This window comes from Eulemur rufifrons, chromosome 7 (genome assembly GCF_041146395.1).
Source record: "Eulemur rufifrons isolate Redbay chromosome 7, OSU_ERuf_1, whole genome shotgun sequence".
NCBI classification, from domain to species: Eukaryota; Metazoa; Chordata; class Mammalia; order Primates; family Lemuridae; genus Eulemur; species Eulemur rufifrons.
In genome coordinates, this window is record NC_090989.1 from 3,784,960 (window position 1) to 3,926,494 (window position 141,535).

Genomic DNA, 141,535 nt, shown 5'->3' on the forward strand with positions numbered 1-141,535 from the left:
GCTGCACCTAGAGGGTGGTCCGCAGCTATGGTGGCCACCCCAGGGGCCAAGGAGGTGATGCTGGTGTGAACTAAAATAAATCTTAACTCTCCCCCAGCCCACTGAAGGGACCCCTTCTTGGCCAAGGGGACCCCCACCTAAAGCTGAGCCCCTGGCCAAGAGAAGGGAGGTCAGACATGCCTTCTCATGCCCCCTCCCTTCTTGGAGATGTCCTTTGCAACTCATTAACAGACCTAAGGCCACATGAGACAAGCTTAGACCACACTTGCAGGTCATCAGTTTATTTAACAGATCACGAGTCTGGGTATACGTCCAGCATATGTCCAGTGGCTTGTCTCTGATACTTCCTTATCTTAACTTTAAACATTCCAAGCCTTTAGACAAAGCTTCATTTCTTTAACCAATTACAAATCAAAGAATCTTTAAACCCTCCTAGAACCTATAATACTCTGCTTCAAAAAGTCCTGCCTTTTGGGGCCAAACCAATGTACATTGTCCACGTGTTGATTTATGACTTTACGTGTAATCCTTGTCTCCCTGAAATGTATAAAATCAAACTGTGACCCAACCACGGTGAGACCACTTGCTCAAGGCTTCTTGGGCGTGGCTCTCCGGGCCATGGTCGTACATATTTGGCTCAGAATAAACCTCTTTAAATTACTTTACCGAGTTTGGGTCCTTTTCTATCGACACTGGCAAGGAAAGATGGGAAGAGCCGAGTCCCACACAAGGCAGCTTTTCGTAGGCAAAGGACGTTGGTCGGTATGGTCATTTCTGAAGGTGGAGACTTCAGAGCTCTGCGGTTTCCAAACTCCTCCTGGCATGGGCTGATGAGGGAGACACCAGCAGAGCTTCCTATCAGCACGGAAGATCCAGCTGGAGCAGGAGGTCAGGGTTCATTTCACGTGCCCAGTCCCATCAATCCGTAGGCTGTCGTTGCCCCGATTCCTGTGGCACCAAGTCCAGACTCCGCAGGATCTGACGCCCTGATTGATTAGTGATGTCTGCCATGGGGAGGGGCAGGGACAGTGTGCTGGGGGGTCACCAACCCCACTCTCATCTTCACTGGGAAAATTGGGACCTGCCATAGTTTTAGAATTCCCCGCAGAAAGATGTACTCTTAAATGCAAGCACTTGAGTCATTTTCAGAGGTCCACAACAGAAGCATTACTTGTCAAGGATTCTGCACTTGGGCACATAAATCTAAAAATGTTCTCTACCAAATGATGTCTATACAGTATCGGGGGAAAAATAGGTGGTCACATTCTGGGGAAAAGGTTTTGCTTTTCTGTGCATAAAATTAAGTGTACTCATAACTGAAATCACTACTTTTGGAAAGTTGTATGTTTCTTACTTAAGTATCCAGAAATACTTAGCTACCAGTACATTTGTAGCCACTGTGTGTTGCACTTGAATTGTTACTGTAATTCTATCTTACCATACTTTATGTCCCTTCAGAATTGTACAGTTCTTCATATTTTTTGGGAAGTTAAATAATATTTCATTGATTGATTTACAACATAATGTAAAAGATGTGTTATCTCTAAAATGCTATAGTTCTGTTAGTGTCATTTTAAAGTGTTTTTTAATCTATAACTGCCCCCTAAAACCATAGGTGTCACTGTGTCTGTGACCTTCTCCATACGTAGTTACTGAAGTGCAAACAGATGATGGGAGTTCTCACAGGGATCTTACCGGGAGTCCCGGGATAGTGAAGGTCCTTGGGTGATTTCAATATTCATGACACCCCATTGCAAGTGTTTGTTCAGCACTGAGCTGAGACAGGGGCCGTTGACCTGGAAGCACTCATGGGGACTGGGACCCGCTCTCCGGCAGAGCTGCAGTGCTGGGCCTGGGGCTCGGGTGGGAAGGGCTGGCTCCTGACCTGGAAACGTCAGCTTTCCAGTGAAATCCACCACAAATTTTTCATCCTTTTTAAATAAAAAATTATCTTTTTAGTAGCATAAGTGAGATCAACCCCCATGAAGCAGCCACATTTAGGACATCTTTTTGAATGAATGAATGATGGATGGATGAATGGATGGATGGATAGATAGATGAATGGTGGATGGGTGGATGGATAGATAGATGAATGGTGGATGGGTGGATGGATAGATAGATGAATCACAGATGGATGGATAGACAGATACATGAATGATGGATGGATGGATGGATGGATGATGGATGGATAGATAGATGATGGATGGATGATGGGTAGATGGATGACACATGGATTCTTAAACAAGTAAATGCCTAGCCCAGGGCCCTTCTTGCTGGGCTTTATCTGACCTCCTTTCTTGGCTCAGTTTTAGCCAGCAGCCAAAACTCTTCCTGGCTGCAGGTTTGCTCAGCACTTGAGAGGCATCTCCTTAAGGACTGGCTGCCTGGTTGTCGTGGCCTAGGCTATGTGTTTTGATCACAGAAAATACCCTGGTTTCTTTCTGGCCTTGTGTTGCTGACACTCCCTGCAACTCTTCTCTAACCACAGAGGAGTGAGCCCCTCGGCGAGGCCCCTGCACTCTCTAGGAGGCGGTGTCAGCCTGCGGGTGGCAGGTGGGGCAATCTACCCGCCTCAGGTGCTGCCCCGGCTGCATTTGGCCTCGTTGCTTCCTGGACGGGTGGCTGCCGAGAGAGAATTAAAGTTGGAGGGTGCTTGGCGGGGGGCAGGAGGGTGCCTCCTGGCCGTCACTGTCCTTATAGAGTTAAGTAAATTATCAGTATGGATTCTGACCAGACATTTAGACTGGCTTGTTTACACTTGCCGATCTGTTGTGTAAATTGGATTTCAATGTTTCACACTTTCTCCCCAGCAGATGTCTGCAAACTGCTTCCCTCATGAGGAAAACACGTGAACATAACTACCTTTTGCCAAGTGCCTCCCCCACGCTGGGCACTTTACCCCTCGGGACCACCTAGGGCTGTGGGCACCATTTAGGGGGACCGGCTGTCCCAGCTTTGCCAGGACTGGGGCAGGGGAGAGGAGCTCTTGGCATGTGGGACTTTCAGTGCTAAAACCGGGACACGTTGGTCACCCAGTCTCATCCCCACTTTACAGCCGAGGCAAATGAGGCACAGCGGGGTCGCAGGCTGCCCAGGGAGCACGGCAGTGGGGCGGCGAAGGCCTGACCCCGTCCACTCCGAGTCCGGGGCTGTGCTCCTGGCCTCTCTGCCTCGGGCTTCCTCCTGCACGTTCTCATGTACACAGACCGTCAGACACCTTTCGGAATGGTCCAGACGTGAGCATCCTGAGCCTAGAGTTAGTCCTGGAGATATACGGAGCAGACGTGAGCGGCACCGGGCACCCCTCCTACGGGGCACCCACACCCTGTGTCGCTGTCCCCAGCGACAAACACCTCCCGGCCTCCCTCTGGCTCTGACCCCCACCCTGCGCCTCCCCTCCGTGAAGATGACCCTCCCCTGCTCACGCCTGCAGCTCCCTCTGAACCGGGCCCTGCCCCACCCACGCCAGGGCAGATGCAGACCCTGCCCAGCCCACCTAACGACTTTAGGACCAAATTGCTTGGACTCTTTAAAAAAAAAAAAATTATACATGTACATTATAACCGAATAAAGATATAGGAAAAAATGCTTATAGCCTTTTTTACTCCCAACAAACATATCCGATACTAATGTTAAAAATTTAGTGTGTATCTGCTACGGACTGTTATGTCCCCCAAATCCATGTGTTGAAGCCATAGTCCCCAGTGTGCTGTACTTACAGCTGTGGCCTTGGGAGGAGATCAGGTCAGGAGGGCAGAGCCCCCGGTTGGGATCAGTGCCCTCACACCAAGGGGAAGAGACACGGGGGTCTGCTCTCCCTGCCCGCCGTGGGAGGATGGAGCCAGAAGTCGGCGTTGGCACACCAGGAGCGGGCCGGCACCGGAACCCGCCCACCCTGGCGCCCTGACCTCAGCCTTCCCAGCCTCCAGAACTGTGAGTAATAAAAGTCTGTGGCTCATGAACCACCCAGTCCACGGTACCTTGTCACAGCGCCCGAGCTGATGGAGGCAGAAAGCGGCACTGAGGCCGCTGCCACCGCAAATTCTTAAAAATATGGAATTGGCTTCGGAACTGTGATGAGCAGAGACCAGGAGTCTTGAGGTCCATGCTGGGAAAAGCTGGGATGGCCACGCCGGGACGGCTGAAGGCAGCCCTGGCCAGGGCTCGGACAGGGAAGAGGAGACCCGGAGAGGAAGCGCCCACGTCTTCAGAGAGCGCACGGGTGGCCGTGAGCAGACTGCTGGCGGGAACATGATGGTAAAGGCCATTTTGGTGAAGTCTAGGGGAATGAGAAACGTGTTACTGGACGGTGGGGAAAAGGTGGGTTTGTTACAAAGTAGCAAAACTTGGCCAAGTCGTGTTTGTGTTGTAGTTGTAGCTTTGTGGAAGGTGGCACTTGTCAGCCAGGAAGTTAGACGTCCAGCTGAGGAGATTTCTGAGCAAGTGGTGAAAGTGGTGAAGGGCAGCGGCTCCTCCCCAGGCTGGACAGGAAATGTGAGGAGGGTAACGAACTGAAAAAGCTATTGTTAAGCAAAAAGGCACCAGAGCTTAAAGATTTGGAAAATTCTCAGCCTATTCATGTGCAAAAAATGAGAAAGCCTGTTCGGAAAAGTCGGCTGTGTGGTGCAGGGAAGGGAGTAGACGTTCAGGAATTATCACATCCGCTCTAACATGTCAAAAAAGAAACTACATGGAAATTAGAAAACATGTTAATATTTTAGCCATATTAGAACTACCTTAAATCTTAGAGGATGTAGATAAAATGTTTCTTAAAGAGATATTTAAAACCCTAAAAACTTACATTAGAAAAGAGAAGAGGCTAAAAAAAAATAATGAATTAAGTTTCCAGTGTAAGGAGTTAGAAAAAGAACAAGCAAATAAGCACAAAGAAAACAGAAGGAAGAAAAAAACATTTTTTTTTTTTTTGAGACAGAGTGTTACTCTGTTGCCTGGGCTAGAGTGTGATGGCGTCAGCCTAGCTCACAGCAACCTCAAACTCCTGGGCTCAAGCGATCCTCCTGCCTCAGCCTCCCAAGTAGCTGGGACTACAGGGATGTGCCACTATGCCCGGCTAATTTTTCTATATATATTTTTAGCTGTCCATATAATTTCTTTCTATTTTTAGTAGAGACAGGGTCTCGCTCTTGCTCAGGCTGGTTTCAAACTCCTGAGCTCAAACGATCCTCCCGCCTCGGCCTCCCAGAGTGCTAGGATTACAGGCGTGAGCCACCTCGCCCGGCCATAGAAGGAAGAAAATATTAATAATAAACACAGAACAGACACGGATAGATTAGAAAGCAAACTACCCCAGACATCGTGTGGACAGCCCAGATCCACTCGGCTCCATCTCACTCGAGCTCAGCCAACAGTGGTGGGGTGGGGGTCCCTCCTTCCGGCTGACAGCCTCCCCCTCCTTCCTCGGACTGACAAGCCAGAGCGAATCCTGTGCCCTCCTCAACAGTCTCTTGGGATCGAGCACCAATTGCCCAGGACAGCGGCCAACATCTTAACATCCAAGACATAGAAAATGTTCGTTCCTTCACCTGCACATAGAACCACTTTACGTAACTGTAAATGTAGTTAAAATAAAAAGTTTCGCAAATTTTTAAATTGCCACAATCCAGAGAATTTCCTCTGACCTCAATGTAATTAAGTTAGAGATACCTAAGAAGTATGTTTAGACAACTAAAATGCTCCTCTAAACGACTCTTGGGGTAGGAAATGACACTAGAATGATGAGAGATGCCACCGCCACCCGCATGGATGGCAAGAACATGTCATTTTGTCACAGCTGAAAGCCATCCCTAGAAGCAATAGGAAAAAGAGATCAACAAAGTCCAACGTAGGTTCTCTGAAAAAGCTGATACAACAGACAGTCCTCTGGCGAGGAGGGGAGGAGGAGGGAGAGCGGGTGACAGGTCCAAGGGGAGAGAAGACAAATTATGACTCATAAGAATGAAAAGGGGATTTCAATGCAGTGAAAATTAAAGCACATCTAAGAGATACTGTGAATAACTTTGTCCAATGACTCTGAAAACCGCAGCAGAATGGGTCATCTTTGGAAAAGTAAAAATCACCAAAATTGAATCAAGAAGAAATCAAAAGCCTGAAAATAACCCATAACCGTTACATAAATTGAACTGGTGATCAAATTCCTCCCATCTCCCTAGAGATCCCCTCCCATCTCCCTAGAGATCCCAGACAGATTTTCAGATGAATTTTATCAGTTCTTTAAGAAATAGATAATCTTTAACATATATAAATTGTTTTAAAGAATAGCAACATTTTTAAGATGCTAGTGTAAGTTTAACTAGGGGAATATGTATGTGGAACTCAACCTAAAAGGTTTAATAACTAGCTTGACTATATAAAGAAATCTGACAAATCAATAATAGAAAGCAATCTGGTATTTTAAATGTGCAAAGTATACAAATAGCAAATTCACAGAAGAAACTCAAAACATCCAATAAACACCAGAAACGCTGTTTGAATTGGTCAGGAAACATACAGCTAGAACTTACATGATAGAGCATCTTGCACTCACACGCTCAGGCACTGCGAGCCCGTCAGTGATGAGTATGTCCACTCGGCAGAGAAACAGGACTTCTGGAACACTCCCAGTAGGGCAGTGGCGCAACCCCTTTGGAGGGCACGTTGGCAGCATTTGGTGAATTTGGAGATGCAAAGCCTCTGTGACCTGGAGGCAGGTGGTGGCAGTTCCAAGGTCATCCCTGGCAGTGCCCAGCTCCATCCAGGGCTCTGCTCTGACCACTGGGCAACGCTGCCTCCCAACTAAGAGGACTCGTCATGTGAGCTGATCGGTCCCTAATGGCACGTGGACACTGTAACAAGTCCAGATTTTTTTTCACTCTAATGATTTTCTCACAACTCAAAAACAAAAAGCAATTTCCAAAGTGTTTAATCCGAGTAGAAAATCTAACTGTCAAATGTGAGCTCTTTGAGTGTGTCAATATAAGAGATGTCAGAATTGCAAGCAGAGTAAAAAAGACAGTGGGTGTATTTTTAGCTTTAATGCTAACATGAAGTATTCAGTGCAATCATGTGAGAACGCTTCCAAAAACGTTTAACCACTTTAAAAACGGCCTGCTTTCTAAAAAGAAACCCAGAGTATTTTGCTGGAGAAAATCCATGTTTCTAAGAAGTCAAATTGGATTTTCCCATTATATAAAGACCTAATCACATAAGGGACTAGTTTTAGAATCGTTCCTCACCAATCCTTCCCGCAAGGGTCGGGATTTTCAGCGGAAAGGAGCACAGGACTTATCATGCCCAGCCTCTTTATTTCCCAGATGAAGGAAAGCACCTGGCATGTCTCCTGTTTCACTGTGGGTTCCTAGTTAGATTTTGATGCTAGAGTCTCCTTAGCCACCTTGAGATCTTTCTCAACTTTGGGGCAGCGTACCGTTGTCCCTGGGAGGGGACATTCCGGTAAGTCCAAGCTCCTCCAGGAGATGCACCAATACCTCGGTGTTGGGTTTGTATGTTTAGATCTTGAATCTTAAAGCACGCACCATTTTGAGGTTCTAGACAGTAACATGCAAGCAGCTCCACCGTCTCCCGATGGGACTGTGTGGCAGTGGGCAAACCCCCCAGGGCTCTGGGGGTGGAGGGGACGTAACAGCAGGCTGATATTGGGGGCACTATGAGCTTAGGACCTGTGAGGGTGATGTGCAGAGCTGGAAGTAAAAACAGAAGGAAAACACATTTGTAAATGTTGAAATAGATCTTGAGCACATTTAAAAGTGTTTTACTGAGTGCCTGCCATGAAGTAAGTCCCCACTCAAAGTAGGCGCTGTATGGAGTCCAAAGTGATGGAGAACTTGGTCCCCAGTCTCAAGTTTTACAGGCCAGTTAACAGAGCTAAATTCTGTGCACGCGTGCACACACAAACACACACACACACACAAACGTCTGCTTGTGCGTACAAAACATTACAAACATGTAAGCAGCATTTGATCAAGCGTCGATGTTTTGAACTTGCTGTGAGATGGAGCAGCAGGACGCCTTCTAGAAGGAAGAGGGAAGCGTGTCAGGTCTGTGTTGGAGTTAAATTCACAAGCATTACACACCCACCCCGTGCAGGGAAGAGCCACTGGGTGGTATGGCCAAATGACCGAGGACAGGGTCCCTGACCTTAGAGATCTAGAGCAGTTTGTCACTGCTGCATAAAGTCAACTTCAAAGCAATGGCTTGGGGTCATTCCTTATCAAAATCTCCAGATTATCACGTCCACATGGCAGCTGAGAGAAGGCAGGAGGGGCCCAGAAGTTGGGAATCTGTGGGGGGGACACTGGAGAGATCGGGTTTCCACAGCAAACAGATGGCTTGGCTGAACGTGTGCAAACAAGTGCCGGAGGGCTGTTGGGAAAACCGACAGACATTTTTAAGATCCATGCCAGGAAGAGCAGGAACATCCACGGAGTTTCCCCTGCAGGAGGCATTTCTGGCAGGTCGAAGGCTGGTCTGTTAAGGAATTCAAATAGCCAGGGACAGTAGGTAGAAAAGTGGAAACTGCCAAGACTTTCCAGTGTTAGAAGCTCACTACTTAGCGGCGTGGAGGGATGACTTTGCTAAATCTCTCAGAATTCTCAAAGTCAAGTTTGAAGTGTATTGCTAGAACAAATGGACTACATATGACGAAATGAATCCAGACTGGAAGTTAAATACGATTAAAGCACCAGCAACAGAGACAGCAGGCAACGAGGTTTTAAAATAAAACAAAATACATAGTGATATATTTATGCATTGAGACCCAGCTTGTTCCAGAAAGGACTGAGGTGGTATCACAGGTGCTATTCATGGGTCTGTCAACAAACACTAAGGTTATTTAAGACATGAAGCAAGGGTCAGAAAAACAGGATCTGGTGCGTTTTGTGTGTCCAGCACCATTTTCTGCCTTTCTGAAGTTTAACCAGCCCCTTTTCCTGGGAGGAATCCTGTCCACCTGGTCCAGGTGGGGCTCACTTCTTGCCAACCATGTGGTCTAGCCCTGACCAATCAGAATACCCCAACTGCTGGCCACAGTATTGGTTTAGGCTGCTCATGTGACTTGGAATGGGCCAATCAGAGTCCCTCCTGGGCATCAAGCACTGGAACCGGTGGGGAAAGCTCTCTCCCTCCATGAACCTGGTGAACCCAGCAGGGTGGGAGCCCAGGGCTGCCAGCCTCGTCTCCAGCCTGGTCTTGACGGGATCTTTGAGAGACAGGAGGACAGGACGCGTGCAGGGGGAGAAGACGAATGGCATCACAAGAGCCCTACCAGGGGCCGCCTGTGTGTGCCCTGGGCTTTGCACGTTGTGGGCCCAGGAACCCTCTCTGTTGCGTACGCTTGTTAGAGGAGGTTGCAGCTCAGAGTCCTGACTGATAGAGCCTTTTACTATGATGGGGTGTTAAATGGTGTCTTAAAGAAATTGCAGCTAATAATGCCCCAGAATAGAAATAGAAATAGCTGTTAATTCAGGCCACAGAGAAGAATGAGCTCCATAGCAGAGGCACAGAGAAAGCTTTGCATTTATACCTCATCTTTGCTTCCCCAACTCCCCTATGCACGCACCCTCACACACATACCACACACACACACCACACACGTTAGAGAGTGTTATGAGATGAAATCAATTTTCCCAGGTGCTAGGATATCATTAAATACTCCAGAGTAGTAATTTGCTAAATGGTACCTGATCATTTTGGAAGAGTTAATGGAACTTCTAAAACAGTGTCTGACTCACTTTCTTGGAGTAGCTTATAAACTGATTGAATCAGGCTGAATATTTCCAGAAAACTCTAAGCTCTAGGGGTGACAGACTTTTTAAATGCAAAGGAGATACGGACACTATCTTCTGTGGTAGAGTTGTTGGGGGTCTTAGATGGTGATCTGGAATGTTCTTCTGGAACAGATGTGCAGCTTCTCCTCCCTGATGAGCCATGTGGGGTGTTTCCTGAGGAAAAAGTCCCCCCCACGTTCCCCACAGAGGGTCTCCTAGAGTCACCACCATCCCCGTGCAACCTCTAAATTAGAGGTCCCCTCGCCTCTGCTTCCACACCGGGCAGCTTTGCACACTGGCCGCGGCCCACAAGGACCCAGAATGGGCTTTCTCATGGGATCCAGACCTTAGCCTGCAGGCTCAGAGAGGTTCTCAGATCCAAGGCCCCCCGGACGCCAGGAGTCCCAGCCACCCCTGCCACCCAGAAGGGCCGGTAGCACCCAGGCGCCCCTCTCCCTCTACCCACACCACTCACTGCCATGGTTCTGTGGAATCAAGACCCAGCGAGTCACAGAGCAATGACACTCTGAGAATTTGAGTGTGATGGAAACAACACTGGCCCAGGAGTCAGAAGACCCCCGTTTCGGGGCCAGATCTACATCAGGGGGGCCGTGGGGGCAAATCAACAAACGTCTCTGGTCCACAATTTCTGCATGTTTAAATGAAGGCCGGTGGTTTCCCACTGCCTAAGGCTCAGAAGGCCACTGGGCCGCGGTGAGAGGCAGAGCTGCAAGCCCCTCCCCCGCCCCAGGCTGCAAAAGAACGCTGGACACCGCGGTGCGCACCCTCCAGGGCCTCTCCAGCTCTGTGCCACCGCAGAAGGGAAACACCCACACAGGGCTACTCCATTCGTGCTCGGGAAAGACAAAAGGAAACCTCGAACAACTGGTGATCGCTTGGTGGGAACGGTCCCCCTTTCTTTGGGCATGTCACTCCACCAGGCTTCTACCATGGTAACGAGTGACGACACCCACCTCACCCCATCATAAGTGCTTAATCAATACGTGTTAAATAAATGAAATACAAAACAGGAAGATTATTGAACTTAATTTTAATTTTACATTTGCAAGACAATTCTTTAGCTCTTTAGACAATTTTCTGTGTGCCTTGAAGATCCCTCTTCCAAATAAGTTCTGTTCTGTGATAGAAGGTTAACACTAGCCGGAAAGGGGGGTCATATTATTTTTGGTTTTTTACTTATTTATGTTGAAACTTTTATTAAAGCACATTGTGAACATTTTTCCAATCATCCCAGCATCTCAAGGATTAGAAAATGAAAGAAAGGTCAGCAAAGCAGAATGAGAGCCATAATGCTGTAATTGTTCTGAATTCAAAATGCTGGAAGAGGAATATTTCCACATCCTCATCTTTAGAAGCACTGAGAACACTGTCGCACATTGTGAGCCAGCTTTAACTATCGGGTTGCCACACAACCAATTTAGAAAGCATTCAGTGTATAACTTTAAAGCTTTAGGCACGAAATTTCCACATCCCAAATAATTGATACCACCCACACTGTTGGGCATTCGATGCTGTAGGTCAGTTGCCGAGAATCTTTGCATTTCATGAAGCAGCTCGGCTGCCTCTGTTTCCCTGGTGAGTTTGGGAACAAGCATGGGGCTCTGGGCCACTTCCCAGGCCAGCCAGAACACAGACAGAATGACCCATTTCCCATTTCCAGACCTTACTTATAGGCACATTTGTTCACAACACAAGCACACCCAAGGTCTAGACACAGCGACGCACCAAATGGGGCCACGCCCAGCAGCTCCAGGAAGGCAGCCAAAGTCAGAGTTCACCCTGGTCGTGATTTGTCAGATCTCTTTAAAGCACACTCTGATAGCACATGGTTTCTCTCTCCTCTTGCCAAACCGTGAGTGGGAGGGTGAGAGTGAGAGGTGAGGACCGAGGGGAGAAGGTGTACATAAAAGTCAAGGGGTCGGGTGCTCATTTGCTTTGTCTGCTACAGCGTGTCCCAATCTGCATTTAGTATTTGTGTCCCATGGTCCATCATTCTTTCATTCCGTACGTCAGCCAGTTGGGCGGTCAGGAAGTTAGCGATGGCACAACATTTGCTGAACTCCTGGCTAGCGCCAAGCATTGTGCTAAGGTTGCGAAATGAATAGATATTGTTTCTGCCTCAAGGAACTTATTGTCTAACGCAAGAGAAAGACAAATAAATCACAACAACATAAAAAAATGCTGCCACCCAAGTACAAACAGTATACTCTGGGAGCAAGAGGAAGATGCAATGCATTTGCTATGCGGTTTGACATTTTATGTTAATAATGTTTGTATTTAAAAATTATTCTTCCATTAAATTGTGATTTTTAAGAGAACTATTTTTAAAAATGATGACCATGTATTGTGGGATTCCTAACATATGTAAAACTGAAATATATGAAAACAATAGTACAAAAGAAGGGGTGGAGAAAATGAAAGTACACAGTTACAGTTGTTAAGGTTCTTACACTACCTAGGTGAAGAGAGTCCTGTTGTTTGAAGGTGGAGTGTGAGGAGTTCAAAATGCCCTAGAGCATGATCATAAGAAACAATAGAGCAACCACTAAATAGCAAAACAAAGAAGTAAAACCAACAAGCCAATTGTGGAGCTAAAATGGAATACTAACGACTACTCAATTTAAATTTTATGTTATGTATATTTTACCATAATAAAAAAATACTCCATACTCAATTGCTCAAAATAAGGGCGGAAAAAAGGAAAAAGGAACAAATGATTGGACAAATGAAACAAAATTGCCAGATGGTAGATCTAAATCCAGCCATACCCCAAATTATCCCAAATATAAATGGGCTAAGCTCTCCAATTAGAAGGCAACTATTGTCAGACTGGACAAGAAAGCAAGACCCAAAGTTATGCTGCCTACGAGAAATCTACCTTAAATGCATATAATGACACAACTAGATGAAAGGTAAAAGAATCGGAAAAGAAATACCGTGCATATAGTAGGCATGAAATCAGCTGGAGTAGCTATATTAACATCAGGCAAAGTAGACTTCAGAACAAGGAATATTACCAGGGATGGAGAGGAACATTTCCGAATCATAAAGGAAGAAATTTATCATGAGGACATACAATCCTAAATGTGTATGTGCCTAATTATAGAGCTTCAAAATACGTAAAGGAAAAGCTGACAGATCTAAAAAGAGAAATAGACCAATTAACAATTAGAGATGACAATTGAAATGTTTCTTTCTCAGTAATGGATAGAACAAGTAGACAGAAAATTAGTAAGAATATATCCCTTACTCAGGAACAAAGTATCAACCATTATCAACCAACTTGCCTAATTTACATTATAGACACCCCACCCAACTACTGCCAAATGCACATTCTTTTCAAGTACACGTGGAACGTTCACCAAGATATCCTGGGCCAAAACACAAATCATAATCAGTGTAGTTTAAGTTATTTAATGTCTGTTCTTTGACCATAATACAATTAAACTAGATATCAATAGCAGAAAGATATATAAAAAATCTTCTAAATATTTAGAAATCAAATAACATACTTTGAAATAACCTATAGGGCAAAGAACAAATTACAAAAGACATTATAAAATATTTTGAACTGAATGAAAATGAAATCACAGCATACCAAAATTTATGGGATGCAGCTAAAGTCACTCTTAAAGGGAAATTTATGGCTATAAATGCTTATGTAAGAAAAGAATAAAGGCCTCAAATCAATGATCTAAGTTTTCAACTCAAAATACTGGAAAGAGAAAAGCAAATTAAACGCAAATTGAGAGGCAAGAAAGGGGCCAGACGTGGTGGTTTACATCTGTAATTCTAGCATTTTCAGAGGCAGAGGCGGGAAGATGGCTTGAGGTCAGGAGTTCAAGACCAACATGAGCAAGAGCAAGACCCTACCAAAAAAAAAAAAAAAAAAAACCAGAATAGAAAAATTAGCTGGGCATGGTGGCATATGCCTATAGTCCCAGCTGCTACTTGGGAGGCTGAGGCAGGAGGATCCCTTGAGCCCAGGAGTTGAAGATTACTGTGAGCTATGATGACACCACTGCACACTACCCCAGGGTGAGAGAGTGAGACTCTGTCTGAAAAAATAAAGAAAGAAAATAAGGAAGAAAATAATAAAAATAAAGATAGAAATCAATGAAAGACAGAAAAAGAATAGAAAAATCAATGAAAACAAAACCAAGTTCTTTGATGAGATCAATAATACAATTAATAAATCTCTAACCAGAAAAATCAGAAATTTTTAAGAGGAGAAAAGACATAAATCACTAATATCAAGAATTATATGAGGATGGTTTTATATTTGGATTTTCTGTTCTGCTCCACTGGTCTATGTCCCTGCACTTGTGCCAACACCAAGCGGTTTTAAGAACCACAGCCTTGTAGTATAGTTTGAAGTCTGGCAAATTAATACCTCCCATTTTATTTTTATTGCTTAAAATTGCTTTTGCTATACGGGGTCTTCTCTGATTCCATACAAAGTATATAATTATTTTTTCTATATCTGTGAAAAATGATGTTGGTAATTTAATAGGGATTGCATTGAATCTGTAGATCACTTTGGGTAGTATAGACATTTTAACAATGTTGATTCTTCCGATCCACGAGCATGGTATGGTTTTCCACCTATTTACATGCTCTGCAATTTCCTTCCTCAGTGTTTCATAGTTCTCCCTATAGAGGTCCTTTACCTCTTTAGTTAAATATATTCCTAGGTATTTTATTTTCTTTGTTGCTATTTTGAAGGGTACTGAGTCCTTAATTTGGTTCTCCGATTGACTGTTATTGGCATATATGAATCCAAATATAAAACCATCCTCATATAGCCATCTAATCTTTGACAAAGCAGACAAAAACATATTCTGGGGACAAGAATCCTTACTCAATAAATGGTGCTGGGAAAATTGGATAGCTACATGTAGAAGACTGAAACAGGACCCACAGCTTTCACCTCTCACAAAAATCAAATCACGGTGGATAACAGACTTAAACCTTAGGTGTGAAACGATTAGAATTCTAGAAGAAAATGTAGGAAAGACTCTTACAGACATTGGCCTAGGCAAAGAATTTATGAAGAAGCCCCCTAAGGCAATCACAGCAACAACAAAAATAAATGAATGGGACCTGATTAAATTAAAAAGCTTCTGCACAGCCAAAGAAACAGTCACGAGAATAAACAGACAACCTACAGAATGGGAAAAAATTTTCACATACCACACATCAGATAAAGGACTGATAACAAGAATCTATTTAGAACTCAGGAAAATCAGCAAGAAAAAATCAAACAACCCTATCAAAAAGTGGGCAAACAACATGAATAGAAATTTTTCAAAAGAAGATATAAGAATGGCTAACAAACATATGAAAAAATGCTCAACATCCCTAATCCTCAGGGAAATGCAAATCAAAACCACAATGAGATATCACTTAACTCCAGTGAGAATGGCCTTTATCAAAAAGTCCCAAAACAACAAATGTTGGCATGGATGCGGAGAGATAGGAACACTCATACACTGCTGGTGGGACTGCAAACTAGTGCAACCCCTGTGGAAAGCAATATGGAGCTACCTTAAACAGATTCAAGTAGACCTACCATTCGATCCAGCAATCCCATTATTGGGCATCTACCCAAAGGAACAAAAGTCATTCTGTGACAAAGACACCTGTACCCGAATGTTTATAGCAGCACAATTCACAATTGCAAAGATGTGGAAACAACCCAAATGCCCATCAATTCATGAATGGATTAGTAAATTGTGGTATATGTATACCATGGAGTATTACTCAGCTATAAGAAATAACGGTGATATGGCATCTCTTTGGTTCTCCTGGAGAGAGTTGGAACCCATTCTATTAAGTGAAGTATCCCAAGAATGGAAAAACAAGCACCACATGTACTCACCAACAAATTGGTTTCCCTGATCATCACCTAAATGCACATTTGGGAATGACACCAATTGGGTATCAGACTGAGGTAGGGGGTGGGGGGAAGGGGATAAGTGTATACCTACATGATGAGTGCAATGCGCACTGTCTGGGGACTGGACACGCCTGGAGCTCTGACTCTGGGGGATGGGCAGTACATGAGCAATATATATAACCAGAACTTTTGTACCCCCATAATAACCTGAAATAAAAAAAAAGAATTATAAAGAAGATGTCACTATAGATACTACAAACTTTAAAAGAATAATACAAGAATTATGAACTTTATGCCAATAAATTTGATAAGTTATTTGAAAAAAATTTCTTAAAAAACACAAATTACCATAGCTCACTCAAGAAAAAAAAAACTGAATATTCCTATATCTATTTTAAAAATTAAATTTGTGGTTAAAAACTTTCCTCAAAAAAACTCTAGTCCCAGATGGCTTCATTGGTGAATTCTACTAAACATTTTAGGAAGAAATAATAGCAATTCTGCAAACCTATTCCAAAAAATTCTAGCATTCTTTTTTTATAGAAATCGATAAGCTGATTCTAAAATTTAGTATGGAAATGCAAACGACCCAGAATAGCCAAAAAAATTTTTGAAAATGGAAAAAATGAGAGGACTTACACTACTTAACTTTAAGACTTATTATAAGGCTACATAAATCAAGACATTGTATTAAAGTATGGATGTAAATACAGATAAAAAGATTCGTGGAACAGAATGGAGAGTCCAGAAATATACCTTCACATATATGGTCAATTAAATTTTGACAAAGATGCCAAGAAAATTCAATGGGGAAGGGATAGTCTTTCCAACAAACGGTACTAGAATACAGGGGTTCCGTATGGGAAAAAGGAAATGAACATTAAATCTTAGCTCACATCATATTCATTGAGCTGTACTCTTACAATGGCTGTATTGTTGGCTATGTAATTACACCTCAATAAAGTTTAATTTTATTAAAGAGCTATTTATTTTTAACAAATTACACCAATTATCCACTGTGCTAAATTTTTAGTCTCATAGTATTCACTTGTGGGCAAACACACACATGTGGACACACAAACCTACACCTGGCAGAAATCCAGCTACTTCTTTACTTCACAAAGGAAGATACACGATGTCCAAAAAGCATGTGAAAGGGTCCCCAACAGAGAAGAACACAATGCCATCATTGCAAGAAACCAGCCACAGTCAGTCAACACGCAAATGATGATGTCCCAGTACGGCTTTACTCACGGACGTTGGCATTTGAATTTCCTGTGATTTTCACATGTCGCAAAATATTTTTCTTTTGATTGTTTTTCAACCATTTAAAAACATAAAAAGCATTCTTCGCTTGCAGACCACACAAAATCGGGCAGTAGGCGAGACACAGCCCACAGGCCATAGTTTGCTGACCCCTGACATGGGGCTTGGGTATGTGGGTGTTCATTGTACAATTCGTTCAACTTTTCCGGGTATTTAAAATGTTTTCATAGTAAAATATTGGGGAAAATACATCAAGAAATTAAAATACACCACAATAGCTATTCTCTTAAAAGTCTCGTATTAGCACCATGATCCTGTGTGTATCTCCTATCATTTTTACCCTGCACATGTTGAAACACTTATTTGGACCATGAACATTCATAGTGGGACGTATTTTTTGTGGATTACATTCTTTATTATTCTAAAGAATCCTTCTTGGTCTTGCTAGTGCTCTGCTATCCGAACTCAGCCTGCCTGGCGGGGACAGAGGAGGCCAGCCTTCTTCCTGCCTGGGGCTGCCCACACTTTCGCCCACCCTCGTATTGATATTCCTCAAACTGTCTCGGTCACAGAGACTTAGCAGTGTCTCCTGGACAGGCACAGGACTGAGGTTTTAGCCGTTCAGGTCGTCTGATTTACGTTAAATGGCCTGACCTGTGTTTGATCTTGGCTCTCGTGCTTGCGTACGCTATGCTTTCTCTTTTTATAATAAAAAGATAAACATCATTCTGAAGGCTCCTAGTAGTATGTTTGCTGGATAATTCCTCATTCAGCCCCATGTCCTCCATGTCTCAGAACCAAAACAGGCTTGGGGACACACCCTCTGCCTGTATGTGGATCTCATGTCCCCTGTTACGCACAAGAGCTCTCCCTTAGCGATGCGATCGTTCGTGGCCTTTTCTGAAACCTGCAGCCGCGGGACCCTTTCCCTTTCCTTCCTACAACCCGATCAGTGAGCTCTGCTTTGATGTCTCTCCCACCGCGCTCACGGCGGCGTGAGGTCGCAGGTGTAGCCTGATCTGAGTAGAGATAGAGTTTATATTTCTGTTCTTTTCCCTTTTGTTGCTTGTGGGTCTTTCGAGACAAGGCTGACTTTAAACCACTGTTTCTAAACCAGAGGTCTTGCAGAGCATGTTAAATCAGCTCTAATCATCATTTATACTTTTCCTGCATTTTTTTCCTACTTAAGAAGAAACACAGATGTTTTCCTCATTCAAAGACAGGCCAAAACCATTCTTTGATATTGCCGCTAGAGTTATTAAAACAAGATAGCCCATAGGTTAAACATGACAAGGTTGGTGATCCAACATTCTATAATGAACACAACATGAGTAAATGTAATTTCTCAGCACCAGTAAGTAAAATGGTCACCATAGTCTCCAGGTTAAGAGTTACATAAAATAAACCATCTTGGCTTAAGTAGCTTCTTGCAGGGAAATTTCCAGCTAATAAGTGAGTCAGTTTCATGATAGCAAGATGCAAACTTAAAGTTAAATGTACTTTCAAAACTAAAAGTAGATTTAACTCTAAGTAGATTCCCCAGGTTGCCAAAGTTCTTTGTTCTCTGCAACGATCTGCACGTGTTTTCAGCTCTCTGCTTATCTGGACGTCAGCTATGCCCACACCAGGAGCATTCCCAAAAGGGCTCGTCCGCCACCTGTGTACCTGACCTTCTCATCTGACTGCTGCTGCAACCTCTGGGCTCTGGTTCCAGCTACAATTTTACCCAACACTGACCAAGGTCTGGGGGTCAAACTGGTCTGTTTCCTTCCCCTTCCTCTGGTCACAGCTGCCTGACTTGGGAAGGCTGCCCTTGAACCCTGTGCCGGCCTAGGGGATGTCAGTCAAGGAGCTCTGCCCCCTGGCCAGGGGCAGGGCCTGGACACAGCCCGGCCAATGGGGCTCTCTGGCCTGGACCCCCCGCTCCCCACCAGGGTGAAGTCAGGATGGGGGTGCTGCTGTCAAACCAACTCCTCCAGGGGCAGCGACCTGCAGAGACCCACCCCCTGGATCCCTGGGGCCTCCTGGAACTGCCCTTTCCAGACTTGGATTTTCAGCCAAGGCCTGAGTTCCCTCATGTCCTGTCCCCTGTGTCACAGTCTGACCCGTATGCTGTTGCTTGAGACCAACGACCCCTGGCTGGCTCAGCGGCTCACTCACCTGCTTGCCCTTGAACGCAGAGGCCCGCACTGGGGGCTGGGTCAGGATTAAGGATTCTCCAGGTGCTCCGCAGGTTTTCCCATTAGGTCAAAGATGGCTTAGAAGTCAAGGACAGGCGGGTGGGAGGCTCGGCCGGGCGGGAGAAGGCTGGGAGGGCCCCAGTGCCAGCAACACGAAGCGCAAAGGACTGGCGCCCTGCAAGGTGCCCCCTCTGAAGAAATGGGCGGAGGAAATACAGGTCTCTGTGTCAGTTCTTATAGCTACGAGTGAATCTACAATTGTCTCGAAATAGAAGTTGTTCGGGGCAGAAGTCAAGGGGCTCCCAGTCCTTCACGGCACGCACCGCCGGGCCCCTCCCTGCACCGAGGACAGCCACCTGGCGCAGGTCTGTACTGGCTCCCACGCGCCTCCCATTGCCAGCCTGTTCCCTCCCTCAGCGCTGCCTCTCCCTCCGAGGTGGCAGTGCCCTCTGCTGACTGCGACCCCACTCCCCACGCAAATCCCCAGACCCGCACTCCTCATCCTGCCCGGCCTGCACACCACTCACCTGCTCACCTGCTAACGCAAACCTTCCAGGGGCCAGGAGCATTCTCAGGGTTCTCTCCTCTCGCTGCCCAGTTCCCTGACGGGCGATGGCTCTGAGCCTCACCCCCACCCACCCCTGCCCTGACAGCTCCAGCGCAGCCTGTGGCTGCCTGTCCTCCGCTCGCTGACAGCTGGCCGCCTTCCACCCAATTCGAATCCTGCAGCCACTGGAGAGCAGCGTGCTGGGGCTGGGCCAGCTGCTCCGGGCCTCACAAGGACAGGCCCGTCCCTCTTCACCTCTCCCCTGTCTGCCCTCAGGCCAGTGAGGTTTCCTGGAGAACATTCAGTGGCCAGAACTAACCAAATTCCCAGCTCTGAGAGTCATTTAACAGGCAGGGACAGGAGGCGCCCCCCACAGCCACCAGGGCTCCAGGGGAGAGAGCAGGGAGACAGAGGGTGTCACAGGAGCAGGGCAGGGGAGGAACTTGCAGGTGGCACCATTCAGATCATGGTGTGAAGTGTTTTGTGGTGGTCTCATGGCCTGGATCCAAGGGCTGTGCTGGCACTGACAGAGCCAGGTGTGCAGACTCAGTCTCCTATCTGTAAAATGGGCGTAGTCCTGAGCGTGCTCACACGGGCTGGTATGTAAGGAAAGGGCTGACCCAGAGCCTGGCTTTGGAAGTTGCCAGCCAGCGCTGCCATCATCACAATGACCTGACTTGGCACCTCTGGGACCCCGTCTGGTCTCTCATCCACCGCCCCCCCCCCCCATGGGGAGCTGCACCGACAGCACGGAGTGAGCGAGGCCTGCGCTGCCTCCTGCCGGCGCGGCAGAGCCCCGGCTGGGGTGGGAAAAGGCAGCCGCACCGGCTTCCATGCCCGGCCTGACTGCCCAGGTCCCCCAGGGGACTGTCTCCCAGTTAACTGCCTCACCTGTTTGTCCTCTGAGCACACCTGGCAGCAGGATCTCAGCTCCCAGGACCACCTTGGGGAGAACAGGGAGAGCGCCAATCTGCCCTCTCTAAACCTGGGCCCGGGTTCCCCGTGGATCTGCAGAAAGAAACTCCTTTGTTAGGGTGCCAGGCGACACAGGGGTGAGCCGGGTGTTCCGACGCCGCCCACCCACGCACCCAGGAGTCCTGTGTGCCAGGACTGCTCTCCTCAGAACCTCATGCCCTTCTCTTCCCTCCTCTGTTCCCTCGGTGTCCTGGGAGAGACCCGAAGGCTTTACCCAGGCAAGAACAATTTCAGCTCCTCACGTGAATGTTGATTAAGTGCCTACTATGTAGGGACTGAGCTAGATTCCGGGGCACGAAGGGAGAGATGTAGTCTTGCCAATGAGGCAGACACAGCCCAGCGGTAAAGACAGAGAAGTAAGGATGGTTCCCGTGGGGTGCGATGGGGAAATGCCCGGGGCCACGAGAACACAGGAGGTCACTGCCCCAACGCAGAGTCGAGGCCAGCCTCGTGGGGAAGACGGCTCCCGGGCCTGAGCAACAGGCAGGATCAGCCAGGCAACAGGTGGGGAGGATGGGATGGGCTCTTTCCCTGCCAGCTGTGCTCACAGGACAAACAGGTGAAGCAATTAATTGGGAGACAGCCCCCTGGGGGGACCCCGGGCACCCAGACCAGGTGTGAAAGCCTGTGCCGGCTGCCTTTTTCCACCTCAAAAGAGCGTAAGCAAGGATGATTCCGGAAAATGCAGTGTGTGCCTGTAAATGCTTAACAACAAGCTCTCTGTAAAAATGTGTGTAAACAAATGTACATCGGTGTACTCTAAATTTATTCTAAATTTCATTGATAAAAAGGAAGCATGCAATTTACGAATAATAATACAATTACAGTACTTTTTATTGTAAATTCCATATAGCTGATTGAGTCGCACAGCACGCTTTTGTTGATTTTTGCCAAGCTCTCGTATTTGTAGCCGACCTACAGTTGCAATTCAACCGTGATCTGACAACTTTCTGTACCATTCACAATGTAACGGTTACAAACACAGCACACTTTGGGGTTAATCCGCACTAACCTAGTCAAGCCCTGCTCTGCGGCGCGTGCCGACTGCCACGGTGTAGCTGATCCTGCGATGCCGATTCCAAGCCATCGAGGGGACGCAGTTGGACACAGAGCTGGGGAGAGATGCACGGTGGAAACTGTCTGGTGAGATTTCTGGGATGCGGATCTGACAGAGGTAAGTAACCGCGAGAGCACAGATCATAGTAAAGCAATTAGAAAATGATGAGCTTTGAGCATTTGTTACCTTGGCCTTAATATGTTTACTAAATGCACATTCCCATGGTTTTCAATAACAGCTGCTCTTACCAGGCACTGCGAGCTGACAGCAGCACACCCGGCTGCAGGGACCGGACCTGGGAAGCCGCCAGTCCAGGACAGGGCGAGAGCCGCGGAGAGCACAGACCTGAACGTTCCGCCCCCGGCGGGAACCCCTCCCACGTCCTAACCCTGCAGACCGCGCGTGTGTTATCCCACAGGGCAAAGCAAATAAGGCAGAAGGTGGAATAAAAATCGCTAATCCGCTGACCTTAAAATAGGAGATGATTCTAGATTCTCCTGGTGGGCCCACGGTAATCACCGGGACCCTTAAACGTGGAAGAGGAAGGCAGGAGAGAAGCTCAGACAGGAGATGGGAGAAGGACCCACCTGTCCCTGCTGCCCCTGGAGAGGGGCAGGGCCCGAGCCCAGGAGCGCGGCAGCTCCAGATCTTGCCCTGGGCCTGGGGGGACCAGCCCCACCAGCGCTGTTATCTTAGCCCAGGGAGACCTTTGTTGGACTTCAGTCTCCGGAAGTTGAGAGAATAAATTTGTGTTGCCTTAAACCACCACGTTTGTGGTCACTGGTGACAGCAGGAAACTAGGATGGGACCCTCTATATTTCCACGTCCTGTTCTGTCACCGCTGCGCCCCCAGGCTCTGTGGGGTGAGGGGGCACTGGCTGACCCTGACCCACAGTGACCTACCCCGGGGCCCTGGGCAGGCCTTAGCGTCACTAAAGGGGCATAATGACGGCAGTATTGGCCTCGTCAGATTGTGACGGTTACATAAGATTACGCACGAGCAGAGATCGGCACACGATGGGGGTCCTGTCACCGCCACGGAAGGGATGATGAGGCAGAGGTTGAGTCCTGAGTCTGTATTAAGCCAGCTTCTCTGGGAAGATGAGGTTCTCTTTTTCCAGAAACAGCAGTGCTGGAAACCGGCCTGCACCCTTGGGACAAGGACCACTGTGCATTGTTTCCCAGCAGATGCGGCTGCATAATCTGCTTAATCCCCCGGGCGCGTGGCCCAGGGCCAGCGAGGCTGAGGGTGCCTTTGTGTTTGCCTTTGTCCTTCAGTGATTTGGGAGAAAGCCATCTTCGGGCGCTATTCCCTTCAAATAGATCCACAGAGCAGCAAATGCCCGTTTTCTCGGCCACAGCTGGACCTTGGGTGTCAGGAGAGCCACATCTGGAGTTTCCAGTGGCTCCAGGAGAAGCCTCCAGGTGTCTGACCTGTGTTCTCACCTGGGGAGGGTGAGGGAGGCCGGGAAGGTAGAGCTGCTGTCAGGGCCGGAGGCAGCGTTGGGGACATGGACGAGCAGATCTCATCTTAGCAAAAGCACCTGCTGAGAGAATGAGGGAGAAAGACTAGAAACCAAGACCTCTGTGGGTCCTTCCAAGTCAAAGGGACGAGACTCGGAGCCTGAAAAACCCAGACTGGACTTGCTGCCAGGGGCCAGGCTGAGGGCAGTGGGCACCTGGGTACGCCCTGGAGTCCCGGCCCTCCTCCTCGACCTGGTCTGGCCTCTCCCCCGCCGCCCCACCCCCTGTGTAATCAGTATCAAAGCAGACCTGGCGTGGGGGCATCTGCGAGGGAGGACAAGCACTGTGACCCTGAGTGTAAGAATCTGGGGGCTGCCTCCCCCGAGCCGGCAGGTCAGGGAATGGCCTTCTTCCCCAGGGCAGGTCTGGGCCTTGGGGAGAAGAGGAAATTTTTATTCGGAGCGACCCTCTGGACAGCTCCTAAGCAGAAGTCACACACTGTGACCCACGGCCGGGCGGTGAATGCCTGTGTTGCTGGAGCATCTGAGGTTTCAGGGCAGGGTTCCAGTGTGTCTGTGGATCCCATGAACGGTGTCCGGGCACTGGAATTGCAGGGGGACCCGCAGCCTCCGTTCCTGCAGTCTTGCTGAGCACGCAGAAGCTCGCTGCAGGTGGGAGGAGACACGCCTCCTCGTTCTGCTGCCCACGGAGAAGGTGGTCACAGCGCGTCGTGAGAGTCTAATGACAGGGCAGCCAGGGGGAGAAGCCCCACGTTGCCTCAACACGCTCCAGCTGCCTGGGGGTGTCTCCAGAGAGCAAGTGCAGGGCTGGAAGGCTCTCAGGTCTGAATTCAACAGGGACGTTCTGGCTGAGAGGGGGCCCGCTAGCAGGGTTGGGCCAGGTGCCCATGACACACCCGCCCCTGCCCGCTGACACTCGAGGGGCTGCCCTGCAGGAGTGCCTGAGCCCCGGGCCTCGCTCCCCCTGAGGCCCTGCTGCTCCTTGGCAGTGACCCCAGTTCTGGCCTCTCGCCTCTCTCCTCCCCACTCTGCAAGTTCTTGGGGGGAGGGGCTGCACAACCCAGAACGTCTGTCTTTGTTCTGGGTGCAGTAGGTGCTCGATAAATATTACTTCCCCCAGCAGCCCTGTGGTTCACCCCGCAACACCCTACAGGGGCAGCTGGTGGGGAACAGGCCGCTGCACCTGCCACCTCCGATTCCTGCCCCCACAGCTCCCACCATCCACACCCTCCTTAGTCCCCCGCAGCGATGCGGATCCCTCTCGGATTCTGAAATCTGCAGAGAAGATTCCAGTCTTGCTTGGGGAACTGCGGGGAGAGCTGCCTGCCTTATAACTCCCCCCAGACACTTGTAAGAAACGTGGATAAACCAACAACAGATGAATGGACAGAGAAAATGCGGTGTACATACACCGTGGAATACTGTTCCTAAAAAAGAATGAAATCCGTCATTTGCGGCCACATAGACAGACGTAGAGGACGTTACGTTCTGTGAAATAAACCCGGAAAAGAAAGTTAAACACAGCATGTTCTCACTTAACTTGTGGAAGCTAAAAAATGCTAATCTCATAGAAGTAAAAAGTGGAACAGAGGACAACTAGAGGCAGGGAAGGGTGGGAAGGGAGGGGCTGGGAGAGATTTGCTAAAGGATCCGAATCACAGCCAGGCTGCGGGAGTACGTCCCAGCGTCCTGTACCTCTGTGGGAGGACGGCAGCCAACAATGTATCACGGAGTCTCAAAGAGCAAGAAGGAGGATATTGAATGTTGCCAACATCAGAAATGATAAATGTTCAAGATGATGGGTATGCTGATCTGATGCATTGTATATACTGAAGCCTCACTATGTACCTCATAAATATGTATATAATAGTATAATAATATAATTATCATTGTACATAATAATGTGATATAAATATAATAATTACATTGTGATAATCATATAATTATTATTAATATGTGGCAATTAAAAATTCGAATTAAAAAGCGGTGGCTCCCTCCAGTTTACTGAATGGGAAACACTGCGTGTGGGGCCCGGAATCTGCGTGACAAACACCCAGAGGCTGCAGTCCTTGTGAAAGCTTGGGAAGACCCTTCTCGTTCAAGTATGTGATGTGGCCCAGAGGCCTGCTAAGAGTGTCCCTGTGTCATCACGCATAGTAATCATCCTTACTCCACAGGCGGGTGAGTGGGGGGGGGGCCAAGCCCAGCGTGTCCTGCACCGTCCCACCCCCCGCAGAGCCAGGACAGGACCCTCCCGCTGCCACCTGCCTCCAGCGAGCCCAGGCTCCCTGTGCCGCTGCGCTGAGGCTGAGCTTATGGTCTCCGTGGTGACCGTGACAACGGGAGGGGGCCCCGGTGCCCTGGGCCTTCTCCCAGGTTGCTTCCCCTGGGCCTCCCTCGGGCCCAGCCGCGTCCCCAGCCCTGACGACCACCGAGGGTCTCCAGTCACAAAGGCTGGGCAGCCTCTCGGCACCCAGCCTCTTGCCTCTGCCTCCATCTGGTCGCTGGGGCCTTGAACTTTCTGGACTCTGTTTGATGAGGATTGCAAACCGCAGGAAGGGAGCCAGGAGAGCTTGCTGCTTGGCTTTTCTGAGAATTCTGAAATCATTTCCACAAAGCATTTCTTCACATGCTACCAGCCACCCCTCCAGCTAAGACCCTGAGACTGTGTGACCATGCAGATCCTGCCCGAGCCCTTGGGCCAGCCGCTGGCTGTGCCCTGCTGGGAGGCTTGGGCTGGCTGGTCACCTGCCTGGCAGGAAGCCCCCTTCCCCGTCTCCTCTGTGGAGTGCCCCCCTGGTTCCCAGCCCCAGGTGCTTAATGCACCCCAGCCAGCTCCTGTGGCAGGTGTCAGCCTTGAACAGTGAGATGCAGAAAGCGGGACCGAGTGCAGAGCGTGTGCAGGTGCAGAGCGCGAGGACAGCCACCCAGAGGCACCGACTCCGCAGGGCGGCGCTCAGCGTTCCGAAGTGCAGAAGCGAAGGCTGTGCTTGCGCGGGCAGAGACAGAGAACCTCAGCAGGTTACAGATTCTCCGCAGGAGACCAGCACGCACCTCGCAGGGGTTTGATGGGCTGCAGGTCGCGGCATCCCAGGAAGATCACTCTGTGACTCAGCGAGGAGGGGCAGGGATCGGAGGCTCTGACCTCCGTCGGCATTTGGCCTTAAATCTTGACAGGAAAAAGGCCGAGCTGCAGCGCGTGCCTGCGACCCCGGTGCACGGCCGCCTTCCTCTCAAGGCTCAGAATAACGTGAAGTCCCAACAGCTTTAAGTTGGAATTCTCCCAAGTTTGAATTATTTAATTTCACACAGGGCTGAGAAGGTTCAAAACTCAACATCTGCATCTTCACGGAGGCAGGGCGTCCCCACCCCATCACTCCGGGCTATTCCATCACCCCGCCCTTGCCCGCACTCACAACGTGGGGCGCGTCCGTCAGCTTCTGCTGGCGGCTGTGCACGCGGCTCCCGAACTCACGGATGCTCGGCAGCCACAATTCGGGGTAATTTCTCTCTGAAAATGCTGTGTGCTGCTCATGTTTTCTGTCACCTCTAGTTCCTTCGGGTCTTGTTGCTGTTCTCTCTCTCTCTCTCTCTCTCTCCCATCACAAAATCCACAGAGCAAAGACTGAAGTTAGCTAGAGAATTTTGCAACATTTGGGATTTTCAGCACCAGCTCTACGAAACAGAACCCAGATAGATCATTGGTCCAGGCCTGGAAGGAAGGCCTGGCTGTGTCACACCCAGGACTCCTGCCCTGGGACCCCGATAGTTACAGTCCTGCGCAGGGCGTGGGACACAGCCCGGGGAGACCCGCTGGGCGCCATGGTCGTTGTTGGAGCTTCAAGGTTAGGAAATGAGGGCAGACACCCTGGAGGAGCCCAGGGACGCTGGCTGCCGGAGGCCGAGAAGGTTTCAACCTGATCCATTCCGCCTTTAATCAAACCCCGGCTTCCACCTGAGGTCATTTCTGCCCGCCACTGGAAGACTCAAGTCGCCATGGTTACCAACACGTTTATTTTTGCTGGGCTAATGGTGATTTCTGCTACAGAACAATATTTATAAACACCTTCAGAGATGTGTAAAATCTATGAAGATTTTTGGCAAAGCCAAAAATGACAAGGGACGTCTTCCCCAGCGGCGCACTCCTGCCATCGCCTCGAGCAGGCACACACAGCTGAGGCCAAGGAACTCTGCACCAAGGCCTCTGGCCCCGAGCCCAGCCCTGCCTGGGGTCTGGGGTGGGCTGAGTCTCCTGCCTGCGAAGAAGCCAGGGCTGGAGGCCGCAGGGCCTGGCTCCCTGGCGCGGGGCCTGTCTTTGCTAGACTGCAGCACCTGGGGGCTGCTCCACGGCCGGGCACTGCAGACGCTGCTCCCTTCCTGCCGCACCACACGGCCTCTGTGCAGTGAGGGGTTAACTCAGCGGGGTTGGGGGATTCAAACTGGCACATTCCAAAGGAGGGGCTCTGGCTGGGTCCTGGGGATGACCTCTAAGCCCTTGGGATGTCTGGCCGGACAAGGGCATCCTTGTACACCTGGAGCCTGGGGCCCTGCCTGACCGTGTCCCCGACAATGGGATTTACGGTGAGGGCCTGGGGCTCCTGTGTCAGTGTGGCCTCGGGGGACAGGAGGCTAAGAAGCCAAGGACAGTCACATGGATGCTCCCCTCCTACGGGGCTGACCCCAGAAAGAACCCTGGACACGAGGGCTGGGTGGGCTTCCTGGTGGCAGTGCTCGGACAGTGCTGTCACCAGTGCTCCTGAGGGAGTCACGCGCTGTCTGGAGACTCCCCTGGGAGGGGCTGGAAGCCCGCACCTGCTCTCTCCTGCGCCCCACCTGTGCGTGGTCTTCATGTGCTGGTTTTATCCTGCATCCTTGTGCTATAATAAACCGTGACCTCTGGCTCTGTGAGTCTTTCCAGAGAGTCGTTGCTCTAAACGTGGTCCCAGGGACCCTGGCACAACCTTCTCCCCCGACAAACTGCCCCGGCCTGCACTGGAACAGGGTTAAGATGACTCCTGTCCCTTGGTGAGCAAGAGGGATTCACGGTCTGATGCGTGTCACGTTGTCTCATTGCAGAGCAGTGGGTGGGGGGCCGTGGGGGGGGGTGAGGAAGAGTACAGGCTGGGCACGGCCTCCGTGGCCTTCCTCCCCTTCCCTGAGACTCCAGGGCCCAGCACAAGCAGCCCCGCTCCCGTCCCGGGGACTGGTCCCCAGAGGAGAGGGCATTGGCCCTCGTGTTCTGCGGCTCAGTCCTGAACAGCCCGTGCCTGGTCCTGGTCACAGGCCGGGTCATGCTCCCCAGCCGGCTTCTGCACTGAAGCTCCCTCGGCCGCCTGCCCTGCAGGGTGGCAGGTGGGGTCAGAGCCCGCCCAGCACCGCTAGCTGGTGACCTCGGGCAGGTGCCTCCTCTCTGTGCTCAGTCCCTCTGGCTGCAGAACAAGGAGGATAAAGGTTCTGCCTCGAAGGGCAGATTGAGGGGCAGGCTCTACATGAAGCACGTGTTACACTGCCCGGCACATAAAACTCGATACACATCAGCATTAGAGATCTTGCCTCCTCCCGTGTCAGGCGCTAAAGTCTGACTCCTGTGTCCCAACCAGCCAGCCTGGCACCTGACAAGTGCTGCCCTGGACAGGTGTCCCCAGCTGCCCTCTTGCCCAGTGAGCTCTGCTGCCAGCTTTCCACCAGCTGGGGTGGCCTGGGTGCTGCGTGTGGGACACCCCCTCTGTGGCAGGGCCACCCTGCGCCCTCTGACTAGGGTGGCCTTCTGTGCAGTGGCCACTCCTGCTGTGGACTTGTCCTGCCTGCAGCTGGGACCAGCCCCAGTGTCCACTGTGATATGGGCTGGTCCGTTCTGCCACCTCCAGCTACAGTTAAGCAGGGCACCTGTGACTGTGTCTGAAGCCACCACAGGCAGGGCTGCCCGGGCTGATGTCAGGGGAGGGGGCCTGGCCTGGGGTCCTAACCTCGCTGAGTTGCTCAACCTCTGCGGGCTTGCGAGTGCCCATCTGTGGGATGGGGACAGTAGCAGCTCCCAAACCACACTGCTGTTGGGGCATGGCCAAAGTGTCAACCCCTTAGCACAGGGTCCGGCACTAAGAGAGTCACCGGGAAACATCAGCCCCTCCTGTCCAGGTTCTACGGGCACCAGTTATGCAGCCTGGATCAGGCCCCTTGGCATGTCCTGGCACCAGTTTCCTCCTCTGTGAGACTGTGGGAATGCCCACTAGCTGTGTAGTCTCTGTGAGGACTGACGAGAACACGTGTGTGAAGGTCTCAAAAGCCCACAGTCCTGTACGGCCAAATCACTGCACTGTGATCTATAAACCCACGTGGGCTGCCCAGGAGGCCACGTTTCGGTTTAGACTGGGCCACATGCTCTTTCCAGAAGCACAGGGAGGCCCAGGTGGGGGAGCTGGAGACAGGGGATAAGGCAGGGGCAGCTCAGTGGACACACCAAAGGGACAGGCGGTGTCATAACCTGACGTCCACACAGGAGCCACAGAGCCGGGCAGAGCACAAAGCCCACAGGGACTCTGCCTGTAAGAGTCATGGCCCCTCCAGATGGGAAGAGCTTGAAAAGAAACGAGAACGGAATCAGAAAAGAAGTCGAGAATTTGGATCTAACCAGTGGTGAAGCCGCCGGGCGCTGGGCCTGGTCTAACCAGACGGAAGGATCGGGGGACGACCTGCGTGAACCAGGCGCATGCCTGGAGAGCAGCCCCTCTGGACGAGGCAGAGTCCCGTGTCGGAGTGAATCACAAGGTCCCACCGGTGCCATAACAGAATCATCTGGAAGGTCTGCCATCCCAGCTCTCAAATCCAGACTAAAACCTCTCATGCTTTGAGAGAGAAACCCTGTTTGTGTGTCTGTAGTGGAGAAGGTCCTTAGCAGCAGGAAGGTTTACCATCGTGGTAGAGAATGAAGTAAACCAAACCCATCCTATTAATACTTTGCTGCCAGGTTCAGGAACAGTCTGTGCATGTGTTTTGCAGTGTTTGCAACATTCAAGAAAATGAGGCATCATTGAGGCTCCCACAGCTCAGATATTTCTAGCTTACTCCCACGGAATGGCTCACTCTAGTTTAAAATGCGCCGTTCTTTACCAACTAAGTTGAAAGGTGTGAAGGAAACAAAGTAGACATGTGAACGGAGTCGGGATGTCTGCCGGACACGGCGGCCGCGGCGCTCACCAAGGCATCCTTGGCTCTGCCAGAGGCCTCAGCGCGTCAAACACTCGGGGCAGGCAGCTGAGGTGTCTTAAAAAGAAACTCAAATACATTAAATTTGTAAATTCAGTTTGAAACGTCTGAGGGAATTTAACAGGATTAATTGTTTACTAAGAGGGTTTTTATCACTCGAGTTGGTCAAACGTTAATCAAAGTTCCCATCGAAGGCGATTGCCAAAAGTTCCCAGATGAATATAAAACAAACACACAAGACTCACGAGTTGAATTTACTTAAGGAAAACTAGCTTTTCTAAATTGGCCTCAATGAATTGTATATTACATTTTCCAGCCGCCATGAAGGTGTTTGCCGTGTGCTGTGGTCTCCTGGGACGGCAAAGCCTGGCCAGGGCACCGCTCAGCGCCAGGCAGGTGCCAGGGCCGAGAGCTCACGGAACCAAAGGCTGAGGAGACAGAAGCCCAGGAGTCTGCGGACGGTGGCGGCCTGGGTGGCAACCGTGCCCCTGGGGCTCCGCTGGCCCCAGTGTCCATCTCCTGCCCGGCTGCAGGTGAGACACCTGGCAGAGAGGACGCAGCAGGCTCAGAGGGTGTCGCTATCAGTCCCATGCCCTGTCAACTGCCCGGCACCGGATGACAGTCAGGGGATGTCACTGAGAGCTTTGTGACCCACAAAGCCAGCCATCGGGCGGGCACCTGGGGCTGCCCAGAGGATGAACCAGAAGAATCGGCTCAGCCGCCAGCAGCTCCTGCAGGGCACAAGGGCTCTCGAGGGCGCTCGGGGTCCTGCCTGCCCGCACGGAGCACGTGGCAGCCGCTGTGAAACCAGGGAGGCGAATGTGCTGGAGAGAGGACGGCCCAGAGGCTGCGGTGTGTCTCGGCGTGGGGGTGGGGAGGATGGAGGCAGGAAGTCAGATCACAGTGACCCCAACAAAGTGAACGGGGAGAAGCAGCAGGAGAGAGGCCTGCCCTGGGGACAGCTGACCACAAGCATAGAGCTCGCATGGGCCAGGGGAGCCATGGGGGCCGATGCCTCCCAAGGCAGCTCCAGGGCACAGCGTGGGGACATCAGTAGCCAGAGACCACGACAGCCACTGCAGTGACGCTGGCTTCCAAGAGGGTGTGAGCAGACACTGTCGCCTCCATCCTCTGCCAAGGCTCCAGCCTCTGCCCCGGGCTGCCCACCTCCCTGCCTGGGGCTCCCTCTGCAGCCAGAGGACCTCCCTCCATCAGACCCTCCCTCCATCAGACCCTGCCCCGTCAGACCCTCCCTCCATCAGACCCTCCCCCATCAGACCCTCCCTCCATCAGACTCTCCCTCCATCAGACCCTCCTCCCTCAGACTCTCCTCGGTCAGACCCTCCCCCATCAGACCCTCCCCCACCAGACCCTCCCTCCATCAGATCCTCCCTCCATCGGACCCTCCCCCATAAGACCCTCCCTCCATCAGACCCTCCCTCCATCAGACCCTCCCCCATCAGACCCTCCCTCCATCAGACCCTGCCCTGTCAGACTCTCCCTCCATCAGACCCTCCCTCCATCAGACCCTCCCCATCAGACCCTCCCTCCATCAGACCCTCCCCCATCAGACCCTCCCTCCATCAGACCCTCCCCGGTCAGACCCTCCCTCCATCGGATCCTCCCTCCATCGGACCCTCCCCCATAAGACCCTCCCTCCATCAGACCCTCCCCCATCAGACCCTCCCTCCATCAGACCCTCCCCCGTCAGACCCTCCTCCCTCAGACTCTCCCCCGTCAGACCCTTCCCCATCAGACCCTGCCCCGTCAGACCCTCCCTCCATCAGACCCTCCCCCATCAGACCCTCCCCCATCAGACCCTCCCTCCATCAGACCCTCCTCCATCAGACCCTCCCCCATCAGACCCTCCTCCCTCAGACCCTCCCCCATTAGACCCTCCCCCATTAGACCCTCCCCCATCAGACCCCCTCCATCAGACCCTCCCCCATCAGACCCTCCCCCATCAGACCCTCCCCATCAGACCCCCTCCATCAGACCCTCCCCCATCAGACCCTCCCCCATTAGACCCTCCCCCATCAGACCCTCCCCCATCAGACCCTCCCTCCATCAGACCCTCCTCCCTCAGACCCTCCCCCAACAGACCCTCCCCAATCAGACCTCCCCAGTCAAACCCTCCTCCATGAGACCCTGCACTGCAGAGCAAGTCACAAGGATCCTGAGCGAGGAAGACGGGGGTCCCAAGTGGTGCCTGAATGTGAGAGCCCCAGGGACAGAGGACCCCAGCAGCCCCAAAGTCTCATCAGGGTTAGGTGCTGGTGGCCACTCGAGTGAGGCCCCGGGATTGTTGCTGGGTGGCTTCATCCCTCTGCCCAGCCCCTGGGAGTCCCGCTGGGCAGTGGCCCCCCACCCCACACTGGCTCCACCCTGGGGAGGAGGGTCCCACACCAAGGGACAGCACGGAGCCGACTTCACCAAGACCACAGGGCAGGGTGGGGGCACCGTGTGCTCCACATTGTGTCACTGATACGCAGCCCCTGACCTGAGCACGCCAAGCTTCTCCCTGAGGCCATGGAGAGTGAGGTCAAGTGCAGTGTGGCTGGGCCTAGGACAGGGGCCTGTCTGTCACAGAGCACAAGGGCGGAAATCCCGCCATCAAAACAGCGTGGCCTGTCCCCACGGCGCCACTGCTCCCTCGACTGCTTCGGCAGCGTTTGCGTGTCATCACCTGAGAAGCCCGCGTGCTGGGCCAGCACCGTCCTGGTTCCTCACACGGGCCTGCGACTGGGCCCCGCCCCCGCACGCAGAGCCCGCCAGGCCGGAGCACCGGGCAGGAGGGCCCATTCCCGCAAGCGACAGGGACGTGCCGTGGGACGGGCCCGGGAGTCAACAGCAGAAGCTGAATGTTCCCTCTCAGGGACAGCACAGGGGCTCAGACCACAGAGGGAGGGCAACCGCCCGCTCTCGGCTGGAGACCAGAGTAGGAAGCTCTGTCCTGGCCGTCACCTTTGACAACTCACAGCACTCGTGACCTTCCCGAATGCTCACTGCTGGTTTTGTCGTTTATTTGGCTACTCTGTCACCCTCCAAGTAGACAGAGGTGGCGCCGGCATTGGGAGGTCCCTCCCACACGCCCCGTCTCCTGAGCTGCCAGCATCTCTCCTGCGCGGCCCCAGCACCGGCTCCCAGAGCCGCCAAGTCCCCACCGTCTTTCTGAGTCACCTTCGCTGTCTGCCCTTGTTCTCCCAAAAACGGGAAGGTGGGAGAAAGAAGGTGTGTCCCTCTCTGGGGGGATCCACGTGGGAGAGCAGACGCACACTGCGCGGCCCACACAGACGCCTTCGTCCCCCACGCTGCTAAATGACTCGGCCTGGTCCCACCCTGGAAGAACAGCGTCACCCTCTGAGCTGTTTACAGGGCCTCAAGGGCACCACGGGGCACATATCCGCCTCGGCCCCTGCAGCCTGCGGAACAATTTCAGATACGCATTTACACGCAGTCAAGAGGCTCAAATCCAGCGGAAGAGCAAACAGAAGCCTGGGCTGCGGCTGTCACAGCACCAAAGGGACCACGCAGCTCCCAGCGCGACTCTGGCTTATGCCGCCATCCAGTGGCCAATGTGGAGAGCTGCAACCTGGGCCACAGGCCGTGGGAAAGCCCTGGTGATTCTCCCGCTCCATCAGACTCACCTCTGTCAGACTCCCTCCATCAGACCCTCCTCCATGAGACCCCCCCATCAGACCCTCCTCCATCAAACCCTCCTCCATCAGACCCCCTCCATCAGACCCCCTCCTACAGACCCTCCTCCATCAAACCCTCCTCCATGAGACTCCCTCCATCAGACTCCCCTCCATCAGACCCTCCTCCATCAGACCCCCTCCATCAGACCCTCCCCATCAGACCCTCCCCATCAGACCCCCTCCATGAGACCCCCTCCATCAGACCCTCCTCCATAAGACCCTCCCCATCAGACCCTCCTCCATCAGACCCCCTCCATCAGATCCCCTCCATCAGACCCTCCTCCATCAGACCTCCTCCATCAGACCCTCCTCCATCAGACCCCCTCCATCAGACCCTCCTCCATCAGACCCCCTCCATCAGACCCTCCTCCATCAGACCCCCTCCATCAGACCCCCTCCATCAGACCCTCCTCCATCAGACCCCCTCCATCAGACCTCCTCCATCAGACCCTCCTCCATCAGACCCCCTCCATCAGACCCTCCTCCATCAGACCCCCTCCATCAGACCCTCCTCCATCAGACCCCCTCCATCAGACCCTCCCCATCAGACCCCCTCCATCAGACCCCCTCCATCAGACCCTCCTCCATCAGACCCCCTCCATCAGACCCCCTCCATCAGACCCTCCTCCATCAGACCCTCCCCATCAGACCCCCTCCATCAGACCCTCCTCCATCAGACCCTCCTCCATCAGACCCCCTCCATCAGACCCTCCTCCATCAGACCCTCCTCCATCAGACCCCCTCCATCAGACCCGCCTCCATCAGACCCCCTCCATCAGACCCTCCTCCATCAGACCCCCTCCATCAGACCCTCCTCCATCAGACCCTCCTCCATCAGACCCCCTCCATCAGACTTTCCCCCATCAGCCCCCCTCCGTCAGCCCCACTCCATGAGACCCTGCACTGCAGAGCAAGTCACAGGGATTCTGGGCCAGGAAGATCAGGGTCCCAAGTGGTTTCTGAACGTGAGAGCCCCAGAGACACAGGACCCCAGCAGCCTGAGGCCCAGCAGCCTTGGGGAGCCCCTGAGCCACCTCTCCACACCTCAGAGCTACTCTGAGTTCTCAGAGCTGCACGACCTCCTTCCCATTCCCCACAGCGAGCAGAGGGTGGCACGGACTCTACAGCCAGATGGGCTTGGTTTAACTTCCAGCTCCTCCGCTGACCAGCCGTTTGACTTTAGAAAAGCTGCACACTGTCCCCGTTTCCTCGACTGTGAAGTGAGAACCACCATGTGTGAAAGGCTTATAATTAGGATTGTACAGGAAATGTCTACAAAGTACACGCACAGCTCTCACACAATCTGCCCCCTCCACAGCCAGGACCCACGTTACCCACTTAGTCTGTGGAGGGATCTTCTGGGGAGTCTTCAAGGCCCTACAGCCTGGCCTCACCGATTGTGCACTGCACAACCCTGGGGGTGATATCTGCATTGCAGAGGAACTACAAAATGTCCAAGGGCCACCTGGGTCCCTCCCTTCTTCCTTCTATTTCAATATACTTGATTTCATGCCTTAAGCCATGCCAGCAGAAAGAGTCTAGGATTGGAGGATTTAAACTACAAGCAATATGCAGACTGAGAATATTCCTACACAGCAGCTGTGACACAGAGGCATCCCAAAGCCCTACCATTGAAGTTATGTGAACACACACACACACACACACACACACACATGCACACATGTGCATTTTTCTGTTTCTTTCTCTCCCTCCCTCCTGAGACCTTCCTGGCTTTACTGATCCACAGGAGTTTTTCTTCAGATAGATTGTGAATACTTAAGGACAAGGACTCTACCTCATTCTTCTGGTCTTCCTAATGTCAGCATATGAACTGGGACTCAATAGACAGTCCTTGGATGGATGGATGGATAGATGGATAGATGGATGGATGGATGGATAGATGGTTGAGTGGATGGCTGAGTGGGTGGTTGGATGGATGGATGGATGGGTGTGGGAGTGGATGGGTGTGGGAGTGGATGGGTGAAGGGATCAATGGATGGATGGATGGTTGAGTGGGTGGGTGGAGGGAGGAAGGGAGGGATGGATGGATGGATGAATGGATGAATGGATGTATAATTGAGTTGGTGGGTGAATGGATGGATGAGTGGGAGTGTGGGTGAATGGGTGAATGGATGGATGGTTGAGTGGATGATTGAGTAGATGGTTGGATAGATGGATGGATGGTTAGATGGGTAGATGGAGGGACCAGGTCAGGGGCACCTCACAGCACACATGCACTCATCGCTCTCAGCACTTACCGTGGTTTCATTGTCTATCAATCTGGGTATCCCCTTCCCCCACAAGACCACGTGCTCTGTGAGGGCAAGCCTTGGTCCCTCTCTCTCACCACTTGGTCCATAGCACCAAGCTCTGGGCCTGGTGCACTGTGAGTGCTTAATAAGTATTTGTGGAAGAAGAGACTGGGGTGGGAGAGGTCAGAGGAGGGGAGACCACCTTTCTTTATTACAGAAAACACAAGTGAATGGACATGGCATGTTTATTAATATTACATGATAACTGTAGATGAACTCTGAAATATGGGGCTTTAAAATATACATCAACTACTTTATCTGAAACCCAAGAAGCCACACAGTCATGGGGTGTAACACCAGGATTGAATATTTCACTTTTTCAAGAAAGGCAAAGGTAAGGTCCTCAGCTGATATCGGAGCAGCTGGACATGACTCAGGAAGAACCAGAGACACATTCCTGGTCTTCCCGAACGCCCAGCACGGCACCAGCTTTGGAGCGGTGATGGGAACCAAGCCAAACGGAGCATCCAACGCAGCCAGCCGCGTTTCAGATCACGTGCAATTTATTCCACTTGATTAGAATTTGTTATCTCCACATACACACATTGCAATTCTTCGCTGACTCTGAGAATATCTAGTAAATCAAAACACTCCTTCCCCTAAATGTTCTGTGTTGATGACAGTTAATTACAGTCAATGAAATTAATATCCTGAATTAAAAGCTAAGACTATGTTATAATTCTAAGTGCATTGAGGAAAAACGCTATACTTTCAGGTGTGGCTAATATAATTCTAATCTATTTCAAAGAAAGCAAAAAGCATCACTTCTCAGCATAGCATAATGGAGAAAATCCTAGACTAAAATACATAGATTTAGACCCATTTTCCCATTAATTCATTTTGTGACCCTAAGTACGTACATAACTCTCCCACTCCTCTGGTTTCATTGTGTAATGGGAGAACTACCTCCCCCGTGGTAAGACCATATGAACAAATGCATGAAAATGCTTGGAAAAACGTAAAAGAGTGATATGTATATATAGTATGTTATTTCTACTGATTTAAAGGATTCCCATGTTAATAGAGTGACTTTTTAGTCACTGTTGTGTAAATAGAAACAATATCTTGAGATGCAGGAGAAAAGTTAAGGAGCATATAAGTACCTACTGAAGATACCATTAGCAACATATTTATAAGACTGACCTAGTTTTAAAAGAGCTTCAAGCGCACTGTCCCGTGTCTCTGAACACGTGAAACGTGGTGTTTGCCAGCGGGATACCCGTGGATCCCTTACAGCCGTGGGTGCACCGGGTGACGGAAGCCAATAGAGCGGAAGCCTGGGGGTGGGGTCGCATGGCAGGTTTGGGAGGTCTGGGTAGGGGCGGCTCGGGTGGCGGCAGAACCACACATGTGCCAGGTCTGAGGGTCCGTGTCCGGAGCCTGGGCACCCCACACCTCCAATGGCCCCCTCATCCACCTGGCCGGACCTCCAGGACGGCGGTCCCCGGGGAAAGGTGAGGCTGTCATCGCCCTCCCCAGGGCTCACGCAAGCACGGGCACAGCTGCAGATGGAGCAGACTCCTGTCACCGCTTGCTGGATTAAGAACTGAGCTTGACTCACGGCGACCTGCACAGGGAGGGAGGTCACTGGGTCAGCCTGCGGGAAAGGCGAAGTTCACAGAGGAGCCCCAAGAGCACGGCTAGCGGAGGGAACCGCCCACCAAAGCACTGACATCTGCACTGACTGGACAGGGACAGATCACGCCCGAAATAAAAGGACAGCAACTCCCGGAAGGCGCAGAGGAAGGGGCTGTGCCTGGTCTCGGCGAGCGCAGCTCCGGCACGACAGCCTCGGTTGCTGCAGATGCCTGAGCCCACGAGCACACCTGGGCCCTCGCACCTGTCTGGAGAGAGCCCACCTGGGGCTGCTGCAGGTGCCAACCTATCAAGGCGGGGGTGGGGCAGGCTGGCGGCTGATGTTCCTCGAAGAGCAGATTTTTGCAGGAACTTCAGAACTGGTTATAGACAGTTTTCACTTTGGGAGACAGAAGCCCAGGAGAATGAACAAAGACAAAAGGCAGTTTTCCCTCGGATGCTTTAATTTCAAGGAGAGGCGCTGCCCAGCCTGACCTGGCCCCGACCCACCTGATTTCCTTAGAAATTTAGCGGGACAAGGGTTGGCCTTGTTCTTGGGGTTCATATGTTAAATACTAAGTGAAATTCACTGACATTCCCTTTAACGCTACCCCGGGAGACGACTGGCGCCAGCGCTGGCCCTGTCTGTGCGGGGGGGGGGGGGGGGGGGGGCGGGGGAGGGGGTTGTGGGGCCGGGAATGACGTGCACGTTAGTTAACGGGGGTCCTCGGAGGGGACGGTGCTGAGATGAAGCTGATGCAAGCGTCCCTCTCATTTCCGCAGAATCGGGCCCGCGGGCAGGTGGCACTTGCTCTGCTGAAGTCGCCCAGCAAGGGCAGCGTGGAGGGCGCCTTTCAGAGCAGGGTGCTGCAGCTGGGGTGTTTATGGATGGGGCCGGCGTCCACCACGCTTGCCTGAGGTTCGAAGATCTGATAGCTCAAGAGCCCACAGAGCTGAGCACAGGGAGGGTGGCCTTGGCCGGGGCGGCCCCTTGCCCCCCTCGCCCGGCGAGGAGGAAGGGTGCATTGCAAGTCACTGCAGGGGCGGACTGGTATTGACAGCGTCTCCTGACGGGGCTGGGACGGAGCGGGGCCGGTGAGGGGAAGGGTCTTCATGACCCAAACCCACCGGCCCCAGCCCAGAGGCTAAACAGTACCAAAGCGAGGAGGCTTATTTATTTTTCATTATTAGAGCGCACGGCTGAACTGAACTCTACCGCTGCCCCCGCACTCCGTGTGGGACCCTCAGAGGGGGCCGAGGAGCCAGACCAGGACGGAGCAGTACCTGCCTCCCTGGGACACTTCAGGTGACCTGGAAAGGCTCTGTCCTGACCACAGCAGCCGCACCCTGCACTGCGAGACTTGTGGGTCCCTTACAGCAGCGGTCCCAACCCTTTTGGCACCAGGGACCCATTTCATAGAAGACAATTTTTCCACAGATGGGGCAGTTCAGGATGATTCAAGTGCATCACATTTACTGTGCAGTCAGACCTCTCTGCTAGTGACAATCTGTATCTGCAGCCGCTCCCCAGCACTAGTGTCACCGCCTCAGCTCCCCCTCAGACCATCAGGCATTAGGTTCTCGTACGAAGTGCACAACCTAGATCCCTCTTGCATGCACAGTTTACAGCAGGGTTCGTGTTCCTATGAGAATCTGATGCCACCGCTGATCTGACAGGAGGCGGAGCTCAGGCGGTGATGCGAGCGCTGGGGAGGGGCCGTAAGTACAGGTGAAGCTTCGCTCACTTGCCCGCCGCTCACCTCCTGCTGTGGGGCCCCGTTCCTAACAGGCCACGGACGGGTATCAGTCTGAGGCCCGGGGGTTGGGGACTGGAGCCTTACAGAACTGTTAAAATACAAACTGCCCAGGTCTCTGCTAAGCAGGAAAGCCCAGAGGTATTGTTCTAAATGCCTATCAGTCAAGTGCACACTAGTATAAAAAGGCACTGAGCGCAGTGGCTAAGAGCGCTTACCCTAGAGCCAGATTCTTCAGATTCAGTCCCAGCTCTGCCACTTCCAGGTTACCTGTCCCAGGACACCCACCCCCGCTGATCCCAACTGTCACATGGAGATGATAACAACAAGGCAACCTTAAGGTGGGAAAGTTAAATGCATTGAGGCAGGTATGGTGCTAAAAGCAGTGCCCAACGTGCACCGCACAGTCAGCACTCTTGGGGCGCTTGCCGTTATCAGTAGAAACACAGTTCCCTTCCCTAGAGCCTGTTTTGAGGGGAGAGGGAGAAACCTCAATGCAGCAACGGGGGTGCCGGGGAGGAAGCGGCTCGGGGGTGGCAGGTGCAGGGAGGAAGCCCAGCAGGAGCACACCCGGCCTCCCCGCGGCTTGGTGGCTCCTCTTGGATGCACCACCCCTTCCCTGACCCACCCTCCCACCATTTGAAGGCATCTAGAACATTCCTCTTTTGAGACCTTGGCGGGGAGGGCGCTTCCTGGGGTGGGATAGAGAGAGGCCGGGAGAGACCCTCACACAATGAAGTTAGTCGAGTCCAGCAGAATTTGGGGGGAAAGCCATTGGCTTCCACAGGGAGCAGGGTTCCCAGCGCTAAAGGAAAAATCTCTCCCACAGTCCGCAACTTCCCAGCTAACAGGGGCTTGAAGAGATGACACTGCTATGCCGACACTGGGGAGGGGGCTGGGAAGCTGCTCCGTGGCCGTGGCAGAGGCAGGCCAGCGTGGCGGACCCAGGGCTGGGGGACGAGCCCCTGCGCTGTCCTCGGTGTGGCTGGGGAAGCCAGGCCTGAGGAGGAACGGGCCGCTTTCCCCACCTGAAGTTCCTGTGAAGCAGGCTCCTCGCACAGTAAGGCTTTTGCAAGAGAAGTGGGGAGCGAACACTAGGAAAACGAACCTGTGTCATCTGCAAAGAAATACTGGCTGAGGACGCTGCCAGCACTGTTCCCTGCCGCCTCCCACCAGGTGAGACGTGCACAGGTGAGGGGCTGGTACCTGACATCTTGGGCCAGCCCCAGCGCCCAGAGCCCACAGGCACCGTCACCTCCCCAGCCACCCCGCACCTCTGAGCGCGCCGGGAGGAAGCGCACAACACTGCCCCGCGCGGCTCACCGTCTTCCCTCTCCTTGTCTCTAAACCTCAAAATCTTTACCGAAATAACAGTTTTGGTGCTTCCCACTGGAGGTCTGTACTAGCAATGCTGTGCCCCGGACTGCACGTCACTCTCTCCCGGCGAACTATGTAGGCCCAGAAACTGAACAGCCTACGGGGCACCTGGAAAAGCATCCTCATCCTCAGAGTTCTGAAACCTCGGCCCATGGCTGCTGGCCAGGGCAGCGTGCGGGTGGGGCGCCCCTGCGGCATCCACAGCAGGCGCGATGCTCCCCGTGAGCACAAGCTTTCGGGGACACAGGACCGAGGACAACCACAGGATTGCCAGTGTTCGCGGCATGCCAGCCATCATGGAATGGCCTTTTGTACATCTCCTCATCTATATGGTGAGGACTTTCGTCACACATTTTCTTTTACAAGTGAGGAAACCAAGGCAGTGAGAGGCTTAGCACCCCAGGCTGCCTAGCAAGTGGGTGTCAGAGCTGGGATCTGAGGCAGGGCCACAGTCCTGCTCTCACCCCTGTGGCACTGCCCCTGGCTCCATGGGGCCAGCGGTTGCGTAAACAGGTAAAACCCATTTCCGATTGGCCACCTTCATTCTCCCTCCTTCACTGCTCCTGCCGCTTTCTCAGGAGGGAGGACACGCCTCCAGCAAGGGCCACAGGACGTGGACACACACAAATCTACCCTTTGCCAAAACCCGCTCTGCCATCACCAGGGTGGCCGAGGCAGGGCTCGTACCAGACACTCTCCCCCGAACCCACCTCCGAGTCAGCCGGGACCCTCATTCGGAGAACACTCGCTAGCTGAAGTTGTCGGACTGGATTTTGAAGTTGTATTTTCCATTCATTCTTCGGTAGCGCACGATCAGAAGGGCAGCTGCCCCTGCCACCAGGACGAGGACGGCCACCGCAATGAGGATGACGTAGCCGGCACCCAGGCCTGGCTCTGCACCCGGAGACTCACCTGCAGGGTGGAAGAGGCACAAGGTGAGAGTCTGCCCAGACCAGGGGGAACGGGAACAGAGCAAGCTCTCCATACGCTATCCAGATTTGACTGGCCCGAAGTACCAGGAAGTGAGGCCCACGTGTGTGCCCGTGTACCTGTGGGTTACCAAAGGTGACGAGGCAGGCGCATGCCCGTGTACCTGTGGGTTACCTAAGGTGACGAGGCAGGCGTGTGCCCGTGTACCTGTGGGTTATCGAAGGTGACGAGGCAGGCGTGTGCCCGCGTACCTGTGGGTTACCAAAGGTGACGAGGCAGGCGTGTGCCCGTGTACCTGTAGGTTATCAAAGGTGACGAGGCAGGCGTGTGCCCGCGTACCTGTGGATTACCAAAGGTGACGAGGCAGGTGTGTGCCCTTGTACCTGTGGGTTACCAAAGGTGACGAGGCAGGTGTCCAAAGCCCAGGAGAGCACAGCAGTGAAGACAGCTCAGACTGCCCAGCGTCCCGGGACAAGCCTTGGCCAGGAGGGCGGGGCCGTGTGGGAGCAACAGGTTCTCCTGGGAGGAGGGGGACAGCCTGGCCAGATCCCATGTGGGGACACATGGGCTGGGCCTGCACACGGTCCCCAGACCCAGAGGAGCAGCAGAAACACAGGAGAGGGAGGACCCAAAAGAGTTGAGAACAGACACTCAGATAGCTGCCTGTAGCCCCGTGTCCGTGGTAATCACCCACTTAGCCAAAAGGGGGAAACAGGCCAAATGCCCGTCAACAGATGAACGAACAAAACCAAGCCAGGTGGAAACACTAATGCTTCAGGAACAGAAAAGGTTAAAATCCTGAACACGGAGAAAAGATGAACTGGCTCTTGGGTACAAAAATAATTAGGCTTCAGTGTAGATTTCTAGCTGCTTCTGAGTCTCCTGGGAGGAGTGTTTTTTAGCTGATTTTGGCTGTGCATGGTGAGATCAGAGCAGCCCTCCTGCTGTTGGGACTGGACAAGCCCGTCCTGCAGAGAGAGGGACGCAGCGGGGCCCTGGTCGGCTTCCCCAGACACCTCTTGCTTGGCCGGCCCCTAGATCCAGCCTCCAGGGATGTGACAATGGCCCTCCCTACTGCTTCCAAGGAGGGGCCGTCCTGCCAGCACAGGGGGGCTGTCCACACTGCGCATGCGGAAGCAGAAAGACAGAAGGAGACCGGCCCCCACTGAGCCCCAGCCAGCCCCAGGCTGCAGCCTGGGAAGGACAGAGCCCTGTTTGGTGGCCGCCTCCCCAGACGGGTTTCCATCACGCACAGCTCCTCACTGACGCATGAACCGCGTGTGGGTGTGCACAGTGGGGCCACGTTGCTGCTGACACCACAGAGTGGTCCAGCCTAGGTCCAGTTCCTCACTGCACAAAGAGCCAATTATTGGGACCAGGACGACTGCCATGGAGGAAAGGGATTTCAGTGCGAGTGATGTCTACCAGGAGAAAGAGTCTCCAGTCCCCGTCACTGACAGCCTGAGCGCAAGGGCTTTACAGCGGGCGGGGCACGCAGGTCGGGCTTTACAGCGGGCGGGGCACGCACGGCGTTGGAGGCAGAGGGCCTGCAGCTGGTCTGATTCCAGAACCAGCCATTGGCGATCGGTGGTGAGTCCAGAGGGGACTAGTTAAGTCCAGTCGTTGGACTTGATGGGTAAAGTAGAGGGAACAAAAATTAACTTGGGAGGGGGTTCACTTTGCAAGGCCGATTACTGTCTCCCCTTCTATTTGCTCATTCCGCGGATCTGGGGGAATCGGCATCGTTCTACCTGGCTGCGTCCTGCTGACATGGGACACAACTGGGGTATGAGCAAGAGCGAAAGTGTCGGGCCTGTGACCTCAAGTGCTCATGGGCCACACACCTTATTCCCTTGTTAGGAGGCTTAGTTCAAGGTAACTGAAGATCACTTATGGCTCACAGGACCAGGCTGGCATGGGTCTCTGTTCCGGTTCAGAGGGGCAAATCTCACCCACTTGCTCTACTGACGAGTGGGTGGTCAGGAGCACCCCAAAGGGACCAGCCCACTGTGGCTTCAGCTGACCTTCAGGTGTTGGTGAGTTTTAAGCAGTGCTCAATGTCCTGGCTGGAGCTGCGGGTTAGCATGTCGCCTGGCTGTGCTACATCTGAATGAGCCGCCCTTGCCGGGGCGGACATTTCTCAGGCTGCACCTGAGGAGAGGCCCCAGGGGTGGTTTCCCACACAGGATTTCAGAGGGGCTGAGAGCCACCTTGCTCCTGGGGCCCACCCTGACTTCTCAACAGCACAAGGGATAGTACTTTGTCCTAGCTTACATTGGTTTCTTGGTACACACGCATGCCATGAATCAAAAATCTAGTCACATTTTATGAAAATCTGGGGCACCTGAGCCGGCGCCCCGGGAGCTGAACGGGGCCGGCAGCAGGAGCAGCTGCTCTGACCACACCGTCTGCAGCCACAGCCAGCCGGAAAGCACCAGCCTGGCAGACTCGGGAGCAGCCAGAAATCTACACTGAAACCGCATTATTTTTATACCCAAGAGCCAGTTCTCTGTTTCTCCATGTTCAGCATTTGGCCTTTTCTGTTCCTGCCGCAGTAGTGTTCCCGCCCTGCCCGGTGTGGTTCCTTCCTGTCGTATGTCTTGTAGGACTCTCTCTTTCTCAACTTCACTGCCCACATCCCACGACATTATCTTCCCACCGTCCCCTGCAGTGAGCAGCAGGTGGGACTCTGGCAGGGAGCAGACCTGGGACACCCCTAAAGGGTGGCCTTAGGTCCTGACCAAACCAGTTTTCCTGGGTTCCAGAGTTTTGAACAGGCAGAATGGAGGTGTTGTAAGGACACAAGTCAGAAGCCGTCATATCCCAAAACGGCTGAAACTAGGGTGGAAGACCCTCCTTAGCTGGAAGTTCTAAGGGGCACTGCCTGGGTGGGGGGGTACAAATTCCCAGTTTTAACGGGGTCCACCTGTGCCCTTGTAGGGCATCCAGTAGCCCAGGCCTCAGGGCTGACATGGTTGAGAGAAAAGGCCAGGAGAGCCAAGCTGCCTGCCAGGTGCAGGCATGTTCTGGAGGCTGGAAGTTCACTTGAGCCTGCAACCTGGAAGCTCTCGACCCGGCAGTGGGAGAGCGCACTCCGGAAAGAATTTCTGATCACCAATATCACAAAATCCCAGCCTGTCTCTCGTCTTAACTGTTACCCTGGGCTCCCGGTGGGAGATGTTGATTACTGGTTGTAGTTCCAGGAGGTTTGGGGCAGCCCTGGCGTCCTACCAGTCTCTGTCTTCTGCATGTAGCCAGGACAATCGCAGGGCAGCCTCCCCACTCCCCGCTCCAGCTTGGGCCTTTCCTCCAGCGACCTTCCTCTTCCAGGGCTGTTGCCCAAAACTTAGCCTGCTGTTTCATTCCATGCATTTTTTCCTTTTGTTGTTCTTTAGTCTGAAAAACCCCATAGGCCACTTCAGCCAGGTGAGATATTGGCAAGGTTGGGCCACTTTCCAATTTTTGTAACTTTTTCTGGGTACCAAGTGCTTTGACCTATAAGGGTTGTGTTAATCGGTCTTGAGTTTTCAGGGTTCTCCAGCTCTACATCTGTGTGCTTCTAAAATTCTTTCTAGAGTCGGATGCATTGTCATCTGCCTCCTATCTTATTTCTATAAATCCACATTAGTCTAGAAGTTTGTCTGTTCTCGTTTGATTCCCCTGTGGGGACCTGCCTTAAAGGAAGTTGCCCTGCTGGGAACAGAGGAGGACCCCTGCCAGACCGGGCACCCTGGCTGGTACCGGAGGGAGAGGTCATGTCCTCAGGTGCCCTCACAGAAGGAGGGAAGTAAGTCAGAGACTTAATTTAGGCAAAGATGTTAAGAAGATTTGCTATTCTGAATAATGTAACATCTTTTCTAAGTTCTATAACTATAATACAAGTTTTAGAACATATCTGCTTAAAGATTTTAATTAATTAAATCTCTCTAAAACACCAATATCCCAAAGCAAAATTTGTTGACATGACATCACCTATCATTAGGGAATACTGAATAAACCTTCAACATCAATCCTTAGTCCTTCAAATAATGATCAAGATCAGGCTATTTTAAAAACCATCTAAATGGTCTCAAAACATTTGATCAAAACAGAATCACAGGTCATTTTAAAATAATAGCAATTCATTTAACCAACAGTGATGATCAAAAGATTTTAAAGGCAACACAGAAAGTTAGATGCAGGTAAAAACCTTAACTTTTTAAAGCTCAGTTTTCCCAAGTAATCAAAAACCTAATAAGAACATAGGAATTATCTTGCTAAAACATAAAATCTTCGTTTCTTAGGCCAGTTACTGAAAGGTAAGGAAAAACGTTCTTCACTTGAATTAATCAGACATCAGAACAGTGTGTCCGGGATCAAGAGTGGACATTATAAAAGGAACAAGAAACTAGAAGACTATAGCTTGAACATGGGAATACATAACTCCAAGCCATCTTATAATTTTTAGGAAAATTTTACTCATAATCATTTATCTCATTTGCATTTACCAGTTTAGATTACTCATGAAAACTCAAATGTCAGACAAATCAAGTTATTTTCCTGTTAAGCATTTTTGTAGCTTTGATGCAACTGATGTGATTAATTGTACTTTAACAAAATCATTCAATGCCTAAACAAATTCAATATCTAAACAGTTTCATAAATAAAATTGGGGAAAAGATTTCAAAACACAGACCAAGAAACAATCACAAAATGCAGGTTTAATTACTACTTTTAAACTTAAAACCTACCAAGAAAACAAACATGAGTATTCAAGTAAGCTCAAAACATTTTCCAACTTATGTGTAGCAAGACCAAAGGGGCAACTGAAGCCTCCAATTTGATTTAAGCTCTTGTGATTGCAGCTCCTAAGGCAGCTTTAAATCCCTAACAGTACTGTTAATATCAGATGGTAGAAAGCTTATCTACCAAAGATTACTAAATTCATGTGAACTGAAAAAGCATCTGGGCTTATTTACTTAATTTATGAGTGCTCCTTCATAAGTCAAGTTGGTACCATGTAGACATAATGTAACAATACATATACATACACATGCACACAAAGTTTCAATAGCTTCTATCTCAGAACACCAGGCATGGGATCCTCTGAAGTTCCACATAAATCCACTTGCATTATGTTTCCATCCCTCTCTTCCCCTTTCCAACCATGGGCATCTCTGCATCTCAACCAGGTTGCCTCCATGGATGAGATGTCTTTCAATCTCCTAGACCTTAGGACAGAGATGTCTTCTAATCTTCCAGACCTTAAGACAGAGGGTTGTTTAACCTCTCAGACCTTAGAACCTGCCACAAGAGGAACTACCATCGACGGCATCTCTCAACCTCCTAGACCTTGGGCTGTGAACTTAGCAACAGCAAATTCGGAGTAAGCAGGAAAGAAAATAGGGACAGAGAACTTAACAGACTCTACATTGACATATCACACACCAATACAGATAAACACTCAACGTAAACAGAGGCTTCAAACAAACTGCATTCCCACCTAACAAGAGCCGGAGTGCCAAATCAAGACACTTTCCACTCTCACAAACAGGAGTTCCCCTCGGAATTCCCTGATGTGAGAGGGCCATCTCTGCCTGCGTGGCACCTTCAAATGGCACTCTCCCATCCAGACACAAAGCCGAAGTTCAGAGATCCATTCTTCCCAGGCAGGCAGGGATGCATCTGAAGCTGGTGATGCCGAGCTGGTGGGAGAAACCAAGACCAACCTCCAGCACAAACACAGCCGGGCAGCAGCGGGAGGCTTTAGGAATTCTCCCCACTGTGCCGTCACCAAGCCACGAGCAGCACAATTCCGGATGAGCCCCCCAAATTGTTACCAAACCCCCAAAAGGGTCCAGCCTTGGTCCCTTCACTCTCCACACAAAGAGCCAATCATTGAAACAATGAGTATTGCCAAGGAAGAGAGGAAATTTAATGCAAAAGACGTCTGTCGGGAGAACTGGAGACGCAGTCTCAAACCGTCCCGCTGAGCGGCTGAGGGCAAGCTTTTACAGCGGGCTGTGGAGTGAACGGGGTTGGCGAGAACCTCAGTGGAACTTCAGGGAGTCTCGTGGCTACTGTCTGGGATAAAAGGTATCTTATTTACTGAGATAAAAGCAGGGGTTGCTGGGGCTTGGCGTCCCAGGGTCTGACTCAACAGTCAGCTGCTGGTGAGGATGGCGAGGCCCGTGGTGCGGCCAGTTAAGTCTGCTCGTTAGGCTTCACTGGTGAAGTGTGAGGGAACAAAAACTGACCTCAGTAATTGTTCTAGACCCTTCCTGTGGGCACATTTGAGCACTCCACAGACTGAGCCTCAGACCCTCTACCCTCTGATGCGGTGACATCGGGGCGTCCAGTAAAGCAGCACCCATGGCGACTTCCAGAAGCTCAGTGCGAGACTGCTGCTGCTGACGTGTTACGTGTCGGTAGCACACGCTCTGGGAGGGCGCCCAGAGGGAGTCTTCCCAAAGTGCAGCATATGCTATCCTGTGCTGAATTGCGTTTCCCCAAAAAGATGTGCTGAAGTGCTAACCCCCCGTTCTGCGGGGCGTGGCCTTATTTGGAAACAGAATTGTGTGGATGCAATTCGTTCAGCTGGGGTCAAACTGACACAGCTGGGCCCCAGCGCGGTGTGACTGGCGTCCTGTGGAGAGACGGCTGTGTGAACACAGAGACACGCAGGGAGGGGCCGCGTGAAGACGGAGGCAGAGACTGGAGTGATGTGCACCAAAGCCTCGGTGCACCAAAGACCAGCCGCAACCCGTGAGCCTGGGAGCAGGCGGGGGAGGACCCTCCCTGCAGCTTTCAGGGGACCAGGGTGCCGCCAATACCTTGATTTGGGACCTCTGGCCTCCAGCACAGTGAGAGAATAAATCTCTTGCTTTAGGCCAGCCAGGCTGTGGGCCCTTGTTACGGTAGCCCAGGACACCACACGCCTGGTGCGAGCGCTCAAAGCAAAGCCAGCCCAGCCCCTTGGGGACGGGGAGGCAAGGTTACAAGCAGGTGGCATCTGCAATCGTGGCCCCCGGTCCAGGTGCAGCTGTGTGAGTGTACACACACACACCCTAGATCTCCGAGTTGTCCTCATCTCTTCCCTAAAGTGGAAGTGACGGTGATGGCAGGGACAGAGTGTGGGCGCACGGGACGGGGCAGAGGCGAGGTCCTGAAGGAGCCCGTCTGCCAGCCTCTCCCTGCCCCTGCGGTCCCCAGCAGTGTTTCTGTTAATATGCTACAAAACGTAGCGAAGCCCCACCAGCTGGGAGGTTCCGTGTGTAAATGATCTTTCTGTGTGTTTGTGTGACGGTTACGGATAAGCAAAAGCTAGTGGCACAGTGAGAAAGAACGATGATCAAATGGATGATCACAGTCCTTGTTCTTGAGCCTGACCAGTCACACTGAGCACACTGGAGTTCCCCACCCTGGCTATGCCAGCGCAGCGCCTGCTGGTTACAAATGACAACTGACACACACCCGGTGACGTCTATGGGCCAGGCCTGTGTGAAGTGGAAATTACCATTGTCCCCATTTCACATACGAGGCAAACAGGGCACAATCACACATAGGGTGTCCAAAGTCACACAGTTATTACGAGTGTTGGCGCCAGGTTTGGCGTCCAGGGAGCCTAGGTTCAGCCCCACACATCTCAGCCTTATAGGAGTCTCATTTGCTGTGACCGCGTTGGACACTCACAACAGCACTATGCGGTAGGCAGGGCACGTTGCAAAGAAAAAGGGGAGCTCCTGACACACAGTAGGTGGAGGACCATGGCAGTGTCTGTCTGAATACCCCGAGCATGCAATTTCCCTCAAACCAGTATTTTTTTTCCCAAGCAATAGGATGGATCATATAGAAAATGAAATGTTTTCCTGGAAAATCGATTGTGAGTTTCGGAAACACATGCAATGTACCTGGCTGATAGAAGTTTTATACTGAGGCGAAACAGAAATGCCATTTTTTGGCATCTTCTGAATAAAACAGCTTTTCTATGCACTTGCACACACACACATACCCAGAACTTGACACTGCCTGGTTAGAGCTCTAGGTCCTTCCTCTTAACCACCCTCTCGATGTGTTTATGCAGTGTCAGAAAAGCTCACTGGCTTCATGTTACGCTGCTCAAAACATTGCGTTAAACTTGTGCTTGAGCTGTCAAAGCCTCAGTCTTCTCATCTGCAACATGGGATAATAACAGGTCTTCCTTCATAGTGCTGATGAGAGGGCACATCACACCCTGCACGTAAAGAACTTGGCACACCGGCATGTGGGGCTCTCAATGAGTATCAGCTACTGTCATTTCCGCTATGACAAGTCATTTAGGAAAATCTCGCGTTTCACGTTTCAAAGTATGTAGTTGATGGGCCAGTCTCGGTGGCTCACGCCTGTAATCCTAGCACTCTGGGAGGCCGAGGTGGGAGGATCACTCGAGATCAGGAGTTCGAGACCAGCCTGAGCAAGAGCGAGACCCCGTCTCTACTAAAAATAGAAAGAAATTATCTGGACAACTAAAAATATATAGAAAAAATTAGCCAGGCATGGTGGTGCATGCCTGTAGTCCCAGCTACTCAGGAGGCTGAGGCAGGAGGATTGCTTGAGCCCAGGAGTGTGAGGTTGCTGTGAACTAGGCTGACGCCATGGCACTCTAGCCAGAGCAACAGAGTGAGACTCTGTCTCAAAAAAAAAAAAAATAAAAAAAGAATTAAAATAAAAAAAATCAAAGTACGTAGTTGCCTTTTGGTTCATGTACTGGCGAAACGGAATCAGCTGCATCGTCTCTCTAGTTGTCTATACCAAGTCATCCACTCACCTTCGGACCGAAGGAGGGGTCCCCAGGATGTCTGGTGTGTAGCAGAGTTGTCACTACTCTTCAGGAGCCGAAAATCATTGCAATCCTGTTTGTTTAAAGGAAGAGAAACTTCTTATTAGTCGAACAATGTTCATGGAAGAGTAACTCACTATGGGGATGATAGTCGGAGTCATGCCCGCGTGTCCTGCTGGAGTGTGGAGTCACCGGGCGGATATGATTACACAGGCGAGTGCAGACCTGGCGGGGCCGGGCAGCGGGGGCTCTGCCCAGGTGGATGTTGTCAGTGTGACAGAAGGGAGGCCTGGGCATTGGGGGGCTGGAGGAAGTGGGGTACCCGAGAGCAGCAAGCTGGAGAAAGGCCTTTATGTCCTCAGGGGCCGTGTCGTGGTCACAGCTCTGAGTCCCTCTGCATTCTCCAGAGGCCACTGCAGCCTCGAGCTCCTCCTGATGCCTTTGCCGCACAGAAGAGGCTTCCTGGCTCAGTGACACTGTGGGATCTGCTACTGTACACCTGTGATGGGTGCAACCTGTCCTCCAAAACAATACTGAAGTCCTAACCCCCAGTGCCTGTGAGTGTGACCTTATCTAAAAACTGGGTCTTTACAGATGTCCAGCTAAGATGAGGTCATTAGGGTGGGCTCTGATCCAACATGGCCGTGTCATCCTAAGAAGGGGACCTTTGGACACAGCACAGGCATGCGCGGAGAGAAGGCAATGCGAAGAGACGGGGAAGATGCCACCTACGCCTGCAGCCACCAGACGCTGGAAGAGAAGCCTGGGACAGATCCTGCCCTCACACCCCACCGACACCTTGATCTTGGACTTCTGTCCTCCAGAACTGTGAGACAACGAGTGACGGCTGCTTGAGCCACTTGGTGTGTGGCAGCTTGTTACAGCAGCCCTAGAAAACTCATAGGGTCTCCAGCCTATGGGAACGGAGCGAGATTCTGTGTGCAGAGACCCCGAGGCCAACAGTCGAGAACGAGCCCCTCCCCCCTCCCCGCAGAGGCAAAGCCTCGCCGCGGCCGGCAGGTGTCTTAGGGCTTCTGAAGATCTGAGGGAACCAGGCAGACCCCAGGGCACCCCTCAGCCTGCTGGCACTGGGGCCCTCTGCTCCCTTCGTCCCTGGCTCAGGAAGATCTACGGTTTGAGCAAAAGGGACATCAGCCGAATCGGGCATCGCTGTGTTTCTTCTGTCCTCCACGTCCTGCCGCCGCTTCAAGGCGGGTCACCTAGGAAAACTTCAGGGTTCAGCGTCACCCTCTCAGACGAGCTCAGGAACAAGCACATCCTCCAAAGGGGAGAGAAACTCCAGTCGCTGGACAAAAGGTCACGCTACGCTGACCCCTGCCTCTGACAACATGTGACAGCACGTGTGGTCACTTCACATGCATGTCTGCGGCGTAAAGAATAGCTCCCCAACCTCAGGGTCACAAAGCAGGTTTCGATTCAAAGGTCTAAGGAAGTGAGAATGTAAAATTATCCATAATCCCTACGTGAATGTCGAACTTAGGGAAGGAAAAAACCTTGTTAAATATTATAGTGGCTGGTATTTGGTGTGTTCCATCCATGTTGCTAAAAATGATATTAAATTAACATTTTTACACCTGAACATCTATAACCCCCCTGAGGAAAGCCACCACGGCGTCACGATAGGCAGTGCTGACTCAACAGTCATTGAATGTCACGGCCTCAAGAAGGACTTCGTTCGGCCGGTCGCTAAATCTCAAACACCCCACAACGCACGCAGGTTCTCCACCTGGGGCTGCCTGCCGCGCAGTGTCTCAGATGACAAGTCTGCAGGGCACAGAGACTCCTCCCACAAGTCACCGCCAGAGCCCGTGGTGCCTTGGGCTTTCATTGTCAGCGTCCCTTTCGTCATGGCAACAAGGAACGTGAGTCCGGCCGAAAGCTTAGAAAGCGACGCACTCACTATTTTGCAGGTGGTCCCGGGGGACTCCATGCAGATGCGCAGTTTGCAGTGCAGGTAGACGATGGAGTTGTTGATAAAGGAAAAGATTTTCAGCTTCAACTGGGCCTTGTTGGAGTTGCCGTTCTCGATGACGCTGGTGTACGTGTTGGGAACAGGGCAGCTGAGGAGGGGAAACGGGGCTCCTTAGCTATATACAAGCCACCCTGCTGTCCTCGTTCTCGGACAGTTCACTCACAGCTGCGTCTGAGGATGCTCGAGCACCCACAGCCTCCGTGGGCGTCAGAGGACCGGCCACCTCACCAATCCCCAAAAACCCAGGTCCCCACAGTGCTGGCCCAGAAATCCCACGGTGGCCAGGTGAGGAGCCCCACGGCCAGGTGAGAGGTGCTGCCCAGCGCCGCCCGAGCCCCACCTGTTGTTGATGAATCCGAAGGTGACCGGGTCCCTGGAGTTGCTGGAGGGGGTGGCCCAGCACTCCATCAAGACCACCTTGAGGCCGCTTTTCTGCCTGTAGAGCCCGACTTCGATCTTGACGTCGTCGCTGGCGGACACGCTGTAATTTTGAGGTATGGGAGAATCTCCAATAAATAACTGCATTTCGGTGACAAAACTTCCAGCGCCGTGGAGGTCCTCGACGATGGTGTAGACCCTGCAAGAGGAGTGGCCATCAGGAGGCTTCTCTGAGCCCTCTCGTTCCTTCCCAAAAAAGCACCTCCAAAGGAGTGTGGCTGTACAGGAAGGCCACCTGAGTGGGAGCACCTGAGTGGGAGCACCTGAGTGGGAGGCTACTGCTTCCCGGCTTGCTGCACGGGGTGGGGCTCCCCCACTCGTGCTGGCGCAGGGGAGGGGACCTGCAGGGCAGAAAGGGTGCTCGCTTGGGTCTGCCCTGGAGGAGGCGTGGTCCAGGGGCTGGGGGCATCCTATGGGATTGGCGAGGGGAATATATGTGGCTTTCTCTGGTGGGTCCTGAGTTGGAACGGGGACAAAAGTTGGGGAGTGGCAGTTACAGCCTCAGAGAAGGGTTTGCAAGTGGTTGAAACCCTAAAGAACCCCCAAAATAGCGGTGGCCAAGAGGAGCCGGGCTGTGCAGAGGGGCTACCCGTCCACCTACCCCCACTGTGGGGTGTAGCCCGAGGACGCCAGCAGGTCGTTCTGGAAGGCGCAGCGGATGGGGCTGAGGATCTTCAGCGAGTGCATGACCACCTCCGGGGACTGGTCGTTCCGCAGCGTGGTCCTCACCACCGTGCTCGTCATGTTCTGAGCACAGACGGGGCCAGAGTGGGCTCCCGGCCCCAGCAGGCCCCGCGCCCGGCCGTGGACCCTGCTCTAGGTGCGGGGCAGACTCTCTGATAAGCCTCTTCCCCGAAGTGCCCAAACGCTGGCGATTTTTCCCTAACGTAAACTGCCAAGGAGAGCGCAGGGTCTGGCTTCTGCTCCTAGCCCGTCTCCTGTCCTGAACTGCGTATCCATGGTTTCTGCACAAACGTCTCTGGGGGGGGCTTAACTGCTGACAAGCATCCAAAGCCATCAGGAGTGCCCATGGGTTCCAGGGCTTGGATGGCTCAAAAGAGACAAAGTTCCCTTTTCTGTCTCCGTGCCCCAAACCCCAGGGGTCTCATTGTCAGACCAGGTGTCTGTCCCGCTCAGGTAAACAAGGGAGGGAGTGACGGCTGCAGGCTCCGTCTGGGGCCCCCAGCCCGAGGGAGGGGCTGACTCCCCCTGGGACGGTGGTCTGAGCACACTGGGCAGAGACTGTCCTGTTCTGAGCCTCCTGGTGCAGGGGGACAAAGGGACCCCGCCCACGCGCAGCTCTCGCTCACACAGACCCCGGCGTAGGAGTTGCCCGCACCCCTCTGGGAACAGCCCTTGGCTAACCCTGCCTCACCCCTGAGTGCATCTTGCGAATCTTCAGGGAAGTGAAGCAAAACCCGGATGGTTCTTCCTAAGTTGTGTGAGTTTAGGGGGTTGGCGTGGGGGTGAGGAAGACTTGGGGTTTGCTCCTCCAACCCAGTGACCCACACGAGGGTCCTAAGGACCCACACAAGTTCCCAAGGAAAGTGGAACCTGCTCTCCTGTGCACGCACCTGCTCTGCCAGGGCCTCCCGCGCTTCCATGTTGACCCGCCACTCCCTGGCCACCCCGCGGAGCTGCCCTCTGCACCCCACCTCCCGCCGTCACCCCTCCCCAGCCTCTGGGGCCCTTTTGCCCCTGCTCCCCGGGGTGGGTTTCTTTCCTCAGCCCCGGGGTCCAAGACTGCGCCCGTGCTCAGGATACGCCCCATTCCCACCCGTCAGCCCCCAGGCGCCACCTCCCTGTGCCGCGGCTCTGGGTTTCGTCTGCACGCTTTGTGCCAACCCAGTGGGGGCCCACCTGTCCCACCTGTCCCACCTGTCCCATCTCTCCCTCCGAGTGAGCGTGTCCAAAGCTCCACCCAGAAGTGGAAGAGCCACAGGGCGCAGGCACAGGGCCGGCTCCCACGGGCAGGGCCAACTTTGAACCAGACCCCCGTAGACCTTGCTGAGCTGTTAGGGGACTAAATATCATCGTGCAAGGAACACCCAGTCCTAGCCGGTCCGCAGAGGGCTCGGGGTGCAGGGCCCTTCCCCACCCCTTTCTCCAGAATACGGGGCCTTGGTTGCTCATAGGCCAGCAGGGACGCAGGTCCAGCCCTGAGTCCCTGCTGGCTGCCAGGAGTGACACCTCTGTCCAGCGTCCTGGGTGAGGCCAGCCTTCCTGCCCAGCCCCCCAGCCAGGCACTGCCCCCTTCAGAGCCGTCCCCACAGTCCCACTTTTATCACAGACCCCACACCCCAGCCCCTTCCAGCCACCCACCTGGCCTGAGCCTCTCGGGCAGACCCCACGTCTTAGCTCCTCCACCGGCTCTCTGGCCTCCCCAGTCCGGCCACCACCAGCAAGTTAACCTAGGGCACACTCGGGGTTCTCCCCACTCGCCCCATGGGACCATTTTGGCCCCCGTTCTATGACGGGCCTCTCCCAGCCCCCATCCAGAGCCGACACAGCAGCTGCTCAGCACGGCCCGCGCCCGGCCCCAGCCCCCCAGGCCAAGCAGTCCAGGCTGCAGGGCTCAGCACAGACGGACCCCTGGGCACTGCCAGGTCAGCATTGCGTCTCCAGGTCCTACCCCAGGGTGGCACGCTTCTCCAGGGGACAGCCATGCCGAGGGCAGCTTCTGCCCCCTGGGGCCGGGCCCTGGGCTGGACTAGCGGAAGGTGCTGGTTTTCTCCTCCTCCTGCTGCCAGCCCAGCAGGGCCCTGGGAGCACAGCCCTGGTGCTTGTGGTGGCCGAGCCAGGGGGCTCTTGAGGGCACAAGCAGGAGCATTCATTGTGACCCACGTCTCTATCCCTGTCTGTGCAGGGAGAATGTTTTAAACCTGACTCTGGGGCCTGCCCCAGGCCCTCTGCACCGGATTCCAGCAGAGTGGGGCTCACAGCCCCATCCAGATGTCAGGATGCCGCCGGGTCCCTGGCGGAGGACGAAGCCTATCCTGACCCCTGTGCTGGGTCCCCTGCTCAGCATCAGAGACCTCGGGCGCAAAGTCTTGCCTGGTCCCCGGCCAGATGCGGACCCTCCCCCTACGGAGGCCCCTGCAGCCCAGAGCCCCGCGCCCCAGGGCACCTGGCCCCGGCCTTACGCTTTGCACGACGGTTCCGCACTCGCTCCAGCCGGCCACCAGGAGCACGTGTGTGCTGTTGCTGGCGCTGACGTTGCAGGAGGGGTGTCCCAGGTACAGGGAGGACTCGGGGATGGATTCCTGCTGCAGGAAGCGCTTCTGGATGGCGATGGCCACCTTCTCGATCTCACAGAGCACCCTGACCGCCCCAGTCAGGTTCAGCCGCTGGGGCAGGCCCCGGGGGGTGGGGCTGGCACCTTGCACGAGGGCAGGCCTGGGTCCTGCAGGGGTTGGGGTCTGCTCTGGGCTGGGGGCCCAGGTTGCACTGCCAGGAGAGACACCTGCAAGGCACGGGGAGCCAAAGGCAAAGGGGGGTCTGTGTTTGGGGCTGGCACGGAGGGGCAGGGGAATAGCGGGTGGGAGCCGCTCTGCACCCTGCAGCAGCCAGGCCTGCAAACTGCGTGTTCAAGACACAGCCTCACACATGCACACGTTACACGTTTCTACCAGCCCAGGCAGCCGGGCTCGCCGTGGGCTCTGAGGGCTGGGGAATCGAGAGGCCGATGCTGGGCGTGTGCCAAGCCTGTGGGCACGGGCAAGTCATCGGCCCTCAGAGGCCCTGAGTCTACCTCTAAGATGGCATGACAACATCTCTCAGGATCCTGCACCCCAGCTCCCTGCTCCAGCTCCTCCTTGCGCCCAGTGCACATTCAGTTCCAATGTCTAGGACTGTGGTCCCCAACCCCCGGTCCGTGGACTGGTACTGGTCTGTGACCTGTTAGGGACCGGACCACAGGGCTCCACCCCCACCCCCATCCTGTGGAAAAACTGTCTTCCATGAAACTTGGCACGGAACGGGGGTGGGGGCCACACAGCAGCAGCAGGAGCTGAGCGGTGGGTGAGTGAGCGCAGCTTCATCTGTATTTACAGCTGCTCCCCATCGCTCACATCCCTGCCTGAGCTCTGCCAATCCCCCAGTCCCCCCTCATGAAACTGGTCCCTGGTGCCAAAAACGTTGGAGACTGCTGGGAAGATCAAGGAGGCTCTGTAAAGTCTTCCGATGTGTCCACTGGTTCTCCAAGGGCCCCCTCCTGGGTCTCCAGGGAAGCAGACCCCAGACACGGCTCGGAGGGCACCCTGTCCTCTCCTTGGGCGTCAGCTCTCCCCACGCAGGCCTGGTCTGTGCCTTCTTTCATCCCGGGCAGGGCTTCCCCTGCCTTCTGCAGCCCCACCCAGCTCAGCCCGTCACTGAGACACGGCCCAAACCACAGCCTTCACCACTGCCCGCACCTGCCTCCCCGCTGCCCGCTTCCCACACAGCACCCACCTCCTGCAGGCTCCCGCATTGGAGACCATGCCCTTCACCAGCTCTGTCCTCACCAGGCACACACCCTGCCGCTGCTGCCTTAGCCATCCCTTACGGCCAGCTCTGACACACCACTTCCAGGAAGCCCTCCCTGACCACTCGGGATTAAAGCATCTTAGCCTCCTCTGTGCGTCCTGTGCCTACCTCAAGCAGAGCATGTCCTACACTCCCCGTGACACCAGGCTCACTGGTGTAAATGTCTGTCTCCCTCCACCTGACTGCAGACCCCTGACGGCAGGGGTCATCTTGGGGTCAATGCCAAGTGCACCAAGGCCCTCTTTAACGGGAAGAGTGCTGAGTGGAGACAGTGGCCAAGTAGACACACTTCCCGTGTGTTGCTGTCACATGTGCTGTTTGGCACCATAGTCCTTTAGCATCTGCTGGTTCATGCCCAGTGTCTGTGCACATTTCCTCCTCACAGACACCAGAGCCACACCTGGAGATGTGACGCGCCACCCAGAGGGCTGCACGTGTGTAAAGAATGGGGAGGGACGTGCACACACATGCACACATACATGCACACAGGTACACACGTACACTGACACAGCACACACACATACCCAATACACCACAAGCACATGCATCACACATGTACACATGCACGTGCATAGGTGCACACACACACACACACACCACACACACACACCACACACACACCACATCCACACACACACCACACACACCACACACACACACACACACACACCACATACACACACACACAGGAAACTTGCCCAGGACATAAAAACAGTCTGACCTCACTTGGACAAGAAGCCCTTTGCAAATGAATGCCCTTAAAATAACAGATCATGGGACGGTATTCCAGAGAAAGGACTGTGAGAATATTACCTTCACAGAGTCTTCCAGAATATTCCACGTAGAAATCAGGGGCTCTCCCCTCACAGCGGCAAGTGAAAGACCCGAGGGTGTTCTGACAGGACGTCCCCGGCACACAGTCGTCCTCCTTCCTCTCACACTCGTCGTAATCTGCACGACGTTTAGGGAACAGAACAGAAAAGCGTCCCTGGGGTCCTGCAGGTTGCTGGGGGACACAGTCACGCGACTGCTCACGCAGGCTGGGGGCGGTGCATCTCAGGGAGCAAAGCTGGAAACTCTCTGATGAGGTCAGACTGCACGAAGGTCACCGGTTCTGGAGAGTTCAGGGCACTTTCTGCTGTTGGGGCTGGGAGCCGGCTAGGCATGTCCGCAGGGGCTGTTCTGGAAGGAGGAGTCTGGCTCTGGGGCCGGGCGAAGGTGCTGGGCAGAGCAGGGCCACCAGTTCAGTTCCTGGAGTGACCTGGAGATCAGCAGCCCCCTGTCCCAGTCCGGGCCTCTGGGACCCAGGCTAAGGGACCGACCCCGGCCGAAGGCCCTCAGGCCACGTGCCTTCCACCTTTGGCTCACGGACAGGATCGCAGGTGTCCCGCGGGAGAGGGCTGGCAACCAGAAAGCACGGCAAAGAACACAAACCCCCCGCGAGGGCACCGATCTACTTCCTTCCTCTTTTAACGCACAGGCACCCTCTAACCAGGAGTGTGTCCTGCCGCAGCCGCCGGCAATCCCCACCCGGGCAGACCACACTGTCACCCCTGCACAGCAGCCACGGCAGGGACAGGCCGTAACTCAGCACCTCTCTTGGTGCCACCTGACCATGAGTCATTTCCAATTCTTTTGCTTTTAAAGTATCACTGAAGATGAACATCTTTGTATGCAAACCATGGTCCAGACTGAGATCTATTTCCTTAGTCCTAGAAGAGATATTCCAGAGCCCAGATGAATGAACAGTTTTCAAGCTCTTGGCACATACTGCCGAACTGGTTTCCAGGCAGTGTGAGCAAATTCTATTTCTACCGGCAATCTATGCAAGCACCCGCCTCACTACACTTTTGTTGGTATTAGTAATAGCAGAAAAAGATTTTCTTTTTTTTCTCTAATTTGATGGGCAAAAAAGAGCAACTCACTTTAATGGGAATGTCTTTGATTATCACATCTTAGACACTGTGTCTTCTTTTATATACCATCCACTCGGGTCTTTTGTGCATTTGTCTACCAGGCTCTAGGTATTTGTCATCTATTTGTATGATCTCTCTGCATATTTACGATATAAATTCTTTATCAAAATTTTGAAAGATTTTTTTGGTTTGTTGCTTGCTTTATAGCGGTGCCTTTACTTTGACTGACATAGGATATTTATATTTTTATGTAGTCAGTACTTCATCCTGTTACTCTGAAAATCTGGTTTTCCTTGGGAAATCCTTCTCGTTTCAAAAATCAGAAAATATTAATCTTCAATTTTAAAAAAAAGGTCTTTAATTTTTTATACATGTAACTATAAGCCATTGATCATTTATGCTCCAGTAAGATATGAGAAAAGAATCTAAATTGCCTTTTTCTCCCTGCTTTCCTCTGTAATTATTTCTGCTAGGATCTCCTTGGAAACCGTGCTTGGGAGAAAGTCTGGCTGCAGAGACCTGAAGACATTTTCAACCCTTACACCTTAAAAAATCATAGTTGCAATGAGAGAGACGAGGAGGCTCCTATCTATTGATATTTCACATTTTCATCTAATTCCGGGCAAAGCCCACGGGAGGGGCACATGGGCACATCTTTCAAAGACGCAGGGCAGTGGCTGGGCTGCAGCTGCCTCTAGTTCCGGAACATGGGTGAGCTTCCGCCAGACCCAGCCTCCACCTACCCCATATGAAGGTGTCGCCTCTGACCACCTCCAGCAGAGACGCGTTCTGTAAGGCGGCAAGGAACGCGGCGGACGCCTCCTGGACATCCACGTCCGCGATGATCAGCAAGTGAAACTCCACCACCACGCTGCCGTTGGCGACACGGGCGACCTCCACCCTGATGCCGCCGGCGTCCAGGTGCTGGAGCAGCATGTCTGGCAAGGAGTCCCGCACCTTCGGAGAAACAGACCTCGTAAGAGGAGCTTCGCACCGAGAGGACACGGGGTGTCTGTCCTAAGGTGGCCCCTCCTGGGATCCTGCCCAGCAGCAGGGCTGGGCCTTGGCAAAAAGATGAAAGCCACAGGTCGGTTCTGGGCCCCTTTCCCGTCTGCCATGTCTACTGGCCCAGGCAAACGCCTGGGAGTGTCTGTGATGCTGAGGAGGGTCCTTGTCCCCATAACCAGCAAACGGTCACAGAGAGATGTCTGCAAGCCGAGTGCGGGGCTGGCAGGGATTGCAGCCTGCCGGGCTCACGAGGACATTCAGAACCTGCCCCTCTTAGCTCAGAGCAGTGGAGGGCAGGGGACTGAGAGAGTGGCTATGGGGAGGGAGACCACCTCCCCCCATTTATTTTTTCTAGAACAATCCTTTCACTCCTGAACATTTTCCCCGACATTCTTTCTCCCCACCTAACCCCAAACTGCTTCTCTGTGAGCATTTCCAATATCCCTATTAGGACCGGCGGTGTCTGCCTCTAAAAGGCTCTGTCACTTTGGACAGAACCACAGGGCACACACCGTGTTATTCCACTCCTGCCAGTCGCTGTCAAAATGCCCAGGAAGACACACAGCCTCACAAGGAGCTTTGATGGCCCACGTAATGCGAATCTCCTATGGCAACGTGGCCTCCGGGGTCTGTCCTCACGGAGAAAAACCGTGAGGAGCGATGGCTCAAGGCACTGGCTTGTGGACTCACAACCCAGCCTCTGGGACACCCAGGGTGAACAAACTTCGTGCCACCTGTCAGAGGCTGCAGATCCTAGAGAGACACGCAGCTGCCTTTGGTTGACTCAGTCAGACGGCCACTGTCATTACTCTGTGTGTGTCTGTCTGTCTCTCCCTCTCTCTCTCTCTCTCAGAGGAATCTGTCACAGTCTTAGATTAATGTCACTTTTAGTTGCATTTCAAGCTGGTCTCAAAGCAAATTTCCAGGCCCTTTGCTAGGAAGTGATGAAGAACCAAGTGCCACGTTAACCCACCACCCCCCAAACGTGTCTTAACATCCTACTTGTGTAATTAAATCGCATGATTATTTCCTATCCTGAAATTCTAAACAAATTTAAGAAACAACTGTCCTCAAAAATGGGCAAAGAAGGAACTGGTTCAAAGAGGAAAGATTTATCCAGAAACTTCGGTTGGAAATGGAGCTTCCTCATTTGGCCACTAGAGCTAGCCAGAACGATTTACGCGTAATATTATGGGTAACTGTTATTTAACCTAAAGAACATAGTAACGCACACTATCAATCAAATCACCAACAACTCTTGAATCCACACTGGGCTAGGAGCTGGGAGTCAGGTCTCAGGTCCCCAGGGGCCGCTTTGGGGACAATTCCTGGAGGCAGCACCATGCACTTCCCCAGTGAGAAAAGCCGCTGAGGTCTGCGCCCCGCCAGCGTGTTATCACAGCTGGCCACTAGGTGGCGATGTCAACCCCCCCATTCTTTACCTTACAAACTGCCACTCCAAGGAAAAGCTAAAACGTGAGATTTCCACTATGCAAACAAGATCACTAGACCATGATGAGTGCATTCTCTATATTTGTGGTCCCTAAGCCCTGGGCTGTGGACCAGTACCAGCCCGTGGCCCGTTAGGAACCAGGGGCACAGCAAAAGGTGAGCAGCAAGTGAGCCAGCAAAGCTTCATGTGTATTTACAGCTGCTCCCCATTGCTCGCATCACCACCTGAGCTCCGCCTCCTGTCAGATCAGGGGGGCATTAGATTCCCACAGGAGCGCGAACCCTACTGTAAACTGCGAGTGCGAGGCATCTATGCTTGATGATCTGAGGTGGAGCCGAGGCGGTGATGCTAGTGCTGGGGAGCGGCTCCAAATGCAGATTATCATTAGCAGAGAGGCTTGACTGCACAGAGACCATAATAAATAAATCACTGTCTCCCATCGCCCACAGGTGGGACCGTCTAGTTGCAGGAAAACAAGCTCAGGGCTTCCACTGATTCTGCATTATGGTGAGTTGTGGCATTATTTCATTATATACTACAATATAATAATAATAGAAATAAATTGCGCAATAAATATAATGCTCTAGAATCATCCTGAAACCATCCCCCCACCTCCCTGCCCTCCCCCTAAGTCCGTGGAAAAATTGTCTTCCATGAAATTGGTCCCTGGTGCCAAAAAAGTTGGGGACCGCTGCTGTATACCTCAAAAGGTAGTCTAACCTCTATCAAAAAGAATACTTGTTACTAAATTGTAACAATATAGCATCCCAAAGAATGTTGAGGGGATGGATGGGAGAGCCCGAGGAAGAGGAGGAAAGATATTTTTTTTAAGGCAGGGACCATAGCAGTGTTATTCTTAACAGACAAAAGTAGAAGCAACCAAATGTCCATCAATGAATGGATGGATGAATAAAAATTGGCATGTTCACGCAACAAAATATTATCCCGCCATGCAAAAGAATGAAGCATGGGCGCATGCTACATGGGTAAACTTGAAAACATTATTTTAAGTGAAAGAAGCCAGACACAGACGGTCACACATTGTATTATTCTATTGCTATGAAATATCCAGAACAGGCAGCTCCACAGAGACAGGAAGCAGATTAGTGGCTGCCAGGGGCTTGGGGTGGGGGTGACTTCCAGTGGGTACAAGGTTTCTTTTTGGGGTGACGAAAATGTTCTGGAATCAGATAGTGGTGACAGTTGCACCATTTTTCAAAATAGTCTAAACCACTAAATTTTACAGTTTGCAGGTGTGGATTTTATGGTGTGTAAAATAGATCTCAATTTTTTTAAGTTTTTTTAAACAAGGAAGGGGCTTTCTTCTCCGCAGGGTCCTGCAATCGACCAAGAAGTTTCACTGGACATAGAACAGTGTGAAGGCAGAACGCACGCGAGACAACATCGTGTCTCCTGCCTGCTGACCTGCCTCGCGATGGCAGATCCGGGCCAGAGCTTAACGTCCCGGCTTCCTTCAGAAATGAGGAGTTTATGGAACCTACAAGCCGAATTCCTGGTTGGATGAGACGAGAATTCTATCCACCCTCCACCCTTCACCTTCCAAAGGAAACAACCTCTAATGCCACCAACTTACCATCCTGAAGAAGAGTTCTAGGAAGTCTCGATACTCCTGGCTGCTTGTGTTGCGGAAGGAGTCCAGGTACCGCACATTTGCGATTCTGACCTGTCCGCTGAGTTTCCGGGCCGCTGCGGGGTGGAGAATAGGCATGTTTGGAACGGCAACGTGTTAGCAACAGACTGTCATTTCAATCTTCATAGTCATATTTCCACGTTGGCCAGGAAGAGCATCGCACAACGCTGACCTGCGCTCCAGGAAGAAGGCACATTGCCCCCCAGAGAGCAGAGGACACAGAGCCTGAGCTCCGAGAACCCTCCGGAACCAGCTCAGCCTCTGCCACTCTCCCCCGCCCCGGCGCAGCGTCCCTCCCTCGCTCCTATCACTCGTGCTTGGGTGTTCAGACAACACAGCAGTGAGCCAAGATGACCTTGAGCATGAGGGCAGGCAAAATTAAACAATCTTGCCAGGGTCACAGGTGCCAGCTGGGCTGTCCCCGGTAAACCAGGACGTAGGGGGCCTGACCCCACACCACAACAGGGTGCCAGGGGTCCCCCTTCAGAGCCAGGCCCCGACCTCTTGCAGTCTGAGGGCAGTCCCTCCTTTGGCACCGTCCGTTCCATCCGAATCCTTTCCCCCACAGAGGGGTTCTGGAAGTACATTATATGTCAACGTGGTCCAGGAATGTCACCGCTGTATCCTGGCCCCTGGCAAGGCAGCCACCTCAGTTCTCAGTCAGTCCCTCACCAGATATCTGTGCAGCAGCTGCCACATGCCCTGGGCGTGCTGGGCAGTGCAGGAGAATGACAAGGCTCTCCTCTCAGGGGACCTACAGTCTGTCCCCCCAGAGCCTCTTGCTCAGGCTCAAGATGAGCCACAAGCCGTCCCCCTAAGCTGTCCCACTATGTATTCCTGGATGAACCCCAAACCCCACGTCTTTGGGGTCGTTGCTATCACTGCACCTGAGGGCCATCGGTCCAGAACTGCAGCAGCTGGGGCAGGCAACCTGATCCGACAGCCGCAGAACCAGGGTGGCTGCCTGGGCAGGAGCACGCTCAGGGTCACCTGGGCAGCTCATCCCTTCCAGGGAGGGTGGGACCTCCAGTGCCCAGCGCCGGCTCTCAGACCCCTGGGCTGTGCTGCCTGAGCGCCCGGCCAACGCCAGCCTCGCCCCCTCCAGCTGGCCGTGAACTTGCACGATTGGTGTCCTCCCACTCCGTCTTGTTCTCGAATTCCCTAGCCCATGGCTGAGGAGTACTTTAAATTACATAAATAAAAGTTCTAAACTTTCTTACTGTACCCCAATAGGTCATCTTTGGCATCCCCCAAAGAGTGTGCTCCCCACCGAGGAGACCACCGCGATCAACGCTTGGGAAGGTGCCTGAGCCGTGAAGACGGACTCGGAACATCGGACAAGCCCGTGGCTGCTCAGATAAGGCACATGTCTAAAACGACATCCAGTGACACACGAATGAGGAGAAACGAGGAATTTTGCCTAAATATATGTAACTATTGTCAGTGATCAGCTCCAGCTTATTGGAGTCTATATGTGACTTGCTGTCCCCCGAGTCTGTCACCACCCCTAAACTCGGTGCCGTGGGCTCTGGCGGGCCCCTCGCACAGCATCCGTCTGGCTGTGCGATTTCTCCTGCCCTCCCCGAAAGCCAGGCCTCGGGGTGGAGAGGTCAGAGGGAGTGGATTCGGCCCAACAGACCGGCACCACGTGCATTTGCCGTGTCACACACCCGAGGACAGGGACGGGCCAGCACCTACAGCCTCTGCGGGCGGGGTCTGGGACACGCTGCGATGCCACCTCTGGGCCGTGGCTGCCTCCCGAGCGGGAAGTGAGCCAGACGTTCCTACGCTCAGAAGAAAACGGAAGCCCAGCAGCCCACAAATAAATCCGGCTCTTTAAACCTTACCCCACTGAAAACCTTTTCCGTACTTTTTGTCCTACCCTTCAAAGCAAACTGAACCCCTCACCTGTCCGCACTTTCAGGTGTGCTCTGGCACCTTCCTGCCCGCAGGCCGTGGCCACTATCTCCACCAGGTGCAAGACGCCGGGCTCCAGCCCCGACAGCGTCACACTCGTGTCCCGGGTCTCCAGGCCGACCTCGGGCCCCTGCGTGGAAGTCAGGAGGATCTGGAAAGCGGGGCGCGGGGGGAGACCCGCCGCCCACGCCAGGTGGAAGCCCGTGCTGGTCACGTTGGAGACCGTTATCCTCCCGATGGAGATGGGACCTGGGGGGTGGAACAGAAATGCCAAAATTAAAACCAAGCTGTTCTGAGGCAGGAGGGAAGAGAGGCCTCGCCCAAGGCCGAAAATCAGACACATCCTGATGGGGCCACGAGAGGTTCGCAGGTGACATCAGCCAAGGCGAGTCCTGTGATGACCCCTCCTGAGCGGAGCCGGGGCTTCCTAGGGCTGCAGCCCTGCGTGCGGGTGGTGTCTGCTTTGGCTTTGTTTCGGAGGACAGTTCAGACACACCCCTGAGGTCCCTGGACTTGCAGGAAGGAAAGCCCCTCGAGCAGGTTCTGGGGGTCTTCAGAGGGTTGCCCACACATGCCTGGTGGGCTTACCGAGGGGCCAACACGGGGGGCACTGCTGGCTGCAGAGCTGCCCGACAGGGAGACCGGGTCCCTGCCCAGAACTGGCCACAAGGGCGTGAGAGTGCAGTCTCAGGCCTGTGCTGCTTAGCAGGGGAAACGCTTTGACGGGGCTCACATTTAACAGTCCAGGTGGGGTCAGCCAGGGTGGAGCTGGCGCTGTGAGCTCCCGGCAGAGGTGGCCCAGGCCCGTCCCGGCACAGAGCTGCCCTGAATTCCTCGGTGATGGCTAAACCCTCTGTGCAGCATGTAAACCTGGGGGTTATCGCATGGCTGGGGGTAGGGGTGCAGCACAGCTGGGGATGCAGTTTTGTGGGGGGGGCACGGCCTGCCAGGGGCTGTGGCAGGCCGGGGCACAGTGCTGCTTGGGGTAGGACTGCAGGGGTGGCCGGCACCCCGGGGATCGCTCCAGCACCTGCCTCTACACATGTGCCCAAAGCCCAAAGGCTGCTCCCGAAGCCTGAAGCCTGACCTCTGCCCCAGCTGCCGCAGGCACAGAGCCTGTGAGGTGGGAGGAGAGGGCTGGGACAAGCCAGGGGACAAGCTTGCCTCCTGAATGGACCAGAACCCAGATGTTGAGGGACAGCTGCTCTGCACCTGGTTTTCCCATGTGCGCGAGGGGGCAGACCCCCTGAGTGGGGGAGGGGGCAGACCCCCTGAGTGGGGGAGGGGCAGACCTCCTGAGTGGGGGAGGGGCAGAACGCCTGAGTGGGGGAGGAGCAGACCCCCTGAGTGGGGGAGGGGCAGACCCCCTGAGTGGGGGAGGGGCAGACCCCCCGAGTGTTGCTAACAGGCTCTGACCCGCCCGCACAGGCTGCACTTCCCGCGGGGTCCCCACCCCAGGAGGCACCGCTCCACACACTCACCACAGGCGGGGGGCTTCAGAGATGTGGGGGCTGATGGCAGGTCTGCAGGGTGAGAACGTCCAAGATCCTCGTTCCGCAGCCACGTGGAGTTCAGAAGTGTCTCCCGCGTGGGCAGGCTGGCGTGCCACACAACGTGGCCGGTGGGGCCCTCGGCAGGGCTGGGCCAGGAGCGGGGCTCCGTGCTGGAGTTTCCCAGTAACTGTCCAGGGGGGTCCCGTGGGCCCTCTGTGGCCCCCTGAGGGGAGCTGTGGGTTGGCCCAGGAGCCCTGGGGGAGGAGGTGGCACCAGTCACGCCACCGGTGCTTCTCTGGCCCGTCCCCAGGCCTGGGGCCGTGCTGGGTGCCTCCTCCTCCACTCCTTGTCCTGTGCTGTTCCCGTAGCGCCCGACAGTGCCACTGCCCCCTCTCCTGGGCGGGGACCCTGGGGTCTGGGCCTGGCCTGCCGCCGAGGTGCCCCGCAGGAGCGTGGGGCTGGGTGACAAGCGGGAGGTCTCCGGGCCGAGGGCTGTTGCTCCTGTCCTGGGAGCCATTGCCAAAGTCAGCACACTGTCTGTGGGGCTCACCACGTCACCTGCCAAAACAGCCACTGTTAGGTAGGGCGCCCGGTCCAGCAACGTCTGCACAGAGCCTGCCGGGCCCCACCCGTGAGCAAGAGCCCCCCAAAGGGGGCACAGGCGTTTTGGGCCTGCGGCTCCAGAGCCGAGACTCGAATGCAAGGCTTGGCTCTTGCAGCCTCAGATCAATCCATTGTGGATTTGGGAAAATGGGACAATTTCCCCAAGTGAGTGCTCAGTGTGGGACTTGGTGCTGGATGTTCTCATCAGCTTGCTGGACATCAGGTGAAGACAAGCTGGGGACATTAGGACACAGGGCAATGCACGCAATGGTTATGGAATATTCTCCCCAGGGAATAATTCTCAACTGCTCCTTCCAACCAGAAAGGCCTTAGCTGGGGATGGCAAGCGGGGGCCAGGTGACTCTGCCACGCCTGAGTCCAGGCAGACACCACATCAGTCATGGCATGTCAGGTCTGCCCGTGGCCTCCCGCCACTCAGCTCGGCTCCCCGGGTAGCTCCGACCCACTGATCAGAAATAGCCCTGAAAAAAGACTTGGGGCTGAGACGTGGTAGGCCTGGGGCCCAGGAGACCCCTCCTTGGGCTCTCTCCAGCACACCTGGGCTTCCACACCCTCTCGGGCACGAGGCCACCTGGGGAGAGAGCGATCCACCTCCTGGGGCTGCACCCTAACTTTGTGGGCCCAGCTTCCCTCCACAGAGTCTAATGAAAATCAGATTCGCAGCCGCACGAGGACGAAGAGGGACAGAATCCAGCTGGATCCTCATTTATCCATGTGTTTGCTCTCATCATATTAATTTCTTTCTCCTGATTTTAAAGCAAAGGAAAACATTTCCATGGCCCTAACACTATTGCAGGTCCTCAGCGCTGTGCCCGATGGGGAGGTCGGCCCTGCCCCATCCCCAGGTCCCCAGGGGGAAGGTAGCGGGGACACGCACCCTCACAGGCCCGGCCAGCCCTGGCGGGGTTGGCGTCCCTGGCCGTGCGGCACTGGCAGGTGTAGGAGCCCTCGAGGTTGACGCAGTGGGCGGCTGGCGAGCAGTCGTGCTCCGAGCTGTCCTCACACTCGTCCCAGTCTGCGGGAACACAAGACGGAGCCGGTGAGCAAGAGGCCAGAGACTGGCCAGGAAACAGGTGGCCCAGTGGCTGGCCGGGAACAGAAGGCCCTGGGGTGGGGGCCTGCGCCAACCTTCACTATCGGTTGGCGCAGGTGGGGCCAAGCTTAGGAGACGCGGCTCCCGGGTGGTGTGAGCACCCGCAGGTGGGATGCGTCCTCCCTCATCCATTCTCTGCTCCCACACCAGCAAGGTGAGCTGCTTTCTTAGTGTTTCAACCAAGAAGTAGAAAAGTAACTGAGCCAGGAGGGGCCAGCTAAGTATAGCACACACTTTCCGTGCCACTCAGAGCATCCAGGGGTCCCAACAGGTATAAGAATGGCCTCGACACCTCCTCCTGCACCCCAAAGTCCCCATGAGGTGTCACAGCCCTGGCAGGCCCTGGTCCCTTGGACTTGGGGAGGAGGAGTGTTCAGTCAGCCCGTCCCCATGGCCCCACCCCCCCGTCCTCACTAAACCTGCCCCCACCCCCACTACGCACACGCCCCACATTTCCCGTCAGCGTCAGCCAGGGCCACAGCACAGAAACCCACCCACGATGCCATTCCCCTCCCCTCCCCTCCCTCCTCTCTTTCCCTCCGGTCTCCCTGGTGACCGCCACGCATCCCTGTACCTGCTCCAAGCAAGAATGCGCCGGCCCGTGTATGTTGACACATGACTGCACAGTGCGCATGAATGAAGACTTAAGGAGCAAACACTGCAAGCTGCACTTGAGGCCAGGGGAGCCGGAGTGGGGGCAGCTTCCCGACAGCCCTGGGAGGCCGCCGGGCACAGGGCTGAGATGTGGCCCAGGGAGGAGCTCGCTGGCTGGGGGGGCTCTGGGGAGCTGCCCCTGCTGGAGGGGCCAGCTAGGGGGAGGGGTGGCTCCCACGGGGAGAGTGGGGCTGAGCCAGGCCAGGGAGGGTCGGGCTGTTCCAGGCCCTTCTGTGAGTGCTTCTAGCGCTGCAGGTGGAGGTGCCGGGAACCCCCACCCACGCCTAATGTGCCCGAGCAGCTCCGACTGGGTTGGGATTTAAGCCCAGGTAAGAGACTAGTTTGGTTTTGTGCAGAGAAAGCCCTGCAGGCCCATGCTGAGAGGCTCGCTTTGTGGTTTTTCCAGCTTTGCCTCATGAGGTCTCCCCAGAAGCAGCTTCCCTGGAGACCAGCAAGCTGTCAGCTGCTGCAATGGTCAAGCCGCCACCCGCGCGTGGCCCGGGGCTGCTGTGCCACCAGGGCACCGTCCACACCTCCTTGCTGGGCGCTGCCTGACCTCCAGCTGCAGGGGCTGTCCTGGGTGTCCCAGGTGGGGTCGGAGCCCAGGCCGTGGGCAGCAGAGGCTCCCGCCAGACGTTGACTCAAACCACGGAGCACCTGGCATCTATTTTCGGCGCGTGGTGATTCACCTAGCCTCCGCCCCCAGCAGACAGCCCAGGGTTTTATTTAGCCTTGCTAGGCCCCGAGGCCAGACGGTTCTCCAGTTAGGAGGAAGAGGAAGGGGTGGGAGCAAGAAGAGCTGCCGGGGCCTCCGCACCCTCCCAGGCTGCCAAACAAGGATGAAGATGAGCAGGAGGCCAAACTCTGCTCCCGCCGAGACAAGGGCAAAAGCCATCCCCAGACAAGAGGGGACAGCTGCCCCAGAGTTGCAACTGCCGGGCACAGGTGCGCCACCCCCCCCCCAGCTGGCCCCACTGGGAACAAGCTGCAGGTGACCAGAGCAGGGGCAGACCCCAGACCCCCTGGGCCCCCCGTTCCAGCAAGGCGTGGGCTCCTCGGCGGCCACCAGTTGCCTGGTCCAGAGCCCTCGACTCTCCTGGGGGCTTGTGTCAGATGCGCCAGCACAGACGCCAGGCACAGAGCACCTGGCTCTGGCGCCACCAGCACAGACGCCAGGCAGAGGCTGCAGCCCTGCGGTCTAAGGAAAGAAAGCCGCCCGCAGCGCTAGCCTGACCAGCAGGCGAGGGGGCCGCGGTGGCCCCAGGCTGGGCACCCGCACCCGGGTTCCTTCTCCCACGGCTGTGAGGGGATGGACAGGCCTGTGTGGCAGTGACGCCGTTGAGAGCAGGCAGCTGGACAGAAGCTTCCAGTAGCTCAACTTGACCTGCTCTGATCATCCCCCCCAGCCAGGAGGAGGTGGCCGCCCACAAGGCCCCAGAGGCCTCTCACGCAGAAGACGCTGTCGGTAGGGTCTCGTTACTGTGGCTGACGTCAGTACAGAACCGTAAAGGCAAAGGTCTGCAGTGACGCCTGCTGGAAGCCCAGGCCCATCCTCGCATGGAAGGGCTGAGCACTGTGCAGAGTCTCTCCAGAGAGCGGGGGGCGGGTTAAGAGAGGGGAGGAGATTGAAGGGGAGCGATGGGAGGGCCAGGGGAGGGCCCATGAGGAGGAAGGGCCAGTGGGGACCCAGGGGGCCTTCCTGGACCGTCACTCCTCCTAGATATGAGAGCTGGCCCCACAGAGGTGACCCTGCGAGCTGGCGGTGACAGCAGATATGGCCCACTGTGTGCCAGGAGTTGTGCTGACCCCACGGGTGCACTGTCCCTGCGTTTACTCAACTGACCTCAGAGGCAGGATGCTGCCCTCGTCTTCCCATTTCACAGATGGGCAAACTGAGGCCCAGGGAGGTGATGTCACTTGTGCTGCACACGTCCCACAGAGATCGAGTGTCAGAGCTGGGATTCCAACCTGCTCCGCCTCACTCCAACCACCACATGCCACCTCGTCCCCTGGGGCGGAGATGCGGTCACGACCATCTGACCCCGCAGGGGCTGCCGTCGGCCTCCTCTGTCGGGGCTGGGACATGTCGGCCCCCGGGCAGCGAGTGCTCCGGAATGATCCAAGAATGCTCCCACCACGCCAACAGCATCATTTCTGTGTGAGCCACGGAGCAGAGAACTTTTCTTCTTCCGAGGAGCTTTTCGTGCTGTGGTTGGTTGGTTTTCTGCAGAACAGCCTCGTATGTGCTCCTCCGGCAGGTCCTCGCCCTGGAGGTGGGGGGCTCCAGGGAGGGGGATGTCTCCCCACAGCTGGGGTCGGCCTCCTGTGCCCCCAGACAGGGGCTGCTCCGCCGGTTCTGGTGCCAGAAGACTGGAGAGGCAGGGCCACCCCCTGCCAGCCACACAGCTGGGCCGCACAAGGGACCTGCCCGCCTCAGCTCCGAAAGGCGCCATAAAGAGCCCGCTGCTGGTGGGAACTCGGCCTGGCAAGAGGCAGCTCTCGGGGCTTGGTGACCTATGAGGGGCATCTGGAACTTCGTGGGGACCGGGGAGGCGGGAACACTTGAGGCTGAGTTATGGAATATCAGACACGCGAGGCACATCTCCTGCTGCTGCGGCTGCCGGAACAGATTCCACACGCTGGGGGCCGGAACAACACACGTTTATGCCCACGGTTCTGGCGGGGAGTCCCAAACCAAGGCGCCAGCACGGCCGCGCTCCCCGGCCCCAGGCAAGTCCCTCCTGGGCTCTCTCAGTGCCACTTGGCTCCGGCGTCCCTTGGCTTGTGGCTGCGTTGCTGCAACCTCACCTCCATGGACACCTGGCGTCTCCCCCGTGTGTCTGTGTCTCCTCCGTCTCTTATAAGGAGGACACTTGTCACTGGATTTAGGGTCCACCCTAAATCCAACTGCAGGATGATCTCATCTGGAGATCCTTACCTAAATTATTTCTGCAAAGAACGTTATTCTAAATAAGGTCACATACTGAAGTTCCAGGCGGACGTGTCTTTTTTGGGGGGGTCACCACTCAACGTATACCTCCCTCCTGCCCGAGGTCCTCATGTGACAAAGATCTGGAGTAGCACAGGCCGTGCTCTGCAGAGGAAGGCGGGGAGCCAGGAAGTGTGGAGGAGGGGCTGGGCTCAGGGGTGCTGGGGGCAGCACCAGGGAACACCCCCCGCAGGGCCCCAGCCCCTGCCCGGCCCCCAGGCTGGCAGCCCAGCCAGGTGGGTCCTACCAGGTGCAGGGGCCACTGCAGCATCTCCGTCCTTGGGGGGCTTAGGGGGAGCCTCGTGGACAGAATGACCCCAGGTTGGGCACACGGGGCCACACGTGCAGGCACCCCCGGTCTTCCCTGCACTCCTGGGCGGGGGAAGGTTGGGACCGTGAGCCAGAGACAGTGACGGAGCTCATGTTGAGACCCAGGACAGCTCAGGGCTGGGGGTGGGGGGGGGGCCTTCCACAGATGAGCCCGAAACAGAGGCCTGTTGACTTAGAGGCTGTGTGTGCCCCACCTCTGGGAGAGAACTGTACGCCTGCATTGGAACTGCAAAACCATCTCACTGTCTCTGTCTCTATCTCTGTCTCAGTCTCTGTCTCTCTCTGTGCCTCTCTGTCTCTGCTGCATCTACGACCTCCTGCTTCAAGGCAGAACCACGTGAAATGCAATAATACAGGCTAATGAAACAGACCCACAAGCGGGCAGCGCACCCACCCAGCGGTGCCGGAGCCCTGACCACAGATCCCGCGATCTCCCGTCCCCTCACCCATGCGGACCCTCCGGCCCGGCCCTGCTCCGTGTTCTGGGCCTGAGGGGACCACGCAGGTGGGCTTGCTGTTCCTGGGCCACTGCCTGGGCCCCGGTTCCGGGGGAGGAACACAGAGTAAGGGGCCATATCTCCTTCACTTCGCCTCTGGGATGAGGGAGAGACGGACTCAGAACAAAGCCGCCTGGACTACTCGGGACCGGGGGCAGCACGCAGCGCTGTCGGGTGGGGAGGAGCGTACCTTGCACTCGTGTCCCCCGCGGGTCGATCTGGAACACTGTGCTTGCCAGCAGGGGCCGGAGCATGGGGGACAGTGTGGAGACGCCCACCGGAAACTTGGGGTCCTGCACCGTGAGTCTGAGCCTCACGACCATGCTCCCCGCCCAGAGAGACACGATCTGCATCCTCAGCTTCCCACTTCGGTGCAGGTCAGAAACCGTCGGCGGGAAGGAGTTCACCACCTGGCCGAGAAGAGGCCACGGCCACTCAGACAGAGCAGACATCCATCAACATCGTCAAACCCCCAAGCAGGGCCCAGTGTGACCTACGGATGCTGTACAAAGTCCCTCCACCTGCAACCGACCTCTCAGGGGAGGCAGAGACGCCCTCCCGGCTCCCAGAGCCCTGTCCGGCTTCCGCTGGGACAGCTGGGCCTGGCTTGGTCTGGGGTGGGGGACTCTGAGTGACCTCCACGGTCAAGCTCCCAGTCTCAGAGCATCACAGGAACAATCCACCCTGGGTGTGCTGACAGCTGGTGCCAAGGCCGTTTGTGTACGTACATGGGAGGGACAGTTGGGCTGATAGACAGACAGACTGATGGAGAAGGACCACCAAGGAACAATCCTGGTTGCTTTTTGGAGCTGTCCCCCTCTTTACTCGGCTGTACCCCTCAGAAAACACACAGAGCCAGGTGCTCAGGTCACCTGTGCCAGGTAAGGGAGACACCAGCCTGGCCCCTGCCTTCCTGCCAGTCTGTTCCCGCACACGAGTGAGTGAGCGCTGGAAAAGAGAGGGACTTCTCCAAACACGTGGAAACCTGACTCCCCTGCAGACGAATGTTGGGAAGGAACCCTCGGGTCCCTTGCATTTCTACCGTCTTGCAAGCAGGAGCACTAATTGTCCTTTTGTTCCAGAATATCTTCCCAAGGATGTTTGTTTAGTGAACAGCCTTGGGAGATAGGGACAGTGGCTCCCTCCAGAGCAAAGGGCCGGTTTGTTTACTGCCCTATACGACCAAGACAATGTCTCTTTCTGGAGCAGGTTTAGGCAGATTTGTTTGCAGCCCCTTATAAAAGATTTAGGTTCCCTAAGTTTGGGGTTCCTCTGCTGTGATGCAGACCCACTTTGCGTGTGCATCACCGTGGGCCCCTCCACATGTCCTCTGTGGGACTTGGGGGCAGGAAGGGAAACTGCACCAACATGATGCTCACGTCACCTGCTGTGCTGTGAATGAGTCAGTCCTGCATCCCTGACCCAGGAATCTCGTGTGTTTTGCCAGCATCCACGAAACTGCAGAAGACTAACTTGTTAGTTTGCAGGAAGGGTCAAATCTCAGACCTTTTATGATTCTTGGCAGTTTAGGAAGTCCCTTTTCTCTCCGACTCACTATTCGTGGCTAGATGGTATTTCACAAACCGGCTTGGTCTCAGCCACAAGGGAAGAGCGGATGTCGTGATTGCTGGTAAATGCTAATAAAGCTACGCCAGCAGAAAGTTCAACAGAAAACCCGCTGTATGGACCATTTGAATAAAGGTACATATTCTAAAGCTGGATCCGCCCAGTATCCAGGTTAAGTACCCCACAAAAGGAGGGGAAGCTTTTGAGCGATGACGGCGTGACGAGGATTTGGCTGTCTCGGGGCTAGAGCAACACGCAGCCTCGCCACGCACACGGAGGAGCCGGGCTGTGTTTGGCGCCCTTGCTCACAGCACCCAAGGAGGGGTGGCGGCGTCCGTGTTTGGGCTTTACCTCGTGCAGCAGTTGTCTAGCGAAGTCCTGGTGCTCCACGCTGCTGCGGTTGAGTAACTCCTCCGTCAGGTTGCGGTTTACGATCCTAATTGTGACTTCAAACACTCGGGCATCTGAGACAGACAGTAACGCCAATTAGCCGAATGCCTGTGGTCAGAAGTCACACACTTTTCTGCGAATGTTTTCCATCATGCCTGTCCTTTGGCAGGGAAATTATTTTCAAAAATAGATGGAGACGTGAATCTAGACCGAGGCAGCCAAACTGGGGGAAGTCAACGCAGGGAGCATTTTGCTCGGCTGGGGTCCTGGGGGCCTGGGCACCAGTGCTGGGGCTGACGACTTAGCATGGGGCCCGTCGCGGTCGGGTGCTAGAGGGTGTAGGGCCGAGTCACGGACGGCCTGCTCACTCCGACGTTCATTCTCTGCCGCCAGTCCCTGGCACTAGCGCTAATCTCTGCGCGTGAGACGGAGCCCGACAGGGCGCCATGCTGTGCTCTGTGCTGTGCACCCTCTGCCGAGACACAAGCCTGTGGGCCCCGCCTGGGGTGCTCCCCACTCCCCTTCGGGGACACGCGCATCGAGCGCCCAGGGCGGGAGTGAGGCCCGCTGCCCCGCACACGTTCACACGCAGCACGAGGCCAGCCCGGGGCAACTCCCGCCGCCCACGCCTAACCTGACCGAGGCTGCTCACCACCCGGCACCCCGGCACCAGGCGAGAGCCGCGGTGGGCTGCCTGGGAGAGGGCCCGACGGGCACAGCTGCCTTCCCGACACGTGTCCGAGTGCACGCGTGGGTCTCGTCTGTTTTGGGAAAAAGACTGCTCCCAGCACACATACGGCGGCGGGACCTTAGCTGTCACCTCTGCCCCACAGGAAGCGGGGCGTTCTGCTTCCTGCAGACTGCTGCGGTGCTCCCGCTGGTTGTGGGGAGTCAGACGGCCTCAGTTCTGGGGGGTTCAGGGTGGCAAAGGCCTTCACGTGCATGCCAGTGGCTGCCACCTGCCAGGTCACTCTATGTCATCCCCCCAGACACGAGAGTGAGCCCCAAACAGGAAGAGGATCCCGTGCAGGCACCCATGGGCCAACACGACACCCTGCCAAGCCACGGGATCAAGGGCTTCCTGCCCTGCTTGGAGGAAGAACAACGTGCAGGGCTGGGGCCAAGAGACTGGGACGGAAAGACACTGTCGGCTGCGTGGCTCTGACCGGTGGCCTTACCGGTTTTGACGATCAGTGTGGCGGAGACGTTGGCCCCGCAGCCCTGGTAGCTGGTCTTCACCCTGTACAGCGCTCCAGCCTCCAGCCCGGCCACCACCAGGGCCCGGCCCTCGGTCCTGGCGCTCCAGAGCAGCTCCTCGCCCCTGAACACCTGGACGTGGAAAGTGCGGCTCCGGCTGGCATTGACACTCCAGGACACGCGGAAACTGCTGCTGGTGACGTTGAGGACCATGTAGCCATGGATTGGAGGACAATCTATGGAAGAGTGAGGAGGATGCACAAGGTGTCAGAGGGTTTTACCCTGCAAAGTAGGTAACACGGCCTCATCCTCACTTAGTGCTCACTATTTATCCATCAGGTCCACCAATATGGGCGACACTTGCTTCTTTAGCAATTATGAATCCAACCCAGTCGTTCAAGAAAGAGGTACCAGCCTTCCTTTTCTCGGAACTTCTGAGTAATTTCAGAAGGTAGTTTAGGGTTGCAGGGAGGCGATGGGGGGGGTTGAGATTTAACAGAGACGGTAAAGATGTCTGAGGTTGAAACCTCAGCCCCTCCATCACGGAGTCGAGTTAGAGGGGCGGCTAATCCAAGTGTGCCTCAGTCTACACAGTGAATAACACAGTATTGTGTGGCTTTTTGTGTGATCCAGAATCGGTGGTTACCAGAAAGTCAAATGTTCTCTCTGGGGACTGAGTCACTGTGGGGAAAGCACGTGTAGCAACGGGCATTACAGTGCAACGTGTCTGTGCTGCGTCCACAGATACCGCCTGGTCACACACTCACGGGGCCCTGGGCCTCCCGACACATGACAAGCACTTGATCCTTTGCACAGGGACTGCTGCACTGGCTGATTCACCGCTGAAACATTCCCCACCAGGAAGCAGGCTGGACTCAGGGTTCGGGCTGAGCTTCCTTTGTAGCCCCTTTACTCTTTCCTGTCACAATCCACTCTGCAGAGAGCAAAGCTCAAATGTACCAACCCATATATATCTCGTACTCAAATAGAATTAAAGTTCTTTTTTGGGTGAAAAAAGTCTGGCTCCACAGCACATATCTGGGTAGAATGAATTATGTAAAAAGTAGGTGGCCCTCAGTCTAGGCACCAAAATTTTTACATCAGAATTTCAGTTCTATAAAAAAACAAGCAATGAGGAACTTTTTAAAACTATCTTTTGCAAAACCACAGTAAAGAAAAAATGATTTCAAAGTATGTGGTTTCCCAAAGCCCTTTATGTAAAGATTCATGGCACATAGACTGTCTAGTATAAGGAAAAAATTCTGTGTTTCCAAACACATTTGTATGCATCCTCTCAATAACAAATAATAATAAAAAAAAAAAAACAAAAACAACAACGTACCCAACTCATTTCCCTTTTTGCTTTGGCTGCCAAGAAGCTCAGAATCAAATTTAGTCCCCAATCATAGTCATGCAACATAGCCTGCTGCCTCTCCTTCCAAGCCAAGTGCTGAGCTGCCCTGTGTAAATCTTGGCTCCCATGGATGTGTGCGTCCTCTCTGTACACCCTGCTGGATCTGCTCAGAGTAGATGAGCATAAATCTTTGGAAGCTCAGCCCTCCCTCCCTGCCTTACTTGGACAGGCTCAGTAACATCCATCCAAATTCTGGCTGTGTCCTAATAACACTTCCAGGATAGAGAGGTAGGATGTATTTTTAAAAAGCCACATCTATACTTTTTACTTAGTTGTCCAGTATTTTTCTGCATATTGGTCATAGAAATAGACGTGGACACAGTCGTTCATTCTTTATGGTGTTTTCCTCTGTGGCAAGAAAAGCAGAAACATTTCAACAGAGGGTGGCCGCAAGCTTGGGGCCTGAGGCTGTGGGTCACACCTCCCTCTCCACGGTCACTTAAATCAAAAGCACCCCCACTTCCCGGCCTAACGGCCACACAGCTTGTCAGTCTGTGCCTTGGGAACGTATGCCTCATTGAAAAAGGAAGGAAGGGCTACGGTGTCTTTTCTAAAAATCCGAGAAAAGCACTGACTGTTCTATTTCTGTGCAGTCAAGACACAGCCCCAAGCATTTTTTATCCCCATCGGAGGAGGACGACGTGCGGCACAACAGCCTGCAGATAGGAAAGGTCTATGGCCCTGTCTCCCTGCTGCCATTCAGAACCCAAGAGACGTGGAGAGACCACATCGGTGGGCTGCAGACGGCCCCCCATATTGTGGCCCGTTTAAAGGCACATTCCGTAAAGGGCTTCTGAGCCGAGTGGAATGAAAACTAAAAGGGCACCCCAAGTACTGGAAAGGAATGAGAGGACCGGTGTTTAGGAGGAGGTGTAGGGTGTGGGGCTGGCTATGCACACGTTCTCGTTTAATAACATATGTTCACTCTTTAAATTACGATGCCAGTGGGTCCTTAGACCCCTGGGTTGAGGAGATGCAAACCTGGCCTTTCCAGGCTATGACACCCCCCGAGGCATCCGCAGAAGCTGCCGCCAGCGGGTTCTGCAGCTAAGAGAGATGGTGGAAAATTTGGAGAAAGAAAATCCCTTCTGATCCAAAGAACTAAATTCTCCCCGAGGATAATGCTACCACTGAATGTTCCTGTGGCCCTTTCTCCAATTTATTACCTGGAGACGCTTGAAATCGCCCATATTTGACTATTTTTGACCAACTGCCGCAGCAATTCCATATGGCTCGACGTTTACGGGTCGTCTGTTAATACCGTGCACCTGGCACTGCCGCAGACACTGAGAAAGGAAAGTGAGTCTACAGCCCCAGCGCCCGAGCCAGTGTGCCGCGTCACAGCAGCACGAGCAATGAATGAACTCCCCGCCACGCACCCCACAGAGCACCCCTCCCCCAACATCCATGGCACGTGCCACCCGAGCTGTCAGTTGTTCTTTTCTGAGTGCTGTGTGCACGGGGCATGTAATCCCATTTAGTTCTTACAGCAATCCCAGGTAATGGATTCTTCTATTAATAACATCCCCATTTTACAGATGATGAAACTGACACCCAGGAAGGTCAGGTAGGTAGCCAATGGCAAAGCTGAATGACAGAGCAAGTGTACAGCAAGTACACTTGCTGTACTCCTAGATCATTCTACCACGGGCAGTAGGCTGAAAATGACCTCCAAAGATACCAGGTTCTAGTTCCTGGCACCTGTGAGTGGGATTATGAGACATACCTTGAGATGGAAAGATTAGCCTAGATTGACCAGGTTGGCCCTAAATGCATCACAAGTGTCCTTAGAAGACAGAGTCAGTATCAGGACAGTGTGTGGTTTAAAAGAAAAAAGAGAGAATGGGGGGAGATTGTCACACTTGCACAAGGAGCAGGCCATGTGGAGAGGGACAGAGAGTTGAGGATGTGGCCTTGGAGGTGGGAGGGATGGGGCCACACCCCACGGGCTGCACAGCCACAGCGGATGGGGCAGGCGGGCAGGGTCCTCCCGGAGCCTGAGAGCAAGCGTGGTCCTGCCCACACCTCCACTGGGGCCGAGTGGTGCCTGTTCTGGACCTCTGGTCTTCAGGGCTGTAAGAAACTACATTTCGATTGTTTTGAGCCCCCAGTTTGTGGCAATTTGCTAGGAAGCCCCGGGAAACTCACGCACCTCCCAGCCCTCCTGACCAGCTTGCAAGGCGGCCATTCCCACGGCCACGGACGGCACGGCCTGTTGGAGAGTTTGCCTTTGTGCTGTGAAATCAACCCACTTCTGACACACTCAGGCTGACCCCTCTCTGTCGGACAGACCTCGAGGTATCTGAAAACCAGAAGGACTCCTTCTACCCCGGCCCTTCTCCCTTCCAGAGTGGGCCCCTGTGACGTGGTTTTTGGTTCTCCATCAGCCAGGACACCCTCCTCCGGTCACCCTTTGGCTTCTCCATGTCCCCCTTAAGCTGTGACCCTAGAAAATGAGACTGGAGTCTTGACTGTGTGTGACCCAAGGGCAGCGGCAGCACAGATAACTGAAACTCGGGCCCGGAGCCCTTGTCAAGCCCTCCCTGTCCACGGCTGGGCACCCAAATCCAGGGCTTCACATGCGCGTGGGTGAAGCCGGACTCTCCGGTCTATGAGGACAGGCCCGAGTGTCTCCCGGGCAGCCCTGACCCCTCCGCCCAGCAGGGAAGGTGCTGGGGACGCCAGCTTTCCCACTATCTCCCTGTGCCAGGCGGGAGTCCCTGCCAGCTTGACACCTGAGCCTTAGCAAGGGACAGACTCCAAGCACTTGAGCCTGGATGCTGAGTATCGAGTTGTGAAAGATCCTGTTGGAGTGAGAATCCTGGCTCAGGTGAACCCCAGCTGCTACTTCTTGCCGTCCTGGCCGCCTCCGCAGCTGGCACCTCCCCCCAAGCTGGCTCCTCCCCCCCAGCCACAGGTTCGGGAGACGTTTCCATGGAGCCCAGCCGCTGTGAGCTTCCAGCAGAGAAGGGAGATCACATCAGAGGGCGTTAGGATGACCCTGAAGACAGTTTCAGTCCTTCCCAAAAGCAGAACACGTGCCCAGAGCACAAAGCGCAGATGGTGCGGTATTTCTTATGGTTTCTGGCTTGTGCAAGAATCCAGCTGCCCGTGTGTCATTAATTGGGTGACTAATTTCACAAGAAAAGAATCTGAAATTTGCGCTGTATTTTCCAAGGGCTGTGCCTCAGCCACTCCAGCAGATTGCTCATTTCTATTAGCTTCTAAATTTAAAACACATGCTGTTCCCCGTAGCAATGGGCGATTGGAATTCACCCTGAATTTCTGATCTGGAGACACTGGACTCGTCCGTCCTGCGCTCTTAGAAGGGAGGCCAAGCTGTGCAGCTTTTCTCCCTTGTGATTAGCGGTCGCCGGGGCGGCCTCTTATCCTGACGCAATCCTGCAACGCGTTGCTGGGAACAAGCCTGACTGTAAGGAGGGTCTGCTATCTTTTCAGATGCCTGACCAGGGTAAACCCAGCTGTATTCTAACCTTCTGTTCTTACTAACGAGACAAGAGTCTCACCCTGGAGGCCACAGACCAGGAAATCCACAGACAGCTCTACACAAAGGTCGTGGGCACCTGTGTGGAGGGAGGGACATGGTTCTGACCAGGCCTCAAGGCCGCGAGCTGCCAGGGTGGGGGGTGCGGGCTGCCAGAGCCGGGCTGGGAGTTGCCTGGAGACCCAAGGAGTGGCCCCACTCAAACTTCTCTTCCCACGCATCGATCCGACAGATGCCTGTTCAGTGTCTCCTGTTTGCCAAGTGCTGGGGCCCGTCTGCCAGTGAGCAGAAGGCAAGGCCCCCTCCCCCATGAAGCTTCGTTCTGATGGGAGGTAGAACATTCCGGTGGGAGCGATCGGGCCCCAGAACCCTCCACGTCCACCACAGACTCTGGGAACTCCCCCCACCCCGCTCCCTCCACCCCTTGCCCGCAGGATGGCGAGAGAGTCCGCAATAAGAACCTTTCGCTCATTTCCAGGTCGGGGTCTGCAACACCAAAGAAAATCGCTCCACTCCCTCAATCTCTGCTGACTCCCCATCCTGGGCGCTGGGGGAGGGAGGTCAGGTGCGGCCCGGGTGGCACAGGTCCAGCTGTTCCCTGGGAGCACCGTGACAGACGGCAGCCCCTGGGGAACTGGAACCCGGGGGCCCCAGCACAGGGATAGACCACCCGCAGTCTCAGGGATGGCCCCGCCAGAGCGCGCCTAGGGACCACGGCCACAGCACAGGGGAGGACAGCCAGTAATTAACAGCCTGGCTCGCGTAGGTCCGCACAGAACCCCCTTTGGGACCTAGTGCAAGAAAGTTCCCTTCCTTTGCCTCAGTTTCCTCTTCTGAAAAATGAGATTGATGAGCAGTTGCCAGGTGGAGTTGTTCTGAGAATTAAATGAGGTAATACCCACAAGTGCGCAGAACAGAGCTCGTCTGTGCAAAGCACTGAGCTACTCTTAGCTGTGATGTTACCAAAAAGGCGGGGGCCTCACTGTCGGGTCCCTTTAAAGGGAAAAGAACATGCAGATTAGATTATTAATTAATTCAAACTGGATCTAATGATTCTCGATAACCATGTCACAATGGTCAAGTTCTAGACTGCTAAAGTTCAGCCTCAATGGCCCCACGAGGGGAACAGCTCAGAGCATCGTATCACCGCTTAGAATATTGTTATTATTCAACCACCTAACACTACACCAATGAAGGCAGGTCGCTTCTTGGAAACGTATCGCAGAACGGTAAGCGAAGAAAGGGGGACACAGAATTCCACACACAGCGAGGTTTGAACAAGGGAAAAGCCTGGAAGGGAAGAAGGGACAATTGAAACTGGAGGTGACTTATCTTTCTATTATTGCTGGAATGTCACTAAAGTAATACAGCAAATTCCAGAATGACAAACGAGAGCCTCAGTGGCCAAACATAAGCTGGGCCTGCCATCCAGGTGAAGTATCTGAGAGGAGGCTCTGCGTCAAAGTCCTGTCCCCATGCAATGCAGCAACCGTGAACTTGGCTGTCCCATCTCCTGCCGGTTGACAGGGACACCGTCAGCTCCCCGAGTCAGGTGTGGACCTGCTTCCAATCCTCTGCTGCGGTTCACACCCAATACCCACGCCCTGGGGGCTGCCTGTGCCTGCTGCTTGGGGAGGGCCCTGTCTGCCCCCAGGCCCACTGTGCCACCTGCTATCGGGACCACTGCCCTCTGTCTCCCTCCGTCCCGCCCTGCCCACGTCAGAATCAGTTAGAATAGACAACCCCAAATAACAGGGGCCGAAGCCCCAGTTGCCGCCTCATGCAGAGAACTCCTGTGATTCTCAGCCCTGGCTCCGGTCACAGGCCCAGCCTCCTGCAAACATCTGTCCCTCCGTGCCACAGTCTGGGCTTACTCATCCTCAGGGCCGCCACCTGGTCCAGATGGCCCACAGGGCCTCGGCACCTATTCCTGTCCCTGGCACATTCTCAGCAGGGCCTGGAGTCCCCGAGCATCTTCCTGGACCCACAGAACACTCCAGCGTGTCACATAGCTACAGCTGAGGCGCGGCCACCCTACTTGCGAGGGCGGGAGCGAAATGCAGTCTTTCCACTGGGCACATTTCTGCCCGAAACTCGAAGGACGTCTGTCACCGAGGAAGGAGCTGGTGGATTTAGTGTCTCTGCCACAGCCCCTCTGGCCCAGCAGCCAGGGCGCACCTAGACAAGGACCTGGTTGCAGGTGGTTTATTTGGAAACCCGGGAAGTGAGGAGGCAACACGGGGGAGGGGACTCGGCCAGCGAGGGTGTGCCCTTGAAGCAGCGGCCACAGCTGGCCACTGGAGTGAGATCCCTCAGGGAAACGGGGAATGATGCCACATGCCTCCCCCCTCTAAATGGTGACAGAGCTGGGGCTGTTCAGAAACCAGCACCAGGAGTCCTTGGTGAGGCTTCCCGGGGCCCAGAGCTGCCCTGAGACAGGCGAGGATGCGGCTAGAAAGGGTGGAGGGGCCACAGGGCCGCCTGTCGCTGTGTCACCGTCTGGGGTGATGCCTGTGTCTCGGGGGAGGCCGTGTGCTCTGTCCTGTGCACTGTGTGCATTTGGACGCGTCCCGTGAAGGCCCCGTTGGCCTCACAGATTCCAGGGGGCCAGGCACAGTGATGGGAAGGGCCTGCTCTGGAGCCGACCGCTGATCACAGGAAACCCAAAGACGGCCATGGTGACTGACACCCCAGGACGCCGTCGCCAACCCCAGCCCCAGGAGCTCGGCTGAGCCTCGGGAGCCAGATTCCCCAATGATTCCAAGAGGCAAAATGAGAGATGAAGGAGAAGACTCCAGATTAAAAAGTAAAATAGCTGCAAACATGGCGTGACTAATGGGTGGCTCCCGTCTACATTCCAACTCTGACTGTTGGAAAAAGGGCTGTGGAGAGAGAATTAGGCACCTCAACAGACTAGGTGTTTGATGGTATTATGGAATGACTGGTTTTTGTAAGGACTGTTGATGGTGCTACGGGTTTGGTTTTTATCGTCTCATAGAGAAACGCTCTCAAACACCGTAGTGGCAGCGAAGGCAGTGATGAAGGCAGTGTCAAAATCATGGGGGCAGGGGGCAGAGACGCCGCTGGGAGGCAATCACCACAGTCCATTACACTGTCCTGTCTGTTTACACGTGTCCACAGTGCTCTGCAGTGGAGCTGCTTGCCCCGTGGCCCCCCCGTGGCCGCACGCTATGGCCCAGCGGTCCTGTCTCCGGTCCCTCCTCCAGCCCCACCGCTGGGGCCCCGAACTGAACCTGTGGCTGCTGCGACAAAGGACCAGCGCTCTGCAGTCAAGGTGTGGATGGGACATGGATGTCCCCATGGAGGCTGTGGGGAGCGTCCCTGTCCCTCCTGCTTCCAGCACCCGCCTGCACCCCTGGGCTGGTGGCCCCTCCTCCACCTTCAAAGCCGCAGCGCCTCTCCCCTCCGACCTCCATGTCCATCCTCCTTCCGCTCCTCGGCCTCTGACCCTCCTGCCTCCCCTACCAAGGACCTCTGCGGTCGTTACACGGGGCCACCCCGATTATCCGGGACAATCTCCCCATCTCGAGACCCTCAGCTCAGTCCCATCTGCAGAGTCCGCTTTGCCACGGCAGGGAACACATTCACAGGTCCTGAGTGAGGCGCGGATGTCTTTGGGGCGGTTATCCAGCCCAGCACGCTCCCGCTTCTCCCGTGAGCGCTGGTGCCGCAGCCCCCGCCCACTCGCTCCCCCCGAGAGGTCTCTCCCCGCTTGCCCTGCCCTGACCATGACACCTGGCAGCACTCCAGCCCCCTCCCCCTGCCCTGCACTTTCCTGTGACATTTTCCTTTGTATCCTGATCACCTTCTCCAGATCTCCAATTGTCCACGTCTTTGTCATCTGTCCTCACTGAAATGTGAGTTCCCGGGAGCAGCGGCTCTTGGACACTGAGGAATCCCAGTTAGGACAGTACCTGGCATGTCACAGGCACTCACTAAAAGTGTCGCGTGAGCGAGTGGATGGATGGATACTAACGCGGCCCTCACCCCCACCTGCAAGTCAACACCCCATCCCCGAAGTGGGAAAGTCCACCTGCCCATCTCCTGTGCATACCCAGCGGCCAGGCCAGCGCGGCTCCCTGCCACCAAGCAGCCTGCCCCTGTGGCCGTGCCACCTGCACACAGCCCTGCAGGCTGCGGGCACCTGCTGCACACCAGGCAGGGCCCCAGCAGCCAGGAGCCAGCCGGGATCTCTCCGTCAGCGTCAGCGCACAAATACGCTTTAGGGCCACGCGTGTTTAGAAAGACCCTCCTGGGAGTCCACGCCCCCTCTGGGTCAGGCCCTGTTCTCTGAGCCTTTTCATAGTGAATCCTCCATAGGGTTCCCCATTGCTGTCCCTTCTTTCTCTCCTCCAACTGTGCCTTAAGCCCAGCCCACGGTTCCAACCCCACCTCTCTTCCAAAGGGCCACACGGTCCCCTGAGTTCCAACTGCCACTTCCCCACACCCTGTGACCCGAGCGTGTCCCTCCCCAGCCAGCCGTGCAGCTCACGCTCTGGACCTACTGAGCCCTCCCGTCCTGCCCTGCTGCTGCGTTCCTGCCTCCTTGCTGACTTCTAACTGCTGGGGTCCCTTGACGCAGGCCCAAGGCCCTCTTCCCTCCTCTCAGCCACGCCCCTAGTTTCAACGCCCCCCCACGGCCCCATGTGGATGACCCTGATGTATCCCCACAGCCCAGCCCTGCCTCCCAGCTCTGGCATCAGCGTCCAGCTCAGGCCACGCCTGGCGTCCACCCCGTCCAGCTCCGTCTCAGCTCCCACTGCCACTCAACAGCGACGGTGACAGCCCCGTCTTCCCACCCCCTGCAGGGAAACACTGTCTATTCACCGATCAATCTAGACATCTGTGTTCTTGAGCATTGATGATGAAATGTTAAAAAGAAAAAAGACATCCGGATTCTTCCTGATTCATCCTTCCTCTTCCTCTTTGAATTAATCAGTAAGTCCCAAAGGTTCCGTCTCTAAAATGTTGCCTGAGCCCACCCCTCTCCATCGCCACCTGCACCCCAGACCCCTACTCTCTGTTCACCGTCTTCACGGCACCTTCCTGCGTGGCAGATTATGCAGTTTTTTCTTACTCGAAGCCCCCTTGGTGGCAGAAGCCCATCCCGGGGGCCAGCATAGGGTGCACGCCTGGCTCCCCCCTCACCCCCCTGACTTGGCCAGAGCCGGGTGCTCCCTTCTTGGGTCCCCCCGACACCCAGAACGCTCTGATGCCATCCAGGTTGATCGTACAATGCCAGGGACAGTCCCCACTTGTCCCTGTGGTCCCAGTGCAAGTGTCAACCACACCCCTTCACTCGACAGAATGTCTCCATTTAAACAATCAATCGCGCAGGCGGGGACTATGCAGTATTCGCACGCGGTGCTGTTACCAGCGTCTGGCACCGGGAATGGCACGTAAACAAACAGGGGCCAAATCGGAGGATGAATGCAAGAGCGGCCACTGTGAGATCAAGAAGGGATGGAAGAATTAAGTGACCATTCTGTGAGCTCACTGTTCCCTGCAGGCAAGGAAAGAAGAGTCTCTGTGGTCCACCCACCATCTCGCCTTACAAAGATTCCTTAGGCCGTCCCCACGCCGTGCAGAGAGCCCAGTCATTACCGTCACTCGTGTGGTCCAGCTCCCGGGATGCCGAGGCCGGAGACTCCTGGGCACGGACACACTGGTACGAGCCCTCCAGGTTTGCACACGGTTCCCCTGCAGGGCAGGCATTGAGGGCATCGTGGAAACATTCGTTTACATCTGTCGAAAGGAGAACAGGCAGCAGCACTTAGCAGAGTCGCAGCCGTGGTTTTGCGCCCTGCGAGCCGAGGGAGCGTGTTGGGCAGTGCTGGGGGAGGGGCCCGCGGAAGCCCTGTCTGCCAGAGCCTGGACTCAGTCCCAGCGGCGGCCCATGCCACGCCCGGGCAAGGCACCTCCGCCTACCTCCCACGCTCCTGGGCAAATCGCTCTGGGCTGGATTGAGTCTGGGCGTCGTGAAACAAAGGGGCCCAAACATCCCACCCCAAGGGTCAATCAAGCGCACGGGCGTGTGTCCGTGCTGAGAAAGAAACCACAGCCCCCCTGGCATCCAAAGCTGGCCTGGCACTCCCAGCCAGAGACCAGCCTCACGCAAGGCCACTTCGTGATTTCATCTAAGACAGGAATGAGCTCATGTGTCACACACAAAACACCAGCCCTCTCCTCTTGGCCAAAATGAGTGATTGTTAGTTCTTTACCAATTACAGCTTATTTTCATGCAATTTCCCCCTCCCTGTAGCTAAGATTTATTGAGATGCCCAAACATAGAATCGCCCCCACTTTCCAACAGCACCCAATCTAACAGAACCCCACTGCCTGAGCCCTCCCCAAACCACCCAATCAAAACCCACGTGCTATAATCGGTTCTTTCTGGCATCCTCTTACTGAGACTCCCCATGGCTCCCCATGGCGTGGGTTCTCCCTCCTGGCCGCCAGTAACAAGCCCACCCTGCTCACCTGCAGATGCACCCCTGCCACCTCTGGCGTGGGGACACTGGCAGAACAGACGACAGGTGAGCACTTTGCTTATTGCACTAGAGCAACACAGCTGGGCTTTAGAGCGTCTGTGGGGCTGGGGGAGGACACGTGCAACCGCTAGAGCTGTCCCGGGCTCCAGCCCAGCGTTGCCACCCGCCACCTTCCGAGTCAGGTAAGAAGCTTCACCAAGATCCCCACCCCTACACACACACACACACACACACACACACACACACGTAGCCCCGGGAGCAGCAGACCCCAGCCCGCCTGCCTCCCGTCTGGGAAAGGGGGTTCTGCTGGAACCCAGCCGTCACTTGCGTACTGCCTGTGGCTGCTGTCCTGGTGCCGTGGCACAGCCGCGCGGCTGGGACAGACCACGTGGCCCACAAAGCAAAAATATTTACTGTCTGGCCCTTTTCAGAAAACGTTTGCCAATCCCTGACATAGACTGAAAAAAAGAACAACAACAAAACAGGTAACGTCTTCCAGAAGCAAGGCCGCGTCCACGCGCTGCACCAAGAGCAAGTTCAACGCTGAACAAACCTGCTGAAAGGGCCTCCCAGGCACAGGCGTCCCAGCAAGGTGGGAAGGAGGCGGGAAGGAACTTCCGGAACCCAAAGAACTGAGGAAACAAGTTACTGTGTGTTGCTCTGGGAGTGGGACCCCAGTGCCAACGTGGTGGAAGGTTAAGCCTGCCTGGGGGAGGGTGGTGGGAGCGAGCGAGGGGAGGGGATGTGGGCAAAGAAAGTTCTAGAATCCGAGCCTGGGGACTCAGAGTTTACAGGACGACCTCAACATGGCTCAAACCACCCACGCCTGCGGGATTAACACACGGAACCCGTCATTCCTCCATCCCGGACTGAAACCTCCGTTAGAGCGTGAAGGACTGGCCTGGCTGTGGAAGCCACCTGGCGTTTGGGCTGTCGGGCCCCGCCCTGCAGCCGCCCCCAAAGGGAGCACAGAGGGGAGCACAACCTTGCACCTGGACGTGGATCACTTCATAGACCCGCCTCACGATGTCATCAAGCATGGCAGAGACGTTGGCCACGGGCAACAGCCGCGGCAGGCCCAGCAGTAGCCGCGACGCCGTGGTGGAGGTGTCCCTGCCGGCCGAGTGCAGGTGGTGCACGGTGGAGCCCAGCGGCTGCAGCGCATTGGTGACCTGTGAAACCAGAATCAGCGGGTCACACGGTGGAGGCCCCCTCCCCCGTCGGGCAGACAGAAGACTGGGGTCCGGAGAAGCTGAAGTGAACTGTACACGCACCATTCGGCTCCGCAGAACGGAACCACTACGATATTTGTGCACCTGTCATCATCCCAATAAAAGTCCTGCAAACCGGAATTATAAATACTTTTGCAACAGCAGTAGTCATGGGCTGAACTGTGCCCACCGCCCGCGCACACACACACACATACACACATGCGTGCACACACATAAATAATTCATATGTTGAAGTCCTGACCTCGGGCACCTCAGGATGTGACCTTATTCGGAAATGGGGTCGCTGCAAGTGTAGGTGTGACTAGTTAAGGTGGGCTCTAGGGCCACTGGGGGCCCTAACCCAATATGGCTGATGTCCTTGTAAAAAGGGGACGTTTGGCCCCACCAACAGGCTTGCACGGAGGAAGATGACGTGTTGACACGGGAAGATGCCGTGTGCAGCCGAGGGGAGGAGCCTGGACCCCCCAGCGCTCAGGAGGAACCAACCTGCCAACATCTCAGCTTTGGACTCCCAGCCCCCAGCACTGCAAGAGAATAAATTTCTGTTGTTTTTAGACCCCCCCCCCAGTTGGTGGTCCTTTGTCATGGTGGGCCAGGACGCTCACACAGAAGTCATCCCCAAGACCCCCGTCTCCCTCCCTCAGCAAGACCACAGGGCTCTTGTGCTAATGACAGAGAGAATTAGAACTAGAATTAGAGAATTAGAGAACAAAATCTATGGTCTAAAACAATCTGTTTCTCGTTTCATATAAATTCTTTTTATTCCAGCCTAATGTGTTGAAAGCTCAACCGTTGGTAAGCTAGGCAACTCGGTGACCGCACAGCCAGACCAGTGTCACCAGAACAGACTTTGCCAGCAACCCCGAAGTCCCCACTGGGAGCCCCAAAGGCAGTGTGGGGAGGGCTGGAGTCCCTCTCCTGGGGGGACCAGCTGAGGACCAGCCCCATCCTGCCAGAGCCCCTCGTTCCGCAGCAGGAACAAGCCGGGAGCCCGGCACTTGCTGCTGAGAACCTGGGCCAGGCAGGCGGTCCCGCGGGCGGTGACCGTCTGGCTGGAGAAACAAAAGCCACACACGAGGAGACGGCAGCAGCACACAGAAACATCTAACGTGCCAGCAAGCGCAACATCTCACACCCCTCTCACATCGGGAAACTTTTTAAGCCCTTTGCATGTATTTAAACTCACAGCCCCTGTCTCAGGGGGGATTAGGACTCTTTCTATCTAACAGAGGCACAGAGAGGTTAAGTAACTCGCCCAAGGTCACACAGATCATGACTAAGTACACCAGGGCCAGGCACTGTGGCTCCACAGCCGGGTTCTTACTGGCCACCTGGGCAGCCCCTCAGCAAGCTAAGAGGAAACAGAGGTCCCCCCCGCCGGGTAGTTAAGGAGGCTTCTGGGCAAAGATGAGGCCGCAGAGTCCCTCCCAAGCGGTCTGCCTTGTGCACTGTCTGTGCTGGGCCTGCCACGGCAGGCTTAATCTAACCACTAAGGAGGGACCCAACTCTGGGTCTGACACCGTGACACCCGGGCACACGCGGGCACATTCACAAGACCTGAAGAGCAGGCTGGACCAGCTACACAAGGCGCAGAGGGAAAATGTGGGCCCTTGTTCAAATAGTTTTAAACATTTCCAGACACAACAGAGCAGGAAACCAAGCTCGGGGCCCTTCTAAGCACAGGTCGCTGTCAAGCCAGACCTGAGGTCACATACCACCCAGGGAAGGTCACCTAAGGTGGTGCAACACCCTGTCCATGCTGGGATTCCCAAGACTGATGGTGACCCCAGCGTGGGACGATGTCCTCATTGGAAGTCGCTGCTGAGGGGTCAGAGTGAGCTGTGTCATCGGCAGTTCTCAGCCATGGTGACTTCATCCCCAGGGGGCAGTGGGCCATGTCTGGAGACCTTTCTGGTTGTCACAACCGGGAGGATGTTCCTGACTGCTTGTGTGAGGAGCCTGGGAAGCTGCGGACCATCCTCCAAGGCCCAGGAACCCGGCTGCAGAGAGCTCTCCCGCTCACCTGGGGCCGCCGCGGAGAGCCCTGGTCTGCGGGTTCCCATCTTTGCAGGACAGTGCGGAATTCCACAGAGCAGGAGCTAGAACTCCAGGCTTATGGAGCGAGGTTAGCGAGGGCAGAGCTGGGGCTCAGGCTGTCTTGCTGGGACACCCCTCCGTCTCAGCAAAGACCAACGCAAGGTCAGGGACTGTGTTCCGCACCATGGAGGGTGGCAGTCGTCACGGGTGTGCACCGAAGCCATGTCACCACACCCTCCAGTTGTGTGCACTGTACTGCATGTAAATTACACCTCTTTGAGGCTGAATTTTTTAAGAACTCCAATTTGGTTCACAGTCAGTCATTTTGAGGCCACTTGTGGAATGTCGCCATCCCCGAGCCCAAGTTCCCTTCCTCCTCCCACACCTGGTCCACCTGCCCTGGAGCGGGGCGTGTGGGAAGCTCCCCTGTGCTTCTCACCTACCAGGGAGTGCAGGAGGCGCATGTGGTTCAGGAGCCCGGGGTCCACTTGCTCCAGGTCCTTGAAGTCCATTTTCACCAGCACAGTGACATTGTACCAGAAGCTCCCCGAGGTCCTCGCTGGAGCTGCACCAGGGCAAAGGCCGATGAGTTAGGGCTGGGACGGGTCAGGGCCGCCAGAGGCCGCTGGGGTGGGGGCAGGGCGGGGAGGCCCCGTTCTACATTCACCTCCCTGCAGCGGCGACAGGGGGGACACCCCCACTTCTAGCCCAGAGGTGGGCTGGGCAGGGTCCAAAGGCCTGGGGCCCACAGCGGTGGGCCTTCCCTTGAAGAGGTACACACAGGATATAGATATATCCTATGATGCTCGTTGTAGTGTAATGGCATATTGATATATAAAATTATTTTATACTGTACCATTATTTTATACTATAAATATCAAATACTATAATAATATATTGTATGTAATACTACATGCTATATTATTGTATATAACATATACTATTATATATAGTTTAATAGTATAGTTAACATATAGTATTATAATGATACTTGATATTATTTACATTACTTTATTGCTATATACTATACTAAAACTATGATAATATATATGATACATATATACACACACATATATATAGGCCAGCCCCTGGCATAGAGAGAACTTTCCAGACCAGCAGGCATGCAGGCCAGGGCCACGCCTGCGTGGGGCTGGTCAGCCCCGCCGTGGAGCGCCAGCCTCGCCCTCCCACCGCCAGACGTGTCAGCCCCGACCACCCCATAGGGAGCTCCTGGGGCTTCCCAGCGAGTGGGAAGGTCAGGGCTCTGCTCTACCAGGAATGTCAGCTGTCAGCTCTTCCCCCCACCCCACCCGCCCCCTAGACGTCAGTGGCCACAACGCAATTGCCAGGAGCAGACTGTGCCGTGCATCCTGCGGGGGCCCCCGGTAAAATCGGGCCCTAGATACCCCTCCTCCCCACCTCCCCCAGACCCAGGCTAACTGGGGACCCTCCTCTGCTGCAGCCCTACCTGGGGGCGTGGGGACCAGGCAGCGGCGCCCCCCTGACTGGGGGCAGCATTTCTGAAGTCCGGGGCAGTCGGTGTCCACACTGCACGTGGAGTTGGACGGCGCAGGCCCCGCCGTCGGGCAGGCCCCGGGTCTCGATGCGAACTCCCCAGACCGATTCAGGGCTGAGGAGGAAATGATACAATGAAATGCCGGCAATTAAAAAGCAAAATACAATAAAACAAAACTAACGAGCTGGGCAGGCACTGCATCCTGGCGCTTCCTGGCATTGGGTTCAGCCTGCGGTTCCTGCAGATGCCAACACAGCCGGCTAGCGGCCACCTCCAGGCCTGGGCAGCCGCCCATCCCGCCGGAGGGCCGTTGGCTTTGGCTTTAATCTTGTCTGACCATCCTTCCCGCCAGGGCAGTTTCAGCTGAGGTCCTGGGTGTCTCCTTTCCCTCTGGGCCTCAGGAGCCCAGGTGCAAGGCTCCACCTGGCCCGCAGAGGTGCCCTGCTGCTTCCAGTCCTGACAGCTCGCTCGCTCCCTCGGTAGTTGCTGGACCCGGCGGTGAGCTAAAGACAAGTCTCTGCCTGCAGGAAGCTCGAGTTCTGGCGGGGACAGGTGTGCAGGTGGAGCTGCAGCAGGCCAGACAGCGAGAGCCTCGGGGGGCTCACAGGGGCAGGCAGGTGGGGGGGCGGCGTGAGGGAAGGCCCCCTGGAGAGCAGACATCTGCCCTGACACCCAAGAGGCGAGAGTATGGGGACTTAAAAAGAGAGGGAGGAGCCTGCGGGCCTGGCATGGGGCACAGTGGGGGCAGGTGGGTCTGGGCCACAGAGAGCCCCTTCCTGTGTGTGAGGTGGGCCCTGGCGGTTTGGAGCTGCCGAGTCACCGTGGAGATGCCAGGGCTGCTGGGGAGATCGTGGTGGGCTCCTGAGGAAGAAGGCGTTTAGAACTGTTGGAAAGGGCCGGAAGCATGTGAGGAGGCAGGGTGCTGCTGTCAGAGCACAGAAAGAAGAGACCAGGCCCCAGAGGACAGGAGACACCAGGAGTGTGCCCAACGCTGGTCGGCGTGGACAGATCCCAGGGGAGCCCGCCATGCGCCACAGGAGGACAGCGGAGGTGGGCTTCGGGCAGCAAAGGACCGTCTCCAGGATGAAAGGAAGCTGAGAAGACGCGAGCGCCCAGAGCCTGGGGGCAGCAGAGAGGGGATGCAAGGGGAGGCGGGACCCCGACATCGGCATCCAGGGGAGGCCCTCCCAGCGCTGCAGCCCCCACACCGGCCACGGGATGGGGGGCACACACTGCCCTGGGGCGTGACTCCAACCTGGCGTGCCCTCATACACCTCAGCTGCCCGCGGGCCCCAGGGCCCAAGAAACTGGCCAAGGCGGGAGGATAATCTGGCTCTGGACCCCCACAAAGGCAGGGAAGACTCTCGAGCCCTTTGGGAAGACTCGTGGCTCAGCCACGTGGAACAGAAGCCACAAGGAGCTGCAGGCCCAGGGACGACCGTCCTCTTGGGTCCCCTGGGTCTCCACAGAACACTCCACAACCAGGAAAGAAGGTGGTGGCCCCTGCTTCTGTTGGGAACATGTCACCAAGGGCAGCTGCGTCAGCCAAGGCAGAGCAGGGGGCCGGACCGCTGAGCTCACGGAAAGCCCACCCTGGCGCTCTTCCACCCAGAACCGGCCCGCCCTGTCGTGCTGTCAAAGTTCCCTCTCAGGAGCATTCTGTCTCCCATGCTGTCCTTATCTTCATGCTCTCGTCACTCGGGTGGCTATAGCAATGTCTCTTGGCCCCAGAGGAATGGCCGTGCGGGGAGTGAGTGACTCTAGGGGACTCTGGTGCAGCCGGAGGAGGGACACGCCGGGTCCCATGGGGCCTCGCCAGGAGTCTGCAGGTCTCTGCTGCATCTCACAGGCAGCAAACACAGGCCGGAGGCCGAGCAGGCTGCCCGACACCTAGGGTGGCTCCCGGGCCACAGAGACGTTGGAGGAAGAGCAATGATATCCAACCAAGTGTGGCGTTTAATTAACCGTAATGCCCAGTGTTGTCTCCTTAGCTGGGACAAACGTGCCCTCGGCGTGTGAGATGCCAACCTTGCGGAGAACTGCGGGGAGGGGGTACGGACACCATCTACACTGTCTTTGCAACTTCGTGTAAATCCAGAACTATTCTAAACTAAGCGGTTTATTTAAATAAGAAGAAAATACAGGCTACATCCCCGGCTTCCCAAAATGGTTGTCTAATCCCAGCAGACGTGTTTCCTAGTTACAGTTCTTCTTGGTCTTCATGTGGAGGCTGCTGGGAACCCCCTCGTGCCGCGGAGCTGGCAGCCGACTGACGCCCTAAGGGGATTGTCAACAATTCCAACTTGGTAGAAAGTCAGAAGCCTCCTCCTCCTTCCCCAGCTCCATCCAGCAGTGAAACAGAGCCGCCCTGCGCCTGGCAACCGGGTTGGTCCAGGTTCAGGGGACGACAGTGCAGATTGCTGTTGGCCGAGGCATCTCGGGCTGGGAGCTCTCATTCCCGCCCCCTCCTCCACTCCGCGTCCCTCAGCCTGATCGGGACAGAAGTTCACACCGAGGGCCTCTGGTCGTCAGCCTGGGGGGATGGCAAGTCCTGGGGAGTGTCCTCGCCCAGCGGTGTCCTGGGCTTGCCCATCGAGGCAGAGCTGCCGAGGTGTTGGCGCCGTGGGGAAGGCCCTGCAGAACCAGGACTGTCGCTGGAGTCAGGGGCATGGCTCAGAGTCCCCATCCCAGTTCTCAGAATTTGTCCTGAGTCCGTAATCCAACTTGTGCAACTTGTGCTAGCAGTATTGGTACCGTGGCTGTTCATCCCAGCATTATTTATGACAATGAAACATTTGCAACAACTACATGGTAAGTGGCAAGAGGTTGCTTAATAAAAGCTGATACATCCATGTGAGGCAATGCCACGTGGCCACTGAGGCACGCAGTGGGATGATAGGTACTGACACAAGCGACGTTCTGGATAAATTGCTAAGTGGAAATATCATGCGACAGAAAGTCCTGGAAAGGGTGACCATCCTCCAAAAATGCCTGCCCTAGATAAAGACGGTGGTTTTCTGTGGGTGCCAGGCTTTGGGATAACTTCCCCATGTTCTTTACTGTGTTTCCAAATTTTCTGTAGGGCTTGTGTATTGATTTCTGTCACTGCATTAAAAAAAAAAAAAAAAAAACACTTAACGTATGACTTTTCACTGCATTCCAAATGCTGGACTTAGAAAGTTGAAAAGGTCCCTTAGACTGAAAGTGATGTCACATGCGTGTTCATGCTTCTCTCCCTTTCCTGGGAAGCCGGCTGAGTGGGAGAGGAAGGAACAGCCTGGTGTCCTGCTGCTGCCCAGCCATGAGACTCTGAGGCCCAGTCCCCCTGGTGGCAGAGGTGCCCGGCACCCACTGGAGGCAACCTCGGCCCTGCCGCAAAGGAAGAGCACTCTGCCTCCTCTCCTGCCCGATTCCCAGGCTGTCCCCGATGTCCACCATGCCCAGCACTGGTCCCTGCTTCATTCATTCTCGGCCGATCACCTACTGAGACTGTCTCACTTCCAGCCCCACGGAGCCAGCCGGCACAGGCCACCTCCCACTGTGTTTCCACGGAACACTCAGGCTTTGATGGGAAGAGCTGTGCAGGCATGGAGGAGGCGGCGCTGCCAATCCCCGGCATGTAAATACCCCTCCACGGGCACGTCCTGGCCACCGACGAGATGCCTCTGAGCGCAGCGTTGGGAAGAGAGAGACACTGACGGTCAGCCCCCGCACGGGCAGGAGCCACAGCTGCCCCCGGGGTCACGCTGTTTATGGAGGATGTTAGAAAAGGCACAAAGGCCTGGGCAAAGGGACTGTGAGAAAGGTGGAAATCGGGCGGTCCTGCAAACAGGACTTGGGACAGGATTGTTATCAGCCGGTGCACACGGCAGGCTGTGGAATGCAGGGGAGTGTGACCGACCTTGGCCCCTGCCCTTTTCTTTATAGCCTTAAGGAGTCACAAGGAATCCCAAGATAAATATGGATAAGTTGCGTATCACTAACTAGATTTCTTTAGAATAATGTGTTTACTGGCACCAGAGATTTTTATCTGTATGTTCTTTCCAAACATTCTCTCTGTATGTTCTTTGCTTTGACGTTGCAGGCTTTCTCTGCAGTAAATACAGAGGGTTGGAGAGGTACGGGAGCTCTTTGAGACTAAAAGAGTTTCTCCTCCTTCAGCCTGCGATTGTGGTCTGGAGCGTTCTTCGTTGTGCCGTGAGACTGGTAGAGATGCTGGCCGATCTCTTCACTGTTCCCCAGGCCCCCGGCAGCAGCCACAGAGCCGAGCCCGCCCCCGGCACCAGCAGGGACCTTCCTGAGGTCCTCAGTGCCCTGAAATGCTCCACCTCCCACCGTTGCCACAGCCACCATCCTCAGATGCCACAAACTCCCCTACACCCAGGGGCAGCCTGTTAAACCGAAACAGTCTGCCCGGAGGTCAGAGAACCTGCCTCCCAGCCTGGCCTTGTGAGCTGTGTGGCTGACCACGGTGGAGGCGCTGCCTGTCCCAGCCTGTGCCCGCCTGCGGAGCCGGGACCCTCGGGTGCCTGAGGGATCGAAGAGCCCCCTCCGGCTCTTCTCTTCCTTCCTGTCTCCTCGGGACTCCTGTCTTCCTCCCCCCAACTGCTGTTGATACTTCTAAGTCCCGAGAGGCCCCCAAGGGGCACGCATGTCCCCTCACTCTCAGCAGCCCCCACCTGGCCCCATCCTCATCACTCCCTAGAGCCCCCCTCCCCCGCCCTGGGGACTCCCCACCCTGGGACTCCCTGATCAAAGGTGCCAACAAGTGGGGCTGATCCCCCCAGAGGCATTTCCTGGAGGCAGGGGGTGGGAGGGGCCTCAGCCCCCCCATCCTTCCCTGGGGAAATTAACTGTTTATCACTGCGGGGCAGCATCTCTTAGGGAAGGTGGCTGTCCTGTGGGCCGCTGGTGTGGCTGGCAGAGCTGGGGGCAGAAAGGGGCCCCGATCAGCCTCCCCCAAGGCCTTCCTCCGCCTCCCCCCTTGGCCGTGTGACCTCACTGGTCCTGGCAACAGCCAACAGGTAGAAGTGTGGCCCTCACAGGTAAGAGGGGACGGGGCAGGGAGGCCCTGCCCTTCCACTGACAGACCCGATTGCAAAGCCCACCTGCTGGTTACCAAGGTGGGCCCAGCACCTTGTGTCCTAAGGGCTCCCCACCCCCAACCCCAGGAAGGGAGGCTGCTCCCAGGGCTGAGACAGCAGCAGCGCAGCTCAGCTGGCCCCTCTGTGCGCAGCTCTGGGAGACAGGAAGGGGAGAGTGGTGCGGGTTCCAGGACAGAAAGGGTCTCCTTGGCGAGACCCAGCACCTGGGCAGGACGGCCAGGGCACAGCCTCTCCCTGCCAGGGACCCAGTAAAGAACCCACCGGAATACAGGACCGCCACTGCACCTGCGGTCAGCTGGCCCTGCCTGCTTATTGTTGGTGGCATTAGTGATGGTGGTGTCCTTTAACACTCCTAAGAGAGGTCACACTGGTATTAATACCTGCTCTACCCAGAACCGTCAGGCGCTCTGTGTCTGGCCCTCTGAACCAGACATCAGCTGTCCCCGTCCTCTGTGAGGTCGTGCTGGGGGCTGGGGGAGGGCACACTCGGGACGGTCAGGGCACCCAGCCAGTGCAGCCTCTGCAGGTCTGCGCTGACCCAAGACGCCACAGCTGTGGCCCTGCTCTGGGGGGGTCTGTGCCCCAGCCTGCTGGTGTCCTGGCTCAGGACCCCCTCGGGGCACCCGGAAGCTGGTGCTTTCTGCACTCTGGAGGCGCAGCCCTGCGTCTAGCAGCGACCCCGGCGTACACCTAACTGAAGCCACACCTGTCCCACTTCCCCTGTACAGCGGGGTGGGAGGCAGACCCTCTGCCTGTGCAGAAACTCACCTGAGACCTGGCATTGACGCGACATTAACACTCACCACCCCCATCTGCAAAGTCTCCTGCACGTCAGGAGCCTGAGCCCTGAGCCCCGCCTGGCATAACCATGCCGGTCCCCCTGGGAACTAGCCCCAAGCGTCCCCGCCACAGCGGCAGCCAAACTTCACTGAGGAAGCGAAAGGACACGGGGTGCTCGGCGGGCAGTGTGGGAGGCCCAGGGCCCCACCGGCTCTTTCACATATTGGAGTTCAGATTAGGATTTGGGTTGAAAAAGAGTTTTGCTGCAGTTTTTAAAAAAAAAGGTTGACCACTGTCACAGAAGAGATTGCAACGCTGGCTCTCAAACTCAGTTGCGTGTTAGAATAGCTCAGGGGCCGGAAAAAAGTCCCGATGTCCCAGCTGGGCCCCAGACTGACTCTGCCCCAACCTCTGAGGGTGGCGCCCAGGCGTCTGCCAGGAACCCTCCATGCAGCATCACGTCTGAGGACCACAGAGGTTCTCAGGGTGGGGCCCCCAGGCCGGCAGCACCAGTGTCACCAGGAGCTTGTTAGAAACCTAACTCCTGGACTTCACCCTGACCCCCTGAGTCAGGAATCTGGGGGTGGGGCCGGGGACAGGCCTTCTAGACAATCGCACGCAGGCTCAGGGCTGGGAACCAGAGTGCTCACAGAGCTAGCAAGCTCAGGGCCAGCGGGCATGCACACTGACCACCCATCAGGAGTCCTGGGGGGCCTGCCCAGCCCAGCCAAGCACCCCGGACTCACGCAGGACGCAGTAGAGGCCGAGCTGCTCGTAGCCCGCACAGCAGTCGGTCACGTTCCTGGGCTCGGGGACTTCCACCACCACGTACTGGGTCCTGTACACGGTCTTGGGGCACCGCCTCCACGGGATCCAGCCGCCGCAGGCAACGTAGGTCACGCGGGACGTCTGCACGGCCTGCACTCTCTGCACACTGCGGGTCACGGGGTAGTCACACAGCTGGTAGCCCAACAAGGAGAGGCCTTTTTCTGAGAGGGAGACAAGACACGAGGGGAACTGAGGAACTGGAGAGAGAAAGACACCAGGGTCAAATCGCTATGAGCGGAGACCTGAAAGGCCTCGGTCTGCAAGAGCAAGGGAAGCCAATCTCCTGCGTAGGCCTCTCGGAACCCGCCCGGCCCTGCCCACGGGCCTCTGCCTCCCCGGGCACCGGCAGGGTGTGACCCGCAGGAATAGAGCATCATTGTAACCCTGCGTGCTAAGAAATCCTCTTTCACAGAGCGAGGATATGCCACCCTGGGCCGGCACACGCCTCCTGAAGCCGGGGGCCTCGCAGTGACCAAAGAGGGAACGCGGAGTGGAGATCAGGAGTCAGGGGTCCGTGCCCCTTTCTCCTGCTCCGAGTGTTCCAAATTCCACAGGCTGTGGAGTCTCAGGCCCGTTGGGCAGTGTCCACGAGCCTCAGGTCCCCACACGGGGAATGAACACGCCACGGTTCCCGCCACAGACACTTGCTGAAGGCTCATGTGGTCCAAGCGGGTGACAGTGACAGCTTTTGTTTCGATGAGGTGGGAGATGAATAAGCAGGTACTTAAAGCACATGTGACAGGTTTATAGATGACAGAAGTCAGCTCGACTGTCACCGCTATTGTCAGGAGGAGGAGGGCACTGTCACCCCCACCATGGGACGAGTGTTGGGTTCACCTTGTCAGTCCCCGCACAGCTCCTGTCCGGAGCTTGACTCCTGTCCCCAGACCTCAGCCCTCGGGTCTCCAGCCCCGGGCCCGGCCACGGACTGCACCCCGAGTGGTGCCTGCGCTCCCACATCCCCAGGGAGCCTCTGTCGCCTTATTTAAATTGAATCACATTCCCGCCCCCCAAAGCTCAGAATGTGACCTTCTTTGGAGATAGGGTCCTACAGAGGTGTCAAGTTAAAGTGAGTCGTTAAAAAACGGAATTACAGAGATAGCCATGCACTCGTGCACTCGGGAGTAGAAGACAGAGACCCGGGTGACGCGTCTACAAGCCAAGGAACGTCAAAGATCACCAATAACCGCCAGAAGCCACAGGCCCGGAACAGATTCTCCCTTACAGCCGCACAGGAGGCAGCCCAGCAACGCTGGATCTCAGCCTCCAGAGCTGCGAGACGTTTCTGCTGCTGAAGCCGCCCGGCCTGCACGTCCTTGTTCCGGCAGCCCTAGCAAACTAACACAGGGACCACGAAGCGTCCCTCCCGCTCCCCCCCAGCACCTGGCACGGGGCTCTCTGCACACTGGGCCTCAGTGTAGGATGAACGAATGGCTCGAACACGCAGTATTTGCATTTTTAGAAACGCAGCCTCTGTGCTCTAGACAGTCCAGCCAACAGGGAGGGCTCAGCGTCATGGTTTGTCGCCCCCGGTGAGTAGCTGGATTGGCTGCTGGAGGGGACCGCAGAGATGGAGCGGAGGTAGGTACACACAGTGGCTGCCTTCACTCTCCACACCGGGTAGCACCTCTGAAGCCTCCCTCCCTGGACCTTACAGCAGCCCACAGTGTGCAGAAAGCGAGACTCGGGGGCTTGTCCCTCTGCCCGGGAAGAAACGGGCAGAACCAACCTTCAGGGGCAGGCGGAGGGGAGGGGCTGCAGAAACGGTCTGGACCCCACGCTTGCCCCAGAGCGAGCTCACTCTGCCAGCAACGGTGGCCTGAGCAGCAGGCCCTGGTCGTACAGGGTGGGGCGGGGAGCTGCTGGGGCCAGGGAGGCTCGGCCACGAGCTTAGACGTGACTTAGATGAGGGATGGCAGAAAACGGCCAGGTGTCACAAGAATGGGAAAACAAGCATCTCTTGTACTCACCGTCGAATTGGTATTAACTGACCAGCTGCTGACTCCTCCAGGCAATTCCCACCGGGGGAGTCAGGAGCCTTCTTTCTAGAAGCTTGCACAGTGCTCCCACCCTGCCGCCACGGCCTGCTCCCGCATGAGCTCACGAGAAAGCTAGGACAGCAAGGAGCGGATGCCACCTCTCAAAGCAGATGTGTCCCCGCCTGCGCAGGTCTCAGCAGGGCACTGTCCTCACAAGACCTGTTCCCAGGGAGGCCCCTCCTCAAGAATCGCCCATGCCAGGCCCAGGCCCCTCACCTGTGAAGCCGCTGGCCTGGCTCGGGCCCGCAGCGCCCACCAGAGCCAGCAGGGCCAGCCCCAAGGTGCTGCACATCGCGGGCGCTGGGGCCGCGGGGCTCTGGGCCTCCACTGCTGCCGTCTGGGTCTCTCCTAAGCAGGAGCACAAAGGGGCCTGAGCCGCTTGGGCCCGGAGAAAGGGCCCTTCTGTTCCCTGTGCCTCTGGCGGTGGCAGTGGCTTCAGAGGGAGCGCCTGGGAGCAGTCCCTTATGCCTGCTTCGTGAACGCCCTCCACCGCCACAACCGTTTCCCTGGGGACACCTGTGTGGCACAGCCTATTCTTGCTCCGAGCAGATGGCATCTCTTAGGAAAGGTGAGTACCCAGCAGCCCGGCCGCATCGCTGGGTCCCATCTCACGGTTACGCAGAAAGCACATTTCAGACCCAAATCTGACTGTCTCCATCAAGCACAAAGTATTCTCTTACCCTCTCGGTCTAAACTGGCAGGAGAAGACAGCGTCCAATCAAAGTGGTCCATCGGATTCAGAAAAGCATCCTTCACACAGGGCAACAATGCAGTTCAAAAGCCACGACAGTGTGCGTGCCCCTTGTCCCAGCTCTGTCCTCCTGGGGGTCGGTCTGAGGGCGTGAAGCTGCATTCACAGAGATGCGCTTTACTTATCCTAGTCTACAATGCAAAATTATGTAATGGAACCACCAGGGGGATGGAAAGTAAATTACTGCAGAGCCTCTGGATGTAACATCGCACAGACGCTGAAATGCTCACCAGGAAGATATTTCATCAGCATTAAAGAAATACGCAACAATGTGAAGTCAAAGCAGCCGTACAATTCCATCTCCATAAAGACGACAACTCCGTGAGGTTATGTAAAACTGGACAAAAGCCAGAAAGGGCCAAGGGAAGAAAAGGAAACGTTTTGAGGAGTGACAGGATTATAGGTGATTTGCTTTGTATTCCAGTAGCCATCATGGTCGATGTGAAATGAGTTTTTAATTCCATATTAAATACTTTCTAGGTCATGCCTTTGATCACCTTTCATTGCTCAGTGTTGAAAGCTGAAGCCTAACTTTTAACTTTAGATGAAGAAGATCCGGTTAGTTTCACTGAGAGAACTCTCAGGTAGGTTAACAAAGTTCCACCTTGGCTGTAAGGTTCAGCAGTCTAACTCCCTTGTGTTCTGAATACAAAGCATTTCTTCCAGAAGGGACCTCTAGCCTAACTCCCGCATCCAATGCATTGCTATGTCTTTGATTCCCTTATTCTTGATAGGTTTGTCTCCAAGGTGATTAACTGCTGCGACTAAACGTCGAATGCCAGAACAAGAACCCAACAGATGAGCTGGAAGTAACCACCCCGTCGAGGGGAGGACACAACACGTCTCCGCGGGAGACGACACTATAGACAATCAAAGCTTCGTGTAGGACCAACTCATTTAAAAAAAAAAAGGTTTTAATAGGAAAAGGATAAATTATAAAGCTAGAATATGATATTCAAGAAAATAAAATTTGACTAGCACCAAAAGAATAAACAGAAAGTGCTATAGTTTAAGTAAATCTGGGCATTTAAAATGCAAGGTTTTGTATTGTATTATATTACAATCTATATTATAATGTTTTATATATCCTCTCTCAGAACTCTTGCTACTGTAATATATGAACGTTTCTATAAAATATGAAGGTAAAAGCAGGGAGAATATTACAGTTTAAAACTCAGAATAGGTCCTTTGCATCCTTTTCTGTCACCTTCGCAACCCCCCTATGCAGTAGGCCCTTCATTCCCATTATACAGATAAGGAAACTGAGGTTCAGGAGGCCACACAGCCGCACGTGGAAGGTTAAACCCAGCTTGTCCAAGCCCGAAGCCCCAGCTCTTCACACGCCACCCACCCCCGCCTGGTCACGATTCCACTGGGAACATCCAGCCACAGACCCCCAGACGGAGAGCAAAGTCGAGACACTTAACCAGCTGAGGACACCGTGGTAATTTGGAATCACCCGTAAATTGTCATTCTAACATGCTTTCTCTTCATGTCATACTCCAGGGATGGAAGAAAAACCCGAAATTAATGGTCTCCTTCCAGCCCTGTTTCACACAGGCCCGAGGCACGCGTGTGTCTCATCCACAGGGAGGCGTTTCCTCCGGCTAACACATGTGCATGTTTCTCTGCATGATGGCCACAGGGACTTTCCATGTTTGCACTTTCCACGTGAACACTCTGGGGAGAAAGTAACCCCACACCGTAGCCACCAGGGAGAGAATGCGCTAGCACTTTGTGTCCAACACCGCCAGGCACGTGTCCAGCCGTCACGGAGCCTGAACTCACTGTCCCGGCAGGGCCTCCACGCAAAAGCCCAGCACCTGCCAGACGCAGCGTCCGAGGACTGGAGAAGCAGAAGCCCCTGGTGTGAAGGCCAGATTTAAGGCCATGCTTACACACGCACCACACTCACATGCCCACATACAGGCACTCACAATTGCGTACACACACATGCGCTTACACACTGACGCACATGCGCCCACACGTGCAGACACGCAAGTCCACACATAAACGGCACGTGCTCACACGTACACTCTCACAGATGCACATCACTCACTCAGGCACACTCACACAGGCTCACATGTACTCATTCACATGTGCATATGTGCATGCATACACACACAAACGGACACATGCTCACACACGCACATTCTCACATTTATGTGCACACTCACACATGCTCACAATCGCACACACTCACACGTACCTGCACACGCACGTCAGCGCACTCACACATGTGCACAAACACACGAGTTGAGGAAGTGCGGCCTCGCCCTGGACATGAACTGCGCAGCCTGTCTGCAGCGGTGCTGCCCGAGCTTGTGGCTGCTGTGCTTTTTCCACTTGCAGAGGGAGGGGTTTGAACCCGGTGACCTACACCGGGCCGTCCCATCTCAGGCCAGACTTCCGGGATCCCCCGTGTGTAAGCACACGGAGGTGATTACATCTGTTGTTACCCTTCGGGCCAAGACGCATCCACCTGGGCTCTGTCCTGGGCTGTGGCAACTGTGTCCAAGGGGTGGATGAGCCCGGCCACAGAGTGGGCCACCACTGGGCTGGAAAGCTGGGCGTTGCGACGTGCTCACGGCCTCCTCCCGGAATCCCCTCGGTGTGCGGCCACCACAGCAAGAACCGCAGGGCAGCCGCAGCGGGCAGGGAGGGGCGGGTGGGGGAAGCCCTGGTCTCTGAGGGGCCAGCGGGGGTGGGCGGTTTGTCAGGGAGAGCCTGCTGTGTCAGGTGGTCGTGATGAAGAGCTAAAGAGGAGAGTCACCCAGCTGCAAACACCTGGAGGAGGACGAGCCCCTGGGTGAGCTGGTGCAGCTCCCAACCCAACCCGGCAGCTCCCAACAGCGGGGGCGGCTTAGCGCAGTGTTTCCCTGGATGGGGGAGACCGCCTGCGCCTGCGTGGGGAGGGCGGATTGAAAACGCAGACCCCCCGCCCCCGGCCCCGCCCACACTCACTCGGGGTGTTAGGTGACTCAGGTCACAATGACTTTGACATCCTTCCAAACCCCAGAGGACAGGGTCCTGGGCGAGCAGCCCTCCCGCTGGCGGATGGCTGTGCTGGGAGGTCCCCCCCCGGGCGTGGGGTCGAACCCGCCCTCCCTGCCGGAGCTGCCACAGCCGAGGGCGTGGTCCTCCCTCGGCTAGGTGACTGAACGCCGCTCTCCCTGGGACAGCCTGCATCCTCCCTACCTCCCCCCCCCCACACTTTATATCCTGGTCTTTTTTTATTTTTGTATTTACCTTTGCAGATGCTCAGCATTTTAAAATCACAGATTCTTCCCCTTTTTCACGTCCCCTTTGGGTACCGCTGCCCCCTAGGCTGGGATGGATGGAAAACGAGGACGTACCCCGTGTCCGGGTGTTGTCTCCAAGCCCCGGGGAGCACGGTGGACGCGCTGCCTCCTCGGGTTGGAGCCAGAGCCGAGGGAAGGTGAGGAGGAGCGAGAAACTTCCCGAAGAGGCGCGGGGCCATCGGAGGGGCACCCGTAAGGCCTCCACGGCCGAAGGTGGAGCTAGACTGGGAGGGCCGATCAGCAGCCACGGGCTGGTCTGGTCTGTACCCCGCGTTCCTTGCAGCGTGGTCTAGCGGAAAGCCCTGGATCGGGAGCCACACGCCCCGAGTTCGGCCCTAGTTTTGCCAACAGCTGGATGGATTCCCGTGGGTTGCACTTAACCTCTCTGTGCCTCAGTTTCCTGAATAGGAAACTACCAAAATGAAATAATTGTGCCTTTTAATTTAGTAGTGTTTTAATGCCTCCTGATTTTGTGAAAATTAAATAAACATAATGTATGGAAAAGCCTCTAGAATCCTAGAGCATTTTAAAGGTGGCCATCGTTCACTGTCATTAAATACAGACACGGTGTTGTTGGGGAAATACAATCCAAAACAGAACCGGTCCCCAATCCAGAAAACCTCTCCACGAGGGTGGAAGAGAAGAAAACAGTGTTATCACTGAGTAAGTGTGAAACCCAAAGGTGCCCCGAGTCATGGGCAGTCACGCAGAGATTGCAGAGAAAGAAATCTCGCCGCGTTATGTAGCCAAGCGGATACGACCCACTCCCTGTTTTCAGGATGATCAATAACTAGTCGTCAAGGAAGAGGACGTGGCAGCACCATTTGTGGCACATTGTGGACCCTGGATTCACCTGGTAATGAGGTTAGTTAGTTAGTTAATTGCCATCTGTGTTAGTTAATTGCCTTTATCCAGAGGAAAAATAAACTTCTCATGTCTTTATGACAGGAGATAGTTTTTCTTTTAATTTGCGATGATATTTAAAATTCTGCATATTCATCCCTGGGACCGGTGCTAGAAAATAGGTATTTATTGTTGTTTGTTTGTTTGTATTTATTTTTATTTCAGAATATTACAAGAGAGAGCTGTGCAACTTGGAGCAAGCTGCCCCCCAGAGTGAGGCTCCTGCCTTCCCCCAGACGCTGGGGGAGCCAGAGACAGGGGTGCTGTCTCCCTTGATGTTGACATTTCAGAGACGGCTTTGGGCCCTGGAGAAAGACATCTGTAGGCCATAAAGCCAGCGAAGTGCTAGCCTGGTCTTCCAAAGGATTTATTTAGATACGATTCAAAGAGAGGAGAAAGCACTTACAATTAGCAGCTTTCTAAAGTCCATGCTGAAAGAAGGAGGGGAGGGAAATCTCTTCCCTTCTTTTCAAGAGGGAGAAGGAAGCCTCTTATTTTTGCTGGTGTTCGTCCTGCACTGTGGGGTGTGAAGGAGTCTGACAAGTGCTCAGGCAACGTAGCAGGGGGAGGAGACTGGGCGCTTTCCGGGGTCTCTCCCACTTCCAGATTCTGAGCCTCAAGGACCAGCTTTAGGATCTAGTAATAACAGTGTAGGTCCTGCGATCGGGACTGATATTTATCCTCATAAGTAACGTTCTGATGAAAAATTAGCAATTCTTATAAAGAAGCCAATGCAAGTGCAGAAACAAAAACATACCCAAATTGGGGTCCTAGGTCTAGGCAGGGGAGGGCAGAGTGGTCCAGCGAACGGGGTCTCGGCTAAGCCTGGGGTCTCTGCTAAGCCTGGTGTCGTGACTTCTAGGTGGCACTCTGGCCTGTCCGTGTGACTGGGGCCGTCCTCAGCCCTCTGGACTTCGGGGCCTTGGTTGCATGTAGTGGGAGGGTGACTGGCTTGGTCTCTACCGGCACCAGCACTTCATTTTGGATCATCTCTCTCGGGACATGTGGAAATACGGTGCTTCTAGGACCAATAATTTATATTCTCATGTGAGCTTGAAATGATGAACAAGATCAATGCAATCTGAACTAAACACAATAATTACACGAATGAGTTTATAGTGTGGCATAGTGGAAACCTTTCTGCCGAAGGACTCCACATAAGTCCCACCTAGAACAGAGCAGATGGCTGCAGGTGACCCCGTCACACTCTGGCAGCTGTGTCCTCAGGATCACCCCGGGAAGCGCCGTGGCCCCAGGGCCGGGAGTCTCCCCACTCAGCTGAGGTTGGAGGTAAAAGCCAATTGCAGAAGTTATTTCTCACTAACTTGAGTCAGCCTTTTATTTTTAAGAGGAAGAGAGAAAATGTTTACACACCCCCACCATCAAGGATTTTAGGAATTAAGAAAGCAATCAATTCAATAAATGCAATAAATGATTTTTACATTCTCAGATATGCACTGTATGCGTCAGGATTTTCCAGAGAAACAGAAAAGTTATAATAAAAGAAATTTATTATTAGGAGAAATTGGCTCACACAATTACAGAGGCCGCCGAGTCCTGAGATCTGTCGGGTGAGTAATTGAGCCCCGGGAGACGGTACAGTGCCAGGCCCAGGTGCAGTCTGATTTCCTCAGTCCATCGATTTAAATATTAATCAGGTTAGATTGAAGGGAGGGGTCTTCGCAGGCGTGGCTGGCAGAGAACCGACTGGGCTGGAGTCCACCAGAAAGCTAGGGATCTGACGCATCGGTAACCTTTGCAGACCTTCTGCCTGGGCTCCGCAGACTGCCGGAAGCCCCCAAGCCCAAAGGCATTGACACATGTCCGTGTTACTTCAGACTGACACGTGTCCTCATGCATGTGTCATCCACAGACCCCACATGTTCTCCGTGTCTCTCATTGTTCACCCCAGATAAACTCTGCTGGAACCAGGGGCCTTGAGGGGGCAGAGACAAGGGGAGAGGGACAGAGGGCAAGACGGGGTGGTGGGCAGAGCCCGCTGAGGGGCCCCACGATGGTGACCAACAGGGGGTGGCCTTGGCCAGGGGTCCTTCCTTCCATGTCCTCGCTGGCAGATGCCCTGGGTAGAACTAGGTCTGGGCTGCCAGCCTGGCTGCCCCCCGGGGTCTAAGCCACTTTTCCTGGGGTTGGGGCTGGGCACAGGCATTTCTTAGGGAGCTCCCATAAGTGAGCAGCCCATCCTGTTTTCTTGAGGTCCTGGTGTCGCTGGTGAAGGTCCTGCCTCCTGAGAAACCCCTCGGTCCCAGCAGCCCGGGGTGGTTGGTCACATGATGCTTAGGGCAGGGATGAAGCCTCTGGATTCGATAGCCTGGAGCGACCCCTGCCTCCAAGACTCTAGGTTGGTACACATCAGCCCCCCTGAGTATCACCTCGTCGGGCCACCTGCTCATCCTCTGCTCGGCCTCGCATGCGAGGGTGTGCATGCCATCTGCATCCTCGCTGTGATTAAAGCAGGAAGTCCTCTCAGAAGCAGCCCGTGCACGCCCGCCTCCCGTGGGCGAGCAGAACCAGCCCCCCTCTTGCCTCTGTCCCTCTCCCCTCGTCTCTGCTCCCTGGAGCCCCCCAGTTCAAGCAGAGTTTATCTGGGGTGAACAGAGACACGCTCAGAACATGTGGGATCTGTGGATGACACATGCATGAGGACGCGTGTCAGTCTGAAAAAGCGTGGCCACGTCCCAGTGCCTCTGGGCTTGGGGGGCTCTGACAGCTGCGGCGCCCAGGCGGGAGGTCTCCAGGGCTGCTGGCGAGTCGCCTCCCTTGGCGTTTCTGGCGCACGGTCCCGCCCGATCCTTTCTCTGCCAGCCACGCCTGCGCAGGCCCCTCCCTTTGAGCTAATGGGTCTGTAATGCTTTTATCCCACTAAAAAAAAAAATTCCTCCCCCCTCTGGCCTGCGAGAGCGGCGCTGGGGTTTGGATGTATTATCTCAGCCACATCTGGTTTGTTTCGCTGCAGGGGCGGCTCAGTCGCTGGCACTCGGCACTGGCCGTGCACAGCCCTGACTCACTTCTGTGCAAACCTTCCCCTACTTTTATTTGGAAATTCTCTCACATTCTCTGTTTCTTATAACCGACGGTGAGCGGTGTTCAGAGAGTGTTATTTTTGTCCTGAGGCCTTTGTCCCTGTTGGATGGTCACAGGGTCCGGCACAGCAGCCTCAGTGGGGGACGGGGAGATGCCCGAAGCCCAGCACTGGGGGAGTCCAGAGACCCAACCCAGACTCCGCCTGTCGGGACCTCACATGGGAAAAGCCGATTTGTCCTGAGAAAACGACAGTCCAAGGTGCTGACCATGATGCTGGTAGCGGAGACTGCCGGCCCCCGCCCAAGCCACCCCGCTTGCTGAAGTGTCTGAGCAGTTCAGCTGGCTCAGTGCTTCTTGGGTTGGGGGAGCGTCTCCCAAGATCAAGGCCAGAGCCGCCCTCCCCAGGCGCTGCTGTGTGGGACTCTGCCCTGGGCCAGTGGAGGAAAAGGAGGGCCCGTGTGGCCCCATGTGCGTCCGTGCACACGGCCTGCCAGGCCCGGCTGGGACGAGTGTGGGACCAGAGCGCAGAGGGAGGCCTCAGGCCTGCGACCCATGGCTGCTTCTCACTTGGAGGAGCAAACACGCCTGCTGTCGTGGGCAAGCCCTGCAGTTTCAACTCCTGAAACAGCTCAGAGGAGCGCAGGAGACAGGAAGTGAGAGCTGGGGGAGGGAGTCGGCAGGGGAGAAGGTTGATACAGATAAACGCACATTGAGAAGAACCAAAAGTACAAGAAAGGAGAGGGGGAGAAGGGGGAGAAAGAGAGAGAGAGCGCGCGCGGGGAGGGGGGGGTTGGTGGGGGGTGGGAAGAGAGAGAGAGAGAGAGAGAGAGAGAGACTTGCCCGCACACCTCTGTGCTCGGACGATCCGTTCTGTCCACTCGCCGACCTGTGTGCAGAGCCCGCGCCCTGCCCGCTCACTCCTTCCTCACCCACAGTCCCTGTGCCTTCCGCAGGCCACCCCAGTCCCAGAAAGCCTTAAAGTCTGTTGTGGGTTAAATGGTGTCCCCCCCAAAAAAGATACATTGAAGTCCTGGCCCTCCGTACCTGTGGATGTGAACTTCTTTGGAAATAGAGTTTATTGGGGCAGGGTGAACCCTAAATCCAACAGGGCTAGTGTCCTCCTAAGAAGAGGGAAGTTTAGACTCCGAGGAGAGAAGGCCGTGGACAACCAGGACAGAGGTTGGAGTGATATCGCTGTGAGCCAAGGAATGCCGGGGCTGCCGCAGCCACGCCAGCTCCAAGAGGCAAGGAAGGGTTCCAGCCAGAGTCTCAGCCGGAGCACGGCCCTGCCACACCTTGGCTTGGACTTCTGACCTCCAGAACCGGGAGAGCCCCCTCACTGCGTGGTACTTGGTTGGGCTGTAGCAAACCAGTACAGAGTCTAATGGGAAGACAGCAGCAACCATAATTCCGCAGCTGACCACGCCAGGACCACACGGCACATGGGGGGAGGTTGAGATCTCGGGGCCAGGAGCTTGGTTCACCCAGGGCTGAAGGAGGGCCGAGACTCCGGGCACAGAGCTCCAGGCATCCTCAGAAACCATGCCATTCCATCCTCCCGGCCGCCCGCCAGGCGCTCCCCCTGCCCCGCACCCAGGACATGGAGCATCTGAGAGCTGCACCTCTCTGGAGGTGGCATCGGGGCAGAGCACCAGCAAAAGTGAGCCCTGTGCCCTCCAGTACCGCGTCCAAGGTGCTGACCTCACAGGCGCGTGGTGACCCAGGCCTCCGTGTCACTCAGGGCCAGATCGAAAGAGGCCGACTTAGATTTCAGAAGGAGGAATTTGGGTCAGATCCTGAGGACTGTTAAGCCCCGGAATGCCTTGTCTGGGGCACTGTGACGAGGAGAGCTGGCGTCGGGTGAGTCTGCCGGGCAGGTGGCGCTCCCCCGTCCAGCTCAGGGGTCCCCAGCAGGGTCCCCCAAGCTGCTGTGCCTGAGAAGACAGCCTCAGAGCAAGGGGGTTCCCTTCCCGAGTCGGTGGCTTCAGCTGAGGCTGAGGAACTGGGCTCTGCGGGCTGCAGCCTCAGGGTGCAGAGACGTCGGGGCCGCTGGCCGCCTGGGAAGACAAGGAGGACGAAGGCTGCCACGGCCATTGGGACCTCAGAGACCCAGGTCTTTCTGCGTTCTGAGTGGCCTCAGAAGGCACTCAGCCTGGGTCCTCACCTGCAAGCAGGGCAGGAGAAAGTGCACCCCCAGGTGACAATGTGAGCGCACTCGAGCCCCTAGGATGTCACCGCCGCTTCGTGGGGCTGGTGTCCTTGCTCTCTCCGCACGAGGATAGGGTGTGAGAGTGACCACGCTGGAGGGGGCTGCACACCCACCATAGTACTGTCATCCAGCGTGGGACCTGCTGGCCAGAAGGACCCCTTGCCCTTGGCCGTCTCTCGAGATGGACAGGCAGGCAGTGAGGGCCTGGCCCGGGACCCCCACTGGTCCCAGATGAGAGCTGGCTGGTGCTGGAGGAGCTGTCCCCCCGAGGGGTGCAGGCAGGGGACACTCAGCCTGGGCCACACAATAGCTGGTCAGGGTTGAAGCAAGCAGGTGGCATCGTGTTGGGGGGGGGACAATGTGGATCACAAGCACATGGACGCCACAGACAGGGAATCGGGGCAGGGGATTGTCACCTCTCCCGTCGTTGGTCCTTTTATCCTAGGTCTCCCCTCCCTGGTAGGTGAGGGACAACGCAGAGGGTGGAGTCAGGACCTATCTGACTCCTCCTGACACCCGGCATACAGCAGGCGCTCAGCAGACACTTATGGAACCAATGGCCTGGGGTCAGAGTGCACACACATTACGGGATCACCAGAGACAAGCAGGCAGAGGAAGGCTCCCCTCCGTTGCCCTCCCCTACTCTCTCCCCGGCTGGCTGCGTCTTATCTTAGGGACCCGTCGGTGGCCCAGCAGCGCCACAGCCGTGCCTCCCAGAGTAACCACAACCGGCAGGAAAGCGCCTCCTCCTGGCCGTCCAGGCTCAGCCCGGTTTCATGTCCTTTCCCAGAGAAATCAGGGATGGGGAAAGTCGTTGTCGGCAGCTGTCTTCACCTCCCTCCTGCCAAGGGAACCCAAGAGTGCGAGGACGTCACTCCCTGCTCAGAAATGGATGCCTGTGGTCCCTTGGTCTCCGGGATCCGTGTAAATGCCATGTTGCTATATATTTAAAATTCTCGTGAGGGTGGAGGTTCCCTCTAAAGTGACCAGTTTACAAATCACTGGCCCAGAAAAGACGCTCACTGTTGCGCCATGGAGACGAAGGGTGACTCAGAGCCGGCTCTCCCGCCGTGCTCCCGGCTCTCCCGTTTCCCAACCTGCAGAACGCTCCGGTGCCGGGAGAACCGTGACGCTGCCACTACAAGGGGGCTCTTTATGGCAGGAAACAGGACCCACCAGAAAATCCTGGCGAGAACTTAAACTCATGACACCAACATGGCCCAAGGCAGGGACCTCGCTGGGAACCCGCCCTGGGGCGAGGCGGGGCCGTCTCTGCAGCCTGGCCGGCAAGGCGGCCACATCACCCGCCGGTTTGGTTGCAGGCCCTGAAAACTTGGCATTTCCTTCCAGATGAGCAAGTTCTTCCCCAGTTTCTGGAGGTTGGGAGGTTTTGTTAAGAAATACGTTTGAGGCGATGTTAGGAAAAACATCCCCTTTCCACAAACCTCAAAGTACGCGAGGAAAGCCGGTAGGCGTTCAGAGCGGCCCTCTGCTGGCGTCTGCACAGAGCGTGAGTGTTTACCCAGCAGGGGCCCCGGTCTGGGGCTCGCATAAATAAAAGATAGACAAGAAAGGCGAAATGGAAAGGCCAGCTAGGGCCGTCTCCTGGCCGGGGGAGCCTTGCGGACATTTTTCCACCCCAGAGGGGAAAGGAGATCGCAGCCTCCGCGTGACGGCCAGCATCTGCCGGGCTCGCCGGGAGGAACGATGGTGTCTCCACAGTGTCTGAAGAGAAGAAGAACAAGGAAGAGATACTAAACAAGGCCAGCGCTGCAGTGGCCCGAATGTGTCCCCTCAGAATTCACATCCACCCAGAATCTCAGGCTGCGGCCCGTATTTGGAAAGAGGGTCTTTGTGGTTGTAAAGAAGGTAAGTGGGGACTATGTGGGCCCCGAATGCAGGGGCAGAGACAGCAGAGGACACAGAGAGGAGCAGAGGCTGCAGGGACGCAGCATCGAGCCAAGGACACCACGGTTTGCGGCAACATTAGCAGCCGGGACGCGCCAGGAAGAGCCTCCCCTGCAGCCTTCAGAGGCAAAGTCCAAAGAAGAGGGTCTCACCCTCGCTAAGGACAAGGTGTGCTGGCTCCCTGAAGATGACACCTTTGGGTGCCAGAACTGGTACACATGTTTTAAGTGATTTGCCCTCCAGATTGCCCAGGCTGTTTTGAGAAATCAGACGAGGACAGTGTTGGGCACGCTGGTGGCAAGAGCAGAGGTCAGAGCTCAGGGATCCGGAAACCCTGGCATGACTTAGGTGGAGACGTGTCATCTTCTCTGGCCTGTCCTTCCCTTGGTCTGTCGGTCAGAGGGAGGGATGGCTCTCAGTCACGAATGCGGGAGAGAGGATCGTGACCAGGGAAGTGGGGCCAGGGACGCCCGGCGAGGTCTGGCTGGGCCACAGCCTCACGGTGTGACCCTGGAATCACACGGTCCTTCGTGTCCACCCTGGCAGGGCAGGGGGCACTGCACCTCCAGGGCCTTCCAGAACTGAAGCCTAGGATGCAAGAGGCAAATAATTTCAAATGCTCCTTCTGTCAAGTTTTATAAAGTAGAAAGAAATGGGCCTTTTGATCATCTAATTTATCCTCTTAGAAATACCTTTCTTGAAAGAAAAGGAAGGATGGAAGGAAGGGAGGGAGGGAGGGATGAGGGATGGAGCAGCTGTCTTCGCAAGTGTCCATTCCGTCCCCACGGTGCCCCACCCCCACCGCCTTTACTCCTCAGTCCAGCTCTGGGCCTCCGACCTGCAGACGACTCAGCCCTGTGTCTGGGGTTCCAGCAGAGAACGTCTGTGACTTTGTCCCCTGCTGTATCTGTCTATTGCTGAAGAGCCACCAGGATGTGAGCCTCTCCGGACCTGCCGCCTCAAACCCCGAGACTTGGAGCGGGGGAGGGGAGCCTGCTCAGCCTCACTCACCAGGCACAAAACGTCCCGAGTGAAGACCAGGGCCCTGACGTGCCCTCCTACGCAGTGACATTCTGGGGTTGCGCTTGCAGTATAATGGACACCCCCTGCCCAAGAACGGATGGGCAGAGACCCCATATGGGCTGTGAAATAGGCACTGACGTTCCACCCACTGTCTCCCCCTCCTCCCCCTATCCCAAGGTCTCTAGTCGCCCAAGCTCACCACGCCCACGGCCCCCATTCATTCCACCCGGGGAGCCAGACCCGTCGTGGGTGAGGGGCGAGAGGCGCAGCAAGGCTTGGTCCACTGCCTGTGGCCTGCCAAGCCGTCGTCTGCTCCACCCCTGACGCCCACTCCTAGGCCCCTCCACGCTGGTTACCACCAGCTAAGACGCAGGTTCTCTGGGCCATCAGGCACCACTAACTGACATCCACACAGTGGTGGACGTGCTACGGGAGGCGGGGCAGGGGTCCAGTCGGTGCATGCCCACATACGCAAACAGCTCCCCCGAGCAGACACAGGCAGAGTGACAGCTGGCTACAAGTGTCTGAAAGGCTGCCATGGCTAAGAAACTCCTATTTATTTGGTAGAGCCCGAAATCAGAACAAGCAGCAATGGCGGGAGTTACGCCCAGGTGGGTTTCCCTCAGCACAGGAAGAAGTTTCTCATAGCTAGAAGAGAGCAGCAGCAGCTGCCTCCTGAGGCAATGAGCTGCCCGACGTCAGGAGGATGCAAGCAGACCAAAGGCCCGTGTGAGGTTCCAGGAGCTGGAGCGACGGGCCAGGCTTGGGCACTGTGAAGACCCATCTGTGCTGCCGTGGTGAGCTGACACCTTGCTGGGGACACAGGGTAGATTCCCAGACGTGGCAGAAGTCCCTGGAGGGAGAGGGGAATTTGTGCAAGGAGTAGGAAGGAAGCTTTGGGGACAGAGGACAGCAACAGAATACTCTGAACATGGAGCACGTAAGAACATTCAAAGGCCAAAGCCGTCCTTACATGCCCTCCTGCTTTGGGGAGGGAGGTGCCAGAGTGGGCCCAGCACAGGCCTTGGAAAGAGGCTGGGTCTGCGTGACTGCTGGAGAAGGGAGCCAGGGTGGGCTGGGACGTCCCCAGGCTCTGTGCCCACAGCTCCCTCCGTCTGGACGCCTTTCAGCTCACAGCCATGAAGAATGTGGGATGGGCCGGGGAGCCGGCCCGGGAGGGGTTGGAAGCACAGTGAACTCTCTGTCCAAGTCTCCAGGGCCTTCTGCCCAGACGGTCTCCGCACCACGGCCAGACAGGCCACCTCTTGGAGGTTTCCTAAGGGCTGAGTGAGAGATCGAGGCAGAACGTTTTCCAGAAATGCCTCTGACGCCTGAGGAATAACTGCGGGTGGCACCAGGGCTCTGCATCCCCTCGGCTCGTACCTTTGCTCAGCTGTTGTCAGCTCTGCGGCCAGCCGGGACAACAGACTCCCCGGGAGGGCCCGGTTCATCTGCAGGGGAGAATTATGGACTAGGTGAGGTGGGACGGTGAGGGGACAATGAGCACCTTGGCTCTTGTGCTTGCGTCCCCAGGGCAGGACTTCCTCCTGAGGGAACTGAACCGGTGACAAGGTCACCCATGCCAGGATGTGAACAGCTGCCCCCTGGACGTTCCCTGAAAACAGCGGGGAGATGACAACCAAAGTCCTGGCACCCAAGAGCAGGGAAGAAGTGCCAGCCAGGGGGACTCGCAGCAGTAAAGATAAATGTTAGACTCTACACAAGTCTTGGAGAACCGGCTCTGGGTTTATTTATTTGGATAAATTTATACAGGCCTCCAAAGATGATAGAAAAACAACAGAAGATGACATGACCTTTTTGAAAGGTTATTGAAGTTTCCTCCAGAATGGCTGACACTCAAAAAGACAACATAGAACGCTGACGTGGAGCAACTGGAACTCACAGACATGGTCAGTGACGTGTGACGTGGCGCAGCCACCTGGAAACGTGTCTGGAAGTCCCTCACAAAACTGAACGTACACCCTGGACCCAACACTTTCAATCCTAGATATTTACCCAAGATAAAGGAAAACATGTCCACAAGAATATTTGTTCATAGCATCTTTATGAATAGCCAAAACCTGGAAATACCCCAAGTGCCCAGTAACAGGAGAACGTATAAACCAATTGTGGCATATTCTTAAACTGGAATACTATTCAGTGACAAAAAGAAACAAACTGTTGGTAAATCACAAACAACATGAACGCACCACAGAAACATTACGCTGAACGGAAGATGCCAGATACAACCAAGGGCTCACTATACGATTACATTTTTATAAAGTTCTAGAATCTACGGTGAAAAAAATCAGAGCAGTGGTTGCTCCTGAGGAGTGAGGGGAGGTATTGCTTCAAAAGGACATCGGGAACTTCCTGGGCTTCTGGTGAGGTTCTGAACCTTGGAGGAAGCTTAAACATCTGTCAAAATGCAGTAAATGCACACTTAGCATTTGTGCATTACACTGTATCTGAATTTTACCCCAAAAACAAAAGGAGTAAACAAATATTGAGCTCTAATTAGCCATATGTGCAGTGAAATATTTAGGGAAATGTACGGAGGTCTGCAAGTTACCCTGAAACGCATTCATACAAGGTGCCGCGGGTCGACGGATGAGAGAGAAACAGGTGTGCGGATATTTGATAAAGCAGGTATAGCAAATGCTAATTGTAGAACCTAGGATGTCTACTTTACATTTATTCAATTTTTCTGTGTTTGAAAATTTTCATAATACGGCGTTTAGGATAAAAATGTTTGCTGCTGAGAGGTGCCTGTGCCTCCTGGTCACTGCACGGGTCCCTGAGTGCGGGGAGCTCCCTGCAGCTTGCAAAGGCTCTCCCTCCCTGCCGGTCTGCTACTTACTCTGTCGTTTGTACCGGGCACCTGTTAAGATCCGAGCAACTTACTGATGCTTTTATATATGTGGCTTAAAATCCTTAAAACAACTGCCTGATGGCCGGGCATGGTGGCTCACGCCTGTGATCCCAGCACTCTGGGAGGCCGAGGCGGGAGGATCGCCTGAGCTCAGGACTTTGAGGCTGCAGTGAGCTAGGCTGACACCACTGCACTCTACCCAGAGCGAGGCTCTGTCTCCAAAAAAGATGAAACTTCCTGAGCTGAGAGGAAAGGGGCTAACGCACTACTAGTTTCCTGGTGGTTGATGAGGACGCAAATCCAGGTCCTCTGACACCAGCTCCCACCCTGCCCCAGCCAGGACTTGGCTGCTTTCTGCAGAACACCGGACTCAGGGAGTGTCAGGTAACACATTCCCCATTCACCGGAGACCTCCAGTGGCCGCCAGAACTGGGGGTACTGTGGTGACCTCTGAGCTGATGACCTCTGGGGTGGCCTCTGGAACAGCCCAGCTCTGCCCCTTATTGGCTGGGTCACTTGAGCAAGCTTCCTACATGCTCTGCTCCTCATCTTCCTGCCCTGCAGGAGAGGACGAGCGTTCCGGAAATGTCATTTGATCATCACTATCAAAGCACATTTAGGAAAGTGACACCACCTCGAAAGCCCCACGTGAAAAAAATCAAACATGTGACCCATGCCAGTTTTCGTTTGTTTTTAAGTGTCTCCTTGGTACCCATAAAGCATCCTGGACGTTTTGCTGTTAAGTAGTAAGTATAATAAACATTAAAAAGTTGGGGGTTTTCCCATAAAAGCCAGGCTGGAAACGTATCTCACTGTGGTCCGCAGCCTGCTGGTGAAGCTCACCCACCAGGGCGTGGGGCACAGGGCGCAGGGCATCCGAGCCCGGAAGTCGGGTCAGGGTGCCATGGTCCGGACCTGCTGCTGGCCGGGGCCTACAGCGCGGCCAAGAGCGATCACATCATCGCCTCTCACTCTCCTGACCTGCACCGCGCAGGCCCTCGGAGAGATCAAGTCGCCCCACAAAAGGGCTTTGAGATCAGGGGGTACCAACCCTGCCCCAGGACAAAGAATTACTATTCAGTTACGGAGAGACAGGCTGCTCACGTCAAAACCCAGCCACCCGGAGCTTTCATTTAACCGGTAAGTTCTCAATCCCTCAGAGTTAGCACAAAACTTATAATTAATTTTAGGATCAAAGAGCGTGGCCAGAAATCTGCCTTTGACAAAGAATAGCCTCTAAACCCAGGCTCGGGACGCGAGGACCAGGACTGCCTCCTAAACACGCAGCCGGGACAGGCAGGCTGGGTTGGGCTGCCGCGCAGATTGCAGACCTGAAACGGGCCACTGCACCCCCTGCTCCCGGAGCTCGGCCATGCGTGGAGACCCGCCCAGGTGCATTTTGGGAGGAGGATTTTATTTGCTGATTGATGGGAACGATTTGTGTATTCCAACCCTTTAAATAAAAGCAGCTTTTTTACCATTGGTTCTAGTTTTATGCGTCACTAAAGAAAGTGAAAATAATCTTTCCTTTCAATAGCATTATGATCATGACAACTAAATGCAACGTGTGATCCTGGACAGTACCCCAGACTGGGACAAAGTGGTTGTCAAGGGTGTTGTATGTGAATAAGGATAATGGACTAGAGACTAGGAGGTGGCTGTGTTAGTGATGCCAGAGAACGTCCCCACCCTTAGCAAGGTACACCCAGGTGTTTGGGGGGAGACCTGACGTCTGCATCCTCTGCCCAAATAGTCCTCTCCCCAAATTTATATGTGTGTGTTTGTGTGTATACACATATACACACATATGTACACACATGCACACATATGTACACACATACACGTGTTTACATCCACAGCCATACCTACATACACACATACATATACACATGCACACCTATGTACACATACATACACATGTTTACATCCGCACACATGCATGCATACACACACATATACATACACTATTGTGCATGCACCCACATATATTTATATACACACACATATACACATCCACACAAATATACACACACATATATGAAAAGACACACAGAGGTGATACTATATATGAGGTGATAAACACACAGATATCTTACGAGAGAGGCCGTTAAGCAAATGGGACAAATGCTAAAGATTGATGCATTGGTTGAAGGGCACAAGAATTTCTTTGTACTATTTTTACAACTGTTTGCTCAGGCTAAAATTACATACCACAATAAAGAATCTATGCATCATTATGATGGCAATGCGCTGCCTCAATCGTAGTAGAGTTGGCCGGGGACACCCGGCGTGGAGCTGCAGGAGTAAAGGACCCCCACGGGAAACGGACCCCCCTGTCCACCTGCGCGTTCATCCCTCCGCTCCCACGGCCCAGCACCTCGTAGCTGAAACATAACCACACAGGAGCGACACACGTGCAGCCGCCCAGCCGGGGTGGCGGATCCGCCGCCAGGGGATCCACTGCCGGGTCGTAAATCTGCGCTTGGCAGCAGCCAGCCAGTGACCACACACCTGGCCTTCGTGTCGGCTTTGTGGCCATGATCTAAATAAAGCCGGAGGGAAGCATTTCCTCCCGAGTGTCTCCAAGACGGGGCACGTCACTCAGAAAACAAAGAGCAGTGGTGATGACTTCAGAATCTTAAAATAAATTCCCTTCGGCCAAAATAAGCTTCCCAAGGTCTAACGTGATAATTTGGTCTGGCTTTGCTTGCCCTCTGAGTCCTCAGATGCACGGTGGGTGTCTGTCCTGCAGGTAAGAAAGGGTGAGAATTTCTCCCTGGAAGTAGAACCCTCCCTGCGCCACGGTCACCCTGCATTTAGCTCAGTGAAGTCACCCGATTCCCCAGCAGGCATGGAAACCGGCGGCTCCCCACTGTTTGGACTAGAGATGCTCAAACCCAATTTTGGTTTCCTGGAATTCCTCCTCCCCCAGCACCGTCTCTGGGAAACCCAAATATTTTTTCTCACAGAGACAGGTTTTGAATAAATCCTGCCATTGAAGATTCCATTGTACTTAGAATAAACATGGGGCAGTCAGTTAGCAATGCCTAAACCCTGCCTTACTGTTTTGAAAACAAATTTTAAAGACCATGATCCTCCCACCCCCACCTTGGCCTGAATCTGTTGAAATGACCCGTCTTTTCCCTTTGCATTTAGAGACACGGAGAAAGGACAAGAGGCATAGGTGGTGGTCCTCGCCCTGCAGTGATCCCGCCACGAGGGAAGCAGGTGCTCCTTCCTGAGCCGCCGGCCTGTCCCTGGCGGGGGGGGGGCGTGTAGGTGCTGAGCCCAGTGCTGGATAGCTGCCGTGGCTTGCTGTGCGCAGTTTTAGGGGAACAATCAGCGGAAAACTCATAAGGAGCCGCTGTCAGACTTGCTGGACAGGAGGCCTCCGCACGGCTTACGCAGAGCGGATGCGGAGCCGGCAGTCCTGGGTCTGTAAGGGGCTCCCACAGCCGCCTGACGTCCCCGGCCAGGTCCGGGGCGGTGGCAATAGAGCCACCTCCAGATCCTCTGGGAAACAAGGGCAGTGCTGTCGGGTGGTTGTCCCCTCCAAACCGCGTGTAAAAACTGGATTCCCAATGCTGGAGTGGGTCTCCTCATGGGAGGCGGACCCCCCATGCATAGATTAACTCCCCCCTTGAGAGCGAGTGATTCTTGCTCTGTTAGTTCCCGAAAGTGCCAGTTGTTAGAAAGAGCCTGGCCCCTCCCCCGCTTGCTCCCTCTCCCGCCACGTGATCCCTGCACACGCCAGCTCCCTGCACCTTCCGCCACGCGTGGACGCAGCCTGGGGCCCTCCCCACCTTGGACTTTCCAGTCCTCACAGTCGTGGGCCAAATAAGCCTTTTTCCTTTATCGCTTACCCAGCCTGGGCTTCCTTAGCAGCAACACAGACAGACACGGGCAGGCAGGGTGGGGACGTGCCCCAAATGCGATTAAGTTCCACCAGAAAGCAAACACCTCTAGCTCTCCCGGTATCTTTCAGCTCACAAGTCACTTAGCTCCCCACACCCCTCATGGAAAGGACCATCTCTCAAGACGCCTCTCGCCTCCCTCGCCTTTCTTCCCCACGCACATGTCCCTCTTGGGGTGCTCCAGGGAGGACAGTGGGGGTCACTGAACCTGAGTCAGGTGTAGTCAGACGTGGGGAGCCGCTGGGGAGGAGGATTCCATCCAAACACACCATCACTGTTCCCGCACCACACTCCCTCCCGCCAACTCCAGGACTCGAGAAGGGCTGGCTGCGCCCGGATCCCGTTCCCAGCCCAGACACAGCTGCCTCTGATGCTCTCAGACCGTCCACTGCTCAGGTGCTCAAGGTGCTCAGGTGTTCAAGGTGCTCAGGTGCTCAAGGTGCTCAGGTGCTCAGGGTGATCCGGCTGGAGACGCCAGGACGGTGGCCAAGCACAAGGGGCCATTGGAACTTAGTTGTTCTAAATAGGAAGGAAGGGGAGGGCACCAGTGGGTTGGGGGAGAGGGCAGTAAAAACAGGGGACCCGGAGTCAAGGTGGGAAAATTCACAGTAATGCCCACCCCACCCCAGACGGAGCCAGAGGGGCCAGGCTGGCGGGGCCAAGGCGGGGAAGACACTCGTGGGGACAAATGAAAGCCAGTGGCTGGGCCAGAGTAAGTTTCCCTCAAAGTCAGGAAGAGGGAAATAAGAACAGTGCTACTTTACGCAGTACATTATCAACCTGTGGCATCAGTTTCCTCCCCGCCCATGTTCACAGGCTGAAGCTATAAACAGGTACACAGAATCCTGTGGTGATGGGATTTGGGGTTTGGCCTCTGCAGAAACACCTCCAATGCCAGGACCACCAGCTGCCAGAAGAGCCTATTCTGGGGGCCAAAGCCACAGCCCACAGGGGTACGTGGGGTGTTCTGAGGCTGGGATGAGGAGCCCAGGAGACACCAGAGCTCAGCAGGCGGGTGGTGAGGACATGGAAGGGGACACACAGGTGGGATGGAAGCCCCACTCCAAAGGGATCGAGTGACACAGGACATTTTTGAGCCTTTGGAGAAATGCCAGTGGAGTCCAAGTTTCCACGTGGCCCATGGTCAGTCGTATCACAAGGGATGCCATTGGCTCCCAGGGGCTTGGACAAGAACTCACAGATGGAGCCATGGCCAGCCTCGTGTGGCCACTTTCCTGGGCATCTGCACGCAGAGGAGCCAGTGTCACCAAACCCGGCCAGAGCCCGGCATGAGGCTTACAAGGCCCTGTGGGCCCAGCTCCATCATTCGCCAGCTGGATGACTGCCCCTGAGTCCCCTCAGCCTCAGCTCCTCCCGGGAAATGAGGACAAGGAACAATGCCCAGCTGGCAGGTCACTGTCAGGAACACACAGGACCACGGATGTGAAAACACTGTAAGATGTCAAGTGCTTTTAGCTGCTGACACTGCCTTGTTAATGTTGTTGTAAACACTCATTAATGGTACAGAGGTGGCTACGGTGGTGACAGCCCATTGCCAGGAGGTCAGAGTTCCCCAGGGTTGGAGGGTGTCTGTGGCTCACACGGCCCCTCCCCACCGGCCATGCAGGGCCCGGCCCCTGTGCAGCTCAAGGTTATCACAGGTGGTTACTACGCCCCGGTGTTCTGACTGTTAAACCACAGCAGGTTCGCAGCCCTGAGGGCAGGGCTCCGTCTTGGAGGCCCGGGGGTGGGATGACGGTTCTGTAACAGAAGGGTGAACGGATGCTCTGGAATCCGCCGTCCTGGGTCCCGCTGCCCCAGCAGCCGTCCTGGGAGCTCCAGTGGGCTGAGCTCCTGCTCCTCATCGGCAGCACAGAGTGGCCACGGGGGCCGGCGGGACTGACCTGCAGCCCACCTGAGCCGGCCAGACAGGCCTGGACCACTAAGTACCGTGACAGGCGAGATGTATCTAACTACATCATGTCCAGCAACTTAGGCGCGATTCTGGTTTGGCTGCAATTACCTCACAACCCTGGAGCCTTGGGAGGAAGGCTGACACAGATAGGGGCTCTGCCTGTCCCTGGCGCTGGGTGGGATCAGCAAAGCGTCTTCTTTCTGGACTCGCCCTGCTGTCCGTGCCCCTCACTGTGGATTCCAGCCCCGGACGGAGCACAGGACGCCTGAGGACACCGCTTTCTGCCATCTGCAGCTCCCTACTTATTTCTCTGCATTTCAGGTGTCGTCCTGCGGGAGGGACTAGCTGGACGTCACAGAGGGAAGGGGTGTGTCCCAGCAGGCGGGCGAGGGCACCGTGCCGACTTCAGATGCAGGCACAGCGAAGGCGCCTCTGCGGTGTGATTTGGAAAGTGTTGGGAAGGTCACCCCGCCCAAAATCCCCCCCCCGTGGATTGATCCCCTCCTTCTCCCCAAACTCAGTCCGAGAAGGACGGCAGGTGCAGTGACGTGCTGATTTCAGAGGCCAGATTAATTTAGATACGAGTTTTTAAAATGTCGGAAAAACCTAGCTCCAAATGTTTTGTTTTCATCCAAAGATCACAATAAATAAATTCAACTCTTCACGACTCAATAAAATTTATCACAGAGTGTTACTCTGTGTCAATATTTTCTCATTTTGAAAAATAAGCTGCCCTATCAACTTTTCACCCAAATGGACGCAACCAATCACAGCATGTAAGGACCTGCACGAACGCCTTTGTTTCATTTCCCTCCCTCAAAAACCCGAAGACAAGAATCCGGGTGCAAAAGGTTGATTTTGGGGGAGTGATCCCAGGAAGTGCAGGAAAGGAGGGAGGACGGGCGCCCCCGGGAGAGGGCTGCGCTGTGGGGACGTCCCATCAGGAGAGGAGGGACTGAGGCATTCACCCTCCAAGCCCAGGCCTCGCTGGGTAGGGTCCCTCCAGGGACCTCACCTTGTGGTCCTCCAGCCTTCCCTGGGAGCAGGGCAAGAGTGGGATGTGCTCAGGGGAGCCACGGGCAGAGACCCACGGAGTGCACTGCAGTGCCCACCCGAGCAGCAGGGGACCCCTGGGGTGGTGGGCACAGGGCACGCGGCTGGACGCCACAGCCCCCGGCAGGACGAGCGCTGGCTGGCCTCACCCTCTGCGCACCGCAGGGCTTCCATCTGGGTGAGGTCCAAAGACCCGGCCTCCATGGCGTTTCCCTCTTCCCCACCCGCCCCACCCCGGGAGAAGTGGGAAGGGAGCCCCTGCAATAGGAACACGTGGACCTTCACCCCCTACAACTCTCTTCTCTGTGCCTGCCCCTCTCCTTAAGGGGCCCCCGCACTCCCCTGGTTGTCCGTGCCAGAGACTGGGGTCCCCTGGGGCCCCCTCCCATGCCCCCCCGCCACTGTCCACCAGCCGCTGGTCCTGGGGAACTCGGAACCTCGCGGGTCCTTCTCCTGCAGCCTCTGTGCGCTCCCAGCCCTCGCTCGCCCACGCCGCCGCCTTCCCTGGCTCCAGACAGACACAAGCAGACACTTGCTGCTGCCACTGCCTGTTTCAGTCCATGCTGCGTCCCACAGGCTGATCTGTCCCCGGCCCAGCCCAGGGCGTGGCATAGAGGTGCCCCGTGAGCAGTTCACAGGCAGATAAGAGCAAGCAGATGAGCCCTGTCCTTTCAAGGGCGTCTGGAATCCAGCGCCCTGCCCCGGTGAGCACAGGTTCCCTCCCCGCTGCACGCCCGGCCACTCTCAGCCTAGATGTCACTCGCTCACAGACACTTTCCCCAGCCTGAAACCACATGGCATGGGGGGTGGGGACCGAGCTCCCCCTCCTCCCAGCAGGACACGGCCCCTGATGCTCTGGAATGACTGCAGGAAGGAAGCGCGGCCACCCGGGTCACAGGGCACCCGGGTCGCAGGAGGAAGGTGGGTCAGGCTCGAGACAGGTAGCAAGAGCCGGGAGATGCACCGGGACAAGTGGCCGGGCAGCCCCGTCAGGCCGCAGCCAGCCCAGGTCACCTGGCCGCAGTGGGCAAGACCCCCCACCTCCGCAGGAACTGGAAAACCCCCCGTGTAAGCCGCGACGCAGAGTCAGAGCAGCGGCTGTGGAAAAACAGAGCTGGGCCTGTTGCGACTGGGGGGCAGCGTCCACCAGGACGAGTGTTTGAGGGTTTCTCACGGCTCCTTTTTGTGCTAGACCGTGCCTGCTCTCCTGCCTTTGCCAGTAGTAGAAACCGCGTGTGTTCCCCACCCCCGCTGTAATGAATTACACAGACTCGGGGGCTTGAAACAAAATATATTTTTTACCTGCCACAGACTAAAGGTTTGTGTCCCCCCAAAATTCATGTGTTGAAATCCTAACCCCCAAGGTGATGGTGTTAGGAGGTGGGGCTTTGGGGAGGTGACCAGGTCATTAGAATGGAACCATCACGGATGGGATTGGTGTCCTTATAAAAGGGACCCTAGAGAGACCCCTTGCCCCTTCCCCCAGGTGAGGACTCAGCTGGAAGGTGTCATCTATAAACAGGAAGCAGCCCTCGCGACACCAGATCTGCCCGTGCCTGGTCTCGTACTTCCAGCCTCCAAAGCTGCGAGGAGTGAATGTCTGTTGATAAGTCACCTGGCCTGTGGTGTCTGCCATAGTGGCCCAGATGGACTGACACAGTACCTTACAGCTCTGGACGTCAGGAGTCTGAAACCAAGGTGTCAGCAGAGCTGTGTTCCCTCTGGAGGCTCCAGGGGACAATTCATTGTCATGCCTTTTCCCAGCTTCTAGATTCCAGCATTCCTGGGCCCCTTCCTGCATCTCCAAGGCCCGCAGCCGGCATCTTCCATCCTCTCTCTGGCTCTGATCTCTGCTTCCTTCTCTGCCCTCCTGTCTCCCTCGTTCCCTAGAAGGACCCTTGTGATGACATTGGGCCCAGTGGATAATCCAGGAGAATCTCCCCGTCTCAATGCCCTTCACTCAACCACATCTGGCTCCGTCGCTCCACCGGCAGGTTCCTGGGCTTACCGGCTCGGACTCAGGCAGGATTTGGGCAGCACGTTCTGGAAGGCCCTCTCTACCTGCAGGCCACCATCTTCCTAACGTCACGGTGAAAGGACTGACTTCCCAACTGCTGAGGACTTAGAATCCCAACAGCATCTGGCGCTTTCAGACCCGTTTCCGATCCCTAAAATCCAGGGCGTGTGACTCCAAATGGAGAGAACAAGGTTCGATTCGCGCAAAGAATCGCAGCGACTGACCAAGCTCAACGTTGGTTCCAGTTGAAACTTGTCGGCGTGTTGAACCACGTTCCTGACCAACCGTGAAGCTGAAACGTCGCACCTGTTGGTACTTCTGCCCCGTGTCGATTCGGTTGTGCAATAGCGACTCCGCCGGGCCCAGCTCAGACCTGAGAGCGGCCCGGGGGATGGGGCGCTGTGGCTGCCTCTCCCGAGACTAAGTGACGGCACAAGAATTAACAGGGGCGGGGCCGTGGCCACAGGTCCAGGAAGCAGGAGGACCCCCAAGTGGACTGAGGGGACTGTCACCCTCCCCGCTGCCTCCAGAGCCGGCCACCTAAGCCGGCCCCTTTTGCTTGTTTCTAGGTATTTTTTGTGGTAACAGCTTTGTTGGGATATAACTCCCGTGCCGTACACGCGTTTAAAGTGTAAAATTCAATCATTTCTTAGCCTGGAGTTGTGCAACCCTCCCCACAACCAATCTTAGAACATCTCACCACGCCAAAAAGGAGCCCCATGCCCTTGGCTGTCCCCTCCTCCATCCCCCCCCAGGCCCTCACCACCTCTGCCCTGGGCAACCCGGACCCCCGTCTGTCTCTGTGACTTCGCACTCTGGACCTCTCACGTCGGGGGAACCACACAGTACCGGCCCTGCGTTCCTCTTTGCTTCGCAGGGTGTTTCCAGGTTCATGGGTTCTGTAGCGTGTGTCAGCTCCGCACTGCTTCTCATGTCTGAACGGCCCTGCCCCCGTGCGGATGTGCCACACTTTGCTTTCCCATTTCAGCTGCTGACGGACACGGGTTCCCCACCTCCTGCCGGCGGTGCAGCCCCGCTACCCGGGTTCTGCCTCCTCAGCAAAAGAGCTGGATTTGGCTGCAGTGGAGGCAGCTCCTCTGCCCAACCAAACACCAGCCTAAAGGTGCCGCCACTGCCGCCTTCTGTCTCCCTAGGGAGGAGCTGCAGGGAGCACCCTCGTGCCCCAGGGAGCACCCAGTGCTCTCCTCTCTTGGAAACTGTGATCAGTGCCTGTTTCACCCGCTGTCCGAGGACATGCACAGCCGCGGGATGGGGGACGCTGGCCCCACTCCTGCGCTGACTGCGCTGTGCCCCAGCTCAAGCCCTGTGTGAGGACGGACCCCAGCTGGCTGGCCCCAAGGACCCCCGGGTGAATCCTCCAGCCCACGGCTGCCCCCAAGTGGGAGGACAGCGGCCGCTGTGGCCTCCACAGTGCCACGGCTGCTTAACTTAAACCAAGGTGGGAAGGCTCTCGGGCAATCATGCCAAGGAACTTGGCAATCTGTGAACGCCAGTGCCTATAGAGTCAAGAACCAGTTCTCATAACCCCTCATCAGACATCGTGTTTTGCGCTGCTGGGCACAATGTCCACACCCAACACTGTCGCTATAATATTCCTGGACCAACATCGTTCTCCGCAGGGTCATGTGAAGTTCTTTCTCGTGCTTTCTTTACTTAGACCGAGTCCCACTGAGATCAATTTATTTCTTCTTCTGCTCCCTCGCCGGGAAACCAGTGGGAAGCCACCCTGACGACCGTGTGACCTCAGCCCAAGGAAATGAAAGAAACGTCAGCAGGCAGAAAGAGAAGCAACTACCTGTGTGCAAATCACAGACCGTGACACACACACGCACACGGCATTGGCTCGTCTGTCTTGGCCACCAGGGGAGCCCAGGGTTGTGACCCCAGGAGGGGACGGTGAGCAGTGGGCCTGAGGACACTGGAGCAGGCTGTGAGCTGGCCCGATCAGACCACGGCCACGTGGAGGGTATGTCAGCGCCCACAGAGGGAACCCCGCAGGGAACCCAGGGCCAAGTTAGCCGAGGTCTGGAACCGAGGGAGGAAGGTTCTGGTGACAGGAAAACACCTCGGAAGGAAACAGTGACAAAACAGAGGATAATTTAAATGAACCAGCAACTTCACCTGAACAAGAATACAGACAGGGGGCAGACCCCAAAGAAGGCAGGAAAGCCAAGCTCAGGAAATGCGGAATGTTGCCGGAAGGGGGAGGAAACCAGAGAAAGGAGAAAGCCGCAGGTGCCTGCTGGAGTCTCTCCGGGGGACAAGCCCGTGAGCAGGGAAAGGTGACGGCCTTAGCAGACGGGCGACGCTCCCGGGGCACTGGAGAGGGGAAACACTGGAATCTCCCGCAGAGCTTCTGGGCGTCTAGGGGCGTCTACCAAAGGATCCGAAGACAGAGGACGGGAAGGCCCGGGCAGCTTCAGATCCGACTCTGACTGTCCCCCCGGAAGAAAGGGCAGCGCAGCCTCTGCCGGGCACTCTGCAAGGCCACAACGCTCTCGCCTTCTGCCCACAGTGAGCCTGTGAGGGGCTGCTGTCACCCCGGGGCATTCAAGAGGACCCTGCAGCTCAGAGCCGGGTGTGCCAAAGGCTGCTGCCATTGAAGACCTCGTCATGGCCCAGGGCTCCCACTGCAGCCCCGGGCCCAGGGCAACTTGAATTCCGGAGGCCGAAGCACACGTGCCTTCGGCAAGTCTGGGCCCCTCGAAAGGGCAGGCTTCCTGGGCCAACATGGGGCCCAGACCCGGCACCCACCTGCCCTGGCTGTGCCCTGTGTCTCCGTGGCAGTGGCTCAGCCCTGGTGCACGCTAGGATGGCTGGGGGCTCAACACCCGCCCCAGAGGCAGGAGCAGGGTGGTCCAGGGTGCAGGATGGCATCCAGCTTTTGGGAGGCTCCTCAGGTGACTCCGATCCGCAGCCAGGATGAGACCGAGGACCGTGGCCAGAGGGGGCCCTCTCTACGGCAGAGGGGCTCTGCGTCTCCATCCTTGCTCAAGAGAATGGACCAGGTGGACCAATGACAAGCTGGGCATAAAGTATTTTAAAAATCTTTAAGTTTTGCAAACCAGTGACATTTAACCATTTGTGAAACTCTGTGTTCTATGTTTTAAGATGAGCTTTGAGCCAAAGGCTACAAGTACAGCAGGGCAGGTAGGCACACAGGAGTGGAGCAGAGGTCGGGGCGAGCTGGGGCTCCCGCCAGCCCCGCCTTGAAGACTACAGGTGGCTCCGTCTGAGCCGCCCCAGGAGGGCACGGCCCTTCCTACCAGGCTGTGGGAGCCGAGAGCTCCCTGCTGGGCTGCCCACATGGGCCAGCGGGTGGGCAAGCCGTGGGGCCTGGCTCGTTATGGACCAGACATGGAGGGGAATTCTAGGGTGGCCAGAGACGGAGTCAGCCCCCCATCCCCCAGAGCTAAGCCTCAACCAGTGCAGGGACCCCCTTCCCCAAAGAAAGACTAAAACCAAAGACGACCTCCTAGGGCCACATCTCTTAAATTCCGCCCCCTGCCCGGGACATAGGCCAGACCTGAGCAGCCTCTGGAAGCCACTGGATGGACCCAGCCTCTGGGCCCCTGCACACCCGTGAGGATATTAACCTGTGTGAGCAGGAAGGCCAGCCCCGCTGCCCCTGGTCAGGTTGCTGCTTGCAAACAGATCACCCAGTTCAAGCACAAACTCCGTCAATCAGCCAACGACACTGTCTCCTGAGTGCCCACTGGCCTCCTAGTGTTGCCCACTTATCTGAGACACGGTCCCATGTGTAACTGGACCAGGTCTCAGCTTAGCCTGCTGTGGGTCTGCTCTGTGGCCACACGGAACAGTACTGCTGCTCGCGGCTCTTTGAGGGTCTCCTCGGCCCACCTGGCCCCACCCGGTCCCACCCCGGCCTCGCATCTGCCCGGGCCACTGGCAGTCAGTGTCGAGGCCCCAGACGGGGACCACCAGGTGGCTGTCACCAGTCCTCACCTTTCCTTCACCCACTCCTTTTCCAGTCTGCCGAGCTCCAATGTCACTCGTTTTACAGAGAAAATGCTAACAGGGATTAAGATTGAGCTAAAGCCAAGAACACACACACGGAAGGAAGGGAAAGCTCGCCGTGCTCGCCCGCAGCAGCTGTCTGCTCCGTCTCAGTGGCACGTGGCTGTCCGGGTTTCACGAGCGCTTTCCCTGCGAGGCCAGTGTGGGGCCTCGGGGCTGCCGGCAGAGGAGCGTATTCAGGGCCTTCTCTTCATCGTGGACTGACGGAGTCGCAAATCTGGGGACAAGGAGGACACCTCATTTATCTGAGTGCAGCAGACCCAGGAAACCCAGCGGGTCTCACGCCCTACGGGGCCAGAAAGGAGGGAGCTATCTCTAGACACCAAATGTACAGTCACCTTGTTGTAAAAAAAATCTCTTCGGACTAAGGTAACTTCATCCACCTTGAACCACAGAAATGTTAGGGTAAGGTTCAGCTGAACAGAGTGAAGTTTTGACTACAGTGGCTTAAACACGGAAGGGTTTGATTCTCACACAGGCAACATGTCTGGGATTTCAGGGCAGACACAGCAGCTTCATGAAGCCGTGAGACCCCCAGGCTGCTTCTGCTTTTCTCTTCTGCCATGTGTGGCTTCCCTTCCTGGAGTGGGTGCATGGAACAAGGTGGCTGCTGGAGCTCCAGCCACGGCATTCGCATTCCAGGCAACAGAACAAGAGAAGCAGAGGGATGGAAGAGAAGAGCCCTCTCCCTTTGAAGACCTCTGAGAATTCTCACAACACACTTCCGTGGACTTCTCTTTGGCAGAACACATGAGGGCCAAGAAGAACAAGAGGCTGGGAAGGGCTGTCTCTCAGTTGGGCTCATTAACTACTCCACACAAAATTGGAGCTCTGTTGCCAAGAGGGACAGGGAAGGGGAGGATGGATGTTGAGGTGGGCACCAGCAGCCTCTGTCTCAGGTATTTATCATGCCATTCCCAGGGAAGTTCCTATAGGCAATTACCATTGAAATTCTCTTCCTTTATTTCCATAGTTAATAGGTGCAGTTGGTGACTATGGCATTGTTTCCCAGATAGCTGAGGGTGTTGGTAAAAACAAGAGCAGTTTCTGCGTCATGGCCCCATCTGCTAACCAGTCAGTACTCACTGGGTATTTACTGGCACTTACTGAGTCGTGCAGCCTCCCACCTTGATCCTGGGCTTGCAGTTTGAAGCGTTTGTAAGACTTTCAGTTGAAGTCAAACACCACTTCTGACTGTTTCACCCTCGTATCAACTGCTAGAGCCTCCATAACAAGACACACAGACTGGGTGGCTTAGAATGGCACGTTTCCTTTCACACAGTTCTGGGGGCTGGAAGTCCAAGATCAAAACATCGGCAGGCTTGGTTTCCTCTGAGGCCTCTCTGCGTGGCCGGCAGGCAGCCATCTTCCCTCTCAGTGTATCTGCACCCTACACTCTGCTTTGGATAAAGACACCATTCGGATTGATTTAGGGCCCCCCAATGACATCATTTAATTTAATCACCTTTTTAAAGACCCCGTCTCCAAATGTAGTCACATTCGGAGGTACTGGGGGTTGGGAATTTAACATGTGAATTTGGGGGACACATTTCAGCCTGTAACACCCCTCAAAGGCTGCCTCCTGCCACCGTGCTCTGTTTAAGACAATGGCACTGGTCAAGGGGAACTATGCTTCAACATTCTGCAAAATATTTCTTCCATTTGTCCCTATTTCACCAGAGCAGAGGAACGTCAACATCTATGTCAAATGGTTGGTTCCCGGAAGTTGTAATAAACAGAGTTTCAATACCTCAAAGGAGAGTGAATTCCACTACCAGACTTTTCTTGTTTCTGCGAAAACAAATGGGCCAATTTTAGGGAATCTCTCATTTTCTCGGATGGATGCAGGAGCTCCCATCGGGAACCACCTATCCCGAAACAAGCTCTCAAGGAAAGGGACCACGGGTCTGCAGCAGTTTGACTAGCTCTGGTTTGCGTTCCTTACGCACAGCCATCCCATGTCCCAAACTGACAGGCATGGGGACACAGCTGAGCCGTGCGGGTCCTGGGGAATCAAAGGCTGCAACATGGATCATGCCACCACTGTTTGCACTGTGGGTATCGGGGAGGAAACAGATGGAAGGCATGTTGTAAGGTAAGGAGAATACTCTACACTCCCACGACCTTGGGGACAGGTGGCACCAGGACCAGTGTCTGCAAAGAGATCCAGAGCTGGAGAAGGGCCACAGAGGAAGAGCCAGCAGCAGGACAGGGTCCTGCCCACTCCACACACCTGGCAGCCCCCACCTCCTGACATCCAGTTCACCTTCCCTGGCAAGGCCCCGCCTGCGCCTCCTCCTGAGTGTCCCCGCAGGACGGGAGAGGACTTCCCCAGAGAACTGGAGACAGGCGAAGGTCCTGCCCAGCTTTCCCACCCTTGCAGCAAAGAGCCCTGGCGTCAAAGGGTCTGAGTTCTGATTCTGGAGCAGCCCCGGCGTCTGGGAGCTGAGTTCCTCATCTGGAAAGTGAGCAGATTGACCCAGAAGACGTTCCTTCCCATCTCTGAAGTCCCGTGACTTTCTCTTGGAAACCACGAGGGGCGTGGAGCTGGTGTTAGAGGAACTGACTTGCCAGCCAGCTCTGCAGGGTGGTGCCTGCAGGAACCCACACCCCACACCACCCACCACACACCTGTCACCCCCCGGCCACTGTCACGGCCCAGACACACAGGCCCTGGGCTCGATGTCACCCAGAGACAAGCAGCTCCGGCATTCGTTGGCCATCTGCAAAGCGTTATTTAGTAAAACATGAGCCGTGATAGGAGCGTTGGAGAGCGTGCCTTCCTTCTCGCTTCTTAAGATGAATGTAAATTTACACAGACTTTTTAAAAAAAAAAAAACTTCCTTTATCCATCTCAGTTTGGAAGAGGCTAAGAAATACATGTGTCCTGTGCTTTCTGGTTGATTAAAGAACGGCTTGACCTGAAAAATGGAAATTTTAAGACGTTTGCAGGGCCTGGAAAGAAGAGAGGAAGCCATTTCGAGCGGAGAATAAAATACCATCTGGCTCCAGTGACGATGAGCAACGCGGCTGGCTCCTCTGAGCTCAGACAATTATTACAGAAAAAAGGAGTTTTTCAAGCCGGAATGACTAAAGTGGTGAAAGATACGTGAGGATGAATAAAAAGACAAAGTCATCCCATCGCCCCTGCTGTGCGCACACTCGCACACGGGGAGCCCGGCTCATCCCAGCACCCCTGCCGTGCGCACACTCGCACACACACGGGGAGCCCGGCTCATCCCAGTGCCCCTGCCGTGCGCACACTCGCACACACACGGGGAGCCCGGCTCATCCCAGCACCCCTGCCGTGCGCACACTCACACACTCGCACACTCGCACACTCGCACACACACGGGGAGCCCGGCTCATCCCAGCACCCCTGCCGTGTGCACACTCACACACTCGCACACTCGCACACTCGCACACACACGGGGAGCCCGGCTCATCCCAGTGCCCCTGCCGTGCGCACACTCGCACACACACGGGGAGCCCGGCTCATCCCAGTGCCCCTGCCGTGCGCACACTCGCACACACACGGGGAGCCCGGCTCATCCCAGCACCCCTGCCGTGCGCACACTCACACACTCGCACACTCGCACACTCGCACACACACGGGGAGCTCGGCTCATCCCAGCACCCCTGCCGTGCGCACACTCACACACTCGCACACTCGCACACTCGCACACACACGGGGAGCCCGGCTCATCCCAGCACCCCTGCCGTGCACACACTCACACTCACGGGGAGCCCGGCTCATCCCAGCACCCCTGCCGTGCGCACACTCGCACACGGGGAGCCCGGCTCATCCCAGCACCCCTGCCGTGCGCACACTCGCACACGGGGAGCCCGGCTCATCCCAGCACCCCTGCCGTGCGCACACTCACACTCACGGGGAGCCCGGCTCATCCCAGTGCCCCTGCCGTGCACACACTCGCGCACATGGAGCCCAGCACGTCTGCAAACAGGTTGCATGTAGACGACATCGTCAAGGGCGTCTCTGGCCGGTGTAAGCACAGGATGACATTAGCTGTGTGTCGGGGTCCACAGCCACCCCGCACACCCTGATAACTACAGAGTGGAGAAGGGGTGAAGACGGGGGAGGACGTCTGTGATCCACACACTATGTGCATTTTCTCAAAATATTTGAACTCTTAGCTCAAAACGTTACACAACCATGGGGAGTGCCCTTGACTTAGTCCACATGGGGGGCTTTAACAGAATACCAAGGACGGGGCAGCTTATAAACAACATTCAGGGTTGAGGTTTCAACATATGTATCACACACACATGCAAACACACTGTCTTGTAAATATCTATTCTTTCTAATTTGGTCTGAGGTCTCTCTCTTGAGAGTGGCTATAAATTCTAGCCCTGCCCAGGAAAGGAGTTAGGTTGAGGCGTGTGGTCAGAGGAGGCAGCTCCAGGAGGCGCAGGAACCAGCAGAGGCAGTTTGGTGCCGCGCAGGCCTGGGGGGGCAGGCAGCGCCCTTGCAGGGCCAACAGGAAGGGGACAAGAGCCTCAACCAGCAGGGGAGGGGGAGAGCAGGAGAGGGGAGGAGGGAGGGACCTGGGGGCCAGCATCTTTATTGGGGTTCAGGCGTTAATCAGGCTTCCCCCTGGAGCTCTAATTGGTGACTTTGGAGCCAGCAGGCACAAGTCCCACGGGTCACTCTGGGACTAAGAGGGGGTCACTGTGGCAGATCTGCATCGTCCCTGTGGGGTGTGGGAATAAGAGGGATGAGATAAGTAGGTGGCGTCCAGCTGTCCCATAGGTGGGGGAGGGGTCCCCAGAGGGGGTGGTGCGAGGCAGGTGTCTGGACCAACCACCTGGAAGGAGGAGGACTGGAAACTGTGTTGGGGTGGCTGAGCCGGGCCCTGGTGAGAGTCCGACTTCCATGCAAAGTGGATCGGAGGCAACAGGAAACTGTAAGAATTCACCACACACCCAGAGACACACACACAGACACAGTCTTGATGTTCTAATTCCTTCCTCGCATTCATGAACCAACTTTAATGAGGCTGTCACCTCCACTGCCCCGTGAAAACAAATCTCAAAGTCACCAAGGACAGCTTGTTTCTAAACGCAGTGCTCAGGTCTCAGTCTGCCTCTTTCTTAACTCCACGGCACTGGGCACCATGGATCACTCCCACCTTCTAAAACACCTTTGTTTACTGGCCACTCCTGGCCTCTATGCCACCTTTGTGTGGATTAGGAAAAGTCTGCTGTGGGCAAATGCAGCTCTGTGAGCACCTAGCCCATGAGCAGACCATGAGCTGCTCCCTTCATCTGAAGCCTTTTCAGTGCACAGACTGCACAACAGTACAGGAGGTTCTGCAGGATTATGGGCCCAGGAGGGGGCCATCTCACAGTGAGAAGCTAGAAACACAGAACAGGGAACTAGAGCTGAAAGGAGAAAGAGGTAAGCAGAAACAGGACACGGCTTGTGGAAGAAAGAATCAGAATGAGAAAGAGAGGGGCACCTCTTCCAGTGAGCTAGGAGCTTTCTACTGATCTCTCACCAGGAAACTGACCCATTGCTTATGCAAAATCGTGCTCTTATTTTGAGGAAATGCACACTGAAGTACGTAGGGATCGGGGTCATGGTTAACACTGCTGATTCGCAAATGATCCCAAATCGTGCACATGGGGTGTACACAGAGACAGGAAGAGCAAATGCCAAAGCGAACAAGCAAAGCTGGACAGCAGGTGGGTCGGGGGAAAGGCAGACAGGCACCCTGTACTCTCCCGTGTCTGCGACTCTGCTATGTTTGAAACGACTTCCATAAAATACGCTCTCTTAAAAAAAAACTTAGTCCAGATGTCACCAAGCTAACAACCTGAAGAGCTACCGTCGGGGAACTGCAGATGGACAGTGGTCGGGCTGTGCTGTCCTCCCGACCCCGGGGCTGTGGCAGCGTCAGCAGCAGCTCAGCTTCCCTAGAGGCCCTGGCACGCTCCAAGGAGCCTGGGGCCTCTGGGGTGGGCCCATGCGGCAGGGAGGCACCGTGATGGACAGGACCCCGGAAGCCCCCTTAGGAGGGAGCTGTGTGCAGGGAACAGAAGCCACACTGGGCAGGGGCAGCCGGAGAGCGGCTGGAGAGCGGCTCTTGATGCCCCGTCGGATGCAGGGTGCTCTGGCAGCTGCTGAGGCCTGGGGCTGACCTGAGCCCCCTTCCTCCCAGACCGCAGCTCGGACTCAGCGGGCTCGAGCACAGCTGCAGGGAGAGGGAGGGGATTGCAACTCCTGGCCTGCAAGGAGGATAGCCTGGCTCCGCTCCCAAGGAAAGATCCAGAAGGTGGCAAGAGAGGGTCTGGGCCAAGGGAGCAAGCCCAAGCAGCATGGGCTCCCTAGAAGCAGGTCCTCCAGGGCCCGGCACCCTGCCCCTGGCAAACTGTGCCCAGGACCCACCAGAGCGGCAGTTCTTGCCCTGGGGGCTGGGCTTGAGTCAGGGACAGGAAGGGTGTGGGCACAGCACAAACGAATGTCCGAGGGACCGCACAGGAGGCAGGGGGCCTGTCTCCCGCAGGCCAGGCCCCTCACAATCACAGTTGCCTCTGGTTCCCCCGGCGGTAACCCCGTGTTAAACGTGGGCTCCTAACGGATGCAGTTCCCAAACCAGCATTTTATTTCAGGGCATGTAAATATCGTAGCCCTGGTCAAAGTTTTAACTTTTCACTTCAGAAACATTCACCAAAACTAGGGACTGATTTCACCATTCACATTTCTGCTTATAGAAATATTCCAAAGAAAACAAGTCTCTGCAAGCCATGCTTGCCAAAAATATTGTTTCCTAATATCCTTGTTTATAGAAAAATAAAGTGTCTGGACTAAAGGCTCAGCAGAGAGCCGGAGGGTTGATCCTTGCATGGAGGGACCAGCACGAAGTCACATCAAGCTTTCCTACTTCTTATGTTTAAAGAGATTGTGTGAGTTATGCCCAAAACCTAAAACCCAGAAATAAAGATTCAGGAGGGATGGCTCTAAAATTGTCTCCTTTGAGCTTTTCAGGGGAGCACAGCACGATTTCAGAAGCCTTCAGGGCCATGTGAGCTCCAGGACTTTTGTTTTGCATTTTTTTTTTTTTTTTGTCTCTTTAAGGCGGATTTATTGAGGCAGGATGCGCATGCGGCGTAATTCATTGTTTTAGGGCTATGCTCCCTAAGTGTTGCCAGGGTAGCCAGTCACAGTAACACCACCATGACAGAGCATGCCATCACTCCCAAGAGCTCCCTCATTTGGCTGGCAGTCAATCACCTCCTCCACCCTCATCTCCCCTGGTTTATGTCCCTGCAGTTTTGCCTTTTCCAGAATGTCACATAAATAGTCGTGCAGTATGGAGCTTTTATCGTCTGGCATCTTTTCACCCAGCACGATGCCTTTGAGAGCATCCGTGTTCTCGTATCGGCGGTTGTTCCATGCTGAATAGTCTTCCATTGTGTGGACATAGTGCCATTTCTTTTTTTTTCTTTTTTTTTTTTTTTTTTTGAGACAGAGTCTCACTCTGTTGCCCAGGCTAGAGTGAGTGCCGTGGCGTCAGCCTAGCTCACAGCAACCTCAAACTCCTGAGCTCAAGCGATCCTTCTGTCTCAGCCTCCCGAGTAGCTGGGACTACAGGCATGCGCCACCATGCCCGGCTAATTTTTTTCTATATATATTTTTAGCTGTCCATATAATTTCTTTCTATTTTTAGTAGAGATGGGGTCTCGCTCTTGCTCAGGCTGGTCTCGAACTCCTGAGCTCAAACGATCCGCCCACCTCGGCCTCCCAGAGTGCTAGGATTACAGGCGTGAGCCACCGCGCCCGGCCAATAGTGCCATTTCTTTATCCAAGCACGGGTTGATGGACCTTTGGGTGGCTTCCAATTTGGGTGATAAACCTGCTCTGTGTTTTCTTTTCCATTGTGTCAATATCTAGTAGTGAAATTGTTGGGTCGTGGTATGTTTAACTGCACGAGAAACCACCAAACTGTTGTCTAAAGTGGTTGCACCATTTTACATTCCCACCAGCGAGGTATGAGGAGTCCGGTTGCTCTACATCCTTGCTGACATTTGATGCTGCATGTTTAATCTAGCCATTCTAACGCATGTGTGGTGCTATCTTACGGTCATTTTAGTTTGCATTTCCCTAGTGACTAACGGTGTTGAGCATCTTTGAACTTCCTCATCTGCCATCTGTATCTCTCTTGACCCAGCTGCTGATGGGCGCTGGGGCATCTCAACGTGTTTGAATTCGTTCTCCATCACGTCACCTCTAACGATGCGCTGGAGGACCGGGGCTCTGCAGGACAGAGTGTGATCACGGCCACTCTGTGAGGGTCTCTGAGGGTGAGAGACCCCAGCGCTCCGAGCACGTTGATCAGCTGTGGGCTCCACCGACACTGTAGGGAGCACTCAGTAAAGGGACACTCGCGTGTCACATGCTTTCCTGAGTGGGAGTGGAAGTGCGGTGACCACACAGTTGGCGCAGTTAGAACCACCCAGAACCTGCAGCCTGCCTGACGGCAAGATTCGGATGGTCCTAACCCAGTGGGGGCAACTGGGTCTCGCTGGCAAGTGCTTCTGCACGGGTGGGATGGGGAGAGCAGGGCTGGCCCCCAAGGGGATGAGGGCCGACGTCTGGAACCTCCTGCTGGGGTGCCACCGAAGCAGCCTCCTACACAGCTTCTTGGCTCCTGCCCACATGTGCCCCCTGCCACCCTCGGCCGAGCTCACAGTCTTCTCCACACAGTCTGTGCAGCCTCCCGACACGCGCTTGCTGCGACCTCCCCACGGGCTCCCCCCGGCCTCTGCAGCCCACGGTCAGGTGCACCAGGCCGGCACTTGTCAACTCGGGGCGACTCTGCTCCCCACCCGGGACACTGGGTAATGTCTGGAGTTAGGGCTGTTGCGACCAGGAGCCGACGTCACAAGCATCTGGGGGGTCAAGGCCAGGGGTGCTGCTCCACACCCTCCCTGGTGTCAACAGCGTGTGAATCGTGCCGAGGTTGAGACTTAGATTCTCTCTCGGGGGGTCTGTTCAAGCCAGGCCACCTTCTCACAGGACACACATCACTGGGCCAGTCGACGGGGATAGGCGGGGTGGGGGCTGGGTGCTCACGAAGCCGCAGAGGCCAGTGTCCCCACAGCAAGGACATGGGGAAGAGCAGGCAGAGTTCGGGCATCTGGCTCCAGGACGGGCATGTCTAGGGCACCACTTTGTCATTAATCCTTGTGTCCCTTCAGGTTTGAACTGTGATTTCATCTTACGTCCACGTTATTCTTATCTTCAGCAGGGAAAACAACAAGGAGGGAAAAGGCAAAGACCAAAGAAGGCGGCGTGAGTAATCCGGCGCACGCCAACCTGCACGAGCGCGAGGCCCAACACAGGGGTGCCGATGAGGGTGCAGTTCGAGAACTGCCGCACCAAAGGCAGCAGTGCCTCCTGCCCGGCGTGGTCACCACAGCATGTTAGAGTGTGACCTTATTTGGAACGAGGGTCCTCACATATGTAGTGAAGTTCAGATGAGGCCGTACTGGAGTGGGGTGGGCCCTAAGTCCAAGGACTGCCGACCTCACAAGAGGAGAGGACGTAGAGAAACACAGGACGGAGGCCACGTGAAGACACGAGTGACGCTGGCACAAGCCGAGGAACACCACGCATTGCCGGCACCCGCCAGAGGCTGGGAGAGGCAAGGGAGGGCCCCCCGCACCTTCAGAGGCAGCGCGCTCCCTAAAACCTGCACCTGGATTCTTGGTTTCCAAATTGTAAGGGAACAAATTCTGATACTTAAGCCATCCAGTTGTGACACTTTGTTACATCAGCCACAGGAAGCTAACACAGACCCAGAGAAAAGGAACGGAAACAAGGTAATCGCTCCAGTGGAGGAGATTTTGGGGCCCCTCCCTTTGGAAAGGTAAGAAGCTTTACGGAAGTGAGCGCAGGTGAATGGCCCAGAGCCAGTCCGTGCCCTAAAGCACAGGAACTGGTCCTGAGCCTGTCGGGAAACTTAAGTTCTCAAACGCAACACCTTTCACGGGGACTCGTACTCTCGGGGTGCAGGCACCTGCCCTCATGCTCTCGGGGTGCAGGCACCTGCTCACTGCCACGTGCTTCCACTCATGACCTCGACCTTCAACCACGCGGACTGGCAAAGCCGGTCGGCTCAGCAAGCGGCTTTCTGTGCGGCGAGCAACCGCGCCTGGGAAACCCTTTGCAGTGCACAGAACTGCCCGTCCCGCGGCACGGTGTTCCCACGTGAGGCCCCTGAGTATCCCAGTGATCTGCCTGCTGCCCAGCTCAACACCAGGACTTGAAAGCGAGTCAGCTGTGTTCAGTGGAGACGTGGATCCATTCATTCAACAAGCCTTCATGGGGCACCATGCAGAGCCCTAAAAATGCCAGTTCGGACAGGACTGTGATATGGTCATGTGTCTCCCACCTGCACCGCCTCCCAGCCCACCTTCCCGCCTGGGCTCAGGCCCTGCCTGCTGTCAGCTGCCCTTGTACATGTGTCAGAGCCACAGTCACCTCTGCATCGCCAACCACACCCACCTGCTGGCTCTGCCCGTCTCCCACACTGAGATCAACCCACCCCACTCCTCCCCTCTCTGCACACATCCCCACCAGCCCCGTCTCCCTCTGCCCCTCCTCCTTCTCCATCCCACACCCACTCACTCATCAGCACAGAGTGCCCCCACGTGCCAGGCACGGTGTACACCTGGGGCAGCACACAGGAAGCCCTGTGGAGGCACAGGTGAGCCTCGTCAACCTGCAACAATTTCATGTTTCCTCGGATGCACTTTGAATGCCAATTGGACCCTCACACCAGCCGGGCTCAGCCACTCTTGACTCAGTTTCCAGTCTTCCTCTTCCCATACACCTGCCTCGCACCACCGCCTCCTGGGGACCCCTCCCCACCTCCTATGGGACAGCTGGGGACAACCTGCTTGACTCATTCCACAAACCCCACACCCCTCAGCGACTGCCCAGATCTGCCACAGTGACCCCCTCTCCATCCCAGGTGACCACG

General features: G+C 55.1%; 1 protein-coding gene across 1 annotated transcript; it reads right to left on the reverse strand.

Moving 5' to 3' along the window:
* Nucleotides 1-41,878: 41,878 nt before the first annotated feature.
* On the reverse strand, nt 41,879-101,850 carry UMODL1 (uromodulin like 1). Its single transcript, XM_069472263.1, has 22 exons — nt 101,775-101,850; nt 99,438-99,680; nt 92,759-92,920; nt 91,734-91,855; nt 89,007-89,193; nt 87,135-87,275; nt 76,572-76,826; nt 75,355-75,467; nt 73,628-73,847; nt 68,752-68,889; nt 67,582-67,808; nt 67,239-67,437; nt 65,749-66,006; nt 63,784-63,896; nt 60,472-60,685; nt 58,626-58,763; nt 56,432-56,751; nt 53,890-54,035; nt 53,191-53,427; nt 52,779-52,938; nt 50,846-50,930; nt 41,879-42,042 (listed from the first exon to the last, which is right to left on the reverse strand). The coding sequence occupies exons 1-22, from the start codon at nt 101,848-101,850 to the stop codon at nt 41,879-41,881; spliced, it is 3,918 nt and encodes a 1,305-aa protein (XP_069328364.1).
* Between the last annotated feature and the right edge of the window lie 39,685 nt (nt 101,851-141,535).

Bases quoted from the DNA above. Each gene is read 5' to 3' on its own strand.
- UMODL1 (XM_069472263.1), bottom strand. From the start codon at position 101,850: ATGTGCAGCACCTTGGGGCTGGCCCTGCTGGCTCTGGTGGGCGCTGCG. The intron at 75,468-76,571 runs GTAAGGCCACCG...TGTCTGTCTCAG, and splicing joins CACACTGATCGTCAAAACCG to ATGCCCGAGTGTTTGAAGTC. The intron at 67,438-67,581 runs GCACCCAGCACG...CCCCCTGGACAG, and splicing joins GACAAGGAGTGGAGGAGGAG to TTACTGGGAAACTCCAGCAC.